Here is a 144,179-nt window from a genome sequence, read left to right on the forward strand (position 1 = left end):
AAGGGAATTTATTCAATGGGCAACCGTTTTGCCATGGCAACGAAAAATGTTTTTGACGACATCAAATGGAAATTTTCCCATTGAAAATAACATGGGATTCTGACCGATTCCTAGCACCCCCCCCCCCTGTGAAAATTTCAACAAATTTCAAAATTTCGAAAATGCCAAAAAAAAAGAAAAAATCAATAAAAATTGACAATAAAAACATCAAAATTTATCAACTTTTGATCAATTTGAGTTCAAAATCCCATGTTATTTTCAATGGGAAAATTTTATTGAATAAATTCCCTTTAGGATTTTTCATCATACATGAAGGTCTAACAATCCCCCGAGTTTGAACAAAATCGGTGGGTTACACTTCGGGATGTCTCCTTGTCAATGAATGACACTCTGCGATTAGAGCTCTTCCCAAACTCATCAACCACTAGCATCGGATGTTCTTTTAAATGATTCGATAAATCTCGATTAATGGATAATGTGGCCAGGTTGGAAAGTCTCTCCTCTCGCGTTGTTGTCCGTAGACGCGTTTCAATTCTATTCAAGGAACTGAAACTCCTTTCAGAAATAGTATTGGCCACGGGAATACACAGAGCAACTTTATAGTACTGAACTAAGTCGGGAAAGCCACCTTCCATCGTCATTAGATAGTGATAACAGTCTGTTACGCTTTTCAAATTTTTCAATTTTATTAAATTTCTGGCTATTTTAATTTGACCTAAGACCATTTATTAACAAAACTCGACTTTTCTTTAAACTAAAACCATCTTTCTACAGTGCGCGATCAATAAATTCAGCTCCCCAATTCCATCAAATCTAAACTAAATGAAATTAAAATGGCATTCGGAGATTTTTCAGTTGGTCTGCCAAAGTAAAAGACTTCCCCCTCAATAGGTATTTTGGAAATCGCCCTATACCCAAATTACTTCGAAAAATCCCTTTTCTAACAGAGTTGTCAGATGGGCGGTTTTCCCGCCCGATTGGGCTCCTTTTCAAAGCGCTTTACGGGTGGGAGGCGGATTTTTGGGCTTGATTTGTGTTTCTATCACATTTCTTAGGCAGTAGCGGCGCTAAGGGTGGGCTGAAGTGGGCTTTAGCCCCCCGGCATTTCTGAGAGGGGCCACATATTTATATTAAAAGGGCCACATATTCATAATTAAGAGGCCACATATTTTAATTTATGAATTTTCATTATCTCTAAATTTGTTTTATTACCAAATCTTTCAAAATCAATTTGTTTACTAAAAAAGGTAGTAGACCATAAACATATAGATTCGGGAGGAAGGTAGCGGAAATTGAGAGAAAGTTGAATAGAAAGGGGCTTATGGGAATTTAGGGAAATTTCCCAGGCATGCACGTGTCCCCTCCAGGTCAGATACAAAGGTCAGTAGGGGGTCCAGAAAACGCGACGAGAGCCGCAACAATAAAACGAACTTGCTCTTCTCGCTTCCTGGAAAATTTTGGGTTTTTTCGATTTTACCACTTTTGCGAAATATGGTCAATCCAAGGTTCCCGCTAAGGGCCACAAAATAATTAGCCCACCTGTGAAAAACCCTTAGCGCCGCTACTGTTCTTAGGTAATAACAAAAGTGACATAATTACCAAAAGTGTGTCAATGTAATCTTTTTGAATGAATGTTACTCGAGAAGTAAAAGTTCGGAGGGGAGGAGGAGGGAGGGAATGAAGTTCAAAAGTAGAAATAGTGTCGCCTGGCGGGAGCTTGGAAAACTAAGGAAGCACTGGGGAATGCTATCAGGTTTGATCAATATTTCCCACTCGACGGAAACACTACCGCCATCTATTTACGTTTTAAAACAAAACACGAAAGAACAAACCAGAAGAGATGCGCGTCGTCCACCCTACAGCCTTCTATTAAATTCATTAAATCTTTAGCATTGGAAAGTATAGGAACTAGCACACTTTTGGTAATAATTATACCGTAAAATGTGTAAAACGGAGGGAAACGTGAAAGAAAATGAGTCCCGGGGGTTAAGATTACGCGTGGCTAAACTAATATTTGACCGCAATTCTGCTAAAAACAAAAATTCTATAAAAATTTCTACTCTAGATATTTTGTGACAGTTTTGCTATAAAATTGCCAAAAATAGGCGCTTAAATAAATCATTATCCCGGGAGATCGCCAAGAAGTAATATTTCCGAGAGACAGAACCCGCAAGGTGTTGTTTATATAGTGCTTGTGGAAATAATGGAAACTTTTCACCTGTAAACAGAACGTCGTGTTTTAGCCAAGCCTTAAAGTCTAAAAAGCTACCTGGTTAAAAGGGAACGCCATTGAGAACGCTTATTGCTGCCGTAAAGGTGAAAAATTTCGATTATTTTTACAAGAACTATATAAACAGTATCTTGCAGGTCCTGGCTGTCGGAAATATTACTTCTTGTCGATTTCCTGGGAGGATGATTTATTGAATTGTCTATTTGGACTATTTTTCGCAACAACATTTTTGACGGTGGGCGCTTTTTTGGGCTAGTTTAGTTTTCGAATGGGCCGCGAACCGTAATTTATACCTGGCAACACTGCTTTTCCAAGTCACTCGTGTGTTTGCATTGAATCGCGATAGGCTGTAGAAACCGGATTTTTTTTTATAAGCGTGGATAGGCGTAGAATTTAGTTTGATACCATTGTGGTGAATGGCGATGGGCAAAATGAATAAAACGGGCGGATCATCCATCTTTGGGCTTTTTAGCCCCGAAAATTGAAAGGAAGAGCATCTGTCACGGACAGAGGATCTCCATTCCTTTTTTACCGGGCGTTAATGTCTTTGACCCCCTCCCACCGGCCTTTCAAATAGGACCCTTTTTTGGCAACAGCAGCCTACTCTGATGGTGATAAGTTTCGTCGAATCCTATTCTACCCTTCTATATAAGGAAGAAAGGTTGGTATTTATTTTCGGGGAAGGCCCTAATGTCACCATTATCTTTTGTTTCCGTGACTCTTTACTAATCATTCCCTGGTGGCTTTTAGGAAGAATCCAAAAATAAACGAACTCCAACAAAACCTGACCAAATGTTTCCGCTATAAACCGCCTCATTTCAATGGCATCGGGCCAAAGGTTACATTTCAGGGAAGGAAAATATTCGTGATTTTACGTTTGTTTTGCTTTTAAATGGGAACGTTAAACTCCATATTCCCCTTAAGCGTTTGCCCGCGCTTTTGCGGAGGGCTTTTGCGATGGACTACATAATTTAAGATTTTTTGTCATTCGTCGTTTGGAACCTAGGGTATCTTCCCATTGCGCCGAATCCCATTCGACCGAATTCCCATTAGACCGAATTCCGCCAATGTTTTTGATGAAATTAACCCAAAGGCGGGTTTTGTATTTTCTAATCGACCGACGCAATATTCACAATTGAGCGACCGCAAAAAAATAGTTTTTCTTTCTACTCCTTTGGTTTTTTTATGGAAGCGTTTTCAGGGCCGGCTCAAGAAACTTTTTCCACCCGGGCAAGGGGGATTTTTGACGCCCCTCTTATTTTGAAAGTAAATTAAACTACCTCCCCCCGGGAAAAACATTATTGTACACAGGGGCGGATTAACCCCTTTTGCTGCACTACGCACTGTAAACATTTCGATGCCCCTTGGCCCCTATGAAACAATGAAAACAATACTATCCGTAAAATTATATATATATATATATATATATACCCGCAGAAATTCGTCATAACAAACTACTTGTTCAAGGAAATCCAAATCCTGTTCGTGTATCTTTTTGATAGTTTTCTATTTAGTGCACCACTTTGCTGCACACGTTTCATATTTGGAATAATTATCAGGCATTTGATGAACCTCGTTCCTGTTTCATTATCAAAATTTATTTTTATAAAAAATCCATTACTTCAATATTGTCTAAATAAAAAAAACATATATGACTTCTGCTATAGAGTAGTATCGCTGTGTAGCTTTGAGCTATGGCCACTATTTTTAGGGCAGTTTTTTTATCTATATAGATAGATAGGAAAAAGTGTGTATGACGTCGACATACGTCACGCCAATATTACTCTGATAATATAATATTACTCACAAAAGTTGATAACTAAATCATGAAATATTTAAACAAAAGAAAGAAAAAGTACTTACAAATTAGCAAAGTATTTTTAGCCACAAAAAACGACTAAACGAAACAGGGTTATACGCACTCATTATTATAATGCAGCCATTTGAGCTTCCATAAATAGAAGAAAAATGAGAAACGCTACCGTTGCGGTGCGCGATACACGCTTGCGCCGGCTTTATGGAGACAATGGTTTCCATCGTGAGCCCGGGGCACCCAATGAAAACGAATGACGGGATACAACGATAGAAAACACAGTGATTACTTTACACTAATTGAACTACAACCTCGAAGGCAGCATTGCCAATGTTTGAGAGTAGAAATTCCGTCGGATATTCCCTCTATTTTCTTAACGTTTTACTATGTAAGTTTAGGAATTGTGTTTAATAGAAACATTTTTGATGCCCCCAATTCTCATGTTGCCCCAAGCAATTCCTTATCTCGTTTAATGGTTAATCCAGCCCTAATGGTACATGGTCATTTTACATTGAGCTTGAAACACTAGGTAAGGTGTCAAGACTAGTATACCTTAAGTACATTGATTATAATTAATAGTATCACGGTAAATATATGTGAAATAAAAGAATTAAGTTCACAAAGAACCCGTGAGTTAAAGATAAAAATAATGAAATTTTTATTTTTAACTCGAGTGTTGTCCTTAGATAAATTAATTCTGGTAGGATTTTACTTAATGGATCCGCTAAACTACTGGTGCTATTCTAATTATTCATGCATCAAAAGATACTTTTTGGATAACGTAGGACTTATGACGAAAAAGAAAAAGGTTAAAGTAAATTCTTAGCAGGTATATCCGCACTCATAACGGAATCCAAGGAAAAAACACATCATGTAGTAAACTAACAATTGTAAGTTTTGGCGCCTGACGGCGCCGCGCACTCACTTCGCTCGAGCGCCCCCCAGCCCCATACTAAAAACGGTATGGGCCACCTATAACGCAACCTAGAGGACAACACCAAGCCTTACACATCAAGTATCGTCAACCCGATATTTGTACTTTAACAAAACTAAGCCACGTTCACACTAGAGCCTAAAACAGAGTTTAGGTCGGTTTGAATGCCGAAGATAATTAAGCCGCGTTCACACTAGACACTTTGGAAACGTTTTAAAATGGTTTCGAAAGATAAAATTTAAAATTATCGGTGTCAACTGTATGAATTGGCATACGACAAATACATTTGACGGGAAAATTTTACAATTTGATCTTTCGAAACCGTTTTAAAACGTTTCCAAAGTGTCTAGTGTGAACGTGGCTTTTTTGGTTCACACGTTGCGAAATCGCTTCACCCCGGTTCGCTCATAGAGAAGGCTTAACGTCGTTTCAAATTATGAGCAAAAATGTATCCCAAAACAATTAGTTAATCATGTATACTATACATACAGTAATATTGTGTGACATTATTTAGAATTTTATTTCTATAATTTTGAAAAATAAGAGCAATTTTACTTCCCCGCCTTGTCGTTTTGAAAGCGATTCTAAGCTAACCGATTTGGACGAGTTGCTTCCCGCTTCCCGAACCAACACGAAGTGATTTCTCACGCTGGTTTTGAAAACTAGTTATAAAAAAAAGAGTCGATTTTAGGGGTAAGTGTGAACCTTGCTTATGTTTACTACATAATGTGTTATTTCCTTGGATTCTTATGAGTGCGGATATACCTGCTAAGAATTCGCTTCAACCTTTTTTACCTCTCCGAGGGGACTTTGTACCCTAGGAGGGGTTATACAACCACCATGTCTGTCTGTCTGTCTGTGGGTCTGTCTGTCATCCCTGCGAACGCGTTCGCATTTTCGGGGCAAAGGGTAATCGCTGCGTACGCAGTTTCTTAGAATTAGGGAAAAGGTTTTTCCAAAAGGGCCCGTTTTTTGTTGTCATTGGGTGTAGTATAAATATTTTTCAATTTGCGTTAGTACCGGGCGGGATTCGAACCTGAGCCCTCCTGCACGTCAGGTGAGCATTCTACGACAGAACCACGGATACATTGTACACGTCACTGAAAATTAGAAACTCTTCCGAGGAGAGGTATATTTTGGCTTGCCAACTTGTCTTTTTCGTCATAAGTCCTACGTTATCCAAAAAGTATCTTTTGAAGCCTAAATAATTAGAATAGCACCAGTAGTTTAGCGGATTGTACCTTAATTAATTTATTCCTTACATTAATTGCTATAACAACTTAGTTTTAAACACTATTTTGCGGGATTTTTTATGGCCTACATTTATGAACTTTTTTAAAGCTGTCGCTTGCTTTTCTGCTTCAACGACTTCTCTTCATTTCCTTTTTTATAAAAAGAACCAGAATGCTTCTATTTCTCGGACATCTTAATTCAATTCAACGTGACTCTAATTAATATCTATCGAACTAAAACTAATAAGTGGCTTTCCGCGCGTTCGCGTAAAATAGAAGAGACTAAAGGCTGGTTCACACGGGCAGTGTTTTCCTGATTTTCTCTATTTTCTCGTTTTACCACCTTTTCCCGTTGTTCTGGCGCACGGGAACACGACTGTACACACTGACAAAATTTGACGGATTTTATCACAGCGAGCGCTGCCGGGGAATGAGAAATCGGATAACCTTTTTTTGAGGGGCGTTGGGCTCGACCAGTCAGCGAGCGTTATGCCGTCACGTGGTAGACGCAAAAATTCTTAAGCCTACTTTTAAAGAATTTCAAAATCCCGTGACAGCGAAACGCTCGCTGATTAGTCGAGCTCAAAGTGCTTCAGAAAACCGGGAAAAAAAGTAGAGATATTTCAACATCTTTTTCTCCGTTTTCTCATTTACCGGCAGCGCTGACGGCGGAAAAATCCGTTTAATTTTGTCCGTGTGTACAGTCGTTTTCCCGTGCGCCAGAACAACGGGAAAAGGGGGTAAAACGAGAAAATCAGGAAAACACTGCCCGTGTGAATCAGCCTTTACTGCAACCACGGACACACGACAGATGAAATCGTACCATCGAAAACGGTTTAAATTCATTTTAGTATATTGAATGCAGGTTCATAAGAGCCTAAAAAACCAATAGCATTCTTGAAGATGGCATGCTAGTTTATTTATCATAAAGCTGGATAAACGACAATGAAATAGCAAGCAAGTACATTGAAGTACTGTATTACTTTGGGCTTCCTTCTCTTCTTGTAGTATCGCCCCACCAATTTTTCTTCTTCATATTATATACCCTGGTTTATAAGATAAATACCAAGAAAATGCTTTATCCGTCAGAATTATCCACTGTAATTTTATGGTTTATTTACTATTTTAAAGTAAATAGTAGCGAAAAAACGTTTATCGACGATGTTGGACGATTTTTATTTCTAATTAGCTAAAGATTTTTCAAATTATGTTATGCTTTCATTAAAATTTTTTAAAAACAAATCCAATTCTTGGTAAACCAAAAAGGCGCACAACTCAATTTCGGCGCCCCTCCGAAACCGACACCCCAGGCAGTTGCCCGGTTTGCCCGGCCCTTCAGTCGCCCCTGAGTGTTTTAATATATTTTTAAGTCTGTTAGGTTAGGTTAGGTTAGGTTAGGTGAGGTGAGGTTAGGTTAGGTAACACTGCATGCTGTTCTGACAGATGCTGAAACGGATAAAACCGAATCCTAAACCCGGAGAAGTGCGGGTTTTTCGGTCGAATGGGACAATCCCATTAGACCGAATTCTAAATCCGCCAAAGTGCGGCTTTTTCGGTCGAATGGGATTCGGCGCAATGGAACAGATTCGAACCTACTCCTTATTCGCCACCGAAAACTATCGCTCCGCCCCCTTTGGTTAGTCATTGAAACCTAGATAGGTAGCGTCCAAAGCAGACGCTATAAGTTTTTCCTCGTCGTTATTCGTAAATTTGACTTAAAAAAATAATGATACTTGAATTTTAATATAATTTTTGCATCGTTTACTTATATTTTTATAAGTTTATTTAAAGGGAATATAACCTCAGGTATTTGGTGTGGAACACCAACGTTTGCGGCTCTGGTCGCTCTTGCCTTTGACTTTAGAAAAGTTTGGCGCCACTGTACAGGGAAATTTAAAAAAATTAAGGGGTCTCCCATAAAGATTGCTATGTGGGTTATATTCCCTTTAAGGAAAAACGTTCTTATAACTTTTTAATTTGTCTGAAGCAGACGCTAGATCATAGGCCCAACCTCGGAGAAGCTAGCGCCGTTACGCCATCTAGACTCGTTTCGGCCGCGAATAGTAAATCACAAGAGATTGAGGTAAGTTAATAGATGTTTCTATAAAATAAAATGAATAAAAAGTAAACAATCGAATAAGTGGCTCTTTCTTTTACAAGCTACAGTCGCGAGGAATATATGATTTTCTAGCGTGCGTCTAAGGCCGTGTCTAGTAATGTAAGAGCGACATATTATATTTTTTACTTTGGATACCGTTTTCTATTCTGTTTACATTCTGAGGTAGTTTTTTCGTGAATAATGTATACCAATAATATAACGTGTCCCTTTTTCAGGCTTTTGATAATTTTTCGAAATGTTGTTTCGGAATAATATATAGTGCGGAGCGCAATTAATTATTACCATGATTTTTTCAAACTATTTCAAAGGAATATAAAAATAAAATATCTAAAAGTATATTAAATTTTGCCTGTTTCCACGCGGTAAATTTTTAGCCGTGTAGGATACTGTATTAAGAGAATAAGAGGCAAAGAGAACAAGTTGGCAAGCCAAAATATACCTCTCCTCGGAAGAATTGTCCCTAGCGGTATTAATTTTTCGAGATGATTTTTAAAGATATATCTCCGCAATTCCGAGTTATTTACTAAAAACATAATCCCGGTTCTATCCCGCCCGGTATAAAATTTTAATTATAATTAAAATAATTGAGACGAAACAACCGAGTTTAATTTATTCAGAATATTATAAATTAAGTAGTTACAACAGCGAGTTAGACTTACTAAAACAATGCACAATTGAATTTAACCCTATTTATGGTACAAGTTTATCAGTTAAATATAATACGAAGCCAATTTTAATGAAAGAAATGTCTACAGAGGGTATTTGTATTTTTCTCGCTTACGAAATACTTGCCGCATCTTTAACGCTCATTTTATTTCAAATTAAACAGCTTAATCGGTCGAGAAAACGTTTAAAATAAATTACGAAGTAATGACGACCCAGTTAAAAACCAGACCAACATAAGTGTAAGCGCTCGATGTATACAACTCGATAAAAATATACGACTGACGAAAGATATTTAAAATTAAAAAAACTGATCCTAATAAAACGTGAAAATACCCTTCACGTCACGCACATTCGAAATACGCAGAAGTAACGTTATACTATATCTAGTTTAAAATATTATAGTATCAAAAAATAAAAATAACGAATAGAAAAATACACAATAACAACCCAATCAATCAGACTTCAGAAACAAAACTCATAGACAAATATTATAACGCAGTCAAGCAATCAGACTTCAGAATCAAAATAATTCATAGAAAAATATTATAACGCAGTCAAGCAATAAATTAGTTCAAATACTTAGAAATCAAGCAATAGAAAATATAATATCAAGAAGCGCAACACCTTATCATTCACAAATACGATTTTTCACGTTATTATAATGAAACCGGATAAGCTTTTGATATGACTTACGCTCATAAAGGTTCTAAGACTGGACAATTTTGCGGGAAAAAGGAAATAAACTTAAAAAAATGTAGATACAAATATAAGACAGAAAAAGCCAACAATGCCAAAGATTAGACAAAAAATAACGTAATCTCGATCAGTTAAAAAACACAACAAACAAGATTTGACCTTTAAAATTTCATACGTAAAAAATGTAGACTTTAAAAACCATTAATATACTCTTCTGCTAAGCTGAGTTTATAATTTTCTATGATACGTTATATGCATCAGTGGTTCAGTGGTAGAACATTCGCCTGTCATATAGAAGGGCTCGGGTTCGAGTCCTGGCCGGCGCATCCTTTTTAATCAACAGAGAAGACGTTACATTCGATGCAATAATTTAAATGGAACACGAAATTTCGTTCTATTTTAAAAACTGAAATTTAATGCTCTGTTAATTTGTTATAAACGATTCCGCTTAAGCTGAACTTATAATTTTCTTTGAACCGTAACATGTATCGGTGGTTCTGTGGTAGAACACTCGGCTGTCATGCAGGAGGGCTCGGGTTTGAATCCAGCCCGATTCGATCGCAAAATTGATGCTAAGACGAATACCGTAAACAATTGGTGGAAACCCGGCCATTTGGACGTTGAGACGTTTATCGTAATCCTCAGCACTCGATCCGCCCCAAAAGTCAGTATGAAGAAGTTGGAGAGCAAACAACCATACATACAAAACGCATACACAACAAAATTATCACCCACAACCACCATAACGCAAACTCAACATACCCACACTATACATAAACATTACAATAATAACATTTCCAATGAAACTAAGTTGAAACCGTCACGGCGGTGAGCGTTAACGAAAAAAAAAACAACCGCACCATACCGCATCAACCGTTAACGCTTACCGTCAGACGGTGGTTTTGCCAACCTTTAAAGTTCTGCAAAAACGGTTTTTCGAATTTGCTCCGGTAACGCGTTTTGTACTTTGCCCCGGTAACGCGTTCGCAGAATATAGACACACACACACACACACAGACACAGACACACAGACAGACAGACACACACACACACAGACACGATGATTGTAAAAACCCTCCTAAGGGACATAGTCCCCTCGGAGAGATAAAAACTGGCAAAACTTGATTCCGGCCATGCGCATTACATCCTAGCTCGGCTTCAAATTTTCTATTCCGTCAAGGCCAAATTTTATAACTGTTATCTATACACTCTTTTATGGTAATGAGACAAAATCCCCCCGGACAAAATACTCGAATTCTCATAGGGAAAACGATTTTATATAAAGGTAGTTATATCAAGTCTAGCGCGTGGAGCGCGCAACGGTTAGGTTAGCCTGGCGCGTAGGCACCGGTTTCATGGGTTATCCGAAGAAAATGGTAATGAGACAAAATCCCCCATCAAGATCAAAGTCTAGTATCTGTTTTCAGCTTAAAAGCTTATGTAGTATTACAAAGCAGATACTACACTTTCGTGTTATCTTAGTTTTGGGCTGATTTTGTCCGGCAGCGGAGGGATTTTGACAGGGGGATTTTGACAGGGGGATTTTGTCCTGGGGGATTTCGTCCCGGGGGGATTTTGTTCCATAATCCTCTTTTATATCCTTATTTGTGAGAGCTGCCATTTTATTACAGGTCTGATTTCAAATAGTGCATGCAAGGCCGCTTCACGCGGTCAAGTGCACGCGAGTGACGCGACGTCTCGAGCTGATGAGCACGTGCAGGCGCCCTTGCCTGTACTATTTTAAATTAGGCCGGTAATGAAATGGTCGACTTCTTAAAAGCTAAGAGCAACAAACACAACACCCCACCCAAGGAGAACGCAACCCGTCCAAAATCGTGTATTTTCTTACGTACGTTTTTCATTGGCTAGACGCTTTAGCGCCTGCTGCCATCAGAAGGGGAAAATTCGGAAATTGTCTTCCCCCTTTCCGTAAAACGTTCAGCGTAAAGGCTCGTGACGCTCGTCCAATGAAATTTGTACACAACCCTTCGTTAGCGTGTTTAAAGGCTAGCTGCGTTCTCCTTGTGTTTGTTGCTCCATGGACGAATCAACTACGGGGACGCCCTGGTCTATCTCATTTCCCTTGAATCGGTTCTTAAAAAAGAGGCATGTTGTCAGAATTTATAGCCCGCTGTACCGGTAAAATCAAGAAACCACACCAGCGGAGGCCTATCATCAGAATGCCCTACGCCAGCGTCCACAAGCCCGGACAGGTGACAAAACCAGCATGGGTAGCAGAACCCCACTACTGAAGGTCGCACCCTCGACGCAAGCCGCTCAACCCAGCAGAAGGTGCAACAATGGCACGACCAGTAAAAAAGAGGCAACGCTTTTTTCAGGTTTGCCAGGCAAATACGTTTTTTGCTACCGATTCAAACGTCATCAACAGGAAACCGAATTCTAGAATGTCGCCATCTACCCAAAAATAGTTTTGACCGTTTTTAGGGGCGGATTTGAAATTTTTTGTTGTTTAGAGGGTTAGAGAACCACTGAGCCTTAAATATAATTGAGTAAAGTAAGTGAAATTATGATAAGTTTTATTTATTGATCGAATTACCTGGTTGTAGATTAAAAAGTATAAAATGAGAATTAAAATTTGCGTGTTTAAAAAATGCAAAAGTGATTCTCGGTATTTAGATAAAGAACATATAGAGTGTTGTCGTTTGATACGATTTTGAAAACTTGTGACGTCACAGCTGTAGTGATAATAGTGGCCGCCATGACAGTTACCGTTTTTTATCAATAGGCAAATTACAATGGTGACGTCGCAGGGTTTCAGACGACAACACTCTATGCGCGGAGAATTAGTAGAATTACTGGCTAAAAAAGAAACAAAACAGTTAAGCCTATGAACAAGGGATTTTAAATAACATTTGTATAATACATACTCTTATTACTCCCGCAAGGTTCCTTAAAAATTACAGCATACGTGTGATCTAATCGTCTACGACCTTTAGATACACTTGACATTCCTATATTATTTAAAAACAACCTAAAAAATGAAATTTCGACACGTGTTCATCTCACGAACGCCATAGGAATTCTACAGCCCTCCCCATTCCCCCTTGAATCGGTACGAATACGTATTTCCGCTTGAGTTCGGGGAAGGGGGGGGGGGGTGACGATACGAGTTCTTTTCACGTTTTTCTTAGACCAGGGCGTCCCCGTTAGTTGATTCGTCCATGGTTGCTCCTAGGTAAAATAGTGTATACGGCGCCATTAGAATTCTGTCCTTGACGGAAAAGAAACAAGCCGGCGCGTCTTTCGATTTATTTTAAACGCACCAATGCTGCCGGCGTTTTTATAATACAGGAGGTACGGCGGGCTATCTATCCTCTTAAACAGTATCCTTGGTGTAATTGGCATTAGCGATTAAATCACGTCAATTAGCCTTTAATATAGAGCCACCTAGCGGCTAACGCGAAAAGTTTATAAACTACAGACCATCTACCCCAAGAAGGACTCAACCTCGAAAAGAGGTGTGTCAACAAACAGAAAATAGCGCGTGAAAATCCTTTATTTTACGTGTTCGTCTTGGTACCTTTAGAACTGCCACTACTTTTGCTTTCGATAATTTGGTTAATTTAGTTCCTAAATAAAGTAGATATATGATAGAAACTAAAATGCGACATTTTAAAAATAATAACACGACTTTTGAAAAGAAATAAACCGTAACTAGAATAACACTCACTTAAATCGTGGAGAGCGTGAGATCGAGACTAATATTTAAATCTACGATGTTAAGACCTAACAATTTGCAAGTTTAACTGAAATAACAGCTATAGCTACGAGCTTTTTTTGTTTATTTTACAATTGATATAGTAATTATTAATTAAAATCAACCGTTATCTAAGGAAATAATGGTCAGCATTTGACAGAGAGACTATTTGAAATCGCGAGGCGGTGACATGGTTGCCAAGGAATAAAATTCCAAATTTTCATCTTGAGCGCGGACCGGAATACCACAAATGCACTACTTCGCGCGTAATGCGCTATCCTTATTGGTTAGAAATATCACGTGATCACTAGCTCTTTAAAAAGGGTGTCAAGCATGGTGGAAGGTAAAATCTGAAGGCAGTTATAGACTTTCTCCCCCTATTTAGTTTTGGTTTTATGTAAACCTCGAGCCTGTTTAATAGAGGTCGGGGATGGTGAACTTTTATTCAATAGATAAAGCTCTCAAAATTATTCGTAAAACGTTTTAATCAAGTAATTTATATTTCTGTATTATCCGATTAATTTTTTGAGCAATTTGTAAAATTAATCGGAAAAACGACGTTTTTTTCGATAAAAAGCTCCAATTTTACGAATAATACATGTTTTTTAATCATTTTCCGAAATATTAACCGGTAAATTTCTTTGTTTACATTTTTTCCCGAAAAAAATCAATTTCAACATGGATAATGATTAACCGTTACCAACCTCTATTGTTTAAGTTCTATATATTTACTAATATCATAAGTAACATAAGTATGGCATAGAACGAATTATGTTTTTGATAGTATGTCGTGGAGTGATTGCGAAACAGGAAGTTTCCGAACAGGAAAATCTCCCTTCCTACTCTTTCCGTTGGCAAAATAGTTGGCTAGTTTGATGGCGAGAAAAACGAGCGTACACTTCTGAAATGAAGCCAGTATTTATGATAGTTATCTTTATCTTCCGATTCAATAATTAATCATTATTTTCAAAAATTAAGCGTTATTAACACTTTTGAAAGCATTTCAATTTTCAATAGGCCTTGGCTTGTCCGTCGAAAAGGCTTCCGGCGGCGATTTTCCGGGCTTCCTCCAAATACTAGGAGCAGTTCGCGGAGATTTGTCGGTACGTAATGGCTTACTATTATTAAAAAATACTCTTTGGGTTAATAGGAAGTGTCATACTTATGTTTATTACGTTACGTATGATATATACTTATCTCATAAGATACATATTACATTGTGATTATACGAAAACGTATGCAAATTATATCTATAACATTTTTAATCATATTCTGTAACTAATATCGTTAAAATTTGCAATTCTACTTAATTGTCTATTTCCTCTACGGGCCGTACTGCCGTTCAAAGCACAAAAGCGTTAACGACCAAATTTTCGATTTACAGATTTTGGTTTTATTTCACCTTATTTTATACGTTAAATTCAATTTTGAACTAATTTTTGTTCGTAGAGAAATGACTTTTTGCAAAACGCATTATTTTAGGTTTTTGCATTATTTTCAAACCAAAAACGCATTAATGTGTTTATTTTCTTTAAAAGTCAAATCAAGACGCATTTTTTTCGCGTTTTAAGACATAAATAGTCCAACATATCCGTGGTAAAAAGCATTTTTTTAATGATATTTCTAAAATATAGTTTAGCCTGTAAATTGTTTAGTACCAGAATATAATTTGAGTTGAAAAATCCCAGTCTACTATATAAACTTGAAAGAAGTAAGTTGGGGTATCCTAAGGCAAAGAAAGTTTGAATTTCGCGGGTTTTCTCCATATTTTGGTTTGGTCGTTAATGCTTTTGTGCTTTGCACGGCGGTGTAGCCCTAACTTAAAGTTCCGCAAAATAATCGAGTCTTTTTCGTAGGACGGTGCGCATGCGCGTCGCCTGCCCCTGACTTTTGGCGTAGCTCTCGGTGGCAGATTGGGTCGTTAGGGAATCGGTAACGTCCCTTCTCAGAGCGCGTGCTGACGCTCTCGCTACGGAGTCGATGATCTATCCACTCTGCCCCGTAACGCGGCGATCGGGTGGTTACGTTTTGCCGCGCTTTTTAACTCTCCGCTAGCTAATGTAACGGAGATACAACGTACGTTTTCACCTCCAAGGTAAAAAAAAATGTTCGTGTCAAAACGGGTAGTCGAAAAGGACGCGTTTTATTAAGATTTGAATTAGGTTCGTTTCGCCAGATAAGGCGTCGGAAATAAACGGAACGTGTTTTTGGAAACCGTAACTGATTGGTGATGAAGATGTTTCGGCTAATTCTCGCGTTGCAAACTTTGAGTTCGGTGGCCTACGGGGACGAGGAAATTTCGATACCGTCCGGCGGTCGAGGCCGCGTGATCGGCTACTCCGAGGATTCCGGGGGATCCAAAGTGGACATCTGCGCCACGACTTGTAAATGTCACGCCACCGCCTTCAATTGTCGGAAGCCGGCCACGCTGAGCGCTATCCCGAAATTATCGGACCGCGTCCGGTTGCAAGTGTCCGAAATGTGAGTTGTTCGACGTTTTGACCATTTTCGCGGCCTGTTCCTATAACGGCCTGCCTATTACCCGCGCTCAGACAGCCGTGAAAAGCTATCTCACCCCATCAACCTCTGATAAATTATTCCGCTTTCGCTCCTATTTCGTTGGCTCATTGAGTGACCTATTTATACCACGGTATAATATATATATACCAGGAATATATACGCCTGGATTTCGATCAAATTTTACTTATTTTTGATCTACTAGCGCCTGTAAAAGTGTTCCACACGCGTTGCATCGGTGAGCAGGGAGAAGCTAGCATTTAGGGGGATCTTCCGTTATTCCCTTCTAAGCAACCCCGAAAATTTTAATTTCGATTTTCAAATACCGCATTAGCACGTAAATTAATTGAAAGAAGGCGTGGTTCTAGGAAATTCTTGTTGATTTCGGTCCGTGTTAGTTACGACAAACAGCGACTTTTCCCAATTAAATTTTACAAACTTTGAAAGAGAATTCCTCATTAAAATTGAACTTTTAATTAATTTCGAACCATTTAGGTTCTAAAAAAGTTCGAATAATTTATTCTAGACCCATTTTACTGTTTCACGTTTAATACAATACCTTTTGGGGAATTAAAAGGGAATGAGCCCTAAGACTAAACCTTTTCCAGTGTTAGTGGTAAAGGTGTAAAAAAGTTATGTTTTTACTTTTAGTCCTTTTGAATACCATTTAACCCCTTTAAACGAAGAAAAAAATTATGTTGACCAATTTCGAGACTAGTATATGATTACTACGCTACAGATTTTAAATATAGGCGATATTGATTAAGGCGTCAAAATACGCGTAGGGTTCCAAAGTTAAATCCCCTGACATTTCTAGGTTTTCCCTGACCAAATTGACAAATTTTCCATGACCATTTTTGTAAAATAAATTAATGGTTTGAGGTAAAAGTCTTGAAAAATATTTTCTTTCAAAAATTTATTTGCCTGATTTTTTTGGAACTATTAACAAATTCCCTTACTTTTTGGGATCATTTTCAAATTCCTTGACTTTTCCCTGATATTTTGGAAACATTTTCAAATTTCCTGACTTTTCCAGGTTTTACAGGTCATGTACGAACCCTGTTTGATGTAATAATCAGCTAGGCTAATACCCGTGGCATCACCTTACGCCGAAGTCATCTAGCGACTTTTAATGCCTTTTAAACAGGTGGCCGGGTGGTGGCAAGCCCTTCTTGCCAAGCGAGCCAAAATCTCCCTAAACTTACTATTACCGTTAACCTATTATGGGAAGGGGAAACCGAAGAACTCGGGGGCAAAACCCTTGAGCCAGTGTTATGCAACCGGCCTTTGTTCCGTAACTCCAAAGACGCTCATTTGGTTATTGCCCTCGGGCGGAAACCCGTTTAATCTGGCCATGCTAATGGTTAATATATCGAGTCGTATTGAATAATTTAAATAAAATTGGAAATAAATAAAGACCCGTAAAGGTCTGAAAATCGATTTGAGGAGGTCTAACTTCTTACTGTTTATGAAGTAAAATGGATAAAAAGTGTAAATTAAGTGCTTTAACACTCTACAAAAGGACTGAATTTGGAGAGCAGAAGGTTTAAATATGGCAATACCTTGAATAGTCTTAATTACTGGAAAAGGTTTTAACCACTTTAGAGGTCTAAAATAAAACCTTAATTTTTAACAGTGTAGAGATAAAATGTTGCTTTTACGTCACAAGACACAGCTTTATTAATAGGTGTTTTGTTTCCCGCCTGATCTGAGTTTTTTGAGCAAGTTAAAAATTGTAGCCCTATGACGTCATTTTACTCCAATTCTGTCTTAACGAAAAAAACGAGTTGCAGTAAGAAGGGAGTAGTTAAAGGTTAAAGGTTATTTATTTGCCGTAGCAGCCGTAGTTTTGTTTTAAGATGGCGACCGGTGGTGAGGTCATCTCATTTTTCTCATTTATTTAATAATAATAATAATCAGCTAGGCTAATGCCTAAGTCAACAAGCGACTTTTAAAGTCCTTAAATAGCATTTATCTTAACTTAACTTTTCGTTATTAAAAGCTTGCCACGTGTGAAGATTTCAAGACCCGTCATGTTTTCGTGAAACGAAATTTAAGCAGATGAATTTTCTATATAAGCTAGATTATTACCTCTACACCTCCTTTCGAGGAGGAGTAAAAAGTGTAACCTTCGAGCTCTGGAACGAGCGAACAAAATTCGGGACAGGGTAAATCTTACCCCGAGAACAGGCGAATAAAATGTTTTAGGGTAAAAAGTTTACACTTTTGGTCCTCGGACAGGCGAAATAAACCACCTAGTATATTCTTTGCACGCGCTCCAGAAAAACTTATATCCCTCTGGCGACTGTAGCTCGCGCTCTCACACTTGTAAGAGCCACATTAAAACAATAAGGCCACGATACTTTATAAAAAGAACTATGGCGGAATACCGCGTTGGTTTAAATAAATCCATAATCGCAACTCAAAACTATCTCTAGCGACCTTATTGAAGTTAAGTGGAAACCCCGGCGCGTCAAACGCCTACTTAGTGACTCTAACGATCGATTTTTCGTTGTTGCGTAATACGCGTTTGTTTCTGTTATTGTCTTATTGGATCTATAGTGGACTTTGTTGAAATATTGTTTCGCGGCACGACTAATCTAACTCGAATTGAGTTCTCTGAAATTGATTAGTTAGACGTTCAAATGAACCGTGAAAAATGCCAAATGGTCTAACTAACAAGGAGACATCCCGAAGTGTAACCCACCGATTTGGTTCAAACTCTTGGGAATGGTAGACCTTCGTGTATCATGAAAAATCCTAAAGGGAATTTATTCAATGGGCAACCGTTTTGCCATGGCAACGAAAAATGTTGCCAAAATACAAAATATTAAATTTTCCCATTGAAAATAACATGGCATTTTGACCTTAAATTGATCAAAAGTTGATCAATTTTGATGTTGTTTTTTGTCAATTTTATCTATTTTTTCTATTTTTGGCATTTTCGAAATTTCGAAATTTGTTAAAATTTTTCACAGGGGGGGTCCTAGGAATCGGTCAGAATCCCATGTTATTTTCAATGGGAAAATTTCCATTTGTTGTTGTCAAAAACATTTTTCGTTGCCATGGCAAAACGGTTGCCCATTGAATAAATTCCCTTTAGGGTTTTTCAAGTTACACGAAGGTCTACCAAACCCCCGAGTAGTGCTCGGAATTGTTTATTCATTATTCACAAATTTTCCGATTTATTTAACAAACGTCGGTAAAAAGGATATCATTTTGACTTATTTAATTATGTTTTTTAGGCAACCAAGCATTTATTTGGAAAAAAGTGGCATTTATTTAAATAATTGTTTGTTTTATTTAAATAATAGGCTTATTCACTCGCGATTATTCAAACTTTTTATCATTTTTATTCAACTTTTCGTTATTTAAATAAATATTATTTAAATAACGCCGGGCTTATTTTATTCATGGATAAAAATTAATCGAAATCCGAGCACTACCCCCGAGATTGAACAAAATCGGTGGGTTACACTTCGGGATGTCTCCTTGTAAGAATATTACAGAGGGTGAAAAATTAATACAGTCAAATATACGATGCTTGGACCGTTGAAACCAGAAAAACGTTCCTTTGTTTACGCCAAAAGTACAATCGTTTTACTTTAAGTCGAAACGTATTCGCTAATCCGGGGCATTTAGTGCAGATAGTGTAAAAAAGATATTTTCCAATGTGTCGGCAGGGTGTAATCTAAATTCCGAGGAGTAAATAGTGTACTGCCAAACGTTCCAAATATATATAAATTCTTCTAATAGTTTACGGTGTATCGTAGTTAGTTTAAAACTGGGATGCGAATAATTTGCAAAAGTTTACACTTATGCGAATAGGTTTCGCCTATCGCCACATAGTTTAACCGAACCTTAACATAATCCTAAACCTGACATAACCGTAGCGTAACCTTACCCTAATTAAAACCGACCTTAACCATAACCTAAGAGTCAGTGGCGTAGCCAGGGGGGCACAGGGCACGTTACCCTAAATCGTATCGTCGTACGTACAAAGCTTTTTATTTTCTTACTTTTATTTCGATGGTGTGCCCCCCCCCCGAAGCAAAATCCTGGGAACGCCAGTGCTAAGAGTAACCTAAGCCTTAAAGCCTGACATAACCTTAACCTGGGTCTAAGGTGGTGCCTTAGGTATTAGCCTAGAATTTATTATTAACCTAAGTCCCACCTGACCTTAACCTTAATCGAAACCTAAACCTGACCTTAACCTTACCCTTAACCGAAACCTAAACCTGACCTTAACCTTAACCCATGCCCGAACCTAACGTGACATAACATTAAACCTAAACCTGAGTTTAACCTTAACCTTATCCTAAGTCTAATCTAACCGCAACCTGACATAACATTAAACCAAAACCTAATCGTAACATAAACATAAAAATAATCGTAACATAAACCTGATCTTAACCTTATCCTTAGCCTAAACCTGACCATCTTATCCTAAGCCTAAACCTGACCTAGCCTCACCCTAAGCCTAAATCTAATCGTAACATAAACATAAAAATAATCGTAACATAAACCTGATCTTAACCTTATCCTTAGCCTAAACCTGACAACCTTATCCTAAGCCTAAACCTGACCTAACCTCACCCTAAGCGGTTTAGGGTGAGGTTAGGTCAGGTTTAGGCTTAGGATAAGGTTAGGACAGGTTTAGGCTTAGGATGAGGGGGTCAGATTTAGGCTTAGGGTAAGCCTAAATCTGACCCCCTTATCCTAAGCCTAAACCTGTCCTAACCTTAACCTAAGCCTAAACCTATCCTAACCTTAACCTAAGCCTAAACCTATCCTAACCTTAACCTAAGCCTAAACCTGACAGTAACATAAACCTGACCTTGACCTTAACCTAAGTCTAGCCTAACAGTAACCTAAACCTGACCTTGACCTTAACCTAAGTCTAACCTAACAGTAACCTAAACCTGACCTTGACCTTAACCTAAGTCTAACCTAACAGTAACCTAAAACGGACCTTGACCTTAACGAAAATAAACTTAACTTATATTAATAAAATCAGGACGAAAAACTAGGCCTAGTCATAAATTCGCTATTTTGATAGAACCCGGAAAAAGAAACAAGGTGACGTAATCCGACACGAGAAACCTCGCGTCTCGCTGGAACAAAATAAATATCGCTTAGCACAAAGCTGAGAGGTATTCTTATTTATCACCTTCGTTTACCTGATACGTAAGTCTCAAAGGTCATGTTATTTCGTAGAAGGTATTTCTATCGGTTAAAGCCCAGATTTATAACCGAGGCTTAACTTAAGCGAAAACGTTGTTTCTCTTAAGCCTTTTGTTTCGTCGACGGTTTTCCATTTACGCGGATGTTGCGCATTTCGCACTGCCGTCCATCGCAACGCCGTACCATCGAATCACCCACTTCGTTCGGATCTAATGTCTGTATAGAAGTTGCGGGAGGCGGTGCCTTCTCTAGGCTAAAAATAAGCAAATAATATCCCATCTGTGTATACAGGGTGTTTCAAAAGGTTATGCAAAAATTTTGAAGGAGTTGTAGGGGGTGAGTTAAGAAGAATGCCTGTTTTTTTTTTCCTACGATGAGTTAAAAGAGCACCAGAGAGCTTCAAAGTGTGGCCTACTAGCCCCTGGAAGTAAGCTGCAACAAGCGCGAAACCAAGCAGCAGGCACTTTAAATACTGTTGAAGTTTACTTTTTTACACTGGTGACCTCGATTTGTTTACAAATTCCTTTTTTACCTATAACACGAACCCAAACCTTAATGTTCGCGTTTCCCCGCTGCTTGGTTTTGCGCTTGTCGCAGCCTACTTCCAGGGGCTAGTAGGCGACACTTTGAAGCTCTCTGGCGCTCTTTTCACTCATCGTAGGAAAATGGAAAAAAAACAGGCATACTTCTCAACTCACCCCCTACAACTCCTTAACATTTTTGCATAACCTTTTGAAACACCCTGAATAGAAGAGTTCTGGAATCACCGTGGGCCGCGAATAACTTACCTAACTTATCCGCTGAATGTTTTTGTTTGGGAGGAAAGTACGAGGGTGTATCGAATAATAGGCCAAGCGCTCACTGCTCTTCGTAACGTCTTCGTCCTAGCTTCCACAAGCTTTTGCTTCCACAAGCCTTTGCTTCTCAACGGAGACAATGCCTTGTGGAAGCTAGGACGGAGACGTTACGAAGAGCAGTGAGCGCCTGGCTTAAGTCATCCTCTCCGCTCCATCTCCGTTTTCTCGTCCTGTTCGGAAATGACGACTATCCGTCATTCAGGGTACAAAGAGAAAAGCTAAATCCAGTGACGGAATAGTAAGGTTCCCGCGCGATTCCATATTTTGTCATATTGAATTATTACCCCAAAAGACATCGCTGCCGCTGTTGATCCGATTTCATAACTTTTCGCCGCCTCTCGTGATTTATTTCGCGCATCCTCCGCAATTCTTTCTCTTTCATCACGAGTTTCTCATTTATTACTGAATCCAAAAGTGACATAATTACCAAAAGTGTGTCAATCGGACCTATTTCTTAATGAATGTTACGAGCGAAATACAAGTTCGGAGGGGAGAAGGGGGTGGCGGAGTGGTTAGCACTTTCGCCTCGCAGCAAGAGGAGCCGGGTTCGATCCCAGCTTGTGGCACTGGGTGAAAACTCGGAACTACTCCTTCTGCGTTGAGTTTGCAAGTTCTCTCCCCACTGGTTTAAGGGGTTCTCCCTCGAGTTCTTCGGTTTCCCCTTCCATAAAAACTTGTCTAGGTTAACGGTAATAGTTAGTGTAGGGAGCTGTTGGCTCGATCTCGTGGCATGCAGGGCTTGCCACCACCCTCCTACGCATTGTAACCCGGCCACCTGAATTAAGGGCTTCAAAAGTCGCATGATGACTTAGGCCTAAGGTGGTGCCTTGGGTATTAGCCTAGCTGATTATTATTAAAAAAAAAAAGAAGGGGGAGTATGCCTTGGGGAGGGAAGGAAATGAGGAACGAAGGAACTAAATAGCACTGGTCAAAGTTAGTGTATTTTGTTATTTTTCGTCGTTCTGTGGAGATGCTATCGCCATCTACCTACGATATAATACCATAGACTTAAAAAAGATCCAGAAAGTCGATAATAAATAGTCTTTTATGTGGTCGATCTCGAGTCGAGCATTCAATAAACCTTTAGCATACGAAAGTATACAGGGATTGTCACGAGGGATTGTCACATTTTTGGTAATTATGTCACTTTTGCTGAATATTTATAAAATATACATTTGCAAGTGGGACGCGGATTACGATGGGAGCTAGGATATTTTGGGGGTAGGCCCCAATTTACGAGTCCACGAAATTCGATCATAAAATCAGCTAGTCTAATACCCATGGTACCACCTTAGGCCCGAGTCATCCCGCGACTTTTAATGACATTAATTCAGGTGGCCCGGTTATACTCATAGATATATGAAATAAAATAGATACCTTACGCTGCACACGGGCTCGTGGGAAAACACGGAAGAGACAGCTAGAGGAAGAACCTTATTTTCTGGATGTGCTACGTAATAGTGCCATCTATCGGTGACAAAAATTATTATTTGGAAAAAAGAACGCGGTAGCTTAGGCCTAATAATGTTGATAGCCCCCATAGATATAGGAAACGTATATAAAGGTCTAGATAAAATATTTCAAAGGGAGTGAATGCGGAGGTGACAGCTAGCAGAAACGCGTAATTTCTGCAGGCTATCCTTATAAGGCGCTATCTATCGGTAAGAAAGCTCGTGCTATCATCGCGAGAGCCATTGTCTCCTGCTTAAAATTATACTAAAAGTCACCAACAGATGGTGTCTAAAGACTACAGCCTGCGGAAAGGTCAAGCACTTAGTACTAAAATGCTAAGAGAGCTCGCGCTCTTGGTCACGTGCCTTCCTTGGTGTCTGCTAGGTGTCAATTCCGTATTTTATGTTAGGCTTAGACGCCCCGAAATTTATCTAGACCTTTATATACATTTCTTATATCTATGATAGCCCCAGAGTAACGTTGAGTTGTAGTCACGTGTCATTTGTTTTGCTTTTGGTGGAAAGATGGCGCTAGTGTAGCACATCCAGAAAATACACGTTGTCTGCTAGTTGTCAGTTCCTTATCAGACCCTCCTAGGATTGGGGATCTATATTATTTCATATATCTATGGTTATACCAATTGAATTGGGAATAGTACTGCTAGAATTTCATAGGCGTGTTCGGGAGTTGTGGTTTCGCGAAACAAATTATGAAATTTCGAGTCGGCGCCATCTATCAGTTTCAAAGTACTTTAGTACAATACTAAAAATTGTATAAGATATAGTTCCCGCCGACAAATGATAGAGTTCTCAATTTTGAAAAATTTGTTTCGCGGAAGGCAGATTGAAACTATTCCCAATTCAATGGGTTATACCATAGAAATATCAGATGCAACTAGAATGCTGGCGTCTATGGCGGCTAGGAGCAACAAACACAGCACCCCACACAAGGAGAACGCAACCCGTCAAAAGTCGTACATTTTTCATTGGTTAGACGCATTATCGCCTGCTGTCGTCCGAAGGGAAAAATTCGGAAATTGTCCTCCCCCTTTCCGTAACATGTTCCGTGTACACAACACTGCCTAAGCGTGTTTAAAGGCTAGCTGCGTTCTCCTTGCGTTTGTTGCTCCTAGATGCAAAGTTGCAAACAGCTATTGGCAGTTGAAAAAGAGGCCTCGAGCTCGAAAGCTTCTGTATAATTTTAACAACTTTTAATTAAAGTTTTAAAATTTGAGATTAATATCCGTGAGAAACTCTTCTATGGTAGGTCCAAAATAAGTAAATTTTTGTAGAGATAAGCCCGATGCTTCATCATTGTTAATTGAAACATTTTAAGCGATTTACAAAAATGGTCTGAAAGAATAAACAGTAATATAAATGAAGGGCGGGTTAAAAACAACGTTATAAGCGTCGTCCTCCGTGTCATCGCCTTACTAAGCCTTTGCTAGAACTAAAATGAATAGTGTGTTTTTTCTGCTTTTCTCACTAACGATGATCCTCCGGAACTAATGATCCGCGAGGGAGCGCTCTCTCCTCTCTATTTGAATCACAATCGCGGCGCGGGCCCGCGGTCGAAGAGGTGAGATCAATTTTGATTGTTCAACGCCCCATCCACTAATTAGGTCCTCGGTAATTGAAAAATCCCCCGTCCTTGGGTCTATGTTCCCCCGGTTCCGGCAAACTTGGAATAAGATTTAGGAGTTGTTTGATAGCTATCTTTTCGGGGCCGGAACGCCCGTAATTCAAGCCTCGACGCGTCTCCTCATCGAACGCGATAAGCCTTTGCCGCCTTGGTAATTTAAGCCTTTGCCTTGGTAATTTAAATTTTTAATCGTCCTCATCAAATTAATACACCCAACAAAATCATTGACTTCTATCGCAATCTATCTCGTCGGCGATTTTAGAAATTTAAATGCTATAAATATATATCCGTGAATATTATAACGTTGAGACTGTTGACATTGATCGTTTGTATTGTTCTTTCGAAAGAGGACAGTGTCTCTCCCTCGGCGTCTTGACAGATTTGGCAGATGCCTCTTTAGGAAATTAGAATAACCAATTAATGAGCTGAAATTTCAAAGTGTTCTTCTAAGTTTCAAATTTCGAAAGCGTCTCGTTTTCGGAGAATTAATTGCTCTATTTTACCATAAGTGTATAATATGATTCCATAAGTTTGTCACTTTGGGGAATATTTTACTGAGAGGTAGTAACGGAGTGACGTCATCACAAGAAGAAAATCTCTCTCTAGCGAGGCGCTGTCAAAGGCTACGTGGGACGCGTTAGCAAGCGGATGCAAAACGACGACGAAGCCCGTAATTCAGTCTGTCTTGAGAAAAGCTCTCAGTAAAACTTTTGCATGTGAAGAATAGGAAGTGTCACACTTATGTAAAATATTATACACTTATGATTTAACTGATAACTCTTCGCGGAGTGACGTGAGGTGGCGGAGTAGTTAGTACTTTCGCCTCGCAGCGAGAGGAGCCGGGCTCAAAACCAACTTGTGGCACCTAGGAGCAACAAACACAAGCTAGAATTAAAACACGGTAACGCAGTTTTGTGTACAAATTTCATTGGACGAGCCTTTACGATGAACGTTTTACTGGCGGGGGGAGAATACAATTTCCGAATTTTCCCCATCCGACGGCAGCAGGCGCTAAAGCGTCTAACCAATGAAAAATTTACGCAAGAAAATGCACGACTTTGGACGGGTTGCGTTCTCCTTGTGTGGGGTGCTGTGTTTGTTGCTCCTAGATGGATCTGAGTGAAAACTCGGAACAACTCCTTCCACGTGGAGATTCCCAGTTCTCTTCCCACTCGTTAAAGGCGATTTGCCCTTAGTTGCTTCGGTTTCCTCTTCCATATAAACTTATCGAGATTAAAGGTAATAGAGAGTGCAGGGAGCTGTTGGCTCGCGTGTCGTGAAGGGCTTGCCACCACCCTCCTACACAGTTTAATCTGGTACCTGAATTAAAGGCATTAAAATTTTCTAGATGACTTGAGCCCAAGGGCGTATCCAGGATTTTATTTCAGGGGGGGTTTTGAGGGAAAATTCAAGGGGGGGGGGGGGGGTGCTGACGGAAGTTTTACTGTTTTTTATTAGGTACCCCTCCCCTCCGTCCGCAGCAAACCCCCCAACCTTAAATACGCCCTTGCTTGAGCCTATGGTGGTATCCATATCTAAGTCATTAAAATGGAACAGATTATAATGAGCGTGAATATCTCGACAATTCGCGTATAAATAACTCGTAATAGGAATTAAAATTTTAGTACGCGAAAAGCGAAAATAGCACCGCGTTGGGATTTGAACTTCAGGATTTTAAGTCGATATAGTTCAGTTTAGGAAATAAGGCGGTGGCGTCGGTCAAAGACCAGTTTGTTTTGGGCTATGACCAGTAAATTAAATAGAATCTGGGGGGGTTCACTGGCCAGTTTATTTTTAATTAAATAGAAAAGAGAAAATGATAAAAGCGTTGCGCTCTCAGTTTCTCACAGCCAATGAAATTGCGGATTTTGACTCCAAAATTGAGCGTATTTCGTGGCATCTGGCAGTAATGCAATTTGACGTTCTTCCGCTACAATCAGTCAGATTCGTCGAGCTAAATGCGAAACATCTAGATCAATCATTTATGAAACATAAGCATAGAAGACATTGTAATTTCTTTATGACTTTTAGAAACAAAAAGAAGGTCAAAATGGAGTAAAACTGTTTTTATTCGAAGAACAAGAAGATGGTGAAATATTTTTTAAAGTTCGTTACAGCGATGCCAGACGTACGATAATTATCGTACACGTACGCGAATTCCGTTTCAGGTACGATGTACGATGTAAAATGTATTATCGTACGCGAAAGTACGATAATTTTGTCTATATTTTCCAAATTATTTTTACGCTGTTACAACACCACATATGATAAAATTAGGAGTAGAAAAGGCTTGGGCATATAATCGTGTTTCTTCTGCCGTTGCCGTTATTTTCTACGCGCGCAGTGAAGGATGGAGCCTGCAGGGGAAAATTCCATATGTCTATCGCGAACTCTTTCCCCAACTAGAAGCCGAATGCCGAAGAACTCCCAGAATACCTAGCGCTTTAGCTGACCCCTATGAAACGGTAATGTACGGATATTTCCGAAACGTGGCGCCACTTACACGCGCCTACCGGATACCAAAGGCTTATGGGTAATGTTTTGGCTTACACATCGCCCCACCAAATTCCCCAACTTCCATGCTTGGATCTTTATCCGGACTATTTTATTTGAGCAACGGTAAGTTAATCATATATAACGTCATAGAAGCCGTTTAAGAAGTAAAACATTTATTTAGATAATTAAACCAATAAGATAAACGGTATATTATTAGTTATTTTAACAATAACATTAAAATATACATTTACAATGCAAATCTCGACGAGCCTACGCCTAGAACGTTAGGCCGGCTTTAGTGTTCGCTAGGCCACGTGCAAGTTACCCTATAGAGGTAGAAAGTTTTATTTTTTGAAAAATTTAAAAATGTCACCCCAAAAATTTCGCACCTACTAATTTTCAATTTTTTTTCGAATAATTCCACTGGTCGTGAGTTTGAAACTTTCATACAAATCTGGTCTAGATGGAATCGAAACTCCAGTTCTATTATCTAATATTCGAGAGGGAACCTCTTCTAAATATTTTCCGTAATTTTTACTTGGCATGAGGTCGTCAGAGAACGTAGCGATTACTTTTTCTTAATGAAAAAAAAATACAGTCATGATGGTCCTGTATGGGCAAACCTATGGAGTGGCGTCAACGTGGCCAGCCTCTTTGAACACTTAGAGCACCAATCGAAACTCCTGGTAGTGCCTTTCCTTTTAACAATGTTGAACGTGGACCACATATTATAGGTTAATTTACAGCCGAGTTCACACTATAAACTTAATTTGGACACTTTCGAATAGGCCAAGCTTAAAGGGCTCCACCGGCGTTTGTATTTCGTCAGTTTCCCGCGAATTACGGACATAGGGAAAGCTTCGACACGTCGTCTGCTACCTGATTTTCTGGGTGAATTTTTCAAACACCGGTCAGTGGGTGCCTGCACCAGTGTGAGAAATAAGGCACTATCACAGGCCAATCGCCCTGGTGACCACTTTATTAATTCAAAGTTTTTTCCCTTCAAGATTTTAGTTCATTATAAAAATTCTATATTAATCCCTAAAATTGTTTGGTCTTTGCTTCTATGCTGTGTGCTTGGCCTTATGTCAATTGTGTGTATGCATGGTTGACTAGGGGAGTCTGTCTACTCTACATTATAGAAGAAGCGAATGTAGCAGTAAGCAAAAAGAAATATAAACAGTCTCTCTCTCAGTAGGCTTGTTCGGGTCGGGTCTATAGCACATATTGTCAAGAATAGGTAATTTGACCATAAATTATGAAAGCCTGATTTTGCAAGGTTAAAAGTGGTAACTGGCCACAGGTCCAGTTTTAAAAAAATCGATATTTCTCACCCTGGACTGCACGATTTTACTACGCATACGCCCTCTTTTAGCTACAGTAAGAGCTAGCGTATAAGCAGACGTTACTGACAATCAAAGTTTTAAAACTTTCGCGGAAATATATGAAAATATATTTTTATCCGTTGAAATAACTTACTTTATTATTACAATACAATAAAGAAAAGCATTCACTACCCGATTTACGCATTTTCCATTCTAGCAGACGCTACACACCCAAGAAGTGATATGAAACCTTCAGCGCCACCTAGAACCGTTTCGGTTGCGAGCTACGCCATATACCTAGTGTACGATAATTTTTCATTATGTACGATATTTTTACAAAGTTCGTACGATAATTCATTTTGAGGCTTCTGGCAACGCTGGTTCGTTAAGAAATGTGATAAATATCAAAGCTCTTTTGTTTGTGGGAGAGAGGTGGGGCAGAAAAGGGTGGTCATGACCAGTTAATTTATTTTTTAATAAGCTTATTTCTAACACTGATATAGTTATTGCATAATTCAGGATAATAGACCGAACAAAACATTTTCCCAAGATATAGTTTATTTATTTATTTCTGTACTTATTTATTTAATTTATTTATACACAAACAAAGACCACTAAGCCACAATCGGCTTATGTGTGGACCTAAGACGGGGGACAAATAACGAACGGATAAATATACAGGGTGTCCATTTTTAATCGAAAAAGTGATTTTTCTCAATAACCGTTGTAGTCAATTTTCAAACGCGTGTAATTTCGTGAAAAATGATTGTGGTTTCAACGACCAAACGTTATTCTTATGTTTTCGACGCCGCTCTACATTTTTCTAATTGACAAAATTTGACGAGCTCCAATACATCAAAATTTATTTTTTCAAAATTTTAAAATATTATTTTAAAATCGATAAACACTATGTACAACAATGGCCCCCGGTACTGAAAATTCACACAAAAAATTTCCAAATTCTAACTACAACGGTTATTCAGAAAAATCACTTTTTCGATTAAAAATGGACACCCTGTATATAAAACACAAACTAAAACATAATATAGAACACACATCTAAGCAGATGAACAACAATTAATTTTGTGAGTAATGAAGAGGAACTGAATTATTATGATCAGTTTTTGCAAATCCATTTTGTAATGGTATGTAAGGAATAGAGCGCTTGACTAAAATAGCATTTGTTAAAATAGCGGTTTCAAAAGCGCGTTTTTCAAAACAGCATTTTGTTGCAACGGCACTTTGTTAAAACAGCGGTTGTTCAAATAGCGTTTCTCAATACCGCGGTTTGTCGAAAGAGCGTTTTGTTTAGTCAGCGTTTTTTGGTTGAGCGTTTCTCAGTAGAGCGGTTTGTCAAAACAGCTTTTTCAATAAACAGCGTTTCTGAATATAGCGTTTCTCAAATTAGCGATTTTGAAACAGTGGTTTTGGTCAAGACAGCGGTTTCTTAAAATTTATATGAATTGACGATGGAAAATGTATAACATACATATGAACTTCAGGGGTTAGGTTAGGTTAGGTTAGGTAAGTTTGCAATACTACCTATCGGCAGAAACCATTAGGTAATGAAATTTGCCAAAATTACAGAAAAATATGTATTACAATAGGCCTATATTATTAGTGGTATAGAAAGCAGCGCCGTTTTGGGAAACGCTGTTTCGACAAAATACGGTTTTGAGAACCGCCACTATGACAAAGCGCCGTTTGAACAATTTGTTGTTTTGGGAAACGCTGCATAAAGAAACGCTGTTATGACAAAGCGCCGTTTGAACAATTTGTTGTTTTGGGAAACGCTGTATAAAGAAACGCTGTTATGGCAAAGCGCAATTTTGGAAAATGCTGATTAAACAAATGCTGTTTAGGAAAGCGCTGTAGTCCCTACAAATCTTTGGTAATAGCTTTTCTTATGGCCGTTTTAAAAGGCGATATAGCATTCCACTCGTTAGTCACTCTACATACTAAATGAAATTGGCGAACCGTGCTTTTAAATAGAGGTTTAACTAATTTAGCAAGTATGGATATTGGAATATACGAATATTTCACGAAAAGGATCATAACTCGGCGATTCCAGGGAACGCGAGTACAAATCGAACACGGAGACCAGATCATTAATGCGAGAATATAATTGTTTTAGGAACTCGCTTCAGCGGCGTTCACACGCGTAGCCTAGGAAACGTTTTGCATCGCTCCGAACCCTGGTCCTGGAATAGACTGCCGGTTGATAATATATCTCGAAGAAGGACTTGTCTATAGAAGACTTTAGGTCCTTGACAACTGGTTTTAATGATTTGTAATTCGGGACTTTGTTCTCATTTCTGTTTCTAGAATAATCGAACATCAGCCGGACTTGAAGGTGTTGACCGCCGACCAGATTTCGCCTTATCCCAATTTGGAGAAATTGTAAGTGTCTCTCGCCTTTAATTGGCGGCTTTAGTACGCGTTCAAATTGTAATCACTCGCTTTGGTTGCCCGGAGATCTAATTATTAAGCTATATTTCATTTCATTCGCGCTTAACGTGCCGCGACCTTTTCCTACTTGCAATTACGAGCGTATCGGTGTCGGCTCTTTTTTGATATTTTTCATTAAAGGAAATATAACCTCAGGTATTTGATGTGGAACACCAACGTTTGCGGCTCTGGTCGCTCTTGCCTTTGACTTTAAAAATGTTTGGCGCCACAGTACAGGGAAATTGGAAAAATTGAAGGGGTCTTCCATAAAGATTGCTTTGCAGGTTATATTCCCTTTTAGAAAATGGTTGATAAAATTTTATCAAATGATTTTATAAAAAATTTTATCAAATATTTTTATTAAAATTTGTTCAAATATTTTCATAAAAATTTGTTCAAATATTATTTTATAAAAATTTGGTCAAATATTTTTATAAAAATTTGTTCATAGGTAATATTATCAAAATTTGGTCAAATCTTTTTATAAAAAATTGTTCATTTGAAATTTTATTAAAATTTGGTCAAATATGTTTATTAAAATTTGGTCAAATATTTGTATTAAAATTTGGTCAAAATTTTTTATTTAAATTTGGTCAAATATTTTTATTAAAATTTGGTCAAATATGTTTATTAAAATTTGGTAAAATATTTTTATTAAAATTTGGTCAAATATGTTTGTTAAAATATTTTTATTAAAATTTGGTCAAATATTTTTATTAAAATTTGGTCAAATATGTTTATTAAAATTTGGTCAAATAAGATTTTTTCCTTATTTTACCCAAAAATTGTTACAATATTACCCCAAAATTGTTCCAATTTACCCAAAGATGATGAAATTTACCTAGATGTGGTACAAATTACCAATTTCGTGATTTTATTTTTTTTTAACAATTTTCGTAGCTGTGAAACCGAGAAAATCGCATGCTTTTTTAAATGGAGATTTTTTGTTTTAAGTGATCAAAAACATTTTCGGTTGCCATAGCAAATCGAATGGGTAGTGCAACGTCTCCTTTTGGGAAATTTCATCTCTCATATAGGTCTACATTACGGCCGACTTTGAACAAAATCAGCAATAAACACCTCGGGTACTCTCCTGGTTAGTTCGTTCAGTAAGAAGCATGTGTATGAAAATCTTTTGCAAAAATAATTTTATGCTCGCGTGAATAGTTCTTTAGGACCCCTAACTTATGGAGAACACTAATCTTGAAACCATGTATCCTATTTGCAGAACCATATCGAGCTGTGGTCTAGTTCAGATCGCGGAAGGAGCCTTCTCAAATACTTTGAAACTTCACGAATTGTAAGTATTAATTGTTTCATTGGGGGCTTCTTTTAATACTTCCGCGTTAATTGTATCCTTACAGACTTGATTTTTATTATTATATTACCATAAGTAACGTGATAAGTATGAACAGAAGTACATCAGCAGTGCTGTTGGCAAAATCTTAAATTGGGTTATAAATCATTAATTCTTTTACGGTCTTATAAAAGCAGGCAACTACCGTTTAGTTTTTAAAAAAGGTCGACATTAATTTCCGACAATACATAGTTTGCATCCCAACGTCATCAATAACGCAGTTCCAAGTATAGATATATGCACCAAGAATAAATATGTAATATTTGTAATTTGAGCAAGAATGAACCATACAATGCCGCCATTTTGCTGGTGTAGATTTCTTACTAATACGCGAGAATTAACAGTTTCAATCGTCTGTTTGCGGATTTTAATTTTTTTAAATGATTAAGAATTTAGTTTAACGTTAAAAATGGTTACCTGCCTTGTTAAAAATTGTTCGATTAGTTTAATTAAGGCTTAAGATGTTGCAAGTGGAATATGCGTTGATGATTATGAGGAATAAAAACGACTTCGTTATATTTGCATATTTAATAAAAAAATTGATGATATTTACAATGGGTCCTACTAGTTTCGTTTCGTTTCAGGGACTGTTGAGGATGTTTTGCTAAGCGAAACGAAACTAGTAGGACCCATTATAAATATCATCAATTGTTTTATTAAATATGCAAATATAACGAAGTCGATTTTATTCCTCATAATTAGTTCAATTAGAAAGAGAGACCGAATATTGTCATTTTATTTTCGGTAATTGTAAAAGGGATCACCACAAAGGCCTAATTTGATTAATTTTGCCAACCTCTTTTCGTAGATATTCCTGTCGTCATTTGCTATTTATTTAAATAACCCGGGCTTAAAATCTTATCTGGTTTAGCTTAAAGCCCATAACGATATTATTTTAAAAACTTCAAAGCAAATAAATCTAATTTTCGTCAGTTTTGTCGCTTCAATGAGATAACCAACAAAATGTATACCTATTTAGTAGCTATCAGCGAAATATTTTGAGTTTTTGACCCCCTTTCGGTTTCCATGGAGACCATAGGCCCCTCCCTTCGGTACAAACTATGTATACAATTTGTATAACAATGTCTCGCAGTGTATGTCCAATTTAGAGTCGTTCTATTAGTTTTGTAGAATTTAAGAATTCTGTTTCTCTACAGTAAATATGTAACACAGACTGGATCGAAAAAGACTATTTTGTTATGCCAATTGAGCTTGTGGCTTGTGAGATATTTATTTACGAAATTGAAACGCTCTATTTAGACATTTATGTGACGCGTACAAAATCAAATATCAACAAATTTGTTTAAAAGTTACGCAAATAAATTCAAAGGACTCAAAGGGGTTTTTGAGCAGTGGGGCGGCGGAGTGGTTAGCACTTTCACCTCGCAGCAAGAGGAGCCAGTTTCGATCCCAACTTGTGGCATTGGGTGAAAACTCGGAACCACTCCTTCCGCGTTGAGTTTGCAAGTTCTCTCCCCACTGGCTAAAGGGGTTTCCCCCCCGAGCTCTTCGGTTTCCCCCTTCCATAAAACTTGTTCGCTATCGGTTTCGTGGTCGTATTTAGCCTTAGATGGAGTTTACCACCCACTTTGGGCTACATTCTCAAGTAACCCCACTCCAAGGAATTTTGCATCCGCCGGAGACACCAAGCGACTATGGGCCTTGCACCCTCTATGGGCGAGAGCCCCAGTCAGGGGGACTTGCGCTTAGGTCAACCTTCGGTCGCGCTATTCCTAAACACCAAATTGCACTCCCGCCCCTTTGGGCGTGGCCTGAAGGGCTTGCCACCACCCTCCTACGCATTGTAACCCGGCCACCTGAATTAATGGCTTTAAAAGTCGCTTGATGACTTAGGCCTAAGGTGGTGCCAAGGGTATTAGCCTAGGTGATTATTATTTATTATTATGACACGTCAATAAAATTTTCCTCCGAATTATTAATTACCAATAATCATTTAAAGAAAATTATATACATAAACCTTGGCCATAACAAACTTTCTAGTCATAAAGAAATTATAAATAAAGATTAATAATGGTGAATTCTTGCATAACAAATCTAAATTAAATGATGAAAGTTCAAATACATGTCATTCTATTCCCAAGAATATGTTACTGCGGGCAGTGTGGGATAAATGGCAACAAGTTCTGAATTGTAAAGTTACTGAAAATGCAAGAATTTGCAGCAAGCACTTTAAAGACACAGACTTTAATATTTCCACGAGAAGAAAAGGGGGATTACTACCGAATGCTATTCCTTCTGTATTTGATGGAAAACCAATAGTTAGGAAATTAAAGCTGGTTATAGAAAATACACCTATAGTTCCTATGCCTCGCGCTACCCAGTCAACTCAAGTTCCTTGTTTTTATTCAGTCAATCAAAACCAAAAAAGTTAGGAATCAATTCTGTCTGTTGAAAACAATTATCGTACCCAAACTCCGAGTCCTCAGAAGGGGTCACCTTTAGTTCAAATGCAAGCTTCAAGCGTGAAAAGCCAGCAGTTCAAAAATTTAAATATATCAAAAAAGAGACTATTTCTTGATAATTTAACTGAAACCGCTGAATTAAATATCTCTACAAAATCAAAAGAGAAAAGATGAAAGATATTCGTGATACTCAAGCAACCACTAATTTTGATAAAGAACATTTTAATGAATTTCTCAGCCATGATCTCAAAAAATTCCAAAAAAATCAACATCTTAACGCAAACAAGGAAGAATCATTACTAATCTTAGTAAGAAGTTCGTAGTTGAGCAACTGTTTTGTTTTGGCAAAAAAGTCCAATTAAGTATAATGAATCGAGTCTAAGTGTTGTGGAACCAGAAGTCTCCCGCTGCTTATAGATACGTTAGGGAACTCGGAGTGCTTCACTTGCCTCAACCTAGAACAATCAAACAATACCTGGGTAGCACCACAGGTGATGGGGTCACTTCACTAGTGAAATTCCGTTTAAGGGAGGAATTCAAACGATTACAAAAAGAGCACCAACGCCTAGGGTCTTTAATACCTGTATGATTGTAAATTGGACATGTTTTTTGGTGAGAATTAGAGTTCGGCGTTTGGATAAGAAATAATCAATTTATTTATTTTTATCCACAAACGAAAATTATCCGAGAAAAAACGATTATTTTACATGTTAAATTGCTATATAATAATATATATATATATATATATATATATATATATATATATATATATATATATATATATATATATATAATATCCATGGATAAACAGTTAATCGTAATTTTTATGGTTAATCAAAACTTTAGCGGTTAATTTATCTGTTTCGCTAGTGAGAATGATATAACCAGAGAAGAATTAGACGTAAGCGAATCTCTGGCACCCATTTACTTTGTTTTTATTATCAAAGTCTTTCGGCGGATTGCCAGTTGCATATTTTTTTGTTACAAGAGAAAAAACATGGAAGGGTGTGCAATTTGATAAAAGAAGTTGAAAGTGAAGGTTTTAAAATTATTCGACTAGTCAGCGACGATGCGAAAATAAATGTTTCAACTTTTTAAAGGTTAAGTAAAAATAACAAATTCGAACCAATTGTTTACCATCCACACGATAAAGAGCACAAGCTCTTTGTAGCTTTTGACCAAAGCCACATAATTAAGAATTTAAGAAGCCTGTTTCTTGCAAGATATTTGGTTTTAATTGGCCTGACCATTTCCTCAACATTTGTTGAAAGATTATATCTCCAAAAACACAATGTTGTTAAAGCTCTAAGAAATGAAACAAGTAAGCGTGTTTTCCCAACCAACATGGAGAAAATGAGTGTACTTAGGACCACACAGTATTTTCCACAGAAACAACGACAGCTCTTAAAACTGTAATGATGATTTAGAAGCTACCATTTATTACATGGAGTTAATTTCGAAATGGTTTGATATTCACAACGTCCGTAGTTTGCAGCAAGGTGCTTTTTCCCGAAACGAAAACAAATTACCATTTTTCGAAGTAACCGATGAAAGATTGGACTGGCTAGAAACTGAATTCATAATAGAAATGATTCAAGAAAATGCAATTCTCAAAGAAGAAAAGTTGAGTGATGAGACGTACAGAGCAGTAATTTTAACAACAAAATCAAGTACCTTCTAGAAATTGATTTTCATTTTGTTTTGACGAGCAAGCTCTCTAGTGACTCAATAGAAATCTTTTTTAGCCATCTAAGCCCAAAAGGTGGCTATATAGAATGACACGATGGACGCGAGGGCATGTACCACCTCTATAGAAAACACTCTCATTGGGTTGATCAAACCATCAAAATTTGGTAATGCTTATACACCTTTAACTAAATTTGAAATAAAGATAAAAGCCATACCGAATTTTGTCAAGGAAATACTTCAGCGTATAAATGTTTTGACGATTCAGGATTCAAGCGTGCTTTCGCTCCGTAACACTGCCGTTGCATTAGTTGGTGGGTATATTGTCAGGGTTGCCGAAGGGAATAGCCAATGTGACATGTGTTTGGATCGTCAATTCACGACCTAGATCGAACTCTCCTATTTTGAGTTTTGTAAACTTTCTTGATCGAGGTTTAAGCAGTAGCGGCGCCAGCAACAGGCCGGGGTAGGCCAGTGCCTACTTGAAATTTTGGTAGGGGCCTCCAAAAGTCGTCTTAAGGGGCCTCCAAATTATTTAATATCAGAAAATTCTGTAATTTGTTTGCGAAATAATTTATTTATTTATTAATTTTTCAATATTCAACGCGAGTGATTCGCTTAACGACACCGCTGTTTTTATATCTTCCAAAGGTACGAGTAACTTTTCTTTGACAGTAGTTTATTTTTTAGTTTTAATTTTTGGCGAGCGCTACTATATCCAAATTGTATCTTTAATTTTATCTTTACAAATAAATGGTTCTTAAACTTACTTTACTTAAAATTGTTAGTGTACCTATGTTCATTCATTTTCGTAAAGTTGTAAGTTCTGATGTAAGGGATGTCCAAAAATTGCACCACTTAATAAAAAAAATTAAATAATCCACGTGGACGAATTTTTGGGGGAAGGAGAGGCCTCCAAATGGTTGGCCTACCTCCCCAAAAAGCCTGGCGCCCTAGAAATATGCCTTTCTAAGATTTTAGTTTTCTGCTAGTTTCTCGGGTAGTGGTCCGGAATAAGAGAGCGTCTAAAGGGAGTATAAATAACCTTTTCAGGAATTTGGGGCAATACATTATCAAAGAATATAAAGCTTTATATTCTATGACATAATTCCCTCCCATCATCATTCTAACCACGTGTTATACGTAGCGTGAAATACAGTGATTTTGGAGGAATTATCCCACTAAAAGTATCCCCACTTTGGTAGTGCTTTAATTTCTCATATCTACTAGAACGCCTTTCGTGAATCTAAAACCACGTACCTCATTATTAAGAAAATATATTTGAATAAATATCCAAACTATAATGAAAATAATTAATTTATAGATCGGATATTGTTGTTTATATGTTAATTAAGGGTGCATTTAAAAACTAAATACTAAATATGAAACAAGAAAGGTTTCAAGTGAGAAAACCTCTTCAGGGCGGGCACGCTTCCTCTAATAGAAGAATTGGGTGTTTCAACTCTCGTTCTAGACTAGCGTCATGAGCGAGAAAAGAGAGAAGCTACGGCGCACCCTACCAAAAACGGAGGGATCTACTCCCTTTAAGTACCGTTTTTGAACACTTTCATATTTTGAAATGTTCAGTACGGATCAAAGGTTTCTGGCCGTTTTCTCTCGGCAGCCATTTTGTTTCTATTTTAGGTAGAGAGCTCGCGAAAATAATATTCGGTGAAAATTAATGCCCTACCACCATTAGGGCGCGAGCGAAGCTGGAAATAGCCAAACCCCTACAAAATGACATCATGAAAAAATGAATAAAATATGTCGTGTCACAATCTTCGGAATCATAATCTGGTTTCATTTTTCAAATTGGATTTGTGGTTGTAAAGTTATTGAAGACATAGAGGGAAAACGGGAAAAGTGTTCTTTACATGTGAAGAAAATAATTTTTATCTTTTCTGTTAACATTAGCCGATCTAGCCTACTCTAATAATATATTTACTCCATAGATATGTATTGAAGTGACTAAGAATATTTGAGCATAGCATTAACCCCTGGTACCATCCTCACAGCTTTTGCGGAGAAAGTTCGTCTGCATTTAAGGCGCCTTCAAGATCATACCATATAGCAAACTTGAATGGGATTATTATTATTATTATTATTATTATAGTGTCATTTTGTAGGGGTTTGGCTATTTCCGGATTTGCTCGCGCCCTAATGGTGTTGTCAGAATTTATAGCCCGGTGTACCGGTAAGAAAAGAACCACACCACCGGAGGCCTATCATCAGAATGCCCTACGCCAGCGTCCACAAGCCCGGACAGGTGACAAAACCAGCATGGGTAGCAGAACCCCACTACTGATGGTCGCACCCTCGACGCAAGCCGCTCAACCCAGCAGAAGGTGCAACAATGGGACGACCAGCCCGCCACTTCGCACACAGCAGTGGGATAGAGAACGGATGCTCTAGCAACGCCGGCCGACACCCCACCTACAAAGGCAGGGAGCCAAGCCCTTTGGAGAGAGCTCCTAAAGGGGAACGGCAGGCACACAGCAGCCCGCATAACCCGGCACAGCTGGCACCGGAGATCCCGGTGGGAGCCCAAAAGGCCGGGAGATGGGTCCGCCGTGCCCTCATACGGAGGCCCGCAGCCCCACAGCAGGCTACTCAATCCGCCGAGGCGGCCAGTTTGCCCGGCCCCTCTCCATTAGCCTGGGCCGAAGCCCAGTATCCAGCCCACACCTGACCAAAGTCGGAGGTCGGAGATAGGACCCTTTGGACGGAGCTAACATCTCCCAGCGCGCCACCGCCCTTACGGGTTACAAGAGCCGGACCCCGACTCCCCGGTAAAGCCACCAGTTATTGCACACTCCGACCCCTTGAGGGCCGCGCCCTAATGGTGGTAGGGCATTAGGGTTTTCTTTCATAGAAGTCCTCATTCGGCTCTCTACCTAAAATAGAAACAAAATGGCTGCCAAGAGAAAACGGCCAGAAACCTTTGATCGGGACTGTACTTCTTTTCATAGTGATAGCGCAAATTGAGAACTTCGTTGTCATTTAGTGCTTAACCAAAAGTTCTTTATCCGCATTTGACAAGATTTCAAACAATACATTTCCAGTTTGTAAGATTAATTCAAGTTTATCGCGTGTTTCATTTAAAATAGATCCAACTTTGCATACTTTTACAGAATCCATTTTATGTTGTCTTATCTTGAAACCCTTCAAACGGTCAAGTTTGAAATGCAGAATACTCGAAAAACATACATCAGGATGACTAAAAGAATAATAGTTTTTGCTGGAATCTTCGCGTTAGTTTTTCAACGTCAGCCACAGACGTACTGACGAGTCAGCAAAGGGCTAAACCATTATGTTTTTCAAAAGGATTATGGCCGTAGATGATAACACAGATCTATACGTTCCACAGTGAAGAAAATATTATCTATGAGAACAATACTCAACGTGACGCAGAATCTTGCTGAACGCTTTTTTGGCTATTGCCAATTTTTTTAAATGGTGCCTATCTGAGGCTACGTCATGTGTGCAAAGGCTTAACTAAAATTCCCCAATTACAAATAATTCCGCCAAAATATTGCAATTATTTAATTATTTAGTTTTTTTAGTAATTATTTTGCATTTTTATACCTAAAACAATAGAATTATGAATCTATTCATTATGTTTGACGACGTCACTATACAGTTGAGTATAGCGGCTGACTTCGTTGAGCAATGTGCCGTCGAAACCCGAAATGCCAAAAGTCGTACAGTAAAAAAACAGCCTTGTTGTACTTAGAAATCTTGGCGTTCTAATGGTATAAGCTTTTACTTGATTTTTAATTTCCTAACAGGCTAAATAACACTAAAAACAATACAGTTTTCTCGTTTTGGATAAAAACGTTTACACTGAAGGTTGTTTAATTACCAAGTTTTATTCAGATCATCCATTTAAATGTCTTTTGCGATAAATGGCATCCATAATCAAATGTTTTATCTCAATCGTAATTAATTAACTTCAAATTTGTACCTTAATATTTTTTTATCAAATCTTCGACATTTATTTTAAAATATTTCATAAATATACTTCTTTGGATTCATCAAATATTATCTCTCGAGCTTAATATTTTAAAAGAGTTCAAAAGATATGGAAATGGAGGAATACGAGCAACGGGTCATTTGCGGGTAATTTTATTGGGCACGCTAGTTCTGTTGAACCGTCGTTCGGCGACCGACAATTTACAGTTATTTCTATTTTATAGTCATTAGAGTGTATTCTACAATTTTACGTTGTTAATCTCCAGTCCTACTTTATCTCAAAAGGTTTAATTTTAATAATTGGAATTTTCTCTTTAAACGTAAATATCGAACCTCTAAGCTAGGAATATGACAGACCCGTATCCTGGAATGGAAAACCGTATTCCCCCAACACGGACTCCCCTAATATTTTAACCTACACCTGTTGCGCCATCTTACGGCAGGCAGTGTTACTAGATTAACATAAACACGGTGTTTCAGAAATCAGTACAGTAAATTTGAGGTGTTATAAGGGTTGAGTAATCATGTATGACTGTCTTGGTCGCAATTCTCTGTGACGAATTGGAGAAGCGCTAGAATGTTTTAAAGTTTGACCAAAAATGGCCTAATACGCCTAAAAAGTAGGCTACCGCACGAACACAAGAACCCAAATGAACCGAGCGCAATTTTCACCGCTCAAAAAAGAGCGATAAAAGGAGGAAGGAAATTTCACCACTCAAAAAAGAGCGAGAAAAGATAGGAGGGAAATTTCACCGCTAAAAAAGAGCGAGAAAGAGAGGAGCGAAATTTCAACGCTCGAAAAAGAGCGAGAAAGAGAGGAGCGAAATTTCAACGCTCGAAAAAGAGCGAGAAAGAGAGGAGCGAAATTTCAACGCTCGAAAGAGAGCGAGAAAGAGAGGAGGAAAATTTCACCGCTCAGAGCGAGAAAAGAGAAGAGGAAAATTTCACCGCTCAGAGCGAGCAAAGAGAGGAGGGAAATTTCACCGCTAGAAAAAGAGCGAGAAAGAGAGGAGCGAAATTTCAACGCTCGAAAAAGAGCGAGAAAGAGAGGAGCGAAATTTCAACGATCGAAAAAGAGCGAGAAAGAGAGGAGCGAAATTTCAACGCTCGAAAAAGAGCGAGAAAGAGAGGAGCGAAATTTCAACGCTCGAAAAAGAGCGAGAAAGAGAGGAGCGAAATTTCAACGCTCGAAAAAGAGCGAGAAAGAGAGGAGGAAAATTTCACCGCTCAGAGCGAGAAAAGAGAAGAGGAAAATTTCACCGCTCAGAGCGAGCAAAGAGAGGAGGGAAATTTCACCGCTAGAAAAAGAGCAAAAAAAAGAGGATGCAAATTTAACCGCTCAAAAAACGAGCGAGATAAGAGAGGAGGAAAATTTCACCGCTCAAAACAGAGCGAGATAAGAGTGGAGGGAAATTTCACTGTTCAAAAAGAGCGAAATGAGACAAGGGAAAGTTCACAGCTCAAAAATTAGCGAATATTTTGCCGCTCAAAAAATTAACGAGCGCGAGCGGCTGTTTAACATAAATGCCCATTACCGGATTGCACCTTAACGAAAGTTCGTGTCTTCTTTAAATACGTTATTTCCTTAAGAAGTGTACGAGAGGCATATTCTTAGATACCTGAATACATTTTTCGTATTTTTGAATTTTTAATTATTTTCGTAAAAGTTAAGTCAAACATTTATATTTGCAGCGTTTAATATAACATTCATACACATATATTCTACGCACAACTTTGTTAAAAACCGCAGTCTGAACATTTACAGCTACACGCACACACCAAATATTTTTGTTATGGAGAGGATAACGAAACCAAATTAGCTTTACTGATTTTGTAGTATAAAATTAATATTGGTAGAATAAGATGTCTTTATTATGATAAAAGAGTTGAAATATTTTTCTCGTGAGTTTAGGTTTCGTTTGATCATTAAATTTAAGTAGATCCTCAGATTTAAAACTTGGACTTCATAATTTGTCTCGAAATCCTCTAAATTTGTTATAACACTCCATTAACTTGCTCTATGTTTTAAGTACTTCATTGTAAAACGCGTTCCATTTTCAATTCTTAGAATGGTGTTTCTCAGCGGAGTTGGCTAGAAATACACTTTTAAAAGTTAGAAATAAATCATTTTTTTAGCAGTTTTTAGTCTGCTTTGTTTCGGAATTTAGTTTTACCTAGGAGCAACAAATACGATGAGAACGCAGCTAGCCTTTAAACATGCGAACGCAGTGTTGTGTACAAATTTAAGTGGACGAGCCTCTACGCTGAACGTTTTACGGGCGGGGGGAAGACAATTTTTGAATTTTCCCCTTCCGACGGCCGCAGGCGCTAGAGCGTCTAACCAATGAAAACTGTACACCAGAAAATTCACGACTTTTGACGGGTTGCATTATCCTTGTGAGGGGTGCTGTGTTTGTTGCTCCTAGGTTTCACCTTGTGTGGGGTGCTGTGTTTGTTGCTCCTAGGTTTCACCTTGTGTGGGGTGCTGTGTTTGTTGTTCCTAGGTTTCACCTTGTGTGGGGTGCTGTGTTTTTTGCTCCTAGGTTTCACCTTGTGTGGGGTGCTGTGTTTGTTGCTCCTAGGTTTCACCTTGTGTGGGGGGCTTTGTTTGTTGCTCCTAGGTTTCACCTTGTGTGGGGTGCTGTGTTTGTTGCTCCTAGGTTTCACCTTGTGTGAGGTGCTGTGTTTGTTGCTCCTAGGTTTCAGAATAGCGCGCTGCGGTGCCTTAAAAGTGAAGAAAGTCAATGTTGGCTATTTATTTATTTATACACTCACTTTCCATATAAGATCTTTTCATCAAACAATCTCCAAAGAATTTACGTGTTAACTATTCCTTTTCGTATTTTGGGTTCAAGACCCAAATAAGGATTTTTGACCTTAATAACATTTTTGGCACACTATTACCCGATATTTAAAAAGTCGTAGCTCTAACTCTCTTTTTAACAGTTTCTTGAGTGACAGGTCACTATTCTTTAGGGTGCCCTAATAATCATGGTTAAATGATTCAAAATTTAATCACGATTTAATCATTTTAACATCGATTTAATCATATTAACATCGATTTAATAATTTTAACATCGATTTAATCATTTTAACATCGATTTAATCATATTAACATCGATTTAATCATTTTAATGTCGATTTCATCATTTTAACATCGATTTAATCATATTAACATCGATTTAATCATATTAACATCGATTTAATCATTTTAACATCGATTTAATCATTTCAGTCTCGATTTAATCATTTCAGTCTCGATTTAATCATTTCAGTTTCGATTTAAGCATTACAATCTCGATTTAATCATTTTAGTCTCGATTTAAAAGTTTAAATCTCGATATAAGCATTTCAGTCTCGATTTAAACATTTAAATCCTTAATCATTTCAGTCTCGATTTAATCATTTCAGTCTCGATTTAAAAATTTCAACCTCGATTAATTAAACATTTAAATCTCGATTTATACATTTCAGTCTCGATTTAAATATTTAAATCTTGATTTATACATTTTAGTCTCGATTTAGAAATTTAAATCTTGATTTATACATTTCAGTCTCGATTTAAATATTTAAATCTCGATTTAAACATTTCAGTTTCGATTTAAATAAAAATAGGGGGCCCTACGTACATGTACTTAGCCCATCCAGGCCCATCCTAGCAAAGAACCTAAAGCCGCCACTGCGAGTATAACGAGCACGTAGTCTAAATCTAAGTTGATTTAGTTCGACCTTAAGTGTCCAATTTTGGCGCTTTCTGTCTGTTAAGTGCATTTAAATAACTTAAAAACCGCTGAATTAGAAGTCTTTAATATAAGACCATTTCGGGAAGAAATGTTTGATGTCTTTCAGTGCGTTAAATTTTGCCGTCTCTTTCCAGAAACGTTCGTAACAACTCTTTGACAGTTTTGAAGAGAGACGTTTTCAAAGATCTGACGATATTGGAATTGTAAGTGTGACGCCATTCAAAGTTTATTTTTTCCACGCCCGACTGATATGCACCTTTTCAAAACATCCCGAGAATAACATCAAATTCCTTTTAGCGACTTTACCGTTATGAAATTGGAAAAACACTTCTATTTCTGAAACGTAAGAAATAAAATCGCTTTTGGAATAAAATATATTGCCCACAATTTAGTTGAATCTAAGATACAGCTATTGGGCGGTGCTAGCTTGTATAAATATCTAATTTTAATGGTAGACGTATCGAGATATGTTTCTGTACTAACCAATAACCCAAATGATATGTAGGCTACCCTTACGAAAATGGAGGATCATAATTTGATCCAAATTTGATTTAATTTATTGGGTCCAAATGTGATCAAAAATTGGACAGATCAAACGGGGATTCAATTACAGTTGGATCCAATTTTGTTTTTACTTTAAGACCTCTCGATAAAATTTAGGATCCAATTTATATCAAATTAGGATCCAAATTGGATCAAGTAAGGATAGATTTTATGAAATTTGAATGCCAATTGGATCCAATTTCGTAAATTTGGATCCAATATATATCACAATTTGATCCAAATTTGATTTAATTTATTGGATCCAAAAGTGATCAAAAATTGGACAGATCAAACGAGGATCCAATTACAGTTGGATCCAATTTTGATTTTACTTTAAGACCTCTCGATAACAAATCATGCCAAGAAACGATAAGAAACTATAAAGAAAAGCTAATCTTTAGGCCAAAAAGCTAGGAAACCTACAAAACCCTGCCAAAAGACGTCTACTTTGGCCTAAAATGAAGAAACTGACCAAAAAATGGCATGTGCATCACGTGCTCTAAGTGCTCAAAACGCGGTAAACGAAAATAATTGAGGTAAATATAACAATAATTAACCAAATCAATGAATTATATCCCCACCCAAATCCCTTGTTTTTACACCTGGTTGCGCTTAGATGGTAGAGTAAATAAAACAAACAAATGTAATTGGCCAGAACCGAGTGACGTCACTGTAACTTTGGGAAGGCTAACTATTAGAGAACCGACTAGAGTGTAGAAAGCAGGGAACAGACTTAAAATAAGACGACGCGTAAACCAAACCACCCAAACGAGGCTACCTTTTATAGCATTTTTTACTAACCTTGGGCGTTACTGACTAATCCGCCAGTTTCAAATCGGCGCGTGGTCCATTGCAAAAATCGTTCTAGTTACATTCTGATTTCTATGCTGCAGAGTTTTATCGAAATGTTGCCAGTTTTTCGATAAATTTAACTATTGAAAAAAATATATATATTTACTGAGATCGATATTGTTCTGGCGGTCTCGCCAGACATAAAAAGTAGTCATCTAATCTCCTATCGCCTTCTATAATCATGTTTATACCATTGAGTTAGGAATATTTACTCTAGATTCTTGAACACTCAATTGATATCCGCTATGGTGTCTCGGTTGAGACCAATTTCTAGAAACACTTACGGCGGCTGTCATTTATCATTATACGGTGCCGTCATCTATTTTAGAAAAAATATATTTAAGCCACCGGCTTAAGTTATTCTCAGTGTTTCTAACCGCTGGCGGTACATGACGACACCGTACAATATTCCATACACGATTCCAAGAAAGTGTCCCGGCGAAATATCAATTGGATCCAAATTTGATACAATTTTATTTGAATAAATTAATTTGGATCAAACTTGGATTCAATTCTTAGTTAAAAGATTTTTTGGATCCAAATTTGATACAATTTTATTTGATCAAATTAATTTGGATCTTACTTGGATCCAATTCTTAGTTCAAATTTTTTGGATCTAAAATTGATACAATTTTATTTGAATAAATTAATTTTATCAAATTAATTTGTATAAAAATTGTATCCAATGCTATTTGATCAAAACAATATAGATCAAACTTGGATCCAATTCTTAGTTAAAAGATTTTTTGATCCAAATTTGATATAGTTTTATTTGATCAAATATATTTGGATGAAATTTGGATCCAATTCTTAGTTAAAAGATTTTTTGATCCAAATTTGATATAGTTTTATTTGATCAAATATATTTGGATGAAATTGGTATCCAATTCTTAGTTAAAAGATTTTTTGGATCTAAATTTGATACAATTTTATTTGATCAAACCTATTTGGATAAAACTTGTATCCAATTCTTACTTAAAAGATATTTTGGATCCAAATTTGATACAATTTTATTTGATCAAGAAACAGTTGATCCTTATTTGATCTCTTCAGGATATAGCTTGATACAAATTGGATCCAATGTCCAAAATTTGATCAAGTCATTTTCGTAAGGGTAACTCTACTAACCAATAACCCAAATGATATGTAGGCTAACTCTACTAGCCAAAAACCCGTTTGATATGTAGGCTAACTCTACTAGCCAATAGCCCATATGATATGTAGGCTAACTCTACCAGCCAATAACCCAAATGATATGTAGACTAACTCTACCAACCAATAACCCAAATGATATGTAGGCTAACTCTACTAGCCAATAACCCAAATGATATGTAGGCTCTCTACTAGCCAATAACCCAAATGATATGTAAACTAACTCTACTAGCCAATAACCCATATGATATGTAGGCAAACTCTACTAGCCAATAACCCATATGATATGTAGGCTAACTCTACAAGCCAATAATTCGTATGATATGTAGGCTAACTCTACTAGCCAATAACCCATATGATATGTAGGCTAACTCTACCAGCCAATAATTCATATGATATGTAGGCTAACTCTACTACCCAATAACACATATGATATGTAGGCTAACTCTACAAGCCATTAATTCGTATGATATGTATTCTAACTCTACTAGCCAATAACCCATATGATATGTAGGCTAAGCTTTATGTGAGTGCTTATTTCGTTTCTGGGTAATGTTTCGTAATATTTTAAATCTTGGCAGAACCGTTGACGGGAACCCGTTGGCGTGCAATTGTACCAACAAATGGCTACAATTAGAGATAGCCAAAAAGACCGGAGGATTCTTGGGGCCAATTTGGGAGCAAGTAACTTGCCTGCTCGAAGACAATACCCCCAAAGGACACGCTGAAGAGAGGAGGAAAGCAGTGCCTTTGGCCAGAGTCAAGATACCAAGATGCGGTAAGCTACATTTCCCGCCGCTGTCACCCGTGGCCAATGAGCTAAACCATACAATTACCGCCCTAATCCAAAATCTGCGTCTCGTGGGACAAAATAATTTCAATCGGGAATCTGGACAAACAACTCTAACATTCCGTGTTGGCGCCATCTGTACCCAGTCGATAATGTTTTGGTTTTAGTGGGAAATTTAAAAATCTTTTGCTCAGCAGGTTTTGAAAATGAATTTATACTCCAATAAACAATTTAGTTGTTCATATGATTATAATTTGTGATTTTTGAGAAAAATTCATTTTTGAAATGGGTATAAAATGTTTTGTTGAGAGTTGCGTAAATAATGGAAGAAACAAAAAGGTTTCGTGGCACTAGTAAGAATCTACATACATAAATATTGTTTAGAATATAATGCTTTATTTGTTTAATAAATATTGTATAATGAAAATTTCTTGTTAATCGGTCGGATTGATTAAATAAATGACTCGAAGGTTTTACCTTAATTTTCAAAATATAAGGAGATGATATTACTATATAGTTGCTTAGTAACTCGACAGATGGCGTCCAAACGATATTAAATAATTTTGATTTTCTTGCGTACGTTTTTCATTGGCTAGACGCTTTAGCGCCTGCTGCCGTCGGAAGGGGAAAATTCGGAAATTGTCTTCCCTCCCGCCCGTAAAACGTTCAGCGTAAAGGCTCGTGACGCTCTTCCAATGAAATTCGTACACAACCCTTCGTTAGCGTGTTTAAAGGCTAGCTGCGTTCTCCTTGTGTTTGTTGCTCCTAGCTGCCAGTAGCCTCCATTGACAGTAACATAAAAATGACCTTCCAGCTGGCCATAAAAAAAGCCCAAATAAATGGAATTTTTCTCGAAAAAATTTTACCTGAGACAACTAAAGAGGTCAACATTTAACATTAATTATCTGCTCAGTCCTCTTCCGTTTTTTAAAAGCACAATCTTCAAATAAGAGCCCCCACGGATAAAACATTATCTCGCCACTTACGGACTTTGCACTCAAGCTCATGCGGGAAAATCATCGTGTTAATTTAGGTAGAAAAATTATTCGTTTTCTGTCCAAACGTTAGTCCTTAGTCTTTTTAAAATAGAAGTGGATGTTTTTAAGAATTACGGTGATTGATATACTTTAAAGGGGAACGGCCAAACTTTTCCAAATATGGCCTTATTTCCGTATCAAAAGATTAACAAGACGTTCAATATACTAACACGTACTTTTTTGTCTTGAAAAAATAGCTATTGGCCCAAAAAATTGAAACGAAAAATAACGCCAGGTGTTTGGGTTTGAATTTTCGCCGCAATCTTAGGGGCTGCCGCCAGCGCCCCTAACCCCGTATGAGAGATTTGCGAACTATCCTAACTTTTAAAATCGCTCAATTTAGGCTTAGGTTTCTTATAACTGGAACGCGCCGCGCGTGCAAAACAAATTTTTTGCGTCTTCAGCAGCGCGCGCTTTTACGTTGTTTTTCTGTCTCACCGACCACTCACCAGGTGTCGCGGCGGACGCGTGCTTTTCGATTTCCCGAAATTTCTTTATTTTATTAAAAATTAACCACTCAATATTTTTTGATGCGGTTTTCACCATAAATTTTAGTTTTTAATAGGGCTATCTAACTGGTTAAAGCTTGACCGTTCCCCTTTAAATTAAATATTTAAGTGGGAAAATATTTGTAAGAAAATATTAATTAAAGTCCTTTCAAGCTCTTACTTCGCATTAGTGGCTGACAATAAATTTCACTTAGCTCATATCTAATAATATTAATCACAGACCACTTTATTTAGAGAACTATATTTACGGCGGAGGCCAAGCAATCCCCGCCTTTGGTAGTGGTCGAAGGTAACAGTGAGTTCGAGTATACTACCAGAGATCCTGGCAGTTATAGAGATGCGAAACTCCCTATACCCTAAGCAAACCAGTTTTTTTCAAATTTTTGCCGATCGCAGCGACGCCTGTACGTGGGGAGTAATCGCAGAGATCCTAGGATTGTTAGCGTTGTTTACAATTTTTGCGTCTCTCGGCTTGAAACGGGCGCTTCCTTCCGGCCGAAGGGCGGCGCTGATGCTTGCATTTTTTGTCAGGTTTTCGACGGAGTTTCGCATCTCTATAACTGCCAGGATCTCTGATACTACCTTCCTAGAAACCACATTTCGACGCCAATCAAAGTCAATTAGGCGGCGTGTGGACGAAATAGTTTTTCGAAGTGATGGCCGGCAACCTTAATTTATTCAATTAATGAGAGCCCCATTTTCGCCTCGAGCGAATGTCTTTCCCGGCGCAACTTTCGATTCGGCTGTTGAAAGAGACGACGCAACGTCGCTCTCCCTTTCGAATTTAATTTGGCTTTATTAAATATGTTTTAGGTAATTCGTTGAGCAAATTTCACCTTCTCGATATACCGCGGGCTATTCCCAGTTCGCGTATTTAATTTTATTTATTCCGAACTTTTTAAATGGAATTTGTTTTTGTTAAATTTGAATGCGATGGCCTATTTTCAGTAGCAAAAAACACTTAATTTTAATAGTTATAAATCAGGGCTATTTTATTTTAATACAAATACCCTAGGCACCCTATAGAAAATCGGGTTTGTTGATTTTCTAGGGTTGCTGGTTCAGGGAGAAATGATATTAGGGATTTGTTTTATGTAATTCAGATTTAATAATACACCAAAAGCGCCGAGGGGTTGGCCATTTACCAAAATCCCGTACACTTTGTCTAAAATCGCAAAATCTTTTAACTCTCTCTATGGTAAATTAACATTGTAATCCCAAAATCACTTCCAAAATAATGATAAAATCGCCAAAATCTCTACGAAATCCCGAAATCCCGTACAAAATAATGGTAAGTGTCCGACCCCTCGAAAAGCGCGCGTTTCAGGCCTTAAGTTTTTAAATTAGTGAAAATACGACGGTATTTAAGTTTACAATAGATTTTTAAATATTTTTCTTACTGATGATTTCTAGAATATAGTGTATATAATTTCTACACTTTTAATTTTACGTAAAAGTTAACTTTCATGAATTTATTTAAAAAAATGAACATTAAACATTTCTACGCACCCTACACACTCGGCGGAAAAAGTAAAATCAAACTTGCATAGCGCGCGCTGCTGGCAAGAGCTGTTTCACGCGACGTGGCCGAGTCGCCATGATTACGGAAGAGATTCACACAAGGAGAACGCAGCTAGCCTTTAAACATGCTAACGCAGTGTTGTGTACAAATTTCATTGGACGAGACTTTACGCTGAACGTTTTACGGAAAGGGGGAAGACAATTTCCGAATTTTACCCTTCCGACGGCAGCAGGCTCTAAAGCGTCTAACCAATGAAAAATGTACGCAAGAAAATGCACGACCTTTGACCGGTTGCGTTCTCCCTGTGTGGGGTGCTGTGTTTGTTGCTCCTAGGTTTCACCTTGTGTGGGGTGCTGTGTTTGTTGCTCCTAGGTTTCACCTTGTGTGGGGTGCTGTGTTTGTTGCTCCTAGGTTTCACCTTGTGTGGGGTGCTGTGTTTGTTGCTCCTAGGTTTCACCTTGTGTGGGGTGCTGTGTTTGTTGCTCCTAGGTTTCACCTTGTGTGGGGTGCTGTGTTTGTTGCTCCTAGGTTTCACCTTGTGTGGGGTGCTGTGTTTGTTGCTCCTAGGTTTCACCTTGTGTGGGGTGCTGTGTTTGTTGCTCCTAGGTTTCACCTTGTGTGGGGTGCTGTGTTTGTTGCTCCTAGGTTTCACCTTGTGTGGGGTGCTGTGTTTGTTGCTCCTAGGTTTCACCTTGTGTGGGGTGCTGTGTTTGTTGCTCCTAGGTTTCACCTTGTGTGGGGTGCTGTGTTTGTTGCTCCTAGGTTTCACCTTGTGTGGGGTGCTGTGTTTGTTGCTCCTAGGTTTCAGAATAGCGCGCTGCGGAGCCTTAAAAGTTAAGAACGTTAATGTTGGCTATTTCCCTTTCAATAGAGAGATGAAGCAAAGAGCTTTACAAGTTTGAACGCCAACGTCGAGAGTCACATTATCATTTTCTATGGTTTTATTTTTACATTTCGAATTTGAAGACGACGCCATATTTTTTCCGAAAACTATCGCATCGCCCCCTTTAGTTCGCCATTGAAACCTAGATAGGTAGTGGCTAAAGCCGACGCTATTAGTTTTTCCTCATCGTTATTCGCAAACTTGACTTTATAAATACTGATACTGGCATTTTTATATAATTTTGGCTTACATTAGACAGTTTAAGCCACGTGTTTAAAACGTGTAGGGAGAACTTGTAGGTTTGTAGACGTACCTTTGTGTGTACAGCCTGCACGTTCTACAGGTTCCCTCTACACGTTTTCTGGACATTTTCTGGTGCTGGCTTAACCTCTCTATTGTGATAAGATTATTTCAGAAAAACAATCTTATAACTTTTTAATTTGTCCGTAGCAAACGTTAGATCATAGGCGAAACCTCGGAGAAGCTAGCACTGTTACGCCATCTAGACCCGTTTCAATCGCAAATACAGTCTTGAAAAGAATAAATATAGTTCTCAAGCTTGAACAACTAAGGCGAAATCGTTACGAGTAAACAGAGATATTTTCTATAAACCAGGGTACACGAAAATTGAAACGTTTAGACAATGCTCACCGCCCTACATAAGGTTCGTTTTAGTATGGTTCAAATACATTTTTCTTTTCGTAATGTATCCTGGCCTAGAAATTATTTCAATTGGGTTAAAATTCTATTAAATGCTTAACCGATTTTTACGAAATTTCCTTCATTCAAACTTCTAAAGAGCTTTATTTCGTTTCTTAGGAGCAGATCCTTTGTTTTTTGTTGGGATTGAAATTTAATTTTAACGAGTTGTTGTCGAAAAGGGGGATTTTGATAATTGTTTCCAATGCTGGGAATAGTCCAAGATCTGTCAACAGTAACGCCCTTGGTATCTAACAACATGGAGAAAAGAGGGTAGGGAGATGAATTGATTTTCGAAACTCTACCCGGCTTTTGATGCCGAACTCCCCCAAACGGGTGGGTGGGGCTTGAAAAAAAGAAGGAGTGCATCCAGGTAAAACTTTTGTCACGTGATATTGCCATGGCTATGCTCGAACGGTTTGGGTTTTGGAAAACGCTGAGATTTCACAATTAGAAATTTTTTGTTAAAACCAATACCTAAAACGAAAAGTTATTTGGAGTTAGTGAACGTATTTACACCAAGGGCTTACCATTTATTTTTAGTTTTTTTTTAACCTTTTTCGATGTTATTTAGTTTTTAAAATTACGTGATTTATGATTAGTATGATCCATAATTATATTGAAATTAATAATAATAACTTCAATTGAGAGGAAATAAAAACATACTAAAATAGAAAAATAATCCGAACGCATGGCCTTGTAGATGTATATTGTTATATGGAAAGAGGGCGCGATGTAACTGCTACAGCATGTTCACGTGACAAATATTTTACCTGGATACCCCTTTTGTCGTCCCCCAATTCTCCCAACTTTGGGTGGAAAGCGGCACGGAAGGCTTTGGTCCCATTCGACCGAAATCCCATTCGACCGAAGGCGGTTTTTGAGGTGTCCCATTCGACCGAATTCCGCCGAAACGTGCGGTTTTTATGTGTCCCATTCGACCGAACGCTTTTATGTGTCCCATTCGACCGAACGCTGCTATATAAATTGGCTTTTGCTATGTTTTCAATTTAGTTACTGAAGTCGTTTGCAATGGAGCGGATAGCTAATAAAGGAGGGTATTTATACATCAATAATAATTATTTATTCCGTCTTAATAAAAAGTAACTGAACCAAAACTGAAATAGTAAACTTACCCACTCTAACCTAACCTAACCTAACCTAACCTAACCTAACCTAACCTAACCTAAACATGGATCTTCGATAGTACATACCTTATAAATAAAATACCAAATTACCCCGCCAATTGGGCTACATTTTAAAATTCTTTCGGTCGAATGGGATTTCGGTCGAATGGGAATAAACGGCACGGAAGGGGAGCGAAGCACCCCTTTTATTTCATCTCCCTACCCTCTGTTCTCCGTGCTAACAAGCTCCTTCGGCCGCCGATGCCGTTTTTCTAACTCGATATTTATTCGTGACAGAACCTCCTCAAGTCAACGTAACCCCGACGACGGTTGAGATCCACGAGGGCCACAAGGTGACCTTGCTGTGCAGCGGATGGGGCAAACCCAAGCCTCTCCTGTACTGGGACACGAGTTACTTGAATTCCAACTTCACCATTATCGAGGAGGACAACGATTCGGACTTCTTGTACCGGGAATACGACGAGAGCGCTTTGAGAAACGCGACCTCTTCGTCCTCGGCCGAGAATGTCCGCGCCGAGTCGGACGAGGCTGACGACGAGCGACGCATCACGCAGACCAAGCTGCTGGTCATCGAGAAGGCCAACGGCACGGACAACGGATACGTCAAATGCTACGCGGATAATATCGTCGGTACTGCCGAAGATTCTGTCAATTTGATCATTTACTGTAAGTACATTTTCCAATCAATCACGGATAACTGTGCACGAGTATATAATTATGGCATAGGCCCAGCGTTGCCAGGTCGTTTTTGAGAAATTCGCCCAAACATTATTTCAAAGTAGCCCAATTTGTCGCCCAAAATAAATTCTGTCTTTCTTAAATAGCCCAATTTGTCAGCCAAATTAAAACATTAATAACCAAATGGTACAAGCTCACTTAAACTAAATTTTTAAATCAAACCAACCATTTTATTCAAAAATGTATAAGTTACATTATACTAATTGGTTATACATTGATTGGTTGAATGTGTTTAAAAGTGCAGTTGGAGGCACAAATTCCGAACATTATATGTTTATTCGCGCTAGTCCGAACCTAAAATATAATATACTAGACAATAAATCGAGATTCATTCGGTTTCTAAGATCAGTTTTCGTCAAGTTCACTTGGGAGAAAACTCGTTCTACTTGTGCGTTAGAAATTGGTAAACTTAAAAGCTTAATTGCACCTTCAGCTAATTCCCTCATTATGTGCTCTCCAGAGGCATCTTGAAAACGGTATACGTCTATCCAAGGAGTATAGGAAGGGAGGCGAAGTGGGAGGGATGAACAGCCAGCATCCATGTAAGAAGCTTAGCGCGAGCTCGGAGGGAAAATTTCGGAAAAATGGTGACAAGATTGCGGCCGCTACGCTACGTGTTTCCGCCATTTTTCCGAAATTTTTCCGCCGATTGCGCGCTAAGCTTCTTACAAGGATGCTGGCGCGTTTATAATTCCTACTTTGCCTCCCTTCCTATCCTCCTTGGTCTATCCAAAATTCACTTGCATTTGTTTTATTTTCCCAGACTAGAGAATAGTTGATTTTAAAAAAGGTCTTTACGCTTGCCCAACTTGTTGAAATGTTGCCCTGGAATAGTTCAGCCAATGCCTAAGAATGAGTTCATAAGCTCTTTAGTGGGATAGAAAACGGATCCACAGCTGAAGCGGGGAGGCAACATTTCAACAAGATGGCCAAGGTTATTTTATAAAAAGAACTATTGAGCAATCGAAGTTGACTTTCGTGCAGTTAAAAAAATCTAATGGCAAATCGTTCAACACTCGGGGCCATTTATTAGTACATGTTCGGGATAAATTTTATCTAACTTCCTAACAACATTTAAATGGCTTGTTGACCGTAATTGTCGATTTAAACATTACACATTTACACTTTTGACTTTGTCACTTTCTTATCTTTGTTATCTTATATCAAAAAAACCAGAAAAACAAACATGTGTTCGACCAATTTTGAAAATAGCACGGGCGAGCCTAAAAAATAGATTTACTGAAAGGAGCCCAAAAATCGCCCAAATCACCCAAGCATTTTTTGTCTCCAATCGGTTTGAAAGTAGCCCAAATTGGGCGACTTTTCGCCCAACTGGCAACCCTGCATAGGCCAGCGGTTCCCAAGTTGTTTTTGCTATGGAATCCTAAATTGTCCACCTAATTCTGACTGAACCCCAACTCATTTTTTTTTACTTATCCTAAAAGACTCTTGATACAATCAAAGATGGCCACGCTGCGAATTCTCGGAACCCCTGGGATCCTTCCGCGGAACACCTTTTAGGAACCGCTGCCTTAGGCTAATACCAAAAGTAGCATAAGACCCAAAAGTGTGTCAGCTGTACCTTCGCGCCTATTAAATTTTCTAGTGAGACCTAGTCACACTACAGACTACTAGTTGGGATAGTACCAAAAGTAAATAGGGGGAGAAAGTTTATAACTGCCTTCAGAGTTTACCTTCCACCATGCTTGACAACCTTTTTAAAGATCTAGTGATCACGTGATATTTCTAACCAATAAGGATAGCGCATTACGCGCGAAGTAGTGCATTTGTGGTATTCCGGTCCGCGCTCAAGATGAAAATTTGGAATTTTATTCCCTGGCAACCATGTCACCGCCTCGCGATTTCAAATAGTCTCTCTGTCAAATGCTGACCATTATTTCCTTCGATAACGGTTGATTTTAATTAATAATTACTATATCAATTGTAAAATAAACAAAAAAAGCTCGTAGCTATAGCTGTTATTTCAGTTAAACTTGCAAATTGTTAGGTCTTAACATCGTAGATTTAAATATTAGTCTCGATCTCTGCTCTTAGATGGCGCCACGCTCTCCACGATTAAGTGAGTGTTATTCTAGTTACGGTTTATTTCTTTTCAAAAGTCGTGTTATTATTTTTAAAATGTCGCATTTTAGTTTCTATCATATATCTACTTTATTTAGGAACTAAATTAACCAAATTATCGAAAGCAAAAGTTTAATATTCACGTATTTTATAGAGAACTATTTTTCATCGTGCCGGAGTACAACCGATATCTTTGTGTCCCTGTAAAGAGGCGAGGGGGAAGTCATTTCCGAAGCCCAAAAATTTTACCCCTCAAATAAGACTTTACTTTTGATAGTACTAGCAACGCTATATTTAGTCTATAGTCTGGCGTGATTTTCTCGCCCGTAGACATACGTTCTAAAACGCCTCACTCGGCGGCGCTGGAGTAACTGGATTTTGATGACGTATTTTCCGACCCCCTTCGTTTCCCTGTTTAACTTTGCGACAAACTCTCATTAGCTACTATACCGTTCTGACACACTTTTGGGTCTTATACTACTTTTGCTAATACCCAAGGCACTAGGCCCAAGTAGTGCTTCCAAATAATTGTTAGTTACCTGTAATTATTTTTACGTTCGGATATTATCAGATCTGCTGATATGAAAAAAAGACACTTTAAACCTGAAACTTAAATGAATTCATTGTTAGCCGATTACCAGATTTCCGTTATCGATTATACATATGGCCCGATTAAATTCCTTTCATTGATAGACGATTACCAGATTTCGGTTATCGATTATACATATGGCCCGATTAAATTCCTTTCATTGATAGACGATTACCAGATTTCGGTTATCGATTATACATATGGCCCGATTAAATTCCTTTCATTGATAGACGATTACCAGATTTCGGTTATCGATTATACATATGGCCCGATTAAATTCCTTTCATTGATAGACGATTACCAGATTTCGGTTATCGATTATACATATGGCCCGATTAAATTCCTTTCATTGTTAGCCGATTACCAGATTTCGGTTATCGATTATACATATGGCCCGATTAAATTCCTTTCATTGATAGACGATTACCAGATTTCGGTTATCGATTATACATATGGCCCGATTAAATTCCTTTCATTGATAGACGATTACCAGATTTCGGTTATCGATTATACATATGGCCCGATGAAATTCCTTTCATTGTTAGCCGATTACCAGATTTCGGTTATCGATTATACATATGGCCCGATTAAATTCCTTTCATTGATAGACGATTACCAGATTTCGGTTATCGATTATACATATGTTCCGAAATTTTAACAACTGACTATTTTGATCTGCTTTTCACAAGCTATACTCAACGTATAAGTTTAACTTACTGAATCTGGTTCGATTAATTATAGCAGATCAATTCAGATCGGTTAATTGAAATAAATAACCAGATACAATGTGAAATAAAATTTCCGTATTTGACTAATTGATTGGAAGAACAAGGCCCAGGTCAGCTAGCGACGTTTAATTCCTCTAATTCAGGTGGCCGGTTTACAACGCGTAGGAGGGGGATGACAAGTCCGTTATGCCACCTAGGAGCAACAAATACAAGGAGAACGCAGCTAGCCTTTAAACACGCTTACGTAGTGTTGTGTACAAATTTCATTGGACAAGCCATTACGCTGAACGTTTTACGGAAAAGGGGAAGACAATTTCCGAATTTTCCCCTTCCGACGGCAGCAGGCGCTAAAGCGTCTAACCAATGAAAAATGCTGTGTTTGTTGCTCCTAGATGTCACGTCGACCAACAGCTCCCTGCACTCTCTACCCCAAATGACAGCGTCCCTACCGAGAGAAAGGCGAACCCTCTCTAACCAACGTGCTCTTAACAAGTTGGCAAGCCAAAATATACCTCTCCTCGGAAGAATTGTCCCTAGTGGTTTTAATTTCTCGAGATAACCCTTAAAGATATATCTCCGCAATTTAGAGTTATTTGTTAAAAATGTTATCCCAGTTCTATCCCGCCCGGTATAAAATTTTAATTATAATTAAAATAATTGAGACGAAACGACCAATTTTAATTTATTCAGAATATCATAAGTTAAGTAGTTACAACAGTGAGTTAGACGTACTATAACAATGCATAATTGAATTAAACCCTTTTTACAGTACAAGTTTGTCAGTTGAATATAATACAAAGCAAATTTTAATGAAAGAAATATCTACAGAGGGTATTATAACGACCGTTCGCTTTTTGGTTTATAATTTTAACGGAATCGGGCCGATTTTAATTAAACGATAGTTTATCGAAATTTTGTTAAAAGAATATTCCCTAAGGCCGCGCGATAAATTTACGATAATAATTTCCCGTCGCCGTTATATCGAAAATTTAGTTGATTCGGGATTGCCAGAACTTTAATGTTGTGGGTGAGTGATTAGAAAATAAAATGGCAACCAGAATTATGCAAAATTATAAATGTTTATTTTTATTCAGAACAGTCTATGGAACGTTCTAGATTTAACTTTCATCAATAACCCAACAATATATATCCCTCCTTTGTAATTGTACAGAACTGGTACTCAAGTGTCTAAGACTAGATTTGTCTTAGTTCATCGTGATTGAAAAATAAACCAAAACATACTTACACTTAAGTAAATATCATAAATTATACTGAGTAATTTTAACTAAATTCAAACTACCTTACTATAAACTCTTGTCTTAATTAACAGCTGAGAGCTGTTCGCTACTAATTACTTCCAATCTACTTAATTAGCCTCACAGGTTGAGTTGATAATTTCAAGGGTATAATTAGGTTATTCCAATTCAAAAAATAAAAACAATCAATTTTATCTTACAGCTGACTTGAGTTAGTTCACAATTACTTTAACACTTTCAGTCTTAAACACGCACTGTTCATACACTTAAGTCCATTCACTCACGTTCCAAACGCGAAACACAATTTAACTCTTTTCTTGACCGAAGACCGAACATACTATTTAAACCGCAAAGTTACCTCATAACTTTTGACCGACACCAGGACCCCGTCCTGTAGTAGTTCGTCTGACAGTCAAGAACTAAGAAAGACTAAATCTTCTAAATTGACGGCAACGGCCTTATATACCTTTATTTCGTGTTTTTTTTTACCCCTCGAGATTTGACTAAAGTTCGAAAAATTGAAGAGATTATATTTTTTACCCGGTTTGATTGATAGTTCTCCATACGGTGGCGCTATATTATTACTTTTATATAGTTTCCGCGGGAGTTTTGAATAATTATCCTTTTTCTAAGCGTTATTAAAAGGTAAAAAACCCGCCTTATCATAATGGTTTCTTTACTTTTTATTTTCCTAAAGAAAGTCAATGGCTCGGCGGTAAACTATCTGCATTGTAACAATGCAACCCGAGTTCAATTCCTGATCGCGATAAAATTTTACATGAAAATACTAAAATATTTAATTAAATATAAGATTAATGTAATCTGTAAATATTTAATTAAATATAAGATTAGTGTAATCTATAAATATTTAATTAAATATAAGATTAATATCATTTATAAATATTTAATTAAATATAAGATTAATATCATTTATAGATATTTAATTAAATATAAGATTAATATAATTTATAAATATTTAATTAAATTTAAGATTAATATAATTTATAAATATTTAATTAAATATAAGATTAATTTAATTTATAAATATTTAAAATGATGTAGAATAAATTATAGTACCTAACGTTATAACTTTGTAAAGGACATTCGCCAAAGCTGTTTTTTAGAAAAACAACGTGAATTAACAGGCGTTGGTGGCTGAGTGGTTAGAGTACATCTCTTGCACGAGGCAGACCCGGGTTCGATTCCCGGCCGGCGCCAAAAATCGCAAATTGATACTAAGACGAACACCGTGTACAACTGATGGAAACAATGCCATTGGACGTTGAGAGGTAGCGTTACACTCAGCACTCGGTCCGTCCCAAAGTCATTAAGAAGAAGTTGGAGAGAAAACGCCCATACAAACACAACAGACTCAACATCCACAACCATCATAACACAAACTCAACACTAACAACCGTCATGACACGAACTCAACATCCACAACAGTCACAACACGAACTCAACATTCACGACCTACAACATAACAATAACGAAATATCCGGTGACCGTTGACGAAACAAGTTGGCAAGCCAAAATATACCTTTCCTCGGAAGAGTTTCTAATTTTCAGTGACGTGTACAATGTATCCGTGGCTCTGTGGTAGAATGCTCACCGGACGTGCAGGAGGGCTCGGGTTCGAATCCCGCCCGGTACTAACGCAAATTGAAAAATATTTATACTACACCCAATAACCACAAAAAACGGGCCCTTTTGGAAAAACCTTTTCCCTAATTCTAAGAAACTGCGTACGCAGCGATTACCCTTTGCCCCGAAAATGCGAACGCGTTCGCAGGCCTGACAGACAGACCCACAGACAGACAGACACGGTGGTTGTATAACCCCTCCTAGGGTACAAAGTCCCCTCGGAGAGGTAAAAAGACCAACCAAACCAAACCCAACCGCAAATCAATCCGTTAACGCTCACCGTCACACGGTGGTTTTGCCAACCTTTCGAGGAACTGCGAATGCAGAAATTTCGCGAAACTGCGTACGCAGTGATTACCCTTTGCCCCGAAAATGCGAACACGTTCGCAGGCCTGACAGACAGACCCACAGACAGACAGACACGGTGGTTGTATAACCCCTCCTAGGGTACAAAGTCCCCTCGGAGAGGTAAAAAGACCAACCAAACCAAACCCAACCGCAAATCAATCCGTTAACGCTCACCGTCACACGGTGGTTTTGCCAACCTTTCGAGGAACTGCGAACGCAGAAATTTCGAGAAACTGCGTACGCAGTGATTACCCTTTGCCCCGAAAATGCGAACGCGTTCGCAGGCCTGACAGACAGACCCACAGACAGACACGGTGATTGTATAACCCCTCCTAGGTGACTTTGTCCCCTCGGAGAGGTAAAAACGTTAGATTATCCTCATTGCATCGTCTACATTGTATTTTTTAAAAGAAGGTACGCTTTTTGGATAGGTTTGAAATAAATATTTTGTACAAACCTCATATTCAATAACCACAATATTTACTATAATAAAAATTAAAGACAACTAATTGGTCTCGTGCAAAATCGTTTAAATTTTGTTTTTGATAATGGTACCACGAAGTTTATCGAAACCTGGTTCGAGTTTATTATTAAAAAAAAGTTAAACCGCTTGTGCACAAACCAATTCGTTGTCTTTAATTTTTATTGTATTATACGCGCAAGAAAATTTTAGCTAATTTTTAACCACTATATTTACAGCTTGTTCCCAAAAAAATTGTTTTTTGTTCTGCCATTTTCCTATAATTTATTTTATAAGAGAATCAAGTTCGCAATCTGCCGGGAGTAGTGGCTCACTCCTGTAATCCCAGGCGTCCGGGAGGCCGAGTTTGTGGAAGGCCGTGTGAGGACGACCACTAATCCCCCAACGGGTGGTTGTCATACTTCCGCCACGGGTGTGCCAACCCTATCCCCAAGTATCCCCCCGTTGGCGTGGCTGTAACACATATCTTGCACCTGATTAATCAAATGGACGAGCGGACTGAATTGTCCCACCCGTTACAATCGCTCATAACGAGCTTCTAAAAAAAAAAAAAAGTTCGCAATCTAGATTCGAATCCTGTAGTTTATTTGTTCAAGATTTTAGTCAGGGAACTCCACAGAAGGAAAAACGCCTGCGTGAAAATGGACAAGGTTTTGTTTTGATCTGTCGTTCACGATAAAAATATAATGTATCACTGTAGCGGTACATCCCGGTTTTTAATTAATCCAAGGATTAATTAACTAGTTTCGCTAAAGGATGTACCTCAACGTGAAAATACCGCTAGCAGGAATCCATACCTCTACTAGGAATGCTTATCGCGGCATATTTTCGTCTCGATGTGGCTGACGGTTTTTTTGACGTCACTATGTTCACTTAACAGACAACAACGTGAGAGGGGAGCGCGTGCAGAGGAGATTTTTTATCTCGTAGGCGGGGCCAAAGCAGTCAGAGTTATCTTACCATACGCGATACGGCAGGATAAGCATTCTAAGTAGAGGTATGGATTCCTGCCGCTAGAATTTGATTACCAAGAGAGATTTAGATCCACTTCCACCTGTTCAGCGTTGTCTCCAATCTTTTTAAGTAAGCGTTCATCGCGTGCTACTTGTTTGTCGCGCATTGTGTTACAAGATAACCACTCGTTGCGAGGCTACCTACAAAACATTGTCCGTCCAATGAAGTTCCAGTTACCATATTAAGAGTACCAATACGGTCTTCGGTCGAACATTTCTTCAATTACGAAGTGAAGGACGGCAGGCTTATTGAAAGCGCCACACAACAGAATCCTTAGAGCCGCGTTCACACTATACACTTTGGACACGTTTAAAAACGGTTTCGATAGATGAAATTGTAAAATCTTGGTGTCAAATGTATTTAGCGTATGCCTATTAATACAGTTGATATCGAAAATGTTTAATTTTATCTTTCGAAACCGTTTTAAAACTTTTCCAAAGTGTCCACTGTGAACGCGGCTGTAGTTAGTATTTCGGTAACGTTTCCGAATCCCCGCTCGTATTACAATACTCCTTTCCAAAAAGAATTCACTTATCTCGTTCATCCTCTTTGTTGATGGATCTATTTGATAATATCATAAGTAACATCGTTTCATAAGTATGACACTTCCTTTTGACACCGCCTTTTAAAGAAATTAATTCAGGTAGCCGAGTTACAGCGCGTTGGAAGGTGGTGGCAAGCCTTTCATTCCACGCGAGCCAACAGCTTCCCATACTAACTATTACCGTTAACCTCAGAAAGGTTTTATAGAAATGGGAAACCAAACTGCTCAGCGGGAAAACCCATTTAACTAACGCGTTCATTTTCTTGATGATAGTCTGTTTCGTCGAATGACCATACAAATGTGAGTCTAAGGACTCTCGGCGAGCTGTTACTAGTCTTTGGAAGTATCAGGTAACGGTGCCCGAGAATCGCCTGCGAAAGACGTTTTTAAAGGAAAAGTTCAGGTTGGGTAAGATTTGGATTTATTTGAAAGATCATGTTTAAATATACTCAAAAATATCAGTCGTAAAATTGTATCTTTTTTTAATGACGAGAAATTAATTTTTAAACGAGCGAAATTTACCCGCCAAGCGATCTGCCATTTTGTTTCGCGGTGACGTTTTAGGACTTTAATCTTGGACGAAGAAACACAGGGACGTCTCGCGCGTAGCATCTACAGCGCTTTTTTTAGCGGCGGAACTTTTTTACGGCTGCCGTGAAAAAAGGGGAAGAAAAAGAGGGAAAAGTGATACAGATAGCAATTAGGCGCCATCAGTGGGAGAGAGATAAAATACGCTCTTTTTTAAAGCACGTGACCAAACACCATCTTCTAGTTTAAGCTAAAGGGTCAAAGTTTAGGAAGTTATTCAGCTGCAGTGACTTAGTTTTTCTTTTAAATTAACGTTCGTTATTTACATGTAAGAAATTAATTTTAGGCCTTGGCCAATGCCTAAGAGATCTCTGAAATAATGTTAAACTTGGTTAAAATGGCTGAACCAAGCTGATTTTAATATTGTACGCGTATCCAAAAACACACGCAGGCTTGAATTTCTGATAATAATTACATATTTTAAGCCATAAAGCAAATTAAAACTTACGAGAACTTTCTTTATTGGAGCCATGCGTTTTTCTCACGTTAATTAAACCTTCACAAACCTACAGCAGACCGGCTCGGATTGGTCTAATCATGTGACCGTAAATAGCCAATAATAATAATAATAATAATAATCAGCGAGGCTAATACCCAAGGCACCACCTTAGGCCTAAGTCATCAAGCGACTTTTGAAGCCTTTAATTCAGGTGGCCGGGTTACAATGCTTAGGAGGGTGGTGGCAAGCCCTGCATGCCGCGAGATCGAGCCAACAGCTCCCTACACTAACTATTACCGTTAACCTAGACAAGTTTTTATGGAAGGGGAAACCGAAGAACTCGGGGGAAAACCCCTTAAACCAGTGGGGAGAGAACTTGCAAACTCAACGCAGAAGGAGTTGTTCCGAGTTTTCACCCAGTGCCACAAGCTGGGATCGAACCCGGCTCCTCTTGCTGCGAGGCGAAAGTGCTGACCACTCCACCACCCCACTGACTCACTCTGGTCGCTAGCGACACCGGGCGAGATAATTAGGAAATAGGCAACCCGCAACAAAGCTTCGCCGCGAAATATTCGCCGTGAGACGTCCTTGTGTTTCTTCGTCCAAGCTTTAATCACGCGCTGTTCGCGGAGAGAAGGCGAAAGAAAATGGCAGCTCTCTTGGCGGGTAAATTTCGCTCGTTTAAAAATTAATTTCTCGTCATTAAAAAGAGATACAATTTTACGACTGATATTTTTGAGTATATTTAAAAATCTTTCAAATAGACCCAAGTTTTACGCAACCTGGACTTTTCCTTTAAGTATCAGCCGAGGGTTATTGAAAATTAAAACGTTTTCAGTAAAAATAACGTTTACTGTGTGGCCAAAGTAAGGGTACATTATTAAAATTAATTTTTACGCAATCACTCTGCTTATTTTAGTTATGATAATACGAAATATATAAAAACAGAGCCTATATATACGTTTAATCTGATATACATAGACTCGTAGACGACGGTCTTCTCTGAGAAGCCTTATTTAATTTGAATACCTGTCGACTTTCAGTTATTTGCTTAGAGAATGTTTGACGATGTTCCAGTTAAAAGGAATAAAGTTCTATATTTAACGTGGATCAATAAATTTGGGGTGGAGAAGTGGTTAGCACTCTCGCCTCGCAGCAAGAGGAGCCGGGGTCGACACAACTTGTGGCACTGATTCCGCGTTGAGTTTGTAAGTTATCTCCCTGCTGGTTAGAGGGGTTTTTCTACTTTCCGTAAAACCTTGCTGAGGTAATAAAAATATTAATCAGCTAGGCTAATACCCAAGGCACTACCCTAGGCCTAAGTCATCATGTGACTTTTAATGCGTTTAATTCAGGTGGCCGGGTTACAATGCGTAGGAGGGTGGTGGCAAGCTCTTCAAGCCACGCGAGCCAACAGCTCCCTACACTAACCATTACCGTTAACCTCAATAAGTTTTTATGGAAGGGGAAACCAAAGATATCTGGGGAAAACCCCTTAAACCAGTGCAGTGGGGAGAGAACTTACAAACTCAACGCGGAAGGAGTTGTTCCGAGTTTTCACAACGGTAACAGTAATTGTAGGGAACTGAAGAGCTTTAACCCGGCCACCGGTAATTGGCCTCACAAGTCACTAGTTAGGGTATTATTATTATTATTTGGTATTGCGGCCACTAGATTTAAAAGAGGCTAAGGGTGGTTGGCGTTCAAATCAAGTAGTGTTTGCGGGCGATTTTTCGCTTTAGTTCCTAGTGCTTTCAAAACAAAGAGCTCAAAATGAGGGACCAAACTATAATCTTTGTTAAGAAAAAAGTTTTTTTTTTTAGTTAATAATGTTTACTCTCGTCCCAGAATCGATCGTTAGTCTTTTAACTTTATCGCGTTTGTTGGTCTCAGTAATGGGCATTTTTTTTTGGAAATTCACGATCAATATTTTGAGTGGAAGCTATACTGAACAGTGTTCCAGTTAGCCGTATCTCTGTATGTTCAGTGTATTAGTATACAGGGTGTTTCAGACGGTTATGCAAAAATTTGAAGGAGTTGTAGGGGTTAAGTTTAGAAGTATGCCTGTTTTTCCCCCATTTTCCTACGATGAGTTAAAAGTGCGCCAGAGAGCTTCAAATTTTGGCCTACTAGCCCCTGGAAGTAGGCTGCAACAAGCGCAAAACCAAGGGAAATGCACACATCAAAATTTGGGTTCGTGTGATAGGTAAAAGAGGACTTTGTAAACAAATCGAGGTATTCAGCGTAAGAAAGTAAACTTAAACCGTATTTAAAGTCCCTGCTGCTTGGTTTATAAATGACATTCAAAGTTACTTTATTCACTTACATTTTAATGTGGTATTGTCCAGACAACATTTGCAAAGTCGTGTCGCCTATTACTCCCAATAATAGCAAATTTACCAAAAAATATTCTAAATGACATTCAAAGTTACTCTATTCACTTAAATTTTAATGTCACCTATTACACTCAATAATATCTTGGGGCAGAAGTAAAGAACCTCCTAAATTAGTAAATTAAAATAAATTAGCATGATTTTTACTAACTTTCTATAGGACTCGAATTAGACTCGATTAGAAATTTGTGTACTTGAGTAGGACTCGTAACGATTTTTAGAGGACTCAAGACTCGAACGAGTCCAATTTTCGAGGACTCGACTCGAAACAACTCTAAAACAATAGTTGATTTTATAAAATGTCTTTACGCTTGCCCAACTGGTTGAAATGTTGCCCTGCAATAGTTCAGCCAATGCCTAAGAATGAGTTCATAAACTCTTTAGTGGGAGAGAAAACGGATCCACAGCTGAAGCCCGGAGGCAACATTTCAACAAGATGGCCACGGTTATTTTATAAAAAGAACTATTATCTGAACGCCTTCAGCTTGTAGTTTATATTTATTGAGGTCTGTTAGAGGCTCTATAGTTGATCTTAAATAATTTTAATAATAACCCTTTTATTTCGCCGACACAATGGAAAGTATATAAAAGCGATCACTAACGCTCGATTTAAAAAATGTCTTCAACGTTGGGGATTTGAAAAGGAGGTTCGAAAAAACCCGGGTTTTTTCCAAAAATCCCAACCCAGTGGGTTTTTTAGTGGGTTTTTCGTGGGCTTTTTTATTCGGGTGGGTTTTTTATTTTAGTATACTATTTCCATATTTGTATTACATGATATGTCAAAAAAAACCCAAATCAAGAGAAATTAGAAATGTCTTATGTCGAGCCCTGCTAAAAAAGATTGTAGGGACTAGATATCGTCTGCTAGGTAGACTGCTTCATTTTTGTTTGTGTCAGAAAAAGCTGAAGTCATAAATCTCAAGTTTCAACTAAGTTAACAAGCCGGTTAACTTTGTAAATTACTAAATATATATATATTTTCTCAGGTGGGTTTTTAAAGTGGGTTTTTTGGGGTGGGTGGGTCCAAAAAAACCCACTGGGTTTTTTGGGTCGGGTTTTCGGTTTTCGAACCCTGTTTGAAAAGGAGGTTCAATGGCTACCTAAGTAGAATTTAGAAATTTTCTTTGAAACTTATATGAGCGTATGCCGGCTCCATTCAGTAAGAGCGTAATTGTATAATATTATTGCATAAGTGTGACACTTCTTATTCTTCACACGCAAAAGTTTTACTGAGAGCTATTCACAAGACAGACTGCATTCAAGGCTTCGTCGCCGTTTTGCGTCCGCTTGCTAACGCGTCACACGTAGCCTTTGACAGTGCCTCGCTAGGGGGAAATTTTCTTCTTATGATGGCGTCACTTCGTTACTAGCTCTCAGTAAAATATTCCCCAAAGTTACAAACTTTTGGAATAATATTATATACTTATGGTATCACGTTATAAATTAATATCGAAAAATATTTTAAATATCTGATTTACTCATTAGCCAACTGTACATTTATTAAAAATGTATTAAAAAATTAAAATATTCCCCAAAGTGACCAACTTATGGAACAATATTATAGACTTATGGTAAGAGTCATCGGTTAGTTCCAGTTTCTAAGGAAAAAAACTATAAGTTTCGTGACGTTTGAAGTTACTATAATATAAAGTTCGGTTTCATAGCGTAATGTCGTCTGTTATACATTCTGGGACCAAATAATACAGAAAAAAATAACGAAATTAATTAATTAACGAACTTGGCAATGATGACTTTCTATAATTAAATGGAATTAATTTTAAAACCACTTATAAATATATTTAAAGCAAGTGCGGCTCTATCAAAAAAAGTAAAAAAGCTTACGAAAATGCTTCTAAAAGCGCTTCTAGGTGGCAGCACCTCCTAAATTTGCCACAGCTTTTAGGCTAGATTTTGATGCTTACTCAATTTGTTTTGATTTATACGTTAACGACATCTAGTGCGAGCGAATGCAACTAGATAGGAGCCGCCACTTGCTTTAAAAAAGTACATGTAACTTCGGGTGTTGAATTGAGGAAGATTTTTACTCAGCCTATGCTGTAGATGGCGCCAAGCAACACTAAGGGATTTTAATATATATATAATAAAGGAGCATGACGCATGCTCCGTACACGAGCCACCGAACATATTGTAATACTTCTTTTAAAGTAAGTGGGGCAGCTCTAGTGTAGTACCTCGACGTCTCGATAGATGTCCTTGTTGGCAAGTTAGTCCCACCATGGACTAATTAATGTATACACAGGGACGGTCCGCATAGGAAATTTAGCGGCTAGCGATTGCTAAATGTGCCCTCGAGCGGCGATTGTGCGAACTAACGACAAACTGAGTCAAGGGGGATGGAAACGGGAGGAAAGGTTTAAGCGAACAAAAAAAAAGCAGTCGCCTTGCCGGCGATGTTGTAAGCTCCACGTGCGTTTGGTAAATGAATTCATTTATATTAACAATTAAATTGATTGATATTAATTTTTACATACATTCGAGACGTTATTCTCAATTTCTCCAGACAAAAAGAAGATTAAAAAAGTGGATTTAAGTGATTCCGATAATGGTAAATCAAAGATATTTTTGGACAAGGCTTAGAAAAAGATGAACAGGAAAGGTATAAAGAAATCTTTCGTGTGTTCTTTATGACAATACTTCGAATCACTTTTACACGAAGGGTAAACACACAGCTTTTGCCTCATAATTAATTTGTAAAACTACTTAAATAAATTAAAGCTCCTAAATCATACACCTTATTCAAATGAACGAAAAAAAACGTTTGTTTTTCAAATCATAAGCAGACGCCAACACCGATAGACTCCAAGACTTGCAGATAGAGGGAAGCATCGTTTTTCCGTTTGATGACGTTTTGACTCGGCTAACTTTGCTTAAGGGGGGAGGAAAAGAGGGAACAGCATTAACAAGACTTAGTCGCCGATTTTATGAGAGAGTGGCGTTGTGCGGACTGTCCCTGTGTATACATTAATTAGTCCATGGTCCCATATAATGTATTAGGTCGAACCAAGGCTTAATTTCAAATTATATTTAGTAAAGCATAATAAACATTTGTCCAATTGAACGAAATAAATGTAAAATATGAAAATTTACGTATTTATTGCGTTTATCCACATAGATTGTAGTGGATTAACTATTTTTAAAGAGTTACGCAGTGGCGTAACTAGACCAGTTAACCCAATGCGGTGCATTGGATCTTACGTTATTTGTAGGACCACTGACCACTACCTACGTAATTAATCAAGGCCCGTGCATTCTCGGGAAAAATGAATTTTTTGGTCTTTCAAATTAGCCGCAAATTCCCGCTTGGTGCGCATGTACGTCGAATCTACTGCTCAGGACTTGTGTATAGCATAGGTCATGGTGATAAATCAAGTAGGCTATGGTTGGTATTGGATGCGTTGAAGCTTCGTAGGATAGCATTTAAAGAATAAAACTAATGTTTAAGTATTTTTTTTATAAATCTCAATATTCATATTACTATATTTTAAAATCAAAATATTAGTTAACCTATATCTATTGTTTAAAGTTGTGAAAATAAATTTCCAAATAGATATAGGTTAACTAGTATTTCAACTGTAAAATAAAGTAATACAAATATTGAGATTTATAAAAAAAAATACTTAAACATTAGTTTTATTCTTTAAACGCTGTCCTACGAAGCTGCGATGCAGCCACTACCGGCCGTAGCCTACGTGATTTAATCACCGTGGCCTAAAACCAGGCTATAGACAAGGCCTGAACAGTAGATTCGACGTACATGCGCACCTAGCGGGAATTTGCAGCGAATTCGAAAGACCAGAAAATGCATTTTTTTCCCGAGTTTGCGGGTCCAATTATTCAAGTTTCACCCCTGGAGTTACGATTAATTATCTTCACGAAATAAACTGAAAAATCGCCGAAACATCTCTTAAATATTTCGCGCTGCAATAATAGAGGGCGATAATTACGGGGTCTTTTTCGTGTAATACGGAGCCGCCACTCGCTTTAACTATACAACATAATTAACGCTACATAGTTCTAGGAAAGACCCAATACTATTAAGAATTCTGAGGTTAAAGAAATACATTTCTGGCGGAAGCTCGGCGGCTAAACAAAAGCTCCCACTTATCGAAAACTCATTAGTAAAGATTCAGCGGCTCATTGGCGGATAAAAACGTAATTCTCTTCTATAAACAATAGGCTGAAAGAAAGACAGTATTAATACTTAGGGGGTGGGGGCGTTGCGGTGTACTTAGCCTCTCTCCCAGATACTTCGCGGTTCGTCCAATATTGAGTACACTCTCTAACAACTTGGGACAGGATATCGGAAAGTTCCATTTTTTGATGATCGATTTGCGCGGCATCAGACAATCAATTATGTTTTCTTTTCTAGTTCCTCCGAGGGTGAAGCTGCTCGAGTTACAGAAAGGCTTCTATTGGTCGATGGCCTACAAGATTCTGGGCTATCCTTTACCCGTTCGCACTTGGTTCATGAACAACAAACTGCTGCAGATTACCAACATCACCAAGGATCACTCTCCGCCGTATAGTAATCAGCCTCCGTACGTCACTGAGGGTGAGTTTCACTTATTTTAAGATTTATTTCAATGAAATTTGGTCTTATTCACTTGGACACGGATCAACAGTTTATGAACAGCGGTTCCCAATTTGTTTTTGCTATGGAATCCTAAATTATCCACCTAATTCTGGCGGAACCCCAACTCATTTTATTTACTTATCTTAAAAGACTCTTGACACAAACAAAGATGGCCGCGCTGCGATTTCTCGGAACCCCTGTGACCCTTCCACGCAACCCCAGGGTTCCGCGGTACACCTTTTGCGAACCGCTTCTCTTAGATAAACGTAATTCGATCCTACAACTCACCCTATGATTGAGGTTACCGGTAATAGTGAGTGTAGGGAGCTGTTGGCTCGCGTGGCACGAAGGGCTTGCCACTACCCTCCTACGCATAATAACCCGGCCACCTGAATTAATGGCTTTAAAAGTCGCTCGATGACTTAGGCCTAAGGTGGTGCCTTGGGGATTAGCCTAGCTGATTATTATTCGTAAGGATCCAAAATTGAAGTTATCCTTATATTTATTTTACTATTCCGTTCCTTATATTACGAAAAATTGTCCTTAGTCTAAGGCTAAGATGGTCGCTTTGATAAATTTTTAAAGTGGCGAATGTTTCACTGAAAAACGGTAATAAGTAATTAATATCTTCATTAAAAACCGACTTCTTTTTTATAGGCAGCTGTTTCTATAAATAATAAAATTTAATTAATAATAATTTAATTTGTGGTAATATCCAATTTTAAGAATATACCTCTGTTATTATTTTAATTATATATTTTATTAAAGATTCCTCATAAGGAGAATGAGGTTAGAATAAGAATATTAGCTTCAAAATTGAATTGTCCTTCGCTTATCCTTAGGAGCGAAGTAAGAATTTATCATTATTTAAGGAATCCTTATTTTTGAGCAGAGTTTTAGAATCGGAATCTGGGTAATTCCGAACAAAAGGGACGGCAAGACAAAGGATCCTTTGACGGCTGTAACCCCATAAGAGGACGATTTTAAATACTAGAAATATTACCAGATGGCGCCAACAGTCTGAAACGTACTAATTTTAAACCATAGAGATAGAAAATAAGTAGAGGCCCAGACAGCGGAAAAAAAGAGCCGCTTTCTGTTATGGAAATTTCATCCCCCCCCCCCGTGGCATGCGTTATAGGGAAGAAGCACGTAGCGCCACCACACCGTTCTGGAGGAACTAGAAATCGTCGCCTGAAAGCAAAATCCACGTAACTATATACACAAGTCTTAAGAAGTTACGTGGATTTTGCAATGACATCGTAGCAAAGAGTATGGAGGTAATAGAGATAAAACAACCGGGAGAGATCCGCAACGAATCGTTCACCCGAATTTCTACTAACCTTGACGTTCACCACCGAGGGGGTTGACAATGGGGAAAAACCTCTGGAAACCGAGCTTCAAAATAGCTACCGCAGCGCCATTTCGGGATTCTTGTCCTACTTTTCGTTTTGAAACTTTTGGTAGATTTCACTTTGCCATATTTGAGATCTAAATTCATTTTCAAATTAAAAAGGTACTCTAAGAAAAGATCAAGCGCTATCAAAGAATTCTCTTTGGCGCTATTGTTGCAATTAAATTTGTGCATTTTCGATTGCGAAGAATCCCGAAATGGCGCTGCGGTAACTATTTTGAAGCTCGGTTTCCAGAGGTTTTTCCCCATTGCCAGCCCCCTCGGTGGTGAACGTTTCCTTGCGGACCTCTCCCGGTTGTTTTATCTCTATTACCTCCATACTCTTTGATCGTAGAGCCCAGCTGGTTGCCACAAAGGGAGTTTAGTTTCTTAGATGGCCGAATGTGGCGCCACGTATTTTCTTCCCTATAACGCATAGCTCGTGAAGGGGGATAGCAACGCGGAACAAACCCTCAGATTTCATTGGGCCTCTACTTATTTTCTATCTCTATGTTTTAAACACTCTAAAAATTGTGATAAATATAATTTTTTTTTGTTTATTTTTATAACTAATTTTTCGCGAATTGACTTATAAGCTTAAAGTGTTGGTTGCACGAAATTTTAGCTATGGCTAATTAATGACTCATTAGAAAGAGCAAACATTTTATAGCAAGTACAGAAAATGTCATCAAAATCGGTTAAGTGGTCTTTGAATTATTATAAAAAGAAGTCGAAATGGTGGAAATCGAGTTTTTCGGCGAATTTCCAGACTTTTAAAATTCTTATGCGAAGCGTATCATTGGCTAATTGTCTGTAATACATTTCTTTACATCTGGGATTAAAAGCGGGTTGATTTAACACGCAGGAAAAAGTCCTACGCGGTAGTTATTAGCTGAAAACTATTCGTGAGTTCTGAACCGTTAAGAGAACGGCCTAGGACTGAGCTGTAACGTCACGCAAAAGTTCTGGATAGTTCAGAACTTTTGTACGAATAGTTGTGATTCGTACGATTTGACGTACGCATCCCGATGTGCAGACGAATTTTAGAGATTTCAACCTTGAGTTCCGACCAGTACTTGCTCTTGAGCAGGTACCATTTAGAACGGTTCCGAACGGTTCAACAAGAGGTTCTTGTCTGCGAATAGTTTGCATTTGGGTAGTTCTAGAATTTTTTTTGCCGAATAGTGCGCATGGGGACTGGTTGAACGGTTCAGAACTCACGAATAGTTTTCAGCTACTGAAATAGGCATACACAAGCCTACGTAGTAGAAAAACGATATGAAACCGAAGGCTCCTTGTAAATTCTTTTTGAAACGTGGGGTCGCGCTCCGCGCAGCGCGTCCGTAATTTTTTTTATTTTTATTTCGATAATAAGCCTAATATTATGATTGAAAACCTCTGGTTTGAAAACTTCTACAAGTAAACAGAATCCCTCCACTTCAGTTCCTTCTATTTTAGGAATAAAACAACATTGATTTGCCCCAAATTGCTCGTGCTACCACGGCCAACTTTGATTTCTCGCGCATCTCTCGCGCTACAGCGGCCATCTCATTCGTTGACGTTTCTGTGTTAACCTATGAGCAAAAGATGTGTATGACGTCAGTGCCCCTAGCGGATTATTATTTTTAGAATAGTTTTTACATTGAAGACAATATAACCACCGAGCGTGGCGCTGACCTCCTACACATTATAGTACAGTTTATAGGGGGAAAATCCTTGCTCGTGGAATTTCGACGAATGTGTTTGCCGTAGTAGCGCGAACAGCGCGTGATCAAAGTTGGCCGTGGTGTTACGGAGGAGAGAAATTCGCCGAAGATTTCAGGATTTTGGGGAGCGAAAAAGGTCAGTTTCGGACTCAAAGTTAATACACTTAGGCTTGGCAATTTGTTTCGACAATGACATTTTTGGAAAGAGAACGTCCTGGGCTTCAAAACAAGCCCGCATTCATTCGTTTTTATTACTATCGATTTTTCGTGCAACCAACACTTTAACAAAAATCACTTAACATAGAGTTAAAAGTGGTTTTTCTGCATATTAAATATAATGTTTATTCATTTCCCGCCCAAAAGGTTTTAATTGGCGCCATCTCGTGGTTTCACTCAAAATGCGTGTTCCCGTTTAAGCAAATTGCGTATTGGTCTTTTGACGTCCGAAAACGATATTAGAGAGTTTCAGCAATCTATTTCCAGCGAAGTATGTTTCAAATAGGATACTGATAAATTAACGTTGCCAAATGCACCAACAACAGCTTTCTAACTTTGAAAAAAATATGGTGTGAAGCAGCCCCGTCTTTAGACCTTTTGGGGCCCTGGGCTAAATTATTTATCAAGACCTTTGCGATCCCCAACGGTCAGTCTTTGTATGTCCGTTGTCTAAATTCAACTACACAATAATCAAACCAAAACGTTTAATTTCAAAAGTGTAACATAGACCTACTGAAAATAAGATTTTTACTGACAGTGACTCGCTGTTAGGATTAGAAATTGTTGGTACCGTATGATGCGCGATGTGGCGATAAGTCAAATTACCACCCTCCTACGCATTGTAACCCGGCCACCTGAATTAAGGGCTTCAAAAGTCGCATGATGACTTAGGCCTAAGGTGGTGCCTTGGGTATTAGCCTAGCTGATTATTATTTTTTATTTTATTTTTTTAGATAGATAATATTAAATGAGCATAAATAATATTTAACCAACTAAACCCTTATCCCTAGAGTAGAGGCTGTATGGCTGGTTTTTCCGGGGCCCCAAAACTCGCTGGGGGCCCTGGGTTGTAGCCCATTTAGCCCATGCCTTAAGACGGCCCTGGTGTGAAGGCAATGCATTTAGAAAAAGTGGTCTAAAAAAGGGCCTTTGTTTTTAGTTTCACTTGTCTTCTGCTTTTTCAAATGCCGGGTTCCTGTGTCCCAACGTTCCCAACGTCAGATAAATTTATCGGATCCGGCGTAGACGTTCGGGTTCGGGTAGCAATGCGTTGGAGGGTAGTGACAAGCCTTTTACGCCTCGCGAACCTAAAGCTCCCTACACTCACTATATTACCGTTAACCTGAACAAGTTTTTCTGTACGGTGAAACTGAAGAGTTCCGGGGAAAACCCCTTAAACCAGTGGGGAGAGAACTTGCAAACTCAATAGCCGATAGCATAAATTGCAAGGTATACTGGGTAAAATTTCTTCCGGGAAACATTTGAGCGCCATCAAACGGTAGAAACTTTTAAAAATAGTCACGTGGTTATAAAATTGCTTTAAAGTTTACCGTTAAACCACGACTTCCAGCTACAATAAATAAATCTTCAAAAGTTTAAGTCATACTATGTATTTAAATATTTAGTTTTAGTTGAAAAAAAAGATTAATTTGTTAAACTTAATTTAACGACGACTCGGACATTAGTAATATTATTGTGATAGTGATGTAAAAACACGTTTTTAACCTAAGCTTAGTGACGCAGCCCCTATGTTTTGACCACGGCCAACCCCGATCGCGGAAGCGCCTTATAGAAGTTGGCAATGCTATGACGAATTTCCGGGAACATTTTAACAAGTTAGCTAACATCAAAACAATTTATGCTATCGCCTATTAGTTGTTCGGAGTTTTCACCCAGTGCCACAAGCTGGGATCGAACCCATTGAATTGGGAATAATACTGCTAGAATTACAATTACGATTTCGGTTGCCATGGTTAAGCGGGACCTGTTCTGTGAAGACTGTACGAAATTTATCTTTATAATTAGGAGGTAGCGCCATCTATATTTTGTAAAGTTATATATTATATTATAAAATAAATAATTAACAGCTAACTCACTGTAACTTGTGTTAAAAAGGATCGTGTGGACAGAATAAAATTGTTTTAAACAACTTCAAAGGTTTCTTTGTTACGAGAAATCATACATTTCAATTTCGCGTCAGATTCGCGCAAAAATTCAATTGCCATATAGTGGCCACCACCAGAGAAAGATGCCGCCACGGTAGACCGATAAAGTTGATAAAGTATCCTTATTGAACGAAATTGGTCCCGCGCCAGCCAGATTTAGTTGTACCTCTATTTATTCCCAACTCAATGATCGAACCCGGCGAAAGTGCTAACCTCTCCGCCAACCTAATGATTTACGTTACTTCACGTTCTCGATAGGGTTCCTGGAGTTTCTTCGAGCGACGCACGCCAACGAAGGCCTGTACACTCTGGTGGCGAGGAACAAATACGGCGAGCACAACGATTCCATGGAAGCCCGTTTCCACGACCGTAAGATCGTTTTCTCTCATCTCATCCTCTTTCCTCTTTCACCTTCTCTCGAATTTAATTCGTTCATCCGAGTCGAATGGAAATGCTAATCGTCCAATTAAACGTTCTTCGCGATGCCATCTCAGCTGCCGAGGACAGATTTTCATATTCTGGCCATTTTACACCCATTCATTATTCTTCCGTTACCTTCCTTTGGCGGGAAATCGTTTATTGAAATTCAAATACGATTCTTTGTTGATCGATCAAATAGGGTCTCTACGCTAGAGCCGTCGAAATTACTCGGCCGTTTTTCATTTACGGTTTTGGCATTTGAGGTGTTTCATTTACCGATTCAATGGCATTGAGCAGATTTATTTCTGTATACAATTTCAAGAGATTTTAAAATGTTTTTAAAATTAGGGCTAGTACGGGTGGTAGGGGAAGTTATTTAAAGCGAGTGGTGGCCAGTGGCGGTGCTAGGGGGTAGGCCAAGTAGGCCACTGCCTACCTTCAAATTTCAAGGGGGCCCCAAAATCATCCTATAAATTGATCTAGAAAGGGCCTCAAAATACTCCAAAGATATAAAATTCGCTAAAAGAGGCAATAGGCGAATGTCATTAATTCCTGATATAAAATGTATAACGAAAAAGTGATATTTGAGTCTTTCATTGTAAAATTTATTCCAGGAACCAAGTATATTAAAAGGTTTTAATCGTAATTTTTGATTCAAGCATTTCGTTGAAAATGGGGGGGGGGGGGGGGGCATTTATTTGGTTTGCCTACCCTGGTGAAAATTCCTGGCGCCGCCACTGGTGGTGGCTCCAAAGAAAACCTTTCTGGAATTTCGGAGTACCCAGAAAGAAATTACTCGAAATTCTTTAAAAATACTTAATGTATGTTATGGTAATATTTACCTTTATTTTGTTCAGTCGAAAATATTTTATTCCCTGTAGTTACGCTTTGGAAATCCCCACCAATCGGACTTAATACGATAGGTGATTTTACAACGACCCCTATTGAGCGATCGAGCTACTAAACTAGAGCCGCCATTTGCTTTAATTTAAAATTTCCATTTTAGGCTCTGTCAAATCTGCACTTCGTTATACCAAGAATGTATTTATTTATATTTAGGAAGAATGATTATGTTGCGACAATCGCCGGGCACGTTGAACGCCTTTCCCCCGTCTCGCGCGGGGGGGGAAGACAAAACGTCACTGGCGTTTGATTACCATCGCGTTAGGTGACGTAAATTTTAAGCAGCCAATGAAATACCGGGACTATTCGTTTTATTTTAAGCGGAGGAGCGTACTGGGGGGACCAACGGGTGGATTGAGAGAAAGGCTAAAAACCGTCTTGACATAGACATTCTCCCTAGGTATAAATAAATACATTTTGGTTATACTATGATAAGATTTGTTTAACGGAATCTTCTATGAACGAATCCTCTTGGCCACTAAGCGCGGGAAAAGCTCACGTGTCCCAATATATTGCAATAGTACAGCCATAAGTAACGTAAGAAACATAAGTATGACAGTTCCTATTCTCAAAACGCTTATTTTTAAATGATATTCTGTTTCGCCAATGACCGCGTAAATCATTTTATGGTTAAAGACTGACAACTCTTCGGTAAAGCTTAGTTTCCACTGGGCATAAATCCACCGAAAAACGGACGAAAACCTGAAAATTTTTACGGCGGCCGTCAACGAAAACGGATTTTCGGCGGACGAAAGCCAATTTCAATTTTTTTCGCCCGTAAAGTTTTACGTAGCCAATAACGGCTCTCAAAAAATTCACGTGACTTCTAGACCATTTCCTCTACCTGCAGCATCGCGGCCAAGGTAGCCAAGCCGGCAAAGTCGAACAGATGGAAAAATGTAAATAATGAAAAACTATTAGAAATTGTTAGAAAAAGACCGATATTATATGACACAAGTCATTTTGACTACAAAAATCTGATCAGGCCTACAATTTATCGAACAGTCAAGGTGACATTCGAAAGAACATACATGGAAATATTATCACGTAAATTTTTTATTAAATTGATATTTTTCAACAAGGCTTAGCTAAAATAGCTTTCTCTGTCACCAAACCACTTTTCGAGGATTAAATTATTAAAATATCCCTGTACTTCGCGTTTTCGAAGAATTTCTCGAATCCAACATCTTTTCTTATATTTTAGTTTCTTCTTCAAAATATGGGTCGCTAAAAAAATAGTAGGTAGATTACAATTATGAGATTAGCTCGAATCGAGTCATTTCTTCTGGGAACCATTTTCCTTTCTACATACAAAATATCGGCCGTACTACATCCAAAAATATCAGCCGTAAAATATTTCCGTGAAAATGCCAAATCGTCACGAAACCGAAAACGAAATATTTTTGTTACGAAAAACGAAAAATTCCCGACGAAAAATATGCCCAGTGGAAACTAAGCTTTCGTTACTAGTCTTTGGAACAGTCAGATAACGACGGGCGAAATTCGCCACCGCCAGCCTTTTTTTCCCGGATCAACTAAGGCTTACAGAAAATCAAAACGCTTTTACAAGTAAAAATAATGGTTACTTTGGAAAAATTGTGATGAAATATTGAAATGAAACGTAAAATTGTCTATTCGCTTCGTTACTGAAACAATTTTTCGCTCGTATTTATCGCCATCAACGTAAATAATTTTGCGTAACTAGGGTAGCATTAACGGAAATCTGTCAGTGTCATGCTTACTCGTATTATGTTATTTATGGTAGAACCCGAGACTCTTATACACTTTCAGCCCTAGAAGTCAACCAACAGCGCCCCTAATGGCAAAAACATCAATCTCGTGTATCGAACGGCCTTTACAAATGATAGATGATATTTCTGTTTTTGGCCGTATCAACAATATCGCGTTGTTGAACCACTAGGGGTCAGCGTTCGGATAAGAAATTTTCTGTTCATTTCTTTTATATCCATATCCGAAAATTATCCGAATAAAAACTTATTTGTTGCGTATTAAATCGTATAATAGTCGCAAATAATATCCATAAATAAACAGTTAATCGAATTTTTATGATAAATTGAAATTTTGGTGGATAATTTATCCGTTTCCCTGAGCTCTGTGAACCACGAAAATAAAGACGTCTTTGCACTCAGGCCCGTAGCCAGGATTTTTCAGTTGAGGGGGTCCGGCAAATTCTTAAGGGGGCACCCTTAAAAATCCATTTCTTTCCTAAGACCTATGAGGCTAAGACTACTTCCAAATGAGCTTATAGGTCCGCACGGGCCACACTGGCGTTTTGCATGGGAACACGTGGTTTCAATAGATATAAATTAAATCTATATAAAAGGTAAATCGAAGTTGAATTTCCAATCAGATTAGTTTGGTCTTAATTTTATTGTGTTTTTACCACACATGTATCCATACTTGGACTTACAATGACTTGATTAATCTCACGCGAGTCGATAGCGAATCTAAAATGGTGTAAGCTGAGAACAAATTGAGAACGTTCTATTGTTGTGAACCATAGAACGTCACGACACGGAGGAAATAAAGGAAATAAGCAGCAGTTAGTATACTTCGATGACTAGTTTCGCGTCTAAACAGGCGCATCTTCAGGTCTAAATTCTAGAGTCGGCAACAATCTGGAGCAGAAAATAGATTAAAGTTGCCGACTCTAGAGTTTAGATCTGAAGATGCGCCTGTTTAGACGCGAAACTAGTCATCTTCAGTAAAACCTTGTTTTAACTAACTTCATTTCGTAAATAAAGTTGTTTTAACTGATTAATTTGATTGAATAATAATAATAATTATTATAATATAATAATATCTCGTATTCCTTTCGAGAGATGGCGCTCTAGACCTGAAAATCCAGATGGGGCCTATAAGTTGCAGCCCCAAGTTCTTACTTACCTAAATTAGTTCTTGGTGCAGGCTACCGTATGGAAATTTTGGTTTTCTTCAATTTAATCTCTAAACTCAGCTCCTGTCCTCGCATTTTGCCAAATAATCTAATCTCGGACTCGAATTACTTTCTTTGAAAATTCTTTTCTCATCCGATCTCGGTTTACGAGAGTAATAAAATACTCTCCTTTCATTATAATGGTCACTTTGCCGAAACTCATCTCATGTTGCTCGCTTTTGATAGTTGGGAGGTCCTCAGTGCAATGTCGGTTTACCAAATGGGCTCAAAGATTACGTAGAAAATAATTAAAAATTACTAAAACATTATATTTAAGGGCTTTTTAATTAAATTGCGCCTAGGGCTTCAAAGAAACATAACCTCACACTGTCTCACAGGTATGATTCTTAGGTACCTGAATACATTTTTTTCATAATATCGTAAAAAATATTCTACTTCTGGTTTGATTTGTTTACGTCAATCGCTGTATACTAATTAATGTACGAACTGATTAATTTCAGCGGAAAATCACCCACATAACATCAACTCGAAAAGTATTCCTAATTATGCAGCTCCGAAGTTCCCTCGTCCGGTGACCATCAAGAGAGTGGCGGAGAATCGCATCTCGAACGAGGACAACATACTCCTGCATCCGGTAAAATTGCCTTCTCTCTTCTTCCCCCGGAGTACTCCCACCCCCATTAAACCACCGGAAATAGCATTTTGGGATAGTTTGGAGTGTTAAATTTCGTTTTGCAAGGCTAAGCCGTAACCGGTTGTCTCATTTTTCCCAGCTATATTTATAATAATAAATTGTTTTTTCACGGGTGACACTGACTCTACCGGTTTTGGATTTGCAGGGTCATTTATCTTTATTTTTGACCCTAACATGAGTGGTATTTTTCAGTAACGTCGCTCGGATTTAAAATTTTGGGGGTCCTAATTTGGTCAAATATTTAAGAATCAGCTAGGTTAATACCCAAGTCCTCGAATTAATAAAAATAATAATCAGCTAGGCTAATACCCAAGGCACCACCTTAGGCCTAAGTCATCAAGCGACTTTTGAAGCCATTAATTCAGGTGGCCGGGTTACGATGCGTAGGAGGGTGGTGGCAAGACCCGCATGCCACGCGAGCCAACAGCTCCCTACACTAACTATTACCGTTAACCTCAACAAGTTTTTATGGAAGGGGAAACCGAAGATCAAGATCTCGGGGGGAACCCCTTAAACCAGCAGGGATAAACAAATATCAGAAAAATGTCCGTATTTGATGATTAATTTAGAAATCTAGTCGTTCTATAAAACGGTTTAAGCGTTTACTTGATTTCTAGTTTCACTAAAACCAGGTTTTAACATTTATGTTAAAAATATGTATATCAAAGGTATTTTATTTATCAAAGCTTTACTCAGATCCCGATTTTAAAAGGACATAGTCCTTTAAAAATCCTTTTAGTTTTATTTCAACAGTAATGAAACCATTTTAAATTCGTAACTTAACTTTTAATGCAAATTTAATGGCTTTTAGATATTCATTTATAAAACCGTATACCTACCTAACCTAGTATTATTGGAGTCTATTTCAAAAATATCAGGTGGTGGCTTGTAATTCGGGATAATTTTGACAAATCGATTGAAACATAACTAGTACACGGCTTTGTGTGTTCCGAAGTTACAACTTTGAAGCGTCTCCTAAACCCATTTCTAGTTAAAAGCAGCGGTAATTAACGGAAGAATGGACGTTTGCTTGTAATAGCGACATAAGGGCTTTCAGCTGCTAATTGCTCGACCACCGTCTTCGAAATCCGAACAATCTTTCGGAAATAATATATTGCAAACGGAGAAAACATAAGTAGGCCTCAGCGTAAAACTTTCATTTCTTGAAAAATAACGCGGTGTAAGTTAACCGGGGTAAAATATATTTGTATAGACCAGTTCCGTTTTCAAGGAATTACTTTGAAGAGGTCCTTGAAATCCCCGAAGAGCCAGAGCCACTTCGAATAACAACTTCACACGAGATCTCCGATGCACAAATATTTCTCATATTTCCATTTCATTAATGGATTTATTGCGTTTTTTGATGTATCCAATAATTCTCAATTTTCCGATATTTCAAAATGTTTCTAAAATTTCCGATACTTCTCAATATTCTCAAACATTTTTCATTATCCTAAAACATTTTTCAATATCCTCAAACATTTTTCAATATTCTCAAACATTTTTCAATATTCTCAAACATTTCTCAATATTCTCAAACATTTCTCAATATTCTCAAACATTTCTCAATATTCTCAAACATTTCTCAATATTCTCAAACATTTCTCCATATTCTCAAACATTTCTCAATATTCTCATACATTTCTCAATATTCTCAAGCATTTCTCCATATTCTCAAACATTTCTCAATATTCTCAAACATTTCTCCATATTCTCAATATTTTCAAACCTTTCTCAATATTCTCAAACCTTTCTCAATATTCTCTAACCTCTCTCAATATTCTCAAACATTTTTCAATATTTTCAATCATTTCTCAATACTGCTCAAACATTTCCAATACTTCTCAAACATATCCAATTATTTTCAGACATTTCCAATACTTCTCAGACATTTCCAATGCTTCTCAAACTTTTCTCCATATTCTCCATATTCTCAAACATTTCTCAATATTCTCAAACATTTCTCAATATTCTCAAACCTTTCTCAATATTCTCAAACATTTCTCAATTTTCTCAAACCTTTCTCAATATTCTGAAACCTTTCTCAATATTTTCAAACATTTCTCAATACTGCTCAAACATTTCTCAATATTCTCAAACATTTCTCCATATTCTCAATATTCTCAAACCTTTCTCAATATTCTCAAACATTTCTCAATTTTCTCAAACCTTTCTCAATATTCTCAAACATTTCTCAATTTTCTCAAACCTTTCTCAATATTCTAAAACCTTTCTCAATATTCTCAAACATTTCTCAATATTCTCAAACCCTCTCAATATTCTTAAACCTTTCTCAATATTCTCAAACCTTTCTCAATATTCTCAAACCTTTCTCAATATTCTCAAACCTTTCTCAATATTCTCTAACCTCTCTCAATATTCTCAAACATTTTTCAATATTTTCAAACATTTCTCAATACTGCTCAAACATTTCCAATACTTCTCAAACATATCCAATTCTTTTCAGACATTTCCAATACTTCTCAGACATTTCCAATGCTTCTCAAACATTTCCAGTACTTCTCAAACATTTCTCAATATCCTCAAACATCTCTCAATATTCTCAAACATTTCTCAATACTTCTCAAACCTTTCTCAATATTTTCGAACATATCCAATACTTCTCAAACATTTTTCAATACTTCTCAAACCTTTCTCAATATTTTCCAACATATCCAATACTTCTCAAACATTTCCAAACAGGCCCAAATCATCTAGTGACTTCTAATGTGGTTAAATCAGGTGGCCGGGTTCAGGGCCGTGTTTAGAGGTCTCGCGGCCCCGGGCGAAATGCATGGGCGAAACTGACAAGGAGACGACCCGAGGTGTTACACACCGATTTCGTTCAAACTCGGGGGATTGGTAGACCTTCATGTAACTTGAAAAATCCTAAAGGGAATTTATTCAATGGGCAACGGTTTTGCCATGGCAACGAAAAATGTTTTTGACAACATAAAATGGAAATTTTTCCTATTTAAGCCATATCTGTTCATTTTCACCCATTTGGTCCAAATTGATCGAAATGTGATCAATTTTGATTTTTTTTCGTCAATTTTGAACAATTTTTTTATAATTTTGGTATTTTAATTTTTTTTTTAAATGTTTCACTGGGGGGGGGGGGGACCCATGGAATCGGTCAAAATCCCATGCTATTTTCAATGGGAAAATGTCCATTTTATGTTGTCAAAACGATTTTTCGTTGCCATGACAAACCCGTTGCCCATTGAATAAATTCCCTTTAGGATTTTTCAAGTTACATGAAGGTCTACCAATCCCTCGAGTGTGTAACACCTCGGGTCGTCTCCTTGTGAGTGTAGCGGCCCTCCGGTATATACGCCCCTATTGGAAAATTTTAGCGACCCTGGGCGACCGCCCAGCTCGCCTCCCCCTAAGCACGGCCCTGGCCGGGTTATGCACGCTAATGGAAACCAAGCATTTCACATTATCATGAATCTATTTAACCCAAGAATATTTTAACAAAATAGAGCGAACCGTCCGCGAAAAGTAATTTCGCGGTTATTTTGCTTCCGTAAACTATCTGGCGCTAAAGTGACATCATTTCCGAATTCGTTCTTATTGGCTTACAAACGTAAATCACTCGTGTGGCGCGAAAATAGTTTCCACGCCACGTTGTCTCGGAGTGTACCGTGATTAGAGATAGAGTTGAATATACATGGCTTAAATAGATTTATGACATTATTAAGCTTATTTTCCACGGACGTCATAATGTATTTTGTAAGTGCCGAGATTTAAATTCGCGTGCTATTGAAAACTAAGCTTACCTCAACTTTGGAACGTGCCAAGTGTTAATACTCGTAAAATAAAATACATTACTACGCACGCTAGTGCGAACTAAGCATTACCCTACTTTGGAACGCACAAAGTGTAAACGCTCGTAAAATAAAATACATTACTATGAACACTAGTGGAAACTAAAGCTTACCTCAACTTTGGAACGTACAAAGTGTTAACGCTCGTAAAGTAAAATACATAAATCCGCGAGCTAGTGGAAACTAAGCTTAACTCAACTTTGGAACGTACCAAGTGTTAACGCTCGTAAAGTAAAATACATAAATCCGCGAGCTAGTGGAAACTAAGCTTACCTCAACTTTGGAACGTACAAAGTGTTAACGCTCGTAAAGTAAAATACATAAATCCGCGAGCTAGTGGAAACTAAGCTTACCTCAACTTTGGAACGTACAAAGTGTTAACGCTCGTAAAGTAAAATACATAAATCCGCGAGCTAGTGGAAACTAAGCTTACCTCAACTTTGGAACGTACAAAGTGTTAACGCTAGTAAAGTAAAATACATAAATCCGCGAGCTAGTGGAAACTAAGCTTACCTCAACTTTGGAACGTACAAAGTGTTAACGCTCGTAAAGTAAAATACATAAAACCGCGAGCTAGTGGAAACTAAGCTTACCTCAACTTTGGAACGTACAAAGTGTTAACGCTAGTAAAGTAAAATACATAAATCCGCGAGCTAGTGGAAACTAAGCTTACCTCAACTTTGGAACGTACAAAGTGTTAACGCTCGTAAAGTAAAATACATAAATCCGCGAGCTAGTGGAAACTAAGCTTACCTCAACTTTGGAACGTACAAAGTGTTAACGCTAGTAAAGTAAAATACATAAATCCGCGAGCTAGTGGAAACTAAGCTTACCTCAACTTTGGAACGTACAAAGTGTTAACGCTCGTAAAGTAAAATACATAAATCCGCGAGCTAGTGGAAACTAAGCTTACCTCAACTTTGGAACGTACAAAGTGTTAACGCTAGTAAAGTAAAATACATAAATCCGCGAGCTAGTGGAAACTAAGCTTACCTCAACTTTGGAACGTACAAAGTGTTAACGCTCGTAAAGTAAAATACATAAATCCGCGAGCTAGTGGAAACTAAGCTTACCTCAACTTTGGAACGTACAAAGTGTTAACGCTAGTAAAGTAAAATACATAAATCCGCGAGCTAGTGGAAACTAAGCTTACCTCAACTTTGGAACGTACAAAGTGTTAACGCTCGTAAAGTAAAATACATAAATCCGCGAGCTAGTGGAAACTAAGCTTACCTCAACTTTGGAACGTACAAAGTGTTAACGCTAGTAAAGTAAAATACATAAATCCGCGAGCTAGTGGAAACTAAGCTTACCTCAACTTTGGAATATACAAAGTGTTAACGCTCGTAAAGTAAAATACATAAATCCGCGAGCTAGTGGAAACTAAGCTTACCTCAACTTTGGAACGTACAAAGTGTTAACGCTAGTAAAGTAAAATACATAAATCCGCGAGCTAGTGGAAACTAAGCTTACCTCAACTTTGGAACGTACAAAGTGTTAACGCTAGTAAAGTAAAATACATAAATCCGCGAGCTAGTGGAAACTAAGCTTACCTCAACTTTGGAACGTACAAAGTGTTAACGCTCGTAAAGTAAAATACATAAATCCGCGAGCTAGTGGAAACTAAGCTTACCTCAACTTTGGAACGTACAAAGTGTTAACGCTAGTAAAGTAAAATACATAAATCCGCGAGCTAGTGGAAACTAAGCTTACCTCAACTTTGGAACGTACAAAGTGTTAACGCTAGTAAAGTAAAATACATAAATCCGCGAGCTAGTGGAAACTAAGCTTACCTCAACTTTGGAACGTACAAAGTGTTAACGCTAGTAAAGTAAAATACATAAATCCGCGAGCTAGTGGAAACTAAGCTTACCTCAACTTTGGAATATACAAAGTGTTAACGCTCGTAAAGTAAAATACATAAATCCGCGAGCTAGTGGAAACTAAGCTTACCTCAACTTTGGAACGTACAAAGTGTTAACGCTAGTAAAGTAAAATACATAAATCCGCGAGCTAGTGGAAACTAAGCTTACCTCAACTTTGGAACGTACAAAGTGTTAACGCTAGTAAAGTAAAATACATAAATCCGCGAGCTAGTGGAAACTAAGCTTAACTCAACTTTGGAACGTACCAAGTGTTAACGCTCGTAAAGTAAAATACATTACTACGCACGCTAACTAGTGGGAACTAAGCTTACCTCAACTTTGGAACGTACCAAGTGTTAACGCTCGTAAAGTAAAATGCATTACTACGCACGCTAGTGGGAACTAAGAATTACCCTACTTTGGAACGTACAAAGTGTTAACGCTCGTAAAGTAAAATACATAAATCCGCGAGCTAGTGGAAACTAAGCTTACCTCAACTTTGGAACGTACAAAGTGTTAACGCTAGTAAAGTAAAATACATAAATCCGCGAGCTAGTGGAAACTAAGCTTACCTCAACTTTGGAATATACAAAGTGTTAACGCTCGTAAAGTAAAATACATAAATCCGCGAGCTAGTGGAAACTAAGCTTACCTCAACTTTGGAACGTACAAAGTGTTAACGCTAGTAAAGTAAAATACATAAATCCGCGAGCTAGTGGAAACTAAGCTTACCTCAACTTTGGAACGTACAAAGTGTTAACGCTAGTAAAGTAAAATACATAAATCCGCGAGCTAGTGGAAACTAAGCTTAACTCAACTTTGGAACGTACCAAGTGTTAACGCTCGTAAAGTAAAATACATTACTACGCACGCTAACTAGTGGGAACTAAGCTTACCTCAACTTTGGAACGTACCAAGTGTTAACGCTCGTAAAGTAAAATGCATTACTACGCACGCTAGTGGGAACTAAGAATTACCCTACTTTGGAACGTTCAAAGTTTTAATGCTCATAAAATATAAAATATAAAATATACAATATACAATATACAATATACAATATACAATATACAATATACAATATACAATATACAATATACAATATACAATATACAATATAAAATGTAAAATGTAAAATGTAAAATATAAAACATGAAATATGAAATATAAAATATGAAATATAAAATATGAAATATAAAATATAAAAATATATGATTAAGTTTAGTTTCCACTGGTGGTTTATGAGCAGAGAAAAGTAGGATGTAAGCGGCAGCAAATCGAACAATTTTTGTCCAACGAAAACTAGGGTCTAATCCATTATCTCGCTGCCAATTAAGTCCGCGCTCTATTTATTTTTCTATTTATTTAGGTTTCTAAATGGACTCTGATCGTGGTGTCGTGCGTGGTAGGCGTCCTTGGCAGCCTCGCCGTGGCCTTCTACTTGCAACGCGGCCGCCGTTGCCAAAGGCTGAAACGAGCCCGAAACCGGCGTCCCTCTTCGAGCGGCAAGGGGGGCGAAGGCGATCGGCGCCGCTCCCCCCGCGCCCTGTTCAGCCCCTGTTGCGGAGCTGCCGAGTGGAACGGATCGGATGAACACGACGGACGGAACCGGAAAAACGATCTCTTAATTAGTCGGGAGAAAATCCCTCTGCACGCGGGAAAAGTGGTCGACAATCCCAGCTATTATCAGGATCAGAGCGCTCTCGTGTGCTCCGCCGGTAAGGACAACCCTGAATCTATTTAAGCCATGAATATTCAATTGGAATACCCTAGGTCAGTCACCTCCGGCGACGCGTGGGGCGGATCCAATTTATAGTGAAGTAGTGGAAGCGTGCTATTTATAAGTGGTCGAAGCTTTAGTTCCTAAAATGGCACGTTATGGTTAGGTTTCCTTTTCGCATTATTTATCACGAATCTATTTAATTAAATGTATTTATTTAATATTATTATTAGGATAGTTATTATTATTATATTATTAGGATAGTTATTATTATTATATTATTAGGATAGTTATTTTTATTATATTATTATGATAGTTATTTTTATTATATTATTATTAGGATAGTTATTATTTTTATTATATTATTAGGATAGTTATTATTTTTATTGTATTATTATATTATATTATTATATTATATTATTATATATTAAATTATTCACCGGAAGCCATTATTAGGATAGTTATTATTTTTATTATATTATTAGGATAGTTAATATTTTTATTATATTATTAGGATAGTTATTATTATTATATGATTATTAGAATAGTTATTATTTTTATTAAGATAGCTATTATTATATGATTATTAGAATAGTTATTATTTTTATATTATTATTAAGATAGTTATTATTATAATAAAATTATAACCGAGTATTTATTATTTAATAATAATAATATGGCAAACACTGACTTAGATTTTCTTCCAAAGTATCACCGAGGCTTAGCCTTTCAGCGATGGCTTTTATGTTTAAATTGTTAAAAACTTCACATACACTCGATAGAATTGCTTTCAAAAGATTGGAGTTACATTCCGTCATTTTGTATTTTTAATCTAGAAATATTTATAACTTTAAACCTTATTTCTAACAAAATAACGCGAACCGTTCGTGAGAGGTCATTTCCCGAATTCGTGGTAATAAACTGTCTTGCGCTAAAGTGACATCATTTCCGAATTCGTTCTTATTGGCTTAAAAAATAGGCTTCGCCCCACGTTGTCTCGGAGTATTCTGTGGCTAATTATAGAGCACAATATTCATGGGTTAAACAGATTTATGGAACAACGCTTTTTGTTTTAATTTTACGGCTGGTTTTTACCTCTCCGAGGGGACTTTGTACCCTAGAAGGGGTTATACAACCACCGTGTCTGTCTGTCTGTCTGTGTGTGGGTGGGTGGGTCTGTCTGTCTGTCAGGCCTGCGAACGCATTTTCGTAAGCAGTTTCTTAGAATCAGGGAAAAGGTTTTGCAAAAGCGCCCTCTTTTTGTCATTGGGTGTAGCATAATTTTTTAATCGGTCGGGATTCGAACCCGAGCCCTCTTGAACGACAGGTGAGCGTTCTACCGCAGAACCACGGATAAAGTTACGCTTCACTGAAAATTAAAAACTCTTCCGAGGAGAGGTTTATTTTGGCTTGCCAACTTGTTAAAAAAACGCAGCAATGGCCAGATAAGGGAAGCAAAGGGGTGGAAGTCCAAAGTCGAGTATAATAAAATTGAATTATGAGTAAAATAAAATTAGATTAATAACCATGTCAGGTATTTGGAATTAGGCGCGTTTAGTTGGAAATCAGGCCCTGAACATTGAGTTAAAATTTTAAAGCTCTAAAGCTAACCGTTCTCGAGTTTTTAGGAACATGACAAATAAATAAATAAATAAATAAATAAATAAATAAAAGGACAAACTTTAAGGTTTATAGTTATAGATTAAAATAAGAAAAACAGAATCCGAACTTGGGTCGAAGGGCTTACCAGTCCCTTTATTATGTACACCGATTACAGCGAGTACAGCCTTTGGTAATGCTAAATCTGTAATCGATTACTAATCACTTTAGTACATTCAAACGAGGGGCTGATCACTATCCGTAATCGGTGTACAAGCCTGTAGCTTTGACTGTACTAAAGTGATTAAGTAGAGAATTTGAGGAAGTGGTTAGCCCCTCGCATTTAAAGTTATGGGCTTGTTCACCGATTACTTGAACTGGATGGGCTCAATAGTGGATTTTGGTATTTACTATTATATTAAATTGTTTGATTTGGTGGTTAATTTTTTTGTCAGAATTGAAATTGAGAGTCTATACAAAAACAAATCGTAGACTTATCATAAACCATTGGGATTTTCGGTGGCGTACCGCTTTTAGTAAAATCAACACTTCGTTATTATAGTGAATAGAGTGTATTCAGGAATCCATACCTCTACTTGGAATGCTTATCGCGGCAGTTTTTCGTCTCGATGTGTCTGACGTTTTTTTTGACGTCACCATGTTAACTTAACAAACAACTACGTGATAGGGGAGCGCGCGCAGAAGGGATTTTGTCTCTCGTAGGCGGGGCCAAAGCCGTCAGAGTAATCTTACCGTACGCGATACGGCAGGATAAGCATTCTAAGTAGAGGTATGGATTCCTGGTTTCTTGTAATAGAGTTTGAGTTTATTGGTTCCGGCAGGAATTCCTCAGATCGCCCGGGAGAAGATCAGCTTCATCCAGGCGTTGGGGGAAGGGGCGTTCGGCCGCGTCTTTCTGGGCACGGTGGATTACTTGAGCCCCGATGAGCCCACCACAATGGTCGCCGTCAAAACGCTCAAAGAATCGGCCGTCGTCGGCGAAGGGCAGCCGGACGAATCGCTGAGGGCCGATTTCTACCGGGAAGCCGAACTGCTCTCTAACTTGAAGCACGGCAACATCGTCCGCTTCTTCGGCATTTCCGTGGACGCCGAGCCTCCCATGATGGTCTTCGAGTACATGGAGAACGGAGACCTCAATGGCTTTCTCAGGTATTATACTTACGACGTAAGACCACTGTGTTTCTCACTTTTAAAGGGGTTGTAGCTTTAGCCGCTAGTGGCGTGACCAAACTAGAGGCCCTCTAAACAGACGTGCCTGATAATTGAATTGGTTGTCTTGATAACGAGTATTTATTCCATTGGTTGTCTGGATAACGTGTATTTATTCCATTGGTTGTCTTGATAACGTGTATTTATTCCATTGGTTGTCTTGATAACGTGTATTTATTCCATTGGTGGCCTTGATTAACGAGTATTTTTGGCTTTAATTGTCTTGAAAGGAATATTCATTCCATTGGTTTTCTCGATAAGGAGTATTTATTCCATTTGTTGTCTTGATATCGAGTATTTATGGATTTGGTTGTCTTGATAATGAGTATTTATTCCATTGGTTGTCTTGATAAGGAGTATTTATTCCATTGGTTGTCTTGATAAGGAGTATTTATTCCATTGGTTGTCTTGATCAACGTATTCTTTATGGAAGACCCCCAACAATTTGAGCAAGAATTCATTAACTAACGCCCGAAATATCTTATGCCATATAATGGAGAGGCCCATAATGGAAGTGTTGGTGTTCCACACCAAATAGCCGCGTTCCTATTCCCTTTAAACATGGCAACAAGCTTTTGTGGGTAAGACTGGAGTAAAAGTTGGATGCGGGGTCCTTGTAAAAGCACTGCCAAATAAAAATTAAATAATTTTAACCAATAGACCATTCTACAGGGTGGAAGCCTCAGCCGTGGTCCAGCCTCGGTACTTCTCCTAGTACATCAGAGTGCTGCGGGTTGAACACTTCTACAGGCGCTGGTATTCCACAAATAGACCAATGGCATAATTAGAAGCGCATCTTTGTCCAATCGCCCGAAAAAGCATTTGGAGGATGCGTTTCTAATTCTCCCATTGGTCTTTTTTTAGACTAGGAAAAGTACCGAGGCTGGACCACGACTGAGGCATCCAATTCTCCCATTGGTCTATTTTTGGCCTACCAGCGCCTGTAGAAGTGTTCCACCCGCAGTACTCTGGTGTACTAAGAGAAGTACTGAGGCTGGACCACGGCTGAGGCTTCCACCCTGCATAAAATACAACATGTGTTTATTTCTTGTGTATAGAGAGGCAGAAGGTTTGGCCCGAATTTTCATGAACCAGGGAGGCTCAATAATGGATTATCTGGCAAAACTGCCAACCTAGTTGTCTGGATAAATAGTGGATTGTTGATCAAAATCCTACTCATTTAACGGTTATAGTTTTACAGAAACCATTATAAACAGTTAATTAACTATATCTCATTGATTTTGTAAATAGCTCAGTTATGGACGTACTATATTTTGAAATATACTATCTTCACGTAGGCTACCTTAGCTATATTTTGAAAATACAGTTTATGGGTGACGTTTCAAAAAATACCAATCAAATAGGAATGAGCATAAGCAGAATTTTTAAACCAAAGAGTAAATAAGTTTGCAAGTCCTACTGAAGTAGCGCTAAGTTGTCTTTGTGAAAGTGTTTTGCATGTTTAGCTAGAAATTTATAGAACGGTCAATTAACCCAACTAGTTTGGAAAAACACCCCTAGTTGGTAAATCAAAGTGGGGTGGCGGAGTGGTTAGCACTTCCGTCTCACAGCCAGAGGATCCGGGTTCGATCCCAACTGGGTGAAAACTTGGAACATCTAATTCCGCATTGAGTTAGCAAGTTCTCTTCTCATTAGGTGGTTTTTTTTTCGCCTGTTTTTTGTTTTTTTGAGCAGGTTTCAAGTGTAGCCATAAGACGTCATTTTACTTCAATTCTGTCTTTACGAAAAAAACCATTTGGAGTAAGAAGGGAGTAGTTAAAGGTTACATATAAAAAGCTTGCCCGTCATGTTTTCGTGAAACGAAATTTAAGCAGACGAATTTTCTATAGAAGCCAGATAACTCCCTCTACACCTCCTTTCGAGGAGGAGTAAAAAGTGTAACCTTAGAGCTCTGGAACAAGCGAACAAAATTCGGGACAGGGTAAATCTTACCCCGAGAACAGGCGAATAAAACGTCTTAGGGTAAAAAGTTTACACTTTTTGTCCCCGGACAAGCGAAAAAAAACCACCTACTGGTTAAGGGGATTCCTCTTCCAAAAACCTTGTTGAGGTTAACGGTAATAGTTAGCTGTTGGCTCGCTTGGCATTAAGGGCTTTCCATCGCCCTCCTACGCATTGTAACCCGGTCACCTGAATAAATAGCTTTAAAAGTCACTTGTAGACTTAGCTGATTATTATTTATTATTATTCTTGTATATCAAAATCTGATGTTAAGCAATTTTGACGAGCCAACGTGTTGACAATGAGATAAAAATTGGGTTGAACAAAAAGGGGACAAACAGCGGCTTAAGAGAACGTCAAAGAAAGCAGCCCGGGAAAGACCCAAGAATAAAAGAGGAATTAGGGTAACGCCGTAGTTTCTAAGAAGCTTTTAAACCATCTAGAAGTTTCAAGGCAATAATCTATTGGTTTTAACAAAAAATTTGCGTACCTCTATCGCGATTCCCAGAAAAATTCTTTCAGTTTTTTCTTAGAAAGGGGAAGACACTAACCCGAGATGTTTGTAGCCGATTTTGTGTTCAAAGTCGGCCGTAATGTAGACCTATATCAGAAATACATGAACCGAAATTATCAACGACCTCCTTTTTATTGGGAGGCATTTTCCCATAGTACAAGGAGAGGGAGGAAATAAAAACCGAACGCATTTCAGCCCGCCCGCGGGAGAGGAAAAATTCTAGTGCATCATGGGTAGATTACTTCGACATCTAGTGAGAGGAAAGATCAATAGCCAGGTGGCGTACTCAAGTAGCCTTGGTGAAATCGGGAGAGGCTGAATTTCGAGGGGGGTTTTCTCCTCCTTACCAAATAGAGGGGGGAATGGAAACTTGCCTCCCGTGTTAGAGGAATAGGACGTTGATAATTTCGGTTCATGTATTTCTGCCTATATGAGATATGAAGTTTCCCAAAAGGAGACGTTGCACTACCCATTCGCTTTCCCATGGCAAACGAACATATTTTTGACCACTTAAAACAAAAAAATCTCCATGGGATTTTATCGGTTTCACCTACGAAAATTTAAAATTAAAATTAAAATCACGAAATGGATAATTGGACCACATTTAGGTGAATGTCATCAAGTTTGGGTAAATTGGAACATTTTTGGTCTAAAATTGTAACAATTTTTGGGTAAAATAAGGAAAAAATCTTATTTTTGTTTGAAGTGGTCAAAACCGAGGTCAAAACCATTTTCGGTTGCTATGGCAAATCGAATGGGAAGTGCAACGTCTCCTCTTGGGAAATTTCATATCTCATATAGTTCTAAATAACGCCTGACTTTGAACAAAACCGGCGATAAACAACTCGGGTACTCTCCTTGTAAGTGTTGCCAATATTTATGGTACCAAATTCCCATAATTGAATAATAAACTTCCCACGAATTCCCACAACCTGAAACTTGTTATATTTTTATCGTTTTTGTAAAATCGTCTGCATATCGTGAACTGCATATCGTGAACTGCATATGCTTCAAGGCCAGGGTGACCAGAGGAAATGTAGACAAAGTAACATACACAGACTGCCAGAAAGTTTGTAAACTTCATTTTAAGCGATTTTTACGCCACCTTTTCTTTTTTTTTACGATCTAATTTCATAACTATCCAGAAAATATATAAAAATTGAGACCTTTAAATTATTAAGTAAGTTTTAGTAGAATATCTCACCAAAAACCATAATGTTCATAAAATATTCCCGTTGTCTCACAAAGAAAAAAGAAAAGTCAAAAATTGCACACATTGGGTACGTTCAGTATAGCTCAGCGCTGATACATCATTCATTTTCTTCAACAACTTCATCCTTATCAATTTCATTTACTATTAACATAAGTGGTATACGTTTTAGCTTTTTTTCGGTTTTCTGCCCCAGACAAAAAAATTAACGCCATTTTCAAAAACACCTATGACTGAAAGCGTACGGTTCATCAAAATACTACGTCAGAAAATGTAAATGAACCGAAGTTATTGAAATAGCGCTCAGAATCGGAGGGGATTTTCCTTATGAAAATGATGAGAAAATCGAGTCAAATAAAAGCTAATTTCCGTCCCCGTCTTTTGACGCGCATAAATTGCACTTGGGAATTGTGGGTAAAGCTATTTATATGTATAAATAATGGTTTAATAAAAACAAAAACGTTTTTTTTTCGGCCTAGGAGCGCGCAAAATTTGAAATTCGAGGTCGAAATGTAACTTCTTAAGGAAAACGGCACCAACATGGGGAGTATAGCATTCTGATAACTTGTGTTCATTTACTTCTGATGACACTGATGAGCTTCCAAATACAAATATTTGAATAGAATGTCGTAGCATTATCGAAAGTGGTTAAGCCTAACGTATTCCGAGGTGAAATTGATATTCTTCTCTCTCTCTATTTGCTTTGCCCCGTTTTAGCAAGGCCCATTCACCCGCTGGCAATTTGATAATTGACTTTCCTTTCTTTGCCGGGATGATAAAAATAATCATGTTTTTAAATTTCTTATTCGCCCCTCGGGTCCGGGAGGCAGTTGAAGTGAAAGGCCGTGTGAGGACGACCACCTAACCCCCCACACTTCCGCCACGGATGGGCAATCCCTGTCCCCTTGTATCACCCGTTGGCGTGGTCTCTATACACATTTCTCGCTCCAAGCTTACTCTGTTGGACGACGATTTACTTTGTCTACTATCATAAGTTAATGATACCTCTAAGTAGACAAATGGCTATGCTGCCTATGGCGGATATGCTTGTCCAAATCGACCTATGTCTCTCCGTACCTCGTATCAAAGTAGCTTTAACATACACTTGGAACTGCCGAAGCTGACGTCTCTTTAATCCCGTTTGGTGCAAGGCTAGCTTGAACTTCCCCAAAAGAGATAAATTTCGGTATTCCCTTAGAAAATTCGTTCCCCCCGCAGAGGCAAAAGAACGTTTTTTACACACAATCCTTAGGGATTTGTGTGTATTATGATCACCTACTGTGTAGCCGCCGCCGCCGCTGCCGTACACACGATTGCTCGCGGTACGTTAGTGGTACAAAGGCGATTGATATCTCAATCGATAGGCACTATTATAGCCTCGACGGGATTTTCGTAATTTTGGGATCGGAGCCCGAGAAGTTGGGCAAATGCCCAATTTACTATTTTTTGTGGTTTCGCTTTGTGTGGTTGATATTTTATTTAAAATTAAGTCCGATAACGTTAAAAAAATATTTTGGTTAGGTTAGGATTCAGCGGATATACAACTTCAGTTATATCAGTAAATATGAAATTTAAGTATAGTTTCCTGGTTAATTTACGGGACCCCAATTTTCGCGGTTTTATATTTTCGCCTAAAAGTCTACATAACGTTCTTTAATTTAAGTCCGATTTTCATGAGAGTTATATTTTTGAATAGCTGTGGTTTCCCTTAAACCTAGATTTGCGTTGCTTAATTTTAATTCTAAGTGAGGTTTTTTGGACAGCGTATACGGACCCCCGCAACTTCCGACATGGTAAATCCGCGTGTCTATAGAGTTCTAAACGCCAGTTTCCCTCTCGCATTTTTCAAGGCCGTTCGCGCCGAGCTTGCAACGTGTTCCCAGAAGTAACAATAAGTGTGACCCCCAACGTTTTACGCACGTTTAACGCCCTTTTTACGCACGTCGTACGACAGGAAGTAGGTAAGTAAGATTTGATCAAAAATCACCAGTTTTGTTACTTCTAGGCCTATTCCAGCTTAGGTTGCAGCCGCGTTGGAAAAAGTTAATTTTAAGTGAGTTAATTAGCCATTTCGCGTCATACCTGAATTCTTTACGCGCTGAAGCTATATTCGCATTCCACTGAAAGCCTGCTTGCAATAAGAATAACGTATGAACAGGCACGTAAAAAATAAGTGTGACCCTAAATATTTGTTATGCCCAGAAGTTAAGCATAAGTGTGCCACTAAATATTTTTTGACCAGCTGCCGTACACACGATTGCTAGCGGTACGTTAGTGGTACAAAGGCGATTGATATCTCAATCGGTAGGCACTATTATAGCCTCGAAGGGATTTTCGTAATTTTTGGGATCGGAGCCCGAGATGTGGGGAATTTGCCGACTTTAGTGTTTTTGGTCGATTTTCAATTAAATGTACCCCACCACCAGCGTAGGCACTATTGTCATATTTGAATTTCGTGCCAATTGATACAGGTGCCATCTAACTCGTTCGCGTTTCGCCGCCTTATTTCCAAAACCAGGTAACTCGAAAAACTTGGTTTTTATAAAAATAAATTAAATGAACGTGTTTGCGTTTCGCTACCTTATTTCCAAAACCAGGTTACTCGAAAAACTTGGTTTTTATAAAAAAAATAATTTAAATGAACGTGTTTGCGTTTCGCTAGCTTATTTCCAAAACCAGGTAACTCGAAAAACTTGGTTTTTATAAAAATAAATTAAATGAACGTGTTTGCGTTTCGCTACCTTATTTCCAAAACCAGGTTACTCGAAAAACTTGGTTTTTTTTAAAATTAATTTACATTAAAGTGTTCGCGTTTCGCCACCTTATTTTCAAAACCAGGTAACTCAAATAATTCTTTTCCGATAACATTCCTCTTGGGTTTATTAAGTTAATACATCAGTGGGATTGTGTGTACTTAAATGTCCGTGACATCTTGTTTGCTATTGGTTCAGGCCCGTACACAGCCGCCAAAACTCGGGGGCGCTCAAATTCTTTTTGGGGGTGCCAATACCACCCACCTATGTAATTAGTAAATATACTAATCTGGTTGTAGCCCTAAAATATCCGTCAAACATTTTTGATAAGCTGGTTCAATATTTCTACAATTGAAAAGTTTTTCTGGTGCAGTGAGACGCGCGAAAGCAATTTTCAAAAACTTTAGTAAAATGGTTTCAAATATTTACTGATACTAGCTCTCTAGTAAAAATAATTAATATACAAATATTTTAGATCATATCATTCGGTAATTGAGCAATCGATTTTTTTTGGGTCAGTCGGATTGGGGATGCTCAAGTACTCATTTGGGGGCGCTGAGCATCCCCTGGCGCCCCCCCGTGTACGGGCCTGTATTGGTTTATTTCTCTCAGCCCAATATAGTTTCATTCTCGACCGCACAGCGGCGCTGGGTCCGAGATATTTTTCAAATCTTTCATTTTCGCGGGAGTCGGAGAGACAAGATTTGACATCACATTTTCTGGACAAAGATTCCACCTTGAAAGGGCTTATTTGTCTACTTACGAGGAGACTACCCAGGGTGATAATCACCGATTTTGTTGTCGTTAGAGGTATCATTAACTTATGCTACTATCTACTTCTGTTTCTTCAAGATACTCCTAGAATCGCGATGTATGTTTAAATAATTATATTGCGCTCTTTCGCATTCAAGCTATTTTGAACAACATAGACGCAAAGGTAAAATAATATATTTTACTATCGATTTAAAAAAATACCTAGGATAATATTAACCCTTGGCCCTTCTTTCCGTCCAACACAGTTGGGGTTTGGGAGCCGTGGGGGAGCTGACGCTCCTTCTCACTCCGCCCGCCGATACGTTAACCACCCGCATCTCAGTCCTACGGTTTTACTGAAAATTGATTTCCTCAACGCTTTCAACATGATTCGTCGTGATCGTCTTCTCGCGTGCGTCCTGCAGGATATTCCCGATCTCTATTCGTTCTTGCGCCAGTGCTATAAGGATCCGTCACTTCTTACGTATGGAGAATCTTTAATTTCTTCGGAACGCGGTGTTCAGCAAGGGGACCCGTTGGGCCCGGCTCTTTTCTGCCTTTTCGTGCAAAAAGTGGCTTCCCGGATGAAGTCTACCCTAAATATTTGGTATTTCGATGATTCATCCTTGGGCGATGCCCCGGATGTAGTCAAGGCAGACCTACTACTTTTTCAGGAGCTTTCGGCGGACATTGGCCTCGAGCTAAACCCATTGAAGTGCGAGCTCCTTATTTTAAATCCGGGCGTTTTCGATGATGACTATTTTACGTCCCTTTTCGACTCGGCCGCCCCTGGCATAAAAATTATAGCTCGTTCCAATTATGTCCTTCTCGGTGCGCCACTCTCCGACGAAGCCATTTCCGCTTGTCTCACGTCTAAAACTGACGCTTTGAAAATCATGTCGGAGAACCTTCAGGAAATTCCGGCCCATCACGGCTTTTTCCTTTTGAAAAACTCCTTGGCCATTCCCAAACTCTCGTACCTGCTCCGTAGTGCCGAGGTGTGGAGATGCGTAGACGGCCTAAAAGCATTCGATGAGACCCTACGGCTCGCGCTTCAGGCCGTTACCAATACTTTGTTGGACGAGGCTCCTTGGGAGCAATCATCTCTTCCCGTGTCTAAGGGTGGCCTCGGTGTCCGTCACGCTTCCAAACTCGCTCTCCCCGCCTTTCTTTCTTCCGCCACCAGTGTCGCGGATCTCATTCAAGCTATCCTACCGGACTGCGTATCCGCCACGCGTGACTCGGTACTTCATGACGGTGTTCAGCGATGGGAACGCCTGTCCGAAGCGCCATTACCTTCTCCCGATCAGTGGTCCCATCAACGTGAGTGGAAAGGCCCTCTTTTTGCCAAATCATCGTGTTTCTTGGCTGGTACGGCTCACAGTGATAGAGATAAAGCCCGGCTCCTCTCCGTATCCTCCAAGGAATCTGGCTGTTGGCTCAACGCTCTACCATCGCCGGCCTTGGGTACTTTCTTGGACGACGATTCGTTTCGTATCGCCGTCGGCCTTCGTTTAGGCGCCCGCATTTGCGCCCCACACATTTGTAATTGTTCGGGTCGTCTCTCTCGCCATGCCGCTGTCAACGTCATTTTCAGGCGAGCTTTCGTCACAACCGGCGTTCCTTCCGTCCTTGAGCATCCGGGTCTATCGCGGGATGACGGAAAACTCCCGGATGGGTTGACTTTGGTTCCCTGGTCTGGCGGGAAATCTCTTGTATGGGATTTCACGTGTACGGATCCCCTGGCTCCATCGTATCTGGCCTCCTCCTCCTCAGCCCCTCTCTGGGCCGCTACCCAGGCTGAATTCCGGAAGAAGGCCAAATACTCCGGCTTGGAGAACCGATACATGTTTCGGGCCGTTGCCATTGAAACTCATGGATCTTTCGGGGGAGAAGGCTTAGCCCTGACCCATGCCATAGGTCGGCGTCTTCGTGAGGCTACAGGCGAGCCGCGTTCAGTTGCTTTCCTCCTACAAAGAATAGCGATCGCCGTACAACGAGGCAACGCGGCCTCCGTGATGAACACTTTTCCTCCGGGGGTTTCCCTAGAGGACTATTTGCATTGTTAAAAGTATTTTTCTTGTACATATTTCTATTTACATAATAAAAAGTATCTTTTTTATATTAATTATTAATTTTTTCGGCTAAAAGTATGAAAGTTTAGCCAATTCGAGTAAAGCTCTACCGTGGTACAATATAACTGTGGCGGACATATACTGATTGCTTTCATTAGTGGTGCATCTAGGGGGGCAGTAAGCCCGCCCCCCCCCAGGATGCCCCCCAGGAAGAAGAAGAAAATAATAATGACAGAATCCTTCATAAATCGTTTTTTGTTTATCATTACAAACTCTACCTGAACATGTTTTGGGACTCATCACCCCCCTACCCCCCACCAGAAAACAATCCTGGGTGCGCCACTGGCTTTCATCTTCCGTGATGGTCCATTTATTTATTTTTCCGAGCGTTCAAATTTTAACACTGACAAGATTGAATATTCATTAATTTGTTTATTCTAGAATTTCTTTAAAACTTTCTGATAAAAACATGATTAAAATTACAATTAATTTTATTTTTTAACATGTCGGTCAAGCCGTAATATTAGTTCTACATCGACATAGAAATATATTTAAATACCTAATATCATACGCCAAGGCTATTTATTGACGTAGCAGTTATATTTGTCCCCGCAGCGGTTGCTAAGGAAATACGATTCCAAATTTACCCCGGGGCTATTAATCGAAGTACTGTTTAGATTTGTCGGCGGAGCGCGAGCGGTTGCTATGAAATCACGAGCCCAAAAAAATGGATCCCAGATTTTAGTTTATTATATATTGATCATTGATGTATAATTTACGTATTTCGCTTTGAGACATAACGGACAACACCGCCTACAGGAGATAATGTTCAAACCGAATATTTGGATATACCAGGTTTGGGAAATAAGGTAGCGAAACGAGAACATGAACCTATTTTTGCATTTATATTATTTTTACCCAAGCCATATATTTCCGAGGACCCTAGTTTCGGAAACAAGATAGTGAACCGCGAACCCGTTTATTTCAATTTATTTATTATTACTCAAACCAAATTGTTTGAAATACCAGAAATGAGGTATCCACCGTCAGTACACCCGTACCCGGAAATCAGTGGCGTAGTGAGGTTATTTGGCGCCCAGGACCAAACTCCAAAATTTGCGCCGTCCCCCCCCCCACCTATGCCGGCCCCAATTTCCACCATGAAATTCCTTGTTTTTAAACGAAACCTAATCATTATCAATAACAAAATAAATATTAATCTATTACAATTTAATTGGTATATTAAAAAAATTTCCAGTTTCCAATATCCACTTTAATACTTTAGGTGCCTCTTTGTTTGGCGCCGCCCTGACCGTCGGCACCCGGGGCGTATGACCCCCTGCCCCCCCCCCCCCCGCACTACGCCTCTGCCGGAAATAAGTACAGCTATTTATTTTTAAAGGTTAAAAGGTTAATTTTAATCATGATAATCAGCTTAGCTAATACCCAAGGCATCACCTTAGGCCTAATGGGTAGGAGGGTGGTGGAAAGCCTTCCATGCCACGTGAGGCCACAGCTCCCTACACTAACTATTACCGTTAACCTCAACACGTTTATATGACAACAGTTTACTACTACTGCTACTACTACTACTACTTTTACTATTAGGTCCTTTGAAGCGAGAAATATAAATATGTAAAATGAAAATAAATAAAAAAAATGATCTTCCGCGAGCTTAATTTAGGCTAATAGGAGCCAAGTATTTGGTAATTTAATAATTTCTTTGTAAATGTGGAAACAATTGTACGGCTTAGCCGTAATTTTCTGTGTGCTTAGCTCTACGCTTAATCTTTCTTGGGGATTTCTCCATACCCCATGACCTATCGTCTTCTGGCGTGTACGGGCCCTTTGAAATTTCCCACAAGAGGAAACTTTGTCTCACTAGCTACTGAGGGATTTTCGTTAATATAATCCCCTTATCTTACTTTCGTTTTTTTAGACTATTTATGGTTTTATGAAAGGCGCTTAAAAATATGGCGAAATTTGAACAATTAGAAAAGGCATACTAATAAAAATACAATACAAAGTTAAAAAATAATATTCATATAAATTTAACCTAAAAAGAAATTAAACTCGCTATTGTATTTCTGTTTAAATAATTAATTTATTTTATACATTTTACAAAGTTACAGTAATTATTTAGTCCGTAATATTAGTTCCACATCAGTGTATAAGAGTGGACAAACCTATACACCCTTAGAAGACACAGGTAGGCAAACCAATACAAAACCTGTTGAGGCTACGTGATTTCTTATCGTTTGATATATAAATTGCCATCCTAAGTTAAAGAGTGGATGCCGCCCACCATCAGGAGACCCGGGTGCGCAAACTAATATAAAAGCTGTTGAGCCCATGTGATTTCCTATTGTTTGATATATAAATTGCCATCCTATGTTAGAGAGTGGGCACCGCCCACCCTCAAGATACGCGGGTGGGCAAACCAATACAAAAGCTGTTGAGGCCATTTGATTTCCTATCGTTAGATTCCTATCGTTAGATAGACGGAAAGAATCAAAGGTGAAATAGGTATAGACGTTCTTTCATACTTTTATAGACGTTCTTTCATAATTATATAGACGTGTTTCATACTTTTATAGACGTTCTTTCATACTTTTATAGACGTTCTTTCATAATTATATAGACGTGTTTCATACTTTTATAGACGTTCTTTCATACTTTTATAGACGTTCTTTCATACTTTTATAGACGTGTTTCATACTTTTATAGACGTTCTTTCATACTTTTATAGACGTTCTTTCATAATTATATAGACGTGTTTCATACTTTTATAGACGTTCTTTCATACTTTTATAGACGTGTTTCATACTTATATAGACGTTCTTTCATACTTTTATAGACGTTCTTTCATACTTTTATAGACGTTTTAATTATCTTATTTTTATAGAAATTTCATACAATTTTGGCCGGTTTGGCGCCCCATAACAAACACTTAACGACAATCCATCCAATGCAATAGTCCGACTTCGATATATATATATATATATCTCGATGTGGAACTAAAAAGTCTACCACGACCATCCCCCTTTTTTTCAATGGCCCCCCCTCCCGGCAGCGGCGAGTTGTCACTACCATGGATTAAATAACCTTATTGAATCCATGTCACTACGGTGTTGGATTGAACGCCGCCTCGGAATTCCCCTCCCTACTATTCCTTCATGCTGCCACTATGAAGTTATACTTCTATAAATCAGACCATTCACTGACTACATTTCGTTAAAAACAAATTGTAATTTATTATTATTATTAATATTATAAATTATAATAATTTAGTCAGCGAATGCAAATTAAAAAATATCTTTTTGAGTCTTCAATCAGAGCGGAGGAAAATTTCCTACTTTTGCATTATCCAGATACAGGCTAATTCTGATAGTGTTTGACCGTGTTTCCATTCTGAGCAGCAAGAGACAATGTTATCGTAGTTCTCAGTTACTTATATACGTTCTTGATAGCTCTCGGAAATCGAAACGCTTTTTACACACAATCCTAAGGATTTGTGTGTATTAGTCTCACGTACAGTGTAGCCGTTGGCGCTGCCGCCGATGGCGCCGTGTCGCGCATACCTCTTCAACGGTTAAGGCTAGAAGAGTCAATGATATCTCGTTTGAATGTACATACATTGCCATTAATAGCCTTTCATAAAGTTTTCAAATCGTTTCCCTCGGGCGTTTTTCAAGGCCGTTCAGAGTGGGCCAGAAGTAACAATTAAGTATGACACTGATCTACCTAGTCTTCAGCGTATAACCAGAAGTAATAAGTGTGACACTCAACGTAACAAATAAGTGTGATCAGAAGTAACAAATAAATATGATCAGAAGTAACAAATAAATATGATCAGAAGTGACAAATAAGTGTGATCAGAAGTAACAAATAAGTGTGATTAGAAGTGACAAATAAGTGTGATCAGAAGTAACAAATAAGTGTGATCAGAAGTAACAAATAAGTATGATCAGAAGTAACAAATAAGTGTGATCAGAAAAACAAATAAGTGTGATCAGAAGTAACAAATAAGTATGAAACTGATCGAACTAGTCTTTGTCGTATAACCAGAAGAAATAAGTGTGACACTCAACGGCTGACTAGTAGTAGCAAATAAGTGTTATCAGAAGTAAAAAATAAGAGTGACACTGATCGAAGGTATCTTCGATGCTTTCAAAGTATGACTAGAAGTAACAAATAAGTGTAAATTTGTATATATGTGTGACCGTGGATATATATTGGTTGTGATACCGGCGTTGCAGGTTGCTGCGAATAGCTCAAACAAACTTAACACATTAGAAGGATTGTGTGTATTCTGACTGTCGTACGTCTTGTTACTATTGTAGTACAGTGTAGCCGATACCACCGTGTCGTACATAACTCCTTACCAGTTAGGGTTATAAATTTCAACGATATCTAGTTCGACGCTACATTTTCCGGCCTCGGTATCCCAATCTATATTTTTTTAAATCGGAGCCCAAGAAGTTAATCATTTTTCCATTCAAGTGCTTTTTCGCGATTTTCGACTTTAAATATACATACTTTTTTTTAAATTAAGACCGACTTGGTTGAAAATTATATTTTTAGTTAGTTAATTTTAAATGAGGTACTTTCTGGCCAATTCGCCGGACTTCATAACCCGCGTACGCGCTATTGGGATATTTGAATTTCGTACCAATTGATACAGGCGCCATCTCACTCCAAAAAAACTAGCTACCTTATTTCCAAAACCAGGTTTCCCCAAAAATTCGGTTTGTCTAAAAATTAATATCAATGAACGTTTTCACGTTTCGCTACCTTATTTCCAAAACCACTCTTTCTTGAGCGGTAAAATCGGCGTTCCTCTCTTTTCGCTCTTTTTGAGCGGGAAAATAAGCGCCGTTCTCTTTTTCACTCTGTTTTGAGCGGGAAAATAAGCGCTCCTCTCTTTACGCTCTTTTTGAGCGGGAAAAAAAGCGCCGTTCTCTTTTTCACTCTGTTTTGAGCGGGAAAATAAGCACTCCTCTCTATTCGCTCTTTTTTGAGCGGTAAAATCGGCGCCCTTCTCTGTTCGCTCTTTTTTGAGCGCTAAATTGGCGCTCCTCTCATTTTCACGCTCTTTTAAAAAATATTTTTCCGCTCAATTTTGCTTATAATAACAAAGCGCTCACAATGAGAGGAGCGGTGCCCACCACTGATAGGAAGTAGGCTATTTTACCTTCCCATTATTAGAGCTCGGCGAAACAGATAAATTAACCGCTAAAATTTCAATTAACCATAAAAATTACGATTAACTGTTTATTCGTGGATATTTTCCTGACTAAAAAGCAATTTAACATGTAAAAATAATAGATTTTTTCGGATAATTTGTGGATAAAAGTGTGTTTTGGATAAATATAAATAAAGTGATTAATTCTTATCCAAACGCCGAGCTCTACCCATTATCCCTTTAATGCCTATTTCATTAAGTTAGTTTTGGCGTCTTTATCTCCTCAGGGAAAGAAGTCCAGAGTTGGCGGCGAGTGCGACCAGCTGCCGGCCACAGCACCAAGGACACCGCGACCATTTGCCTCTAGAGGCGTTGCTGGCCATCTCCCTCCAAATATCGCTGGGGGTCGAATATTTGGCTTCCCAGCATTTTATTCACCGAGATTTAGCCACCAGAAATTGCCTGGTTGGTAGCGACCCCCTGGTGGTCAAAATCGGAGACTTCGGAATGTCCAGAGATGTTTATAGTACCGATTATTATAGAGTGAGTTGTCCTTTTTTATTCGCTTGAAAATTTTGGTAATCGATAAAAATAAACCTAGTCGCCTGGTGGGGAGCTTCACCCTCCACACCGGTGTACGAGGGTAAGAACACTTCTACAGGCGCTAGAAGGTCAAAACTTCAACTCGTTTTACTCTGATCAGGGAGGAATTAACTAATCAGAAATATTTAATATATTTAATTCGCATTACCTAAATTAATATTGCTACCACCATAAATAACACATAAGCAGTGGCGTAGCTGATGGTCCACAGGGGACCCAAGCGTCTGGGGGCCCTGATCACCATAAATAACATATAAGCAGTGGCGTAGCTGATGGTCCACAGGGGACCCAAGCGTCTGGGGGCCCTGATCACCATAAATAACATATAAGCAGTGGCGTAGCTGATGGTCCACAGGGGACCCAAGCGTCTGCGGGCCCTGATCACCATAAATAACATATAAGCAGTGGCGTAGCTGATGGTCCACAGGGGACCCAAGCGTCTGGGGGCCCTGATCACCATAAATAACATAAGCAGTGGCGTAGCTGATGGTCCACAGGGGGCCCAAGCGTCTGGGGCCCTGATCACCATAAAAAAATTTAAAAGGGGGGTCCCGTTGAGATTTTTGCGGGGGGGGGCTCTGAGTTCTCAGCTACGCCACTATATATTAGTACGACGATTAACAAATATTATCACTGAACTGATTTTCCGAGCTACTGCGCAATCAAGATTTAGTTTAGCACAGGGCGCCTTAGTTTTTAAACTATGCCCAAGGACGATAAGATACTACTCACAAGGAGACATCCCGAGGTGTTTCTCCCCGATTTTTTTGAAACTCGGGAACTGAGTAGACCTTCATGTACCTTGAAAGCTCCGAAATGGAAAAGTTTCAATGGACATTCGTTTTGCCATGGCAACCAAAAATGTTTTTCACAACTCAAGTTCAAACTTTCTCTACGTAAAATAGCATTGGTAAATCACGGATTGTAAACCCTAACGATTTTATCGATTCAACCTATTTTTACCGAATTTTATTCAATTGTTTTGCCAAAATTTAAATTTTTTAATTTTTTGAAAATGACATCCGTGATTTTCCCAAAAAGAAAGTTTAAACTTGAGTTGTGAAAAACATTGAGAGCTGACCGAGAATGGCTCGTATGTGTTTATTGATTCTGAAGACAATTCGCGGAAATCATGGCGCGAATGTGGGCGCGAATTTTTTATAAATAGGAAAATTCATGGGTGACGTCGTGTGACGTAGCACTGCCATTACTCTATTCGTTAATTTGACTTTATAAATAATGATATTTACATTTTAATATTATTTTTGCATCGTTTGCTTTAATAAGTTTATTTAAGAATAAACGTTCTTATGACTTTTAATTTGTCCGTAGTAGACGCTAGATCATAGGCGCCGTTACGATACCTAGACTCGTTTCGGTCGCGAATAGGTATATTATGTTACTTAAGGTACAAATAAAAGGACATTCTTAATTGAACCTAAGACACTGTATCATCAACCATTAAGACAGGTAGTTTAATCTCTAAAATACTCTTAAAGGCTTATTGGGCTAAACGGTATTTAGTCCCTGGGCAATCTGCGAAACTTTTTGAGTCCTTTATTTCCGTAACGACTCGTCGTGGGATAAAATGGACGAAACAAAATTGAAGAAGCTTTTAATAGAACCTCCCGTTCCCTGGAGTGGCGAAACCGAAACTTCTCTTTCTCTTTTGACTGGGCGCAGGTGGGCCGTCATACGATGCTCCCCATCCGCTGGATGTCTCCCGAAAGCGTCCTCTATCGGAAGTTCACTCTCGAGTCGGATGTCTGGAGCCTCGGAGTAGTCCTCTGGGAGGTCTTTACGCACGGTCGACAACCGTGGTGCGAACTCTCCAATCACGAGGTAAGTTTATCTTTCCTTCCCTCCATTGTTCGCGAGGCCGGAGGGAAACTTTTACAGTGGTTGTTTGTTCGTGTTTGGCAATTTGACCCTCAAAAGTACACCATTACGCCTTGCTCCGTAATTGGAAGCGTTTGCGTTAAAAGCGATTCCACCGTTCTATATATTAGCTTTTAGGTTTAAGCAAATTCCGATTTACGCGAGGAAGAGCGTGGTCCCGCTGTTATGTGGTTCTACCGACGCCCCCGGAATCATCGTGCCATTAGACGCTACAATGAAACATCTCCAAGGAAATTGATTGATAAGTACTATTTCCGAGATCCAGGACCCGCGAGTTACTGTTTATATAGCGCTTGTTGAAGTAATGAAAACTTTTCATTTGTACGCGTACCAGGTATCTTTTTTTTACTTATTAAGGCTTAGCAAAAACACGGCGTTCTATCTACAGGTTAAAAGTTAGCATTATTTCAACAAGCACTATAATGTATAAACCGAGACTCGCAGGTGATCCGCGACCCCTCTTTGAAGGATTTAGTTCGGGTATCATCCGTTTTGACTGAACTTCCTTTCGACCGAAATCCCATTCGACCGAATAATTTAATATTTAATATTAGGTTAAGATTAAGATAGGTTAGGTTAGGCTCAGGTTTAGGTTTAGGTTAGGTTTAGGGCTAGGTTAGGTTTAGGTTAGGTAAGATTTGGTTAGGTTAGGTTAGATTTAGGTTTAGGTTAGGTTTAGGGTTAGGTTAGGTTTAGGTTAGGTAAGATTTGGTTAGGTTAGGTTAGATTTAGGTTTAGGTTAGGTTAGGTTAGGTTAGGTTAGTTTTAGGTAAGGTGAAGATTATGTTATGTTTTGTTATGTTAGGTTAGGTTAGGTTTAGGTAAGGTGAAGATTATGTTATGTTTTGTTATGTTAGGTTAGGTAAGGTTAGGTTAGGTTAGGTTTAGGTAAGGTGAAGATTATGTTATGTTTTGTTATGTTAGGTTAGGTAAGGTTAGGATAGGTTAGGTTAGGTTTAGGTAAGGTGAAGATTATGTTATGTTTTGTTATGTTAGGTTAGGTAAGGTTAGGATAGGTTAGGTTAGGTTTAGGTAAGGTGAAGATTATGTTATGTTTTGTTATGTTAGGTTAGGTAAGGTTAGGATAGGTTAGGTTAGGTTTAGGTAAGGTGAAGATTATGTTATGTTTTGTTATGTTAGGTTAGGTAAGGTTAGGATAGTTTTAGGATTAGGTTAGGTTTAGGGGTTTCGTAGACGATAGTATAATTAAATTTATTTTCGGTCGAATGGGACGAAAAATATACTTAATTGAAAATCGCACATTTTGGCTACTTTCGGTCGAATGGGACTAAAGCTTATTTCGAGGGTTTATTTTGGGAGCCAATGACTCCCGGACTGCCCCTAATTGCAAGTCTGGTCCTAATGACTGTCATTCTATTCTGACACAGGCATTTGGTGTGGAACACCAACACTCCATTATATATATGGCTTTAGATATTTCTGGCGCTAGTTAGTGAATTCTTGCTCAAATTATTAGGTCCCTTCCATAAAGAATGCTTTACAAATGACGCTATTTTCAACCAACGTCTCAATTGTCTGCTTAAATGTGCAGCACACGCGCAGCAAATGCTAGTGTCAGTTCAGCCAATCATTTTGTTTTGCCTTAGTTCGCTTAAAAGACCAGAGATTTTAGGAAAACTGAATTTAATTAGGTAACAAACGTAGTATTTCGACGTAGGCGAATTGAAAACCTAAAGGGAATAGAACCTCCAACGCGTTCTTTATGGAAGACCCCATCAATTTCCTTTATTCCCTTCACAATCAGCGATTATCAGCGCCGCAGGTGTGAAAAGCCGTGGGAGGCAGCGGACAATATTTGAACCTTCGGAGGGTGACAGAAATACCAGAGGTTTTATTCCCTTTAAGACTAAAGAACCAAACAATTTGAAAATGTTTAGAAATGCGTACCCTTTGCAGACGAGCCTCATAAGGCCGGGTTTAACATCCGTTTATGGAACCAAGGTTTATTTTTTGTGCTGAAATGTTTTATAAAAGTTATACTTCGGTTTACATAACCCAGGTTTTTAAGCCTGGTCTGAAAAGCGTATTTGATCTTATTTCCAAAGAGACGGTTAAATTATTTCCAATGGCTTCCCGGCTTCGGAAAGTTTTTTGGAGAAGAGAAGGTGGTTCTGGAGGGGAACGTAGGATATCTCTAGTCCAGGCGGTACTTACCTAAGGCCGGCACAGGGGGAGTGCAAGGTTGCTGGAAGTGGGGGAGTAGTCTTTTTAGTCCGACGTACGCATTTAAAGACATCTAATGGTCAATGTTAAATATACAAAACTGTCTCTACCAGCGTTGCCAGATGTAAAAAATGATATTATGATATACGAACTCAAAAATTATTGGCTAAATTATTTCACTAGCAATTATGTAGGCTTGTTTAAAAAATTTAGTCAGTTTTTAAACATTTTATTTATTAAAAAGTTTATTTAAAAGACCAAACCACCACAAATTGCCGTTATCGACCTCAAGATTCAATTTAAACAAAAGGCGACCAATAACCTTTTTGGGCTGAACATGAGTGCAATATGTTAAAGGGTTCGAAATTATTGACAATATGGTAAGTCCTATCAGAATTATTGAAAATATGGTACGGTCTGTTAAAATTATTGCAAAAAGATGTATCGTATGGCATACTGGTTAAATTATGGTACGTCTGGCACGCACAAATATCAACTAATCCAGTTTCGAAAAATTACATCTCTTTTTATTAATATATTATAAATTCGTCATCTATGAGTGAGCAGCTTTCATTTAAGGCATTTGACATGTTGCTTGAACAAAGTGACATTTATTTTTAACCCTATTTCGTCCATCTTTGTCGGCGTCTGCCGCCAGATGGCTTCCGGTTTGGGTGGTAGACGCTCCAATTATTAATTCTGTAATTATTTCCGGTGCCATCTGCGAAATAATTAACATGCTTGAAAAATTGAGCCAAATGTCAATTTTTTTTAAAGGTGTTAGTTAACATCTATTAACGGGGTATCAACATGCAGGTTCGACATTTTTCAATTCGTACAGATTTACGCTCATTTTTACAAATTTTCATTTTCTGAGTTATCGCGTGTCGAAATGGTAAACTGGATTTTGATTATTTGCTAAACAAAATTTAAATATCGGATTTACTAAATTAGGGGTGCCCAAAGTGGCGTTAAACATATTATACTTACTAAATCAGTGGTGTCCAAAGAGGCGACCTTTACTTAATGGCTATCACCACCTTCAACATGTTTATCTTGAAAAGATACTAAAATATTATAATAAAAAATAACTGCTATAAACATGGCGATCTCGACCTTGAGAATGGTCATCTTGACCTTGAAAAAGGCGATCTTTTGGATCGGAAACTTGGTTAACCCACGTATTAAATAATGCCCTTGAAATAAGCTTATCCAGCAGAGGGGCACAGGCGCCCCAGAATCAAATTCCTGGCCACGCTACTGACTTAAATGTGCAGAAATTAGTCAATTCTCATTAATTCTAGCCATAAGTAAAATAATAACCATAAGTTATTAAGTATGTCAATCACCGAACTGATATTTAGAACTATTACGCGATTTAGGATTAGTTCTCAGCACAGAGCCCCCTAGTGTCTAAATATGCCCAAGATGAAATATTCTACTAACAAGAACGATAATCCACTACTCAGTTCGAGTGCGAGTCGGAGCTTGCCGAGCATATCAGTATCAAAAGGTTCAGTGAGGAAAATTGAATTTAAACAATAGAAAATGTCATACTTATTGTTATTATGTTACTTATGTTTCAGTGTATGTTATAATTTGAAATTACTGTTTAACTAAAGAATAACTCTCTTGTAAACAACAAAACATTATTTTAATTAACACACCAAACCCGTACATTTAACTTTATATTCGGTGGAGTAACTCTCTCTCTTTTTTAGTGCTGCCAACTCGTGCACATTATATTTCCTATTTTAAATTAAGAGTAGATACTAATAAGCAGATGCTAGCGAAATCTGTCATTAGGTTCAAGAATTATATACAAACACTACAATGTAAGACGCTCTCCATTTTGTATTATAAAAATAGGGTAATATTACTCCGTAGCTTGGACCCTTTTTATTTTCGTTAGAGTAATATCTATGGGGGACGTAGTGCGACGTCGCACTGATACCACGTTTTAAGTCAGAAAATTGTAAATGTTTGCCACCGCTTTAGACATAGTAAACGTTAATCTAATTCAGTGAGATTTTGATTACAATCATTATCAAACTATTAGTCGAATTTTAAAGTTCAATATTGGGTCTGAGCTTAAAGCAACAACCGCTTTAATTTAAATGTTCTTTCAACCATGGGCCAAGGTTCAAGAATATAAGGGAACTGGCTGTTCCCTAAGAGAAACAAACACAAGGAGAACGCAGCTAGCCTTTAAACACGCTAACGCAGTGTTGTGTACAAATTTCATTGGACGAACCTTTACGCTGAATAATAATAATAATATTTATTCGCCCTAATAATTCCCTTTTATAACAGGGAGGAACCATACAAAATGATTCGCGAGCACAAATTCACAAAATAAAATTCAAATGAGCATATAAGTATAACATTCAATTAGTTACTTTAAAGTTAAAATTGCGTTAAAAATAACCGATTTCAGTAGCGAGAATAGTTGATAACAACGTTTACACCGTTCATTGCTTTCGACTCGCCCATTGTAATAGAACACGTATTGTTTCATTAATTCGCCAAACACAAGGGTTAATTAGGGTCCAATCCCAGCGCGGGGGGGGGGGGAGACAATTTCCGAATTTTCCCCTTCCGACGGCAGCAGGCGCTAAAGCGTCTAACCAATGAAAATTGTACACAAATAAATGCACGACTTTTGACGATTTGCGTTCTCCTTGTGTGGGGTGCTGTGTTTGTTGCTCCTAGCTGTTCCCGATTTTTGGACACGGTAGGTGTGGCCTAAATCGGCAGGATCACCGGGGTACATCAGCCGCTTTGAAACGCCTCAAGAGTCAAGAATTCTGTTCAACAAACATTACGAGAGGCTTAGTCGACAGTACGTGTGAGAAAGTTAGGCTAGGCTTAGTTCATAAACGTTTTTAAGTTTAGAAATCAAATTAATTCCAGCGAATTTTATTAAAAAAAACCTCAGTCATATGCAGCTTACTGGTTAATTTTACTTAACACGATAGTTAATTTAAATTACTTACACTTTTAAAGAACTAATTTAAAAAATAAAAGCTCTAAAACTTACTAAGCCTCATCATTTAACCGAGGGGCTGATCACTCCGCGTAATCGGTGTACAGAGCCGTACCTTTGACTGTAATAATGGGACTACGCGTAATCTTTGAAGTCCCTGCCTTTGGCAGTGCTAATCTAAGCGTAGTCCGGTGTACAGACTTTCTAAGAGTGGTTAGCCCCTCGCATTTAACCGACAACAACGGCGCCATTTTGTCAAAATTTTACGTGAACGTTCCGGCTTCTCTAATGTGAATCCTCTTAGATTCTTGGTCCATGTTTCAACTGCCGGAATCAGGTGCCTGAATGAGCAAACAGCGTTCATACATTCATTTTAAAGTTCCGTCCAAAATTTAAACTGCCCACGAGGTTTATATACAGGGTGTTAACTAAAAAATGGACCAGGGCGAATATCTCAAAATGTGTTTTAGCTACGATTTTGAAATTTTAGGTTGTTATAGAGCGCTCAGGGGGTCACCCAACTATGAAAATGTCAATGACCTTGAACCATGTCTTCAAGGTCATTCGAAAATTAACTTGAGAACCGTAAGAGCTACGAAGTTGGTACCAATTAGAAAGTTGTTTCCCGTCACATTTTATGGTTAACTAGCTTTGACTCGATCTGATTTGCGAAATAGGAAGTCGAGAAATGTTGGGCCAAAAACAAGACGGTCGTTAAGTTGATAACTTGTAGAGGACGAGTTTTGGGAGCTGAAATTTTCAAACTAAAGACCCTCAACAAATTTCAGTACTCTAACAAGAGTACTTTTAAAGTTATCAGTTGAACATCGTCTTTAAGACGTTATCAACTTAACGACCTTCTTGATTTTGGCCTAACATTGCTCAACTTCCTATTTCGCAAATCAGATCGAGTCAAAGCTAGTTAACCATAAAATGTGACGGGAAACAACTTTCTAATTGGTACCAACTTCGTAGCTCTTACAGTTCTCAAGTTAATTTTCGAATGACCTTGAAGACATGGTTCAAGGTCATTGACCTTTTCATAGTTGGTTGACCCTCTGAGCACTCTATAACAACCTAAAATTTCAAAATCGTAGCTAAAACACTTTTTGAGATATTCGCCCTGGTTTATTTTCAGTTAACACCCTGTATTACACTGCATAGGTTTTTGGCTATTAAAATCAAATCTAGCCGTCATTATAGGGTCTTCTAGCCTTATGTAATGGTAATGGATCAAGTTGTATACTAACGTCGTAAGTGTTTACAAATCGGGCTAACACTAATATAATTAGAGCACTCATCCATAGAAATAAAGAACGTATTGAGGGTTTACCGTTAAAGCTATCTTTCTGAAGGGGCTCGAAATACCAAAACAGCCGACTCTCCGTAGTCGAAGTGCCTTCATTGGTATGAACTGTCTATTGAGACTCCTACCCAAACGTAAGGAAAATATTCTAGGATACAATTTTAACAAACTTTCCCGTCCTATTTGATAGAAATGACTTTATTTACCATTCCTTCCGCGTTGAGTTTTTAAGCTCTCTCCCTGCGGGTTAGAGTGGTTATCCCCCTTTCCATAACCGGGAGCTGTTGCCTTTCATGGCATGAAGGGCTTTTCACCATACTCTTAAGCAATTTAACCCTGCCAACGGTAAAATTTTGACTTCTCTAGTCACTACTTGACTTAAGGCCCATTTTCATGCTCGCTGGCAGCGGATAAAAATCATCAAAATTCGCTTCCGCCACTCGCAAGCGTGAAAATAAAGCTAAAATATCTGTTTGAAATAGATCGACGCGGAAAGTGAACAAGTGTGTAGCGGAAGCGGATTTTGTCGATTTTTAACCGCTACCAGCGAGCATGAAAATGGGGCTTTAGGCCTGTGTGACAATTAATTTTGTGGGGAAAATTAAACTAAGTATATACTTGCTTCGCTTCAGTATCTGGTCAATGAAGAACACCCAGTTAAATTTCTTTACATAATATATTTTTAAAATCGTTAAATACATTTTTTGGATGGTTAAATTAATCTAATTTGGATCGTCTCGTGAAACCCTAAATGAGACTTTTTGAATTGTATACTAAAAGAGACAAGATATTTCATGACCCGCTTTTAACACGAGCAAACATTTTACCTAACTTTGTTGGTGATCGACTTGAGTTCGCCAAACGTGTTGCATTTTTGTTCACACGTTCTGCCAAATGTTACTGAGATATGGCGGCTGAACCGGTGAATAAAATAATTCGTAAATCTTTAAAATATACCTTTATAAGTATAATATTGTTGCATAAGTGTGAAACTTTATATTCTTCACATGCAAAGGTTTTATTGAGAGCTATTCACCAGACAGACTGCATTACGAGCTTCGTTACAGTTTTGCGTCCGCTTGCTAACGCGTCACACGTAGCCTTTCACAGCGCCTCGCTAGAGGGAGATTTTCTACTTGTGATGACGTCACTCCGTTACTAGCTCTCAGTAAAATATTCCCCAAAGTGACAAACTTATGGAACAATATTATAGACTAAAATATTGGAGCTACGGTTTAGTTATGCGAATGTTTTCTTACATTCTATCTAAGCAACTCGATTTGTGACAATATTTTTCTAAAATGCTGATTCGTGTGCTCAGTAGCACTTTAGGCAGATGAATAATATTAACAAGAACTAAAATTTTTGCAAAACATTGCTTAGCTCTAAATATTTAAATCAAGTAATTTTCGTACATATCCTTTCAATTACAGAAAACTAAATTATAATATTAATTTTGAATACTTTTATTAACGTAAATTTACATATTTTGTAGTAGAAGAGGTTTTTTTAAGAAAATCGAAAAAAGTTTATCTTTGGTTAACGCAAGAAATATCTTTTCAAAACTGTCGGGTAGTGTCATCGGCTTTAAAGCAAGTGTCGACTCTATCGTTGCCCTCTGTATTTTTGATTGGGTCTATGCAACGAAGATGGCTACGGTTTGCTTAGATCGCCGGGAAGGTGCTTCCATCTATTATCGACTTTCAAAAACGTATTGTCATTTATTTGAAAGTCGACGATTACGTGATTGAAACACGTGATTGCAGAAAAGCCAATCCAAGCTAAGTTGACGGCGCACGTGATTATGCAAAGCCAATCAAAGGAAGGGGTACGTCGAGGCACCTACTTTTGAGGGAATAATTTGCTTGCTCAACTTGTTTCAATTTCGACTAAGCTCTACGTTAGTGACATCTCTCGCTCACCAATGATACTAACCTTAAAATAGGAGCCGACACTTGCTTTAAGAGACATGGTTCAACAGAGCACACACAGATTTTTATTTCAGAGAAACCTACTAATCCAATATTATTGCACGTTATTTTTGATATTAGCAGATTTTTTAAAAGAAATTTTCTTTCCGGTTAGGTTGTCCAGGAAGTGACGACGGGGAAGTTGTTGCCGCAGCCGGCCTGTTGTCCGGATGACGTGTACCGCATGATGGTGTGCAGTTGGAAGACGCGACCACTTGAACGTTTAACCGCTCAAGAACTGCGAATTCAGCTACAAAATTTCGTGCACCACGAACCGGAGTATATCGACGTCGTAGCGTGATTTTTCGCGTCAAACTATTTTTCGTTCACACCAGCCAAGGCTAATTCTATTCGTCAAACTTTCGGGTTTCCAATTTTACGGCCAAAAATTTCAATCTGGCTAAAATTGGACGCCGGGAGAAGAAAATGTTTCGCGTACTTTTTTTCTCCCCCCGGGTACCTCTTACGAACGATTAGAAAATTTGTTATTCATCGACTTTGTCGACGTTTTCAAAGTTTAATCTCTTTCGAGCTCCGACAAAGTTTGACGTTCCGTGAAACGACCTCGCGTACGAAGAATATGACTCGGAAATGATTCAACTTCTATACTTTTCGGGAGTTTCGGGACAGCCAATTTTCTTCGCTAAAATCATAGATGTACGTCTGATTTTGTATTAAATATTTCGTCGTTGTTAAGAGGACCCAAAATTGCCTCCCTTCTCAATCGTGAAACTCTCACGCCCGGCTTTAGAAAGACACGAAAGTAGGTCAAAATATTCGTTCGATTTCGTTGTAGCCATAGACATATAAAATAGTATAGACCCATGACGCAGGCTTGGGCGAGCTATTAAAACACGGTGGAGACAGCTAGCAGAATACAGTATTTGGCCCTGGGGTGGTGATCAAAGCACCATCTATAAGTGACAAAAAGATTAAAAATCTGGCTTAATAGAGACCTCTAGTGGCCAACTTGGAAGTTTCGCGAGAAGATGATTGTAACACTGACTGTTAGTTTTTTATTCAAAATGGAATTTTAAGCAATTAAATATAATTAATAAATTTAAATTAATAGCCTTACGATTTCAAAAAAGTTTGGAAAATAAGATATTATGATTGGGGAAACGTAACAACCAATAGCCACTCAAATTAACGGAAAAAATATGAAAAGTTTTATAAGCCTCGGCTGTATTTATAATATAATAAACACACAATAAAATATTATTATTATTATTATTATTATTATTATTTTCTCAAAATTCCTTTAGTTTCTCACCTTCCCCGCGTTGGCGCCATTATCGCCACCCCAGGGCAAAATACGGTAGAATCATGGGTCTCTCTTGCAGAGTAAGTTTGAAGATAATGAAGGTTTGTTACAATGTTTCGTAGAAAATCCACTAGGGCTAACTGCAAATAGTCTGCAAGACACAGGAAATGCTCCTCATTTTTTATCTTTGTAGCTACAAGCATATATTTAGGTTTAGTGGTAAATTCTTAAAATTAGGTTTTAATACGGTAAAGATGAGCCTAGTTTGGAAACTCGCTAGCACTGATTTTCAGCGATTTTTGTTATTTTGAGCGAAATTAAGCGGTAAAATGTAAGTAATTGGAATAAAATTTTTAAAAAGTTTACTGTAAAAAATGTCTCAGTTTACATTGAACTTTCAATGTTAGAATTAATTATTCCAAAAAATTAACAGACTATTATTATGTTAATCAGAATCTGACCATTCCTATGCATATACAGGGTGTTTCACAAGGTTATGCAAAATTTGAAGGAGTTGTAGGGGGTGAGTTGAGAAGTATGCCTGTTTTTAGTCTTACACGAGCCGTATTTAGTCTTACACGAGCCGTATAGGCTCTTAGTAAGACTCCTGGTCTCGCTCCGTTGTCCGGCGTCCGCCGCCGCCGCCGTAGGCATGACACGGCACGGTAGAAATCATACTAAACTTAGAAGAATCCTCGCACGCGATTGCGAATAACAGCCACGCGAGGAAATCAGCCTCTAGAAGTAACAATCAGAAGCTAGAAGCATCATCCTACAACTCTTAGAGAAAGAGACACGGGAGAGTCACGTGACACACAAGAGAGGACGCGGGAATCGTCACTACGTCTAGACTGGCGCTGTGGTAGAGCTGTACCGCGAAATGGCTGGGGAGAGGACGCGGGACAGTGTTTCCACTTTGCGGCGAAAAAGGGCGTTTTCGGCGAAAACTGTCTCGGTGGGCACAATAAATTTTAAAACCGGCGAAAAGGCGAATAAGCGGCGAAAACCATTGAAAACGGCGCAAATTACGGCGAAAATATTTTTCGATATTTTCAGTCAGAAAAACTAAAAAATCGTCGTCTCTGTAGTCCCTCTACTCTGACCCCTATGACCGCCCATTAAATTTTTATATATACCAATAAAAAATGTGTAACATTTAAAGAAATAAAATGTATTTTTTTATTTAAAAAATTTTGCCTAAATCTAAAATTGGAAATAAAGAAAAGTAAAATATGCAGTGACACTCACTAAAAAAAATTAAGGTAAATCTATGGGGGGAAATTGCGGCGAAAACGGCGGCGAAAATCGACTATAGAACCGGCGAAAACTGGTAAAATTGCCCCTAAAATAGGCGAAAATCTCTACCGCAGAGTGGAAACACTGACGCGGGAATCGTCACTACGTCTAGACTGGCGCTGGGGTAGAGCTAGAGGATAGCGCCGCCGATCAAACGCCGCCGAAACATTTTCATTTCGCCGCCGAATTAATTTCCATTATTAAAGTATAATAATTACGTTTTGAGATCTAAACTACATAGATTTTTCTTTTAGTAGTGCTACGATTCCTAGGCTGTTGGATGCACCGTACTAGCGTTATAAAATTAAAAATAATTAATAATTTCCAAAAGATCTGGCACCACTGCACCGCGCGCACCAAGATTTTCTGCAGCAGATAGCTGGGATAGGAGAGATAGAAATGAAAATGGCTTTGGAGTTGCCTCGCCTCGTATTTTGTAATAAGTACAGAAACGTATCAGCTGCATTGGCTGCATTCAGCAATAACTATTCTATTACATTTTAAAAATTCCTTTGATACAACTAGTTTTGATGACGATAAAACGGTCATCGACTGGGAAGTGACGTCAATAACGTCATATCCTTGCAACAAGGTATCATTATGAAAAAATTCTTTCAGGCACACTTATGATTAAATAAGTTACATCTGATAGTATGTAACCAAAGTTACCTCTTCTTTGTTTTGGAAACAAGTGGTTCCTATTTTAATAAAATACATTCTATTAAACATGTATTTTTTAAATGTGTTTAACAATTTAAGTTCTAGCGGTCTATTAAAAGGCTGGCGCTATTTCTGAGGGGGGGGGGCAGTTTTTTCCCCTTAGGCGCCGCCGCCGCCGATTTTTTTCAACGCCGCCGATTATTTTCGGAAAATCGGCGCGCCACGCCGCCGCCGAACTAATTATCGTTCCCGCCGCCGCCGTTGAAAATTGGTTCGGCGCTATGCTCTAGGTAGAGCTGTACCGCGAAATGGCTGGGGAGAGGACGCGGGAATCGTCACTACGTCTAGACTGGCGCTGGGGAATAGTAGTTTAATAAATATCTGTACACTCAAATAAATCGTCGTGCTTATTTATTTTTGGCTCAGTTTAACTCACAAACTCGATACAGTAAGCTCGTGTAAGACTATTATTTGGGTCACGTGACCCACTTGTTTTTCTCCATTTTCCTACGATGAGTGAAAAGAGCGCCGGAGAGCTTCAAAGTGTGGCCTACTAGCACCTGGAAGTAGGCTGCAACAAGCGCAAAACCAATACTCATTCCCTAATAAGGTTTTTCTTCCAAGCTCGCATGGAATCATTTTCCTTCAAATACGACAAGAATGTACTAAATTTGCGACAGAATTACATAGAAGAACTAAATGGATTTTTAAGACCCGATTTTCGCTTCGAACTTGGGAAAAGATCGCATTTCGACACTTTTTTAAGCAATTGGGTCTAGAGGAAAAACTACTCATCGTAGGTGAAATCGGAAAACACCATTCGATTCCTGACATTTCAATCCTCGCCCTTTTCTATATTTCAAATCAATTCCAGTTAATTTTAATTAGTAAATCATCGATTACAAATTCAGTTAATATTTTTTAGCTCTAAAAACAACCGGCTGGAGAGTTACGGGACGGGACGCGGGGGTAGAATACTTGTCTAAAAGCCCCATTTTCAATGACGATTTTTCCGAACAAAAATCACGCTTTTGCGTCAAAAGCAACCGCGAGAGGCTTTTTTGTCGCGAGAAGTAGATATCTAAATGGATTTGATATATGGTGAGTGAGGGTAAGAATGGACATGGCGAAGTTTGGACACTTTTGAAAAATATTTATTTGAAAATATATTCTTTGATGCCAAAGCGCAAAATTGGTCTCATTTTGAAGCCTTAAACATACCCTAAAACATGCAATTTATTACTAAATATTTACACCGCGACAAATTATATAGCAAGTCTTGAAATAAAACAACTAAAATTATCGAAAAAAATGTCTTGAAATTTCATTGGAAATTTCGATTTGTGGCTTAGGAAATAAGATATAACATGCAAACATGAAATGGTGATATAAAAATAAATTGTTTAAGTATTATTTTAAGCAATTTCGCGTTTTTTCTAGTACACGAAATTTATAATTTAATGAAGGTTTTGGCTTTTTTATAAGCATTTAAATTAACTAGTGCAAAGTTTACGATTGGACAGCCTACTTTGTGATCAATCACATGTCGATTGTATTCAATTTTAAACGAGGTAGGATTTAGTTTAAGGTCTTTGCTTGAAAGGAAACTTTAAAAACAAGTTTTCATATTCAAATTTCCCAGGAAAGCGTACGGCTGTGAGGTTGGAGCTCAACGAAACACGTAGCTAGTTCCCTCTATGAGGCTGCCTCGCTTACATTGTTAGTGAAGGAGAGTCGAGAGGTCCGACACTTTTTCAAATTTCGTACACGCCAGTAATTTGAAATTTTCCAAATTTCAAATTACTTATTAAATTTTAGAAAATCTTTTCAAATTTCTCAAATATTTTGGCAACTTTCTCAAATTTAATAAATCTTATGAAATTTGATGGTGTTCACAATTTTTTTGTGAAATCTTGCAAAAATTTGTAAATTTGAATTGAAATTTTAGCAAATCTTGAGAAAATTAATAAATTTCTAAGAAATCTTAAAAATTTACAAATTTACAAAAAACCCCGAAGGAGAAATTTCCAAAGATACTGTAAACTATTTCTGTGATAACTGCTCACCAGAAGTATAATATGTAATATATTAATATCTTTATATATTAATATTGTAATATTACAATATCTACCCTAGTAAAATACTTGTTTCCATATTATTTATTTGCCTTAAATTACTTCTTAAAACAAATTTACCGTATAATTAGGCTTTATCTTAATAAAATCTTTTTTAAATTTTTTTCACTAACTGTAAGTTATATGTTTTTTTTAAATGCCCAATGATAGACGAAATTGTCCAAAAATATACCTTCTTGTCCATAGTTTTCCTAATAGTGTCCAAAGTTAGCTAATTGGTGTCTAATTTTAAGCCTTATTGTCTTTAGTTAGCACCCCCCCCCCCAGTCCAATTCAAAACTATTTTGTCCAATGTTTGACTTACTCACTTCATATCTTAAAATAATTATTGTTTTAAAAATTCACAAAATTAAATGCCAAAAAACCACAGTAAATTAAAAATGAATATTCATTATTTGTATTTCAAATCGTTTTAAAATGGTCTACTCTAAATTTGTGTTTTTAAATGGAATTTTACAAAAAGTGTCCATTCTTACCCTCACTCACCCTAGGCTTCTTTTTAAATAAAAGCGCGCCCAAAAAGCAAAAGCGAAAAGCCTGAAATTTATCGTAATTGAAAACGGGGCTTAAGAGATAAAAATATCGGCGTGCGCGATATTTTAAAAATAAGTTAAATAACGGCAGTTTGAAATTTGAGTCCTGTTTTTGGCTTCGTGTGGAATCATTGTAAGCTATTAATAGTTAAGTCGTTATGACTTATTAATTAAACGGTATAATACGGTACAATAATGTTATAAAATGGGAAGAGTCAAACATTGTTTATACCCAAAATGCAATAGCGATTACAGATACGGATATAAACTCCATATGTTAGGACTATCTTTCAGGGTGACCAGACTTCCTATATTTCCTATATTTTCCTATATTTTTAATGCCTTCCTATAATTTCCTTTATTCTTAGTTTCTTACCTATTTGCCTATATTTTCCTATAATTTCACGGTCTTTTGAAAATGAAAGAACTTTTTTGTACGTGTCATCTAGTGTAAATACTGCCATTTTCGAACAAAATCTTGAAATATACGAGCTTTGTAAATCCGCTAAGTGATCCAATAATGCAAAAAAGCAGTGTACAAAACATTATCAATAGGCTAGGTGATTCGAGTCAAAGTATACCGATATGCAATAATTACCTTATTATTTTTACCATATTTTTCTTAGCCTATTTAATTTCCTATAATTAACCTATTTTATATTTATCCTATTTAGTTTCCTATATTTTCCTATAATTCGCCTATTTAATTTAATGTATTTTCCTATAATTCGCCTATTTAATTTCCTGTATTTTCCTATAATTCGCCTATTTAATTTCCTGTATTTTCCTATAATTCGCCCCTAAAATTCCTATTTTTCCTATACAATTTTCAAAGCTTTTCCTTGGTCACCCTGATCTTTTGTACCTTTTCCTAAAGTGAAAAGGAAGCTTAATTGGATAAGGGAAGTAAGAAAAGATTTTAAAATAATAACCATAATATGTTAAAAACTCCAAACAATAATAATTTTTATACAAGAGAGAATAACATAGGGTAATAATCCACCACGTGCGCCCTCCTTAAAAAGCTTGTCCCACCAAAACGCGAAAAATCGACAGATGGCGCTGAAAGCAATCCCAAAGTTTGGTGGACTCGGAAAACCGAGAGTGAAATATCCAGTAAGCGTTAGCTTTTATTATTAATCCAAGCTGACACAGGAACGGATTAAAATCAACTGCCTAAAACGTATACAAAGAAAGGATTATTTCAGTTCGAAATAAATATTTATTTATCAGCTAGCTTGATAAATTAATTTTCACATAAATACTCACAGAAGGAATTGAAAAAATCATATTATATTAATAATAATAATATGAATTGTTAATATCTGTCCCTTCTTAGCCGTAATATAATTAAAGAATAAACGCCGTTTTTTCAGTTCAAAGAACTGGTTTTTGAATCATGTACATACGGGTTGAATCCCTTTGTCTTTAATGTATTATTTGTCAACTGTATGAAAGTTAAAAGGTTTCTTACAACTGAGAGTAGGCTTAAAAGCTTTGTCGTTAGTATGAATTATGGTACGTATTGAAAGGAAGCAGACATATATGGCTTTGATTAGAAGCCGTATGTAACAACAATAAGTATGGATAAAACACGCAAATAAGGAGAACATAATAAAAAGGGCTTTCCGTTGCTACGCGTTTAGAAATTTTTCTTGCTTAGGCTTATTTTCCGCACGGTACTGATGAGTCCTAAATAGGACGAAACTGGTCTATTGTTGGAATTTCTTGCTATGTTATTTAGTTAAATTTAGTTTTTTTTCTGGAAGATCTATTTGGTCCTTGATTCGCGTCTTTATGTTTGCTCGAAGATCTATTGGTACGAGTTATTTGTAAGTTTTTTTAATTTTAATTTTTGTCCTTTTTCATTATGGACTGTTCTACCTATTCGCGTATTTTATCACTCTTTGCAATTCAGTCCATAGCCGTGGTTCTTAGTAACTTAGCAATAAGTATGAAAAATCATCACCGAAATGATTTTCAGAGCTATTGCGCAATCAATTATTACCAAGGACGATAACACGCTACTCATTTCAGTTGCCAGTCCAAGTCAGAGCTGGGTGAGAGTGTCAGTGTTGAAAAAAGGTTCGGTAAGAAAATTAACATTAGGAAGTGACATACTTATTTTAACAATGTTACTTATGCTAATGTATAAAGCTTCCGCGTGAACTTCCTTTTAGAGGTCCGCATTGAGACTATTTTGGGATAATCGTTAAAATCAGTTAATTTTATCCGTTTAGATAACGGAGCAGAATTAAACAAACCAAATAATTGTCTTAACAATTTTAATTGAAAAATATCCATGGAAGAAACATGGACTAATTAATGTATACACAGGGACGGTCCGCATAGGAAATTTAGCGGCTAGCGATTGCTAAATGTGCCCTCGAGCGGCGATTGTGCGAAATAACGACAAACTGAGTCAAGGGGGATGGAAACGGGAGGAAAGGTTTAAGGGAACAAAAAAAAAGCAGTCGCCTTGCCGGCGATGTTGTAAGCTCCACGTGCGTTTGGTAAATGAATTCATTTATATTAACAATTAAATTGATTGATATTAATTTTTCGGCCCATACATTCGAGACGTTATTCTCAATTTCTCCAGACAAAAAGAAGATTAAAAAAGTGGATTTAAGTGATTCCGATAATGGTAAATAAAGGATTTTTTTTGGACAAGGCTTAGAAAAAGATGAACAGGAAAGGTATAAAGAAATCTTTCGTGTGTTCTTTATGACAATACTTCGAATCACTTTTACACGAAGGGTAAACACACAGCTTTTTCCTCATAATTAATTTGTAAAACTACTTAAATAAATTAAAGCTCCTAAATCATACACCTTATTCAAATGAACGAAAAAAAACGTTTGTTTTTCAAATCATAAGCAGACGCCAACATCGATAGACTCCAAGACTTGCAGATGACGTTTTGACTCGGCTAACTTTGCTTAAGGGGGAGGAAAAGAGGGAACAGCATTAACAAGACTTAGTCGCCGATTTTATGAGAGAGTAGCGTTGTGCGGACCGTCCCTGTGTATACATTAATTAGTCCATGGAAGAAATTACCAAATATGTTTTTCAATCAAATAAAGCCGTTTAACATGTTCCAGGGAAAATTGTTTTATTAAAACACTACAAAAAAGGGAGTTATGAGAATAGTTAAAAAAAAAACACAGTTTCAACATTTTCAAATATTGAATTTCAAAGTGATTTCAGAAATCGAATCGAGCATAATTTTCTTGTTGATTTCTGGTTTTTTAGGATTATTTGGAGATTTATAAACTGATTTTATGTAATGTTTATGCGTACTGTGTGTTGTGGCGTATGTGGGTGTTTGTTTGTGTTTGGTGTGGGGTTTCCTTCTCTCCAACTTCAATTTTTAGACTTTGGAAGGGTGTCCAGCAAATGTTCATGGTATACGTCTTATTATCAATTTGTTATAGCATCGTGTGGGTTTTTAATCAAATTCACTGGAATCCATTTCATTTCTAAACTTAAAAAAATAATGAACAAAGCCTAACCTTCTCGCACGTACTGTCGCCTAAGCCCCGAATAAGCCTCTCTTAGTGATGGTTGAACAGAATCCTTGAGGCGCTTCAAAGCGGCTGATGTAAGCTTTCCGATTTAGGTCACGCCTACCGTGTCAAAATATCGGGAGAAATCAGTCCCTTAGATTCTTGGTCAAAAAAAAAACATCATTTAAATAAAAACTATAATCAAAAGTTCAATTTAAATTTCATGGCGCCATCTAGTAAGACCTCGGGTACTTAAAAATCTACTTTTAATGGTGTCACTCCCGTAAAAGAATCTTCTTCCTTGTCAAATGTGTATCAGTGTACCGGGCTCCTCGTTGTCTAGGGCCCAAGGCCGTAACTATGGTGAGCTAGGGTCTAGGGGCGCCTATTTGGCTAGCTCCGGTCTTGCTAAGGTCCTCGTGATCTCGAGGGTATTACCGCTTTCATATTTTGCTCAGCTACTCAGCAATTTTTCGCGACATCAATAAAAGTAAGTTTTAAGTAACGAATAATTATCTAATTTTGGATGTAACAAAGTAAACGCAAACTGGGTCAAGTGATTCGTCGATTCAAATATTTTTATTCCGAAATAATAGCCACACAATCTAAACTCGTCTTTCTCTAAGAAAACTTAACTGAAAATAAAAGTTAATTAAACTCTACCGGTTCGTGATAATACTAATTTTTTAAACTTAAAAATTTGTGAGATTATTCGAATAATATTTCAATACAGACCAATATTTCTCTCTGAATAACGCTTGACTTGTTTAATAGTAATTAATTGTGTAGGAAACAAGTTGGCAGGCCAAAATATACCTCTCCTCGGAAGCATTGTCCCTAGTGGTATTAATTTCTCGAGATGACCCTCTAAGTTATATCACCCCAATTCAGAGTTATTCACTAATAACGTAATCCCGGTTCAATCCCGCCCGGTATAAAATTTTAATTTGAATTAAAATAATTGAAACGAAACAACCGAGATTAATTTGTTCAGAATATTATAAATTAAGTAGTTACAACAGTGAAACAGTGAGTTAGACGAACTAGAACAACGCACAATTGAATTTAACCCTATTTACAGAATAATTTTATCAGTTAAATGTAATACGAAGCAAACTTTAATAAAAGAAATATCTACAGAGGGTATTTGTATTTTTATCGCTTACGATATAACAACACAGAAAACCTTCTTTAAACCACTTCACACGAAAAATGATAATTAAAGCCAACAATACCGCCCAAAAGCTCAACACAATCAAAATTAAAATACAACTGGCGGTATTAATTTCTCGAGATGACCCTCAAAGTTATATCTCCCCAATTCAGAGTTATTTACTAATAACGTAATCCCGGTTCAATCCCGCCCGGTATAAAATTTTAATTGAATTAAAATAATTGAGACGAAACAACCGAGATTAATTTATTCAGAATATTATAAATTAAGTAGTTACAACAGTGAGTTAGACGTACTAAAACAATGCACAATTGACTTTAACCCTATTTACGGTACAAGTTTAGCAGTTAAATATAATACGAAGCCAATTTTAATGAAAGAAATATCTACAGAGGGTATTTGTATTTTTGTCGCTTACGAAATACTTGCCGCATAGTTAACGCTCATTTTATTTCAACGTTCGCCCGATCAAGATACCGTAGATATCTGGTAGTGGACGACTCGTAGACTGTCGGAACCATCCTGTTGACGTTGTGACACATACCGCATGAAAAAGACCAAAACCGTCCAATTTCCAATATCATATAATGACACCCAGGATATCAATGACTGCATTAGGAATCGTAGATATCCAAATATCCACACCACCAAAAAACTTATTAACAAGAAGCGAAAAACTTACCATTCACAAAGCACAGAAAGCCACTTGACTAAACGTATATCAATAAATGACCGTAGAGGGAATAGTTAGGGTTCTTTATAAATAAACACAAACGAACCCAATTGATGAACTGCATTAAACATCTTAATCAGCCGAGAAAACGTTTAAAATAAATTACGACCGAGTTGAAAACCAGACCAACTCGATATGTTGTTAATAAATGAATTATTAAGCTTGAAAACCAATACGCTAAACCTAATAGATAAGAATATACGACTGAAAAAACTAAATAAATTACAAAAAACTAACGGGTTCTACCCTTTATCTTATCTGCTGACTGCGCTAAAACAAGATTTGACCATTAAACTTTTTGAAAATGCGACGTATACACTTTGAAGGTTCCGTCAAAAATTATCCTTTCCCAAACGTAAAGGTTCTCAAAACATTAATACACAAAAAATAAGTAAAAAGGTTCCTCCAAAAAATGAACCATTTTGCGGAAGAAGAGAATAAAAGATAAAACAAATATACAACCGCAAAAATAAAACGTCAAATAATAGAAGAAAAAAATCTTTAACTCCATTCATTAAAAAAACCCTAAACAAAAGTACCAAATTGAAATAAAGCAACTTATTATATTAAACAAGATTAAGTCTTTATAATTTTTTCGTAAAAAAACCACATTAGGCCTTCACAATTTCATTCGTAAAAAAATTCAAGACTTTGTTAACTATTATGCTTACAATGAGTGTCTTATTTGCAGTATAGCTTGAAGTTATCGTTGGTTCTGTGGTAGAGCGCTCGACTGCCTAACTGAACGGCCCGGGTTCGAAACCTGGGTGACGCATTTGTTTTTAATCAAATGAGAAATCGCTAAATTAGAATTTCTTCGATGCAATAATTTCAATTTCAATTCTATTTCAATTAAACCAAAATTTCGTACTCTATTAAATACGCTTTCAATAAAGCTGAAGGTCTAATTTTCAATGAAACGTAATAAGTGTCGGTGGTTCTGTGGTAGAACGTCCGCCTGTCAAACAGGCGGTCTCGGGTTCGAAACCCGCCCGATGCGATCGCAAATTGATACTAAGACGAATACCGTGAACAATTGGTGGAAACCCTGCCATTGGATGTTGAGAGGTAGCATTACACTCAGCACTCGGTCCGTCCCAAGAGTCAATAAGAAAGAGTTGAAGAGATACCACCCGTACATACACACCACAAACGTCATAACAATAACACAACATTACCCCCCTACACATAAACATTACAATAGCGAAATATCCAAACCACTGAATTAAACCTGTCGTGACGGCGAGCGTGGACGAAAAAAAACCACCAAACCAACCCCGACTGCAAATTAATCCGTTAACGCTCACCGTCCCACGGTGGTTTTGCAAACACGGTTTTTCGACTTTGTTCCCTAATTACTAGCAACTGCGAACGCAGAGATCTCGAGAAACTGCGTACGCAGTGATTACACTTTGCACCGAAAATGCGAACGCGTTCGCAGGCCTGACAGACAGACAGCCCCACCCACAGACCCACAGACAGACACGGTCGTTGTATAACCCCTCCTAGGGGACTTTGTCCCCTCGGAGAGGTAACAAGTTGGCAAGCCAAAATATACCTCTCCTCGGAAGAATTGTCCCTAGTGGTATTAATTTCTCGAGATAACCCTTAAAGATATATCTCCGCAATTTAGAGTTATTTGTTAAAAATATTAACCCATTTCTATCCCGCCCGGTATAAAATTTTTATTATAATTAAAATAATTGAGACGAAACGACCAATTTTAATTTATTCAGAATATCATAAGTTAAGTAGTTACAACAGTAAGTTAGACGTACTATAACAATGCACAATTGAATTAAACCCTTTTACAGTACAAGTTTATCAGTTGAATATAATACGAAGCAAATTTTAATGAAAGAAATATCTACAGAGGCTTTTTGGAATTACTCGCTTACGAAATACTTGCCGCATCTTTAACGCTCATTTTATTTCAACACTCGCCCTTGATGAAGATACCGTAGATATCTGGTAGTGGACGACTCGTTCACTTCCTGTTGACGTTGTGACGCATACCACATGAAAAAGACCAATGCCGTCCAATTTCCAATATCATATAATGACTCGCACACCCAAGAAATCATTGACTGCGTTAGAAATCGTAGATATCCAAATATCCACACCAAATGTATTTACAAGAAGCAAAAACCTTACCATCAACAAAGCACAGAGAGCCACTTGACTAACCGCCAGCTCTTAAAGCAATTAACGTTAAATTATCTCCTTTGAATTAACAGAACTATATATAGGTCGTTAAGAAAGTGGACCACCCACAGGGTCTACCCTTTAACCCTCTAATCTCGGCTGACTGCGCTAAAACAAGATTTAACCTTTAAAAAATACCAGGTTAGGCCTTCATAAATTCATTAATAAAAAAAGACTTTATTACCTATTATGCTTACGATGCCTGTCTTAATTTCAGTGAATCTAAGCATCTATCGGTGGTTCTAAGACGAATACCGTGTACAACTGGTGGAAACCCTGCCATTGGACGTTGAGAGGTAGCGTTACACTCAGCACTCGGTTCGTCCCAAAGTCATTAAGAAGAAGTTGGAGAGAAAACACCCATACAAACACAACAGACTCAACATCCACAACCATCAGACCACAAACACAACAAATTCAACACTCACAACCTACGCATAAACATTACAAAAACGTAATACACCAAACCGTCACGACGGTGAGCGAAAAACACCATCCAAACCAAACCGCAAATGCATCCGTTAACGCTCACCGTCACACGGTGGTTTTGCCAACCCTTTGAGAAACTGCGTACGCAGTGATTACACTTTGCACCGAAAATGCGAACGCGTTCGCAGTCCTGACAGACAGACAGACCCACCCACAGACCCACAGACAGACACGGTCGTTGTATAACCCCTCCTAGGGGACTTTGTCCCCTCGGAGAGGTAAAAACCTTACCTTAATCGTGGATAAAAGTTCATCGAACTCTGACCTCTTCTTCCGTTCAATAAATACCACCATTCATATATTAAACTTTCGAAAATATTTTAACGTCAACGTCAATGGCTTTTCGTATTTTGACCTTTTTTTAAAAAAATATTTTGATAAATAACTTTTTTTTTTAATATAGTCGTTGCGATTCCCGAAACGTCGATATATTGGAGGGTCCCAACTTGTCGGCGTATCGTGTGATTCGAAAATTCGGTGCACTTTTAATATTATTTTTCATAGGCATATTTTCCTCACAAAATTGAATTTCGTCGGCCACTGCACTTACGCCAAGAGCGGATTTTTCCTCTTAACGTACGTCAATATCTGTTACATAAATAACCGTGAAAATGTTTACGCGAAAAATAGGGGATGTATTAGCCCTCAGAGATGTACCACCTTTTTAATTACACTACCTGGGATGTCGTTTTATTTTTATTCAATTAGTATTGAGCTAGATTTATGTTAAAAAGTGTTTTCGTGTTCGTTAATAAGCGCTTAAATAAAACATCTTCCCAGAAATTGCCAAGAAGTAATATTTCCGACACCAGGACTCATAAGTACTATTTATATAGTGCTTGTTGAAATGTTAGAAAACTGGAAACGTTTCTCGAACATAACATCGCTTTTTTGCTAAGCCTTAACATGCCAAAAAAGTTACCTGGTTAAAAGGAAACACTTGTTGCATACCGTACTGCAAAAGTAATACGTTTAGTTCTAAAGGAATTAGTTTTCATCTTTTTCCGAAAGATAATTTTATACGAAATGAATTAACTCTGCCTCCATGAGAAGCCTTAAAATTGCCCGGTAATATAAAAATATTCCGTATAATTTTAATTATTTATACCATAAGAGGATGATAATATTAATAATATTATCTTCTTATACTTAGTTTTAGTAACAATATATATTTTACCTTAAAATATATGATCGAAAATTAACATTAGTATGTTCCTTATACACGTGAGCCGACGCTTTTTTTTATCTGACGCAAAATTCTCATGAGGGCAAAAACGCGTCTCCAATTGGCTTAAATGTGACTTTTGGCTAGCCATCCTAACCGTTTAACCGACCGACCGGAAATAGTTCCTTCCCAGATGAATTTGGAGAGGGGAGTAAAAACCGAGTATCTTTTATTGAAGCGTCCATTGGGAATCTTTTAGCTTGATCAGTGCTTCTAATAACCTGTGTCAAACCATAAGTATATAGTTTCTCTTTTAAGCGACGAGTGGCCTTCTAGGAAATAAAGTAAGCTCAAAGTATAGGTACATAAAATATTATCTTCAAAACGCGTCTTCTCAACGTAACCCTCGACTTCTAGCACCACCTTTTGAAAAAAATGCTGCACACGCAGGATTACGTCACAGACTTTTTGAGAACGTTTCAGACCGACCAATAGCGACCGTAGAACTCAGCCGGAAATTGTACCTCATTCCGGTTCATCCCCTTCAAGACGACAATTTTAGACAGGTACGGGATATCTGTCTTGGATAATCTTATATTTGTGTATGCTCAAGGTAAGGTGGGAAACCAAGGGGAAATGGCTGAGGTACATGTTTCAAGCAAATAAGATCAGCCGTGTTAGGAAATACATTCTACTTTCTGAGAGCATTTTATATACTGGTGATCAAACTACCCTGGCAACGATTTCAAAGCATTCAAACGTATTAAAAGAGTAGGATTAAAATTTTGTTATATTTACACAGTTGTAAGTATTAATTAATTTTTTTAAACCTAGGCTTACTGATCATTTTGAGCCCTAAAAATATGTTTTTCAAATCCTTATATTCAAAGCTTTATAAGTTGAAAATTACTATACACTAGGCCTATATTAAAGCTATAGCATTAGAAAGAGGTTACAACCTTTATATTGTTAACAAAGCAAAAAAACCGTATGGCCATTAAAAGTAAACTAACTAAAGATACTAAAAAAGGTTAATTTAATTATATAGCTCAACCATCGAACGAAATTAAATTGCACGTTAGGGAATTAATGTAAATTAGTAAAGACATTTTTTTTTAAACCGCGCTCAACGAGAAAGCGGGCTTTCGCGCCATCTGGGATATTTGTTTCAAAGACATCACTTAGGTTTTAATTATTTACATAGTTTAAATTATATAATTTTAAATAAAACTTCACAACCAGATGGCGCCACATCCCTATACAAACAAAAGTGTTCTTTTAGAAACTTACAAAATTCCTTTTTTCGGGTTTTCTTTCTATTAAAAAAATCCCTTGAAATGGCAGATCAAACATTTTTTATGAAAAGGAGATTATTTCGTGTTTTGTAGTTATGTATTTTTTAACTAGAGTCAACCCACAGTGTTTTGAAATCGACTTTTGGGGACAAAATTAAATATATATTAAAAATTTTACCGTAAACCGGTCAAATTCGAAATACCCGCCGAAGTTTTAGTATCTTTGTATAGAAAGGTTTTTAGAAAGCCAGACTAAAAACAAATAACATTGGAAAACAAGTCGGTCAAGCCCGTAATATTACCTCTCCTCGGAGGATATATCCAGGTGTCGTCACACACCACTATAACTGTATTTATTAACTATTATGCTTACGATGAGTGTCTTATTTGCACTTTAGCTAAGGAGTTATCGTTGGTTCTGTGGTAGAGCGCTCAACTGCCTAACTGAACGGCCCGGGTTCAAAACCAGGGTGGCGCATTTGTTTTTAATCAATAGAGAAATCGCTAAATTAGAATTTCTTCGATGCAATAATTTAAATCTTACACGGAATCTTGTTCTATATCAATTAAACAAAAATTTCGTACTCTATTAAATACGCTTCCGATAAAGCTGAAGGTCTAATTTTTGATGACGCGTAATGAGTGTCGATGGTTCTGTGGTAGAACGTCCACCTCTCAAACAGGCGGTCTCGGGTTCAAATCCCGCCCGATGCGATCGCAAATTGATACTAAGACGAATACTGTAAACAATTGGTGGAAACCCTGCCATTGGAAGTTGAGAGGTTGCCATAACACTCAACACTCAGTCCGTCCTAAAAGTCAATAAGAAGGAGTTGGAAAAACACACCCATGACAACCGGCGCGACGGTAAGCGTTAACGAAAAAAAAAACAATCAACCGAACTCAACGCAATCACAAATTTATCCGTTAACGCTTACCGTCACACAGTGTTTTTGCCAACCTTTAAACTAATAAAACGGTAATTCGACTGCGTACGCAGTGAGCCAAGAAACTGCGTACGCAGTGATTACCCTTTGCCCCGAAAATGCGAACGCGTTCGCAGGCCTGACAGACCCACAGACAGACACGGTGGTTGTATAACCCCTCCTAGGGTACAAAATATTTTAAGAGAAAACAAGATGATAAAATAGTATTAAAAATATGATTTTTGGATGCTATACAAAACTTAACGACATCCATCTCTCGGAAAATTTACATGGTTTTTACTAGAATATTCTAGAATGTAATAATTAAAAGTTTTATAAAAGACTGATACTTCATGGAATTAAAAAAATTCTAAAATGTCTTGCAGCCACCTGCCCTCTTTTAAATTTGAAACTTTATATTAAATTTTCAGCAATTGTATTTATTAGAGACAATCTTACACATATATTTAAAAAAGAATTTCTTAAAAATTCTATAAAGAAAACGTCTGCCCCCCTGGTGTCACTTAGAGAAAAATATTTTCAGATCAAAAGATTAACCAGACGTTCAATATACTAAAACGTACCTTATTTTGTCTTGAATAAATAGCTTTTGGCCCAAAAAGTTGAAACGAAAAATAACGCCAGGTGTTTGGGTTTGAATTTTCGCCGCCATCTTAGGGGCTGCCGCCAGCGCCCCTTACCCCGTATAAGCGATTTGCGAACTATCCTAACTTTTAAAATCGCGCTTTTTAGGCTTAAGTCTCTTATAACTGGAACGCGCCGCGCGTGCACAACCGACCACTCACCAGGTGTCGCGGTGGACGCGTGCTTTTCGATTTCCCGAAATTTCTTTATTTTATTAAAAATTAACCACTCAATATTTTTTGTTGCGGTTTTCGCCATAAATTTTAGTTTTTAATGGGCTATAGGGCTATCTAACTGGTTAAAGCTTGGCCATTACCCTTTAATTTTGTACCCAAAAAGTCAATTCCAAACTACTGCGCTTCGCCATTTAATTTAGTACATCAAAAGACCAATTCACAAATGCGTACAGGGTGTGATTTTAATGATCTTATTTATTCTAGGTGGCGCCTTTTGCCGGAAAGATAATAAATGTTCGCTTTTATGAAGTCTTCAAAACACTGTGCAACCGAACGTTGATGGTGATTTGTGTAGCTGTGTATTTCTTGTTCCCTGATGATGACCCGTAAAATGGGTCGAAACATATTGAACCCCTAGCTAACCCTAGGTTTCATAAAACAATTTAATATTTGTAAATTTTATTTAATCCTACTCTTTTAAAATTGATACATAGTACCGTAATATCTCAACAATTTCTAAAAACTAAAACGTATCGATCATTTCGTTTATCCTCTCAAAAGTAAAGCGGCAGCAGCGTTGTTAGACGTACCATAATTATGGTACAAATCAATAATTTTAGGTAGAAATTTAGGTTGTACCATAATTTTAGCGATGCGATTTACAATAATTTTGAAACGCTGTACTATAATTTCAATATTTTTTTTAAATAGTATCATATTCTCAAAAAATTTCGATATCAATAACAAAGTCATTGCACGCTTTCACTTTCTGGTGTTCGTAACGGCTGCGGTAGCACTGCGCCAGGCAGGTTTGCAACTTACTCCTCTCAAGGATCCTATATGTTAGAAGGATATGAGGCGAGGGACGAAAAATAGCAGCGCCGTCGGTGGGTCATGCGCGATAGAGAATCCGTCTTTAGATTCCGTCAAGGACAAAACATGGAGGAAGCGCCGCCAAAATTTGTCCTTGAGGGAATAGAAACAAGACGTCCCACGTTTAGAGGCTCTCTTAATATCGACGGCGCTGCCGGCGTTTTGAAAACACGGGCTGGCCGGAGGGCTACCTATCCTTCTAACATATTGCTCCTCTCTTGAGTCTTCTCTTTCAACCTACAGCAGTCTCAGACTTGGTCGTAGAATAAAACACTGATCTGGCAGCCAGCACAGAGGAGCGTTCAAGCCAATATGAACCTTGCGTTCAAGCGTCCGTAGCGTCGCGTGGTCTGTCACTGTTGCCGGCAGTTATTTATAAAAGTTATTTACTATGGTCGAATGACAGGTCAAGTATTTCAAGAACATGTAAATCTTTGAGGAAAACACTTAAAACGACTACAGCATTACTTTTAGATTTGAAATTCCCGCCAAACTAGCTAAATACGTGATAAATGGGAGGTTCAATAATTTTGCGAAGAATTCAATAATTTTTTATCGTCGATACCATAATTTCCGTTTTAAAATCTGACAGCGCTGAGCGGCAGTTTTCTTCTAAATTCTGTAGTTCATTGGTTGCTTTTTCAAGAGTTTTTCAATTTCTACGTAACACAGGTTCATCAAAACCAATTTGGTTGGTTTGAGTCTATTTGATCGATTCCCAAATGATCGAACGGGTCCCATTTGATCGAATTTCCATTTGATCGAATTGCATTTGATCGAATGGCATTTGATCGAACGAAATTTGATCGAAAGCTACTGTAGGGTAAAACTACTAGTTTTTGGGAGTAAATCGAAAAGGCAACGGTGCATACGCGCCTACGGCGCGCGTACATCAACCTAACCTAACCTAACCTGACCCTATTTTTATATATCAAAAACAACGGGCCGTTATCGTCGATGTCATAAACAATTCCATCATATAGTGTATAAAGTAAAAATCTCTTCATCTTTGTGGCTTAATACAGTTAAAGCAATGAATTATTCCATCATTATTCCTTCTGCACTTAAGCAATGAATTATTCCATAATTATTCCCTCCGCACTTCATATTGACATTCGGTAAAATAAAAACATACCAACTGGTGCTATAAATACTTTTGAATTCGATCAAATAGTATTCGATCATTTGAAGGTTCGATCTTATGAAACAAATGACAAATGGGATTCGATCAAATGGAATTTCGATGAATTGCAACGTATAATGATCGACTGTCGATCACATATTTTTCGATCAAATGGACCAACACCATTTGGTTTAATGATAAGTTTAGATAACATAGCCGCCATAGCTTTAAGGCCGGTCGTGAGTCGGAGTCGTGACCCTAACCTTCCACTATAATGACGTCATGGGAAAACTCGTAAAAAGCCAGTATAGTTTAGGTTAGTTCTAGACTCGAAGATCTATTTGGTCCGAGATTCGCGTCTTTATGTTTTCTCGAAGACCTATTGGTACGAGTTATTTGTAAGCATTTTAATTTTGTGTTTCAACTAATGTATATTTCCATTCTTTTCATTTTTGTGCTGAAACAAATGTAAATAAACTTAAATAACTTTAAGGACCTTTTCGTTTCCTGGAAATTAACCAAAATGTTAGAACGGGTAAAACCCAATAAATAAAAATCCATAGCAACAAAAACTACTCGAAATGTATAGCGTTGAATCGAATTCCATTAGGATGAATTTTATCGGGAAAGTGTATTGTTTTAATCAACTTGATTCTATTCGAGCGCATCAAATGAATGGAATATTGTTTAACGTGGAAATCAACTAAAAAGTACCCCATGATCTCCGTCGTGAAGGTAGGTTACCAAATTTTAGACAGCAAAATTGCTTAACATTACTATTAATTAATGTAACATTTTTTAGAAAAATGGTTGTCAGTAAAGTTGAATAGCACATAATCAAACGTAGGGTAGCTCGTACCCAAGATTCGTAAACAATGGCGGGCGTGTATTCAAAAGTGTTTACTTGATTCCAGGTAGAATGAGATCCATGGTTTGTCTCGGATTACCTTTCCTCTGCGACGGGCTTTATTTCAGGACAAACAGTCTCCGAGTTTAATAGTTTCATAGATATTTATCGGAAAATTTTTGCCTCAGGGATAGTTAATTCCGAGAATAAATAACTTTGAAGATAGTTATTTCTGGGAATAAATAACTTTTGGAATAATGAATTGCGGGTATGAATTATTTTTGGCATAAATAATTCCGGGAATAATTAACCTTAAAGATAGCTATTTCCGTTAATAAATCACCTTGAAGATAGCTATTTCCGGGGATAAATAACTTTGAAGGTAGTTATTTCCGGAAATAAATAACCTTAGAGATAGCTATTACCAGGGATAAATAACCTTGAAGATAGCTATTTCCGGGAATAAATAACCTTGAAGATAGCTATTTCCGGGAATAAATAACCCTGAAGATCGCTATTTCTGGGGATAAATAACCTTGAAGATAGCTATTTCCAGGGATAAATAACCTTGAAGATTGCTATTTCCGGGAATAAATAACCTCGGGGATAGTGAATTGCGGGTATAAATTATCTAAGAAATAAATAATTCTTGGAATAAATTATCTTTGGGATAGTGGATTGCGGGTATAAATTATCTAAGAAATAAATAATTCCTGGAATAAATTATCTTTGGGATAGTGGATTGCGGGTATAAATTATCTAAGAAATAAATAATTCCTGGAATAAATTATCTTTGGGATAGTGGATTGCGGGTATAAATTATCTTTGGCATAAATAATTCCGGGAATAAATAACCACGAAGATAGTTATGTCTGGGAATAAATAACCTTTGAGATAGTGAATTATAGGTATAAATTATCATGGAAATAAATAATTCCGGGAATCAATAACCTGGAAGATATAGCTATTTCCGGGAATCAATAACCTTGAAGATAGCTATTTCCGGGAATAAATAACCTTGAAGATAGCTAATTCCGTTTATAAATAACCTTGAATATAGTTATTTTCGGGAGTAAATAACCTCGATGATAGCTATTTCTTGGAATAAATTCACTAACCTCGGGAATAGTGAATTGGGGGTATAAAATATCTTGGGGATAGATAATTTCAGGAATAAATAACCTCGGGGATAATGAATTGCGGGTATAAATTATCTTGGGGTTATATAATTTCAGGAATAAATTATCTTGGGGTTAGATCTATAGAGGTAGTTAATTCCAGGAATAAATATCTTTTGGGGTAAGTGAATTTCGAGAAACATTATCTGAGGGATAGTGAATCTCGGAATTATATAACCTTGGGGTTGGTTAATTGTGGGTATAAATAACCTTGTTGATAGTGAAATAAACTTGGGGATAGTTCTTTTTTGGAATAAATAATCTCGGGGACAGTTAATTTCAGGAATAAATCATCTTGGAGACCGTTTATTTCATAAATAAATAATCTTAAGAAAGTTAATTTCAGGAATAAATAATCTTAAGAAAGTTAATTTGGGGAATAATTAACCTTGGGGATAGTTTATGTCAATGATAGTAAGTTTCGGAATTAAATAACCTTGGGGACAGTATGTTTCGGAATTAAATAACCTTGGGGATGGTATGTTTCGGAATTAAATAACCTTGGGGATGGTATGTTTCGGATTTAAATAACCTTGGGGATGGTATGTTTCGGATTTAAATAACCTTGGGGATAGTATGTTTCGGAATTAAATAACCTTGGGGATAGTATGTTTCGGAATTAAATAACCTTGGGGATAGTATGTTTCGGAATTAAATAACCTTGGGGATAGTATGTTTCGGAATTAAATAACCTTGGGGATAGTATATGTTTCGGATTTAAATAACCTTGGGGATAGTATGTTTCGGAATTAAATAACCTTGGGGATAGTATGTTTCGGAATTAAATAACCTTGGGGATAGTATATGTTTCGGAATTAAATAACCTTGGGGATAGTATATGTTTCGGGTTTAAATAACCTTGGGGATAGTATGTTTCGGAATTAAATAACCTTGGGGATAGTATGTTTCGGAATTAAATAACCTTGGGGATAGTATATGTTTCGGAATTAAATAACCTTGGGGATAGTATATGTTTCGGGTTTAAATAACCTTGGGGATAGTATGTTTCGGAATTAAATAACCTTGGGGATAGTATGTTTCGGAATTAAATAACCTTGGGGATAGTATGTTTCGGAATTAAATAACCTTGGGGATAGTATGTTTCGGAATTAAATAACCTTGGGGATAGTATATGTTTCGCAATTAAATAACCTTGGGGATAGTGAATTGCGGGTATAAATTATCTTGGAGATAAATAATTCCTGGAATAAATTACCTTTGAGATAGTTAGTGGATTGCGGGTATAAATTATCTTGGGGATAATCATATAGGTTAAAAAAAATTAAATAATTGCAGAATAAATGACCTTGAAGATCGCTATTTCCGAGAATAAATAACCTTGTAGATAGTTCTGTCCGGGTATAAATAACCTTGGTGATTGTGAAATAAACTTGGGGAAATTGAATTTCGGGAATATATAATCCTGGGGATAGCTTTTTTCGGGAATAAATTATCTCGGGGACCGTTAATTTCGGGAATAAATAATCTTAAGAAAACAATTCAAGTTACCGCGTCCTGAATACAGTTTATGACAAAGAATCCATAAAACCATACGAAGTCCACATACAGCCATTTTGGAAGATGAATTATGGTTTCTTTCGTATTTATTTCACTTTTTGGCGATCATAGCCAATTTTTAACCATCCAAACGGAAATCCTAGGAAACTTAATTGTGATTTCAAAAACACAACTCGAACTTTAGTTTTTCATTTTAACAAAATCTTATTAATGAAAAATTTACATCTTCTAATTAATCAATTATTTTTCGTCTCCATACCTACGTTTTTAAATTAATTTAAACCCAATAAAATATTTCTAACGCGAACGAAATATATAAAGTTTGACCCTATTTGAAAATCAACTTAGTATAATGATTTAAATAGTTAATTTGTATTGGGTTGTTAATTATTATTATAAGAAATACCGTGAAATGTGCAGATTATTTCAATCGAAGCGCTTTGAAGGATCAACTTAGCATTTGAAACACGGGAGACAATCAATTTCCAAATCAGGAATCAATATTCGAGGTTAATTACTGTCCGGAGCTAAGGTATTATATGTCGCTAGATGACTAGGGTATTAGCCTAGCTGATTATTAATATTTATTAAGACAGTGTAACCCTTCGCTCCGGACACTAATTAGGAAAATATCGAAATAACCTTTAACCAGCTTTTCTTGGAAAACCAACCGACGTAACGGGGCAACTATTTTTAAAACCTGGCTCTCGCGTTTGTTTTGCCCCCTCGCAGAACGTGGTCGCTTACGAGTTGAGTCGGGTCGTTCCAAGAATCATAAATCCGGTGAAAACCCCAGGAGTTAGAGAAAGAACCGATCCCAAAAACACGTTTATTCATTTAATTAATGGTTCTTATGAAGATTAACGGTTGTTTCCAATTGGACCGAATCTCATTGAACCGAAGAGTATTTTCGTTTCTAGACCAATATGGCGGGATTCGGTTGAATGGGAAATTTAAATTTGGTTCGTTTTTTGATTTGTAGATTTTGATGTATAGTAGGGTACGTTTAAGGAGGCTATTTGAAATTCAATATTAGACAATTTCAATTTTCTTCGGACGCCATTATGTTTAAACAAAGTTTAAGACCTTTTCTCGAATTTTCTCTTCATATTTTTAAGCTTAACAATTTGGCAAGCCAAAATATACCTCTCCTCGGAAGTTTTTAGTTCCACATCGAGATATATATATATCGAAGTGGGACTTTTGCTATGGACGGATTGTCGTTAAGTGTTGTGTGTTTGTTTGTTTGTTTGGTGTGGAAAGCAACGACACGGCAGATGGCGCTGCGAAAATAATTTGCAGTTTCGGCGAAACCGGGATTCGAACTCACAGTCAAAAACTCCGAATAATGACGCCTTTACGCTCTCGGCCACTGGAAGCTTCTCAAAATTTGTTCGGGACTTCTACTGTATTCTCGTCAGTTTTAGCGGCGCGGGGGGAGTTGGCTAGTTAAGTTGTCGAAATTCTCGTCCGTTTTTACGCCTTATTTTACGTATGTTTTCGGAATTTAAGGTCAAGTGAACCTCAAACTTCGCGTCGGGTGGTGGGTGGTGAGTGGTGGGTGGTGGGTGGTGGGTGGTGGGTGGTGGGCACACTCGCTTAAGATGCCTCGCTCGAAAGTGAGTACTCGAATAAACGAACTCGAAAATTTTAAATGTTCGGGTGGTGAGCAGTGGTAGGTGGGCATACTCGCTTAAGATGCCTCGCTCGAAAGTGAGTACTCGAATAAACGAGCTCGAAAATTTTAAATGCCCTCTTCCCCATATGTACTTATAAATGCTCTAAAAGCCCCACAATGAGATACTTATTTTCTTATTTAAATAAATCAACAAGAGACATTAAAAAACTTCATCACTCGTTACACCAAACAAAAGGTTCAAGACAAACTACGAGTTCAATCCACACTGGCGAACTTCCTTTTGGGTAATAAAAGCAATAGAACCATAGAGAAACAATTATAAATTGAAGTCACTATCGGGAGAAGGTATTATATTATTAAGAACACGCGTACGCTTAAAAAGTTAAAGCATTGAAGACTCTATTTCCCTTCACACACTTACGTACCGCCAAAAACTAGGGGCATTCGGGCATATGTAGTTCTATATCTATGAAGGTAAATTTTTATTACGATAATCTTTGCCGTATACCATTCGCAAAACTTAGGTATATTAACTTACAAGTTCACGTAAAGACTACCCGTTTATAGCTCTACCACAAATAGATCGAAATTTAAAATATAGCTTTTTGTCAAATTACCTTGCAAGTTAAGTCAATAAATGACCTCAACAGCTTATGAATTGGTTTGCCCACCCATGTATCCTGAGGGTGGGCGGTGGCCTCTCTTTAACATAGGATGGTAAAGAGTATATCTAACTATAGGAAATCACATGGGCTCAACAGTTTTTAGATTAGTTTGCCCACCCGGGTCTCCTGATGGTGGGCGGCATCCACCCTTTCACTTAGGCTGGCAATTTATATATCCAACGATAAGAAATCACAAAGCCTCAAAAGCTTTGCATTAGTTTGCCTACCTGTGTCTACTAAGGGTGTATGGCTTTGCCCATTCGAATACACTGATGTGGAACTAATATTACGGCCTGGGCCGACTTGTTCTAATTTCCTGTCGTGCAGGAGGGCTCGGTTCGCATCGCGCCCGATGTTAACGCCAATTGAAACAAATTGATACTACACCCAATGACAAAAAGAGAGCTCTGTGGGAGAGCAATACGAACCCGACCGGTTACCGAAAAATAACCGGGGGTTTGGGGAGAGAAAAACTTAACTAAAGTAATTTAAGATTAAACAGGGTTGTGAGCGACTACTACAATCTAGATTAAAAAACATGACAACGGTAAATTTAAACAATAACACTGGATTTATTAGGGAGGAACTACTACAATATTTCTCGTTAAAGGGCAGTAGTTTAAACTTTATTTCGCTAATACGCGCAATCAAACTTGACCATGGACTAATTAATGTATACACAGGGACGGTCCGCACAACGCTACTCTCTCATAAAATCGGCGACTAAGTCTTGTTAATGCTGTTCCCTCTTTTCCTCCCCCCTTAAGCAAAGTTAGCCGAGTCAAAACGTCATCAAACGGAAAAACGATGCTGCCCTCTATCTGCAAGTCTTGGAGTCTATCGATGTTGGCGTCTGCTTATGATTTGAAAAACAAACGTTTTTTTTCGTTCATTTGAATAAGGTGTATGATTTAGGAGCTTTAATTTATTTAAGTAGTTTTACAAATTAATTATGAGGAAAAAGCTGTGTGTTTACCCTTCGTGTAAAAGTGATTCGAAGTATTGTCATAAAGAACACACGAAAGATTTCTTTATACCTTTCCTGTTCATCTTTTTCTAAGCCTTGTCCAAAAAAAATCCTTTATTTACCATTATCGGAATCACTTAAATCCACTTTTTTAATCTTCTTTTTGTCTGGAGAAATTGAGAATAACGTCTCGAATGTATGGGCCGAAAAATTAATATCAATCAATTTAATTGTTAATATAAATGA

General features: G+C 37.8%; 1 protein-coding gene across 1 annotated transcript; it reads left to right on the plus strand.

Annotated features, from left to right (window-relative positions):
* The first annotated feature begins 15,599 nt into the window (after positions 1–15,599).
* On the plus strand, positions 15,600–117,937 carry LOC149926606 (BDNF/NT-3 growth factors receptor-like). Its single transcript, XM_090158401.1, has 14 exons — positions 15,600–15,889; positions 31,206–31,280; positions 32,557–32,628; positions 44,644–44,712; positions 47,638–47,834; positions 53,921–54,310; positions 70,879–71,061; positions 76,602–76,712; positions 81,084–81,217; positions 88,339–88,687; positions 91,131–91,458; positions 106,258–106,513; positions 108,257–108,415; positions 117,034–117,937. The coding sequence occupies exons 1-14, from the start codon at positions 15,639–15,641 to the stop codon at positions 117,217–117,219; spliced, it is 2,760 nt and encodes a 919-aa protein (XP_090014527.1). The 5' UTR covers positions 15,600–15,638; the 3' UTR covers positions 117,220–117,937.
* Positions 117,938–144,179: the final 26,242 nt, after the last annotated feature.

This window comes from Leiobunum rupestre, chromosome 9 (assembly GCF_980474605.1).
Source record: "Leiobunum rupestre chromosome 9, qqLeiRupe1.1.hap1, whole genome shotgun sequence".
NCBI lineage: Eukaryota > Metazoa > Arthropoda > Arachnida > Opiliones > Sclerosomatidae > Leiobunum > Leiobunum rupestre.

Bases quoted from the DNA above. Each gene is read 5' to 3' on its own strand.
- LOC149926606 (XM_090158401.1), top strand. From the start codon at position 15,639: ATGAAGATGTTTCGGCTAATTCTCGCGTTGCAAACTTTGAGTTCGGTG. The intron at 44,713-47,637 runs GTAAGTGTGACG...AAATCTTGGCAG, and splicing joins GATCTGACGATATTGGAATT to AACCGTTGACGGGAACCCGT. The intron at 54,311-70,878 runs GTAAGTACATTT...TTTCTTTTCTAG, and splicing joins TGTCAATTTGATCATTTACT to TTCCTCCGAGGGTGAAGCTG.